At 45.3% G+C, this 144,179-nt stretch overlaps 1 protein-coding gene across 1 annotated transcript; it reads left to right on the plus strand.

Moving 5' to 3' along the window:
• Window positions 1-4,924: 4,924 nt before the first annotated feature.
• Window positions 4,925-120,977, plus strand: PDIA6 (protein disulfide isomerase family A member 6). Its single transcript, XM_086926335.1, has 13 exons — window positions 4,925-5,235; window positions 20,929-21,070; window positions 21,506-21,563; window positions 25,631-25,757; window positions 51,812-51,918; window positions 59,720-59,844; window positions 63,433-63,547; window positions 97,827-97,967; window positions 98,398-98,482; window positions 98,565-98,637; window positions 105,720-105,878; window positions 117,477-117,573; window positions 120,451-120,977. The coding sequence occupies exons 1-13, from the start codon at window positions 5,211-5,213 to the stop codon at window positions 120,517-120,519; spliced, it is 1,323 nt and encodes a 440-aa protein (XP_086782461.1). The 5' UTR covers window positions 4,925-5,210; the 3' UTR covers window positions 120,520-120,977.
• Window positions 120,978-144,179: the final 23,202 nt, after the last annotated feature.

Genomic DNA, 144,179 nt, shown 5'->3' on the forward strand with positions numbered 1-144,179 from the left:
GCAGGCTGCTTTGATGAAGTGATGAGCGGCTCACCCGGGAGGGGCTATATGCTGGAGAGAGCTCTGCTACACAGGAATGCCAGAGTGGTGGAGGTTGAAAAGCATGAGGCTTCGAAGGAGGAACAGGACAGGACATAAATGCCAGGTCTGCCCACACCCAATCCCCTCAGACCCAGCCAGACTGCAGGAGATCTATGGAAATTAGCCACACTGGAGGTTGGTCTAGCTAGTTCTTGCTCCTCTGCTGAGATTTCAGCCAAACTGAATCCTGAGGGATTAGTGCTTTCTGGGAGAAAAATATGCCACACTTTGGAGGAAGTGGGCATGCTCTGGGATGTTGCCTTTCACCTTTGGACAGGAGTGCTCTTATGCTTTACCCCAGACAATACTGAATAAATATGTTAGAGGATCTGAGCCTCTCGGATCTGCTGCTTGAAATTAAGAGAAGAAGAAGGATTGCCCTGCTTGAAACTTGATTTGCACCACTAGGCCCTGCATTCCGAGTGACTGTGCCTTCTCCACAATCTGGAACTACAGCCCTGTGGGTGTACCTTGCTTTATAAGGATTGAAGAGTGGACTCCCTGCAAACTACAGATTAACAGAGATCACCTGTGTCATCTTCACCAAGAGACCCCTGCCTGGAGTGCATCTAATGGACTTTTAAGGGTTTTAGTCGAATGAATTGTGGGAATTGTGGTCCAAACTTTCCAGGACCATTTTGGTGTCCAAATGAATTTGGTTGTCACGTTAGGTGATTTGCCTTTGTCTTTTGTTCATCTTTGCAGGCAGCCAAACTTACATGTGCCTGTTGATCCTTAGTCAATATCATTATCGCACGTCCATCTTCATCACTGGCGCTTGATAATGACATTGAAGAGCCTCTGTAAGATGAATTGGATGACAATCTACTTTGTCTGGTTTCAACATGTCATAACTGATGTTGCTCTTTGGCTTTCTGGGTGTGGCAAGAATGTTTCTGGAACCTTCTGGCGTCCATTTTCTCTTCTCGCTGTGACGTATTTGGCTTCTCTTTCGCTTTGTAAAGGGTTGGATGGAGGACCATGAGATCCTAAGTCCCTTCCAGGCAGGATTCAGAAGGAACACATCCACCATGGACCAGATCTTTCGCCTTATCCTCCTTTATTGGAAGACGGCAAAGATTGAGGGTGGCAGCCTCTACATGGTGTTTGTGGACCTCAAGTCCGCTTTCAATCTGGTGCCGCGGAAGAAATTATGGGGGGTTCTCAAGGAATTGGGTGTACCGCCCAAAATACTAGATATACTGATGAGGCTCCACGATGGCAACTTTGCCCAGGTCAGATGTGGAAGGGATGGGGCATTGTCTTCTAGGTTTCCCGTTGGCAGGGGGGTGAGGCAGGGTTGTGTCTTAGCGCCGACCCTGTTTTGCCTCTATGTAAACAGTGTTATTTCATATCTTGACAGTGCCCCAAATAATGATGCCCCACGGTTGGCAGGCAGAAGGGTCCCGGCAATGATGTTTGCCGATGATACCCTCCTGCTCTCCAAATCCCCACTGGGGATCCAACGGACATTGGATGGGTTTTGGTACTTCTGTAGAAAGCATGGCCTTGAGATAAATGCAGACAAAACAAAGTTTATGATACCTAACCCCTCAGCATCTACCCGACCTAATCCAACTCTATGGTCGGCAAGGCTGGAAAGGGTCATGACGTTCCAATACCTGGTACTAACCTTACATGAAAATCTTTCCTGGGAGCCCTAGCAAGTAAAAGCCCACATGAAGCTTACGCAACTGGTGGGAGGCATTCTGAAGGTCTCAAACTCCTCGACTTTTAAGCCAGTTAGTCCAGCACTGGAAATGTACAAAACACAAGCCAGACCAGCAGCTCTATATGGTGGAGAGTTGTGGGGGCATAGCGGCAGAATTGAATTCACTAAAGTGGAATCAAACTTTATTAGACGGTTGTTAGCGTTACCACAAGGCACCCCTCTTCTCCCCCTAAGATTAGATCTGGGACTTTCATCTATAGGAGACGAGCTAAAGCTGAAGCCACTCAGGTTTTGGCACAGGCTGTGGTCAACCGAGGAACTGTCGTATTATAGGCAAGAATTGAAGCAAGTATTGAGCCTTACCAATTCGCATAAAATACCTTGGTTGGCCTTTGTTAAACGTGAATTTTTGAGAGTGGGCCTAGCTGATATGTGGGAGGATCCAGAAAGGGCCTGTTCCGATATTTCACGTAAAACACTAACAAGGGTTTTTAAGGACAAAAGCTTAAGTACTGCTGTGAGTGCGCTCAATCTCGGCTCCCTAACTGAACAATTTCTGATTTGCAAAAGTTCTTATATGTTTGAGGATTTTATAGACATTGCCTTTCCTATCAGTGCAAGAAAAATTGTTATTCAGTGGAGGTATGGTACCCTGTCCTTAAAAGTTTTTACAAGTAAATGGACTGCTACAGAGGATAAATTATGCCCAGGTTGCAGCAGGAGTTCTGAGGAGAATGAAATGCATGTGCTTTTCTTCTGCCCCGTTTATAGCAGACCTAGGAAGTATTGGTTGGCACCACTCTGTAGAAACCTTGGTTTTAAAAATTGTTTACACTCTTTTAGAATTTTAAAGACCAGCACATTAAGTTTTATCGTATTTGCAGTTTCTAAGTACCTACTAGCCATGTGAACAATCAGGCGGAAACTACTACCTATTAAAACCTGAATACTGAAATAGGGGGATGCATCAGTACTACAAATCATACTGTAAATACATGTTTTATTTATATAATGTAATTAGTGTTTTAATGGGCATGTACACATCTCCTGCAAATGAAATGATTTCATGTCTGTATGTTTTTACTGCATCTTGAGGGCCGAAATAAAGAACTTTTGGATTGGATTGGCTTTGTAAACCCATATGAAGAGGTTTTCTTTCCTGCTGCCTTTACACATCTGTCCTATGGATGGACACGTGTCTTCATTGGGAAATGAAAACCCACATTGGAAACACAACTTTTTCTTCTTTGAAGACGTTGATTTGTGTGACCTTGTGCTCACGTTTCATTACTGATCAACGCTGATTCATTTTTCGCTGTTCCAGCTTTCATATCAGCAGCTTGTCGATATGCTATTTCATTAGCCCTTGCAGCCATTAGTACTTTCTCTTAACTGAGCATTTCTCTGAACAAGTGTCTTCTGGATGAGTCTGAAAGATAGCCATCAATGACTCGGAGGCGTATGGATTCTACGTCAGTAAATTCACTAAACTTGGAGTGTTTGATATGCACATAAAGTCTCTCAACAAACGTATACATCGTTTCACTAGCTTGCTGTCTCGCTTGATTAAAAATGTACCTTTCATAGTCAACATTCGGCATAGGATTGAACTTAGTTCCCAATGCTTCTTTGATCTGACGGTACGATATTGCATCAGTCTGCAAGATTTTTTTCAGCACTTCTTTTCATCTACTTCTTCTAGGGCATCAAACGTCTGAATCCATGCATTCCAAATGACGCCAATATTCTGCTTCTTGGTAGTGTTGAATGATGGTAGTGGTTTCACAAACAGCTGCGTCATACTTTGCACTCTTTTCTACTGCCATTGACAGCATATGCTGTTTAGCTGACAGCCGCTGTTCACTTGGACCTGTAACTTCTGTAAGCACTGGCCATATGCTTGCATTTGGGTCATCACGCCTGATCTGAGGTTGTGGGCCTTCGCCTTCCTTCTTGACGGGGAGTAACGGTTCCATCTCTCGCACTTGATCAGTGTTGTGTATACCTGGTTGTCACTGCCTTTAGCATTTTGCTTTGTATCGATGACGGATCTATGTTGTGATGTTCCGCAGTATCTCTTCTTTTGGCCTTAACAGTAGTTTTCTGGGAGGCTTTTCGAATATGGGCTGGAGCGGGGCGCTGCCTCCACTCACACAACTGCTTCTCATCAATCTGGGCGCATGTGGAACACACAAGCAGTTTGCTGTATCATTGCAAACTTTCAGGGAGAGCAGTATTGTTTCTTTGGGACACGTGTACCAATTGTCACCAGTTTAGCATCTTCCCCAGCCTGAAAGCATGCAAATGAATACGCCACACACAGAGCTCTGCAATAGACGTCTTTATTCCTTAACATATATGATCATACACTGCACACTCATTATCTATTAACCATTAATAACCACACCCTAACACCCACCTCAAAGCAAGTTACGTAATTCCTTGTTGAGTCTGCCTGGAACCGCAAGGGTTCTAGCGCACATATAGTCTCACGACACTATACCTGTTTTACAAACATAAAGCAATTACTCAATGTGGCTGCACAGTTTTGCAGTCCATGTGTAAAATAATACTTTTCAGTTTTATTTGTTTTATGTAGCGCCAGTTTGGTCTGAAGGTATTGGAGCCCTTTAATTGGGCACACGTTTCATTACACAAGGAAACATTAATTTGTTGTCTCTGAAGCCTGCACATGTGGTTCTTCCTCCACTTGGTTCTCATCTCCTCTTCTCTATGAAATGTATCTCCGTACATTTACAGTGCAATCCAAATTATTGTACAGCTCAGCTGTTTGAATAAATCACTGTTCAGAAGTATACACAGTGTTTTTTTAGCATCACCTAACTGCAGCATCATAAAACATTTACGAGCGGGGGGAGGCAAAGGTAACGTCATCCTTAAAATCCTACATAGCGAGACTCTACGGGAAGGGATTGTATCCTGTCTCGATTCGACGACGGCAGCCTTGCGGTGCATAGTATGAAAGCCCCCATAGACGTTTTAAATAGAATTTTTTTTTAAACTCGCAATTTTTTTAGAAAAATGTACCACAGACTAGACAATATTTTGAGACCATGTTTATAACTAACACGTGTGTGGACGGAGTTGATAGTGAGTACTTCAATTTTCATTTGGCCTCGCTATTTAGCACACCTTCGAAGTCTTTCTTTTGGGTCTGTGCTGCAGTCATCCAATGATGTCCATCCAACTACAGCGGTTGCTCGGTTTCTGGCTACCCGTCTGACTGTGATTGGTGTGAATCTAGATGGAGCCACGAGCAAACCAATCACCGGGAGCCACGGTTTGAGATCCGGGGCAGACGAGGGAGCGGCGCATGGCATTGGCAGGTAGATAATGCCAGACTCATCCGGGTTTGCTGCACTCAGACTCTCCTCTTCCCATCCACAACACAGCCGGCCCAGTCAGGGGCACAGACGGTTACGGACCCGACTTCGGCATGGCTACGCCGCGACTTCTTTTAGGTAGGACCGTGGCGGTGTTTATAATGCCCGACAGCTTCCTTATATAATATGTTATATATATACAATTCGCCCAGACCATGGGGTGATATTTGTAACCCCTTGTCGTTTCCCTGTCTATCCTCCTTACAGAAGCATTCTAACAGAAGTAAGGCTTTACTATTGTGAATGACGACTTTCTTCTTCCCACCTTATCGTAGAACTTATTTTCTAAGTTGGGGTGTGTAAGGAATTTCATTCATATCAATTGCTGTGGAAAATGTAAGACAGAGCCATAGATCCCATCGCTCTAGATTTCGTGGGGTTAGGTATGTGTAGCTAAAAGTTTTATTGAACCGAAAAGTGCCAGCTAGAACACGACCGGCTAGAATGTGTAAAGCTTAGTAATATATCGAAGTGCCCTAGAGTGTAGAAAATCTTCGCTGCTGGTGGTGGTGAACAGCAGCGGCAATTGGTTCATGTTTATAACTGCTTTCAATTTATGCATTCGATTTTCATTTCTTGTTTAAAAAAATATGTTTAAGTCAGTTAAAACGGTGTTCTTTAACTCTTCTATACAGAGGATGTAGGCTTAAGGCTCGCGCGATCGACCTCTAAAGCTGGGAGCTCGGGTTGGAGTATCAGGAACGACGCTCAACATCCTCTTGATTCTTGGCAAATTACCTAAGTAATCTCCCCGTCCCAAACAAACAAAAAATATGAATGTGTCCATCTGTAACAAAACTGGTGCTCATGTAACGTGCTCTTATACCCGATATCTTCGGGTCTAGTTCGCGCTATATAAAACTAAAAAAAAGATACCGCTATAAGCATGTAGTTCTTTTTCCGTAAACCGTGTCTTTACGCATGTATTATTCTGCGCTTTGTAAACTGATTAGTAGGCTCCATAGTTGTTGAGAGTTATCATCTATCAAATTCCTCAAACAAGGAGCCTCAGTAACTTGCATGTCTGGCACTTGTATTTCGGACATAAAAAGAAGATTTTATTAAGCATCTTTAGTTCTGTGTATGCCAAAGGAGCAAATCGCTGCTTGAGCAAACTCATTCAATTTTGACATTTTTATGGTCCCGTCATTAAGATATATATTACCATCTTTGTTTTATTAATCAAGCATCTGTATGTGAAAAATATTAATATAGTAAACCTGTCAATTGAACAGTCATTTGTCCTAATAAGATTAACTAAAGGAATGTGGCGGAAATATCAAACCAGGGGAAGATTTAGGGATAAACCCAGAAAGTACATATATTAAAAAAAAAGCTTTTTTATAATTGAAGATGACCTGGCTCGCGGAAACAAATGATTGGTCCCAAACACTGGTAAAAATCATGCGATTTATTTTATATATTAGAGTTAATCTTGATATACTTACTGTTTTGCTCTTTGGTACCTTCGTGCTCAGAATCGTTCTGAGTACGTTCTTCAATGTGTACAAATTGGGATCTTTTCTCATAATTAGTTATAGAAAGTTACAGTTTTGAAAACGTGCCCCCTCTAAGCCCGAGCCTAGAGAGAGCGCTCATGGGCTGCTCTGCTAGGCATGCTGTAATCCCCTCGAGGTAATAGAACACAGGCCCACTTTTTGATTGGTTGCTTGGTCTGTCTTCAAACATTCTATTGCTTTCGATGATAAAGTGTTCATTTGTCCTGCCTTGTGGCTGTTTTGTTACTGCTCAGGTGACCACCTCTGCTACATGGCTCCTTTCACTAGTGGGCTTATGTTCTCTTTTACTGCGCTACTTTTTATTTCCACCGTCTCCTCGCTACTCGTGGGTGCACAGCGCTGCCTCCAGGCCCTATTCCCTGAATCTCCCTGTGCCTTCCACCAACACCTTATGCTTGATGCTCCAGAAGTATTTGTTATTGTTTAACATTTTATGTGGGCCTTTATTGTTAAACTGCGCTGCTTTAACTTTATATTTAAGGAGCTGAGTGCCGTGTTCTGCACTGCACGTGTAACTCCTCCCCTTTTGCTGCTCTATGTAGTGCTGCAGCTCATCAGGTTTCTTCGGTCCGATTGGGATATATGTGAACTGAGATTTTAAGAACCTCTAATTATTTGTGTACACCCCCAACTCCCCTATCGCGTGTCTAAGCTCGTGCTGCTGTGGGCTCTGCTGGGCAGTGTCTGGAGTCTTATCTCCAGCACACCCAAGTTTTTAACAGGTCTTTAAAACCATTTGCATATTTACATACCTTTTGTAAACTGGTTATGAAGCATAGTTTTTTTCTGGTTCCGGTACACCCTGGGCGCCCACTCTGCCTATTCCTTACATTTGTATTGAACATTTGCTGCCGTAGCGTGAGAATGCATTTCATGAAAAGGAATATAAGTAGGATTGCCAAAAGGAAAAATACCAGCCATGTGTTTAAAGAGCCTGCAAATACATCCTCTTGACACTAAATAGGGTTATACATATATGTATTCATTAGTAATGTGACTTTTCGGTCTTGGTTAAGTGCTTTTCTATTTATATTTGCTGTTACAAGTATGCACATATATGTGCTGAAAATACGGCTTTAAGTGTCTGCTTATTTTATGTACCGTCTGGGACATAAAAAGAATGAGCTGGCAACCCTAATCATAAGATGAGAAGTTTGTTGCAGGATCAGCAAATTATTTATTTCCTCCACCCTCGAGTCCCTGATTAATGCCATAATAGCAATAGTTTAACTTATACCTAAAACCCTACGCTGCTGCAGTAACATGCTGAGTTACTTTAAGTGTCTCGGAATGCACCCTGCAGTCAGACAACTCACTCCTGGTTCTCGCCTTTCACTTTCCCACTCACCCTGCCCTCACAGTGATCACTCTGCACTCACAATACACTTGCACTGTTCACCCTGCGAGCACACTACTCACCCTGCCCTCATGTGGCACTTCACTCACCTGTCCCCCCCTCATTGCTCAATCTGCAATCTCACTCAAACAAGCCCATCACCAACCATGCATTAATTCGTCCCACTCTGCACTTACATCCGCACCCAAATTCATATGGTCACCTCACTTACCCTACAGGCACTCCTCTTACCCTGCTCTCACACTGTTGCACTGCTCACCGTGTACTCTAATGGGCACTCCTGCTACCCACACAGTGCAGAGGGTTAATGTCCCTGCTACAAATAACTTGTACCATGAAGATCACAGAACTGAGTGTTAGTAAACCACAAGTAGCGCTTTAAAAAATGACATTTTTATCAGAAAGGTGCTATAGAGAAATTAGGTGAATTGTTGGTGAGTGGTAGTGAGGGAATTAATGGAAAAGTAGGAAATGGGGGAGGGGTGCCCCAAAAAAATGTTACACCGTGTGAGACCAGTGCTAGGGCCAGCCCTGGCTGGGAGTGTTAGCCCCCCTAAGTTTGGGTCGAGTTGCACCCCTGGTGTCGGTGTCATCCCGACACCACGCGTGATCCTCAGTTAAATGTGATTTACTGTTTATCACCTTGTCAACAGCGGAAGTCACTTTTCACCTAGCTTTCCTGTTCACGTACGTCCTTTGAGCTATTGTTTGTGGGTAGAGCGTAAGTAGTGTCTGCTTTCCCCAGACTACTGCTGTTTCTTTGCAGCGGTCCCTGGGAAATTTCAAAGGCTATAATGTTATCAGCTGGCCGGGGCAGCAGGGAGCCAATAAAATAAGACCTTGCGGCAGCTGTCTGCTAGGCCAGCGGACCTTTGTGGATTCACAACCAGCACCTCCTACTTTTTAGGTCTCGCCTGTCGATGCGCATGCGCATCGAGCTTGCGAGACTATGGGGGCTTAAACAGTCTTTAACCAACTTGCAAGGAATCGTGGCGATTCCTTGCAGTGCCCGCGAAATTCAAGCTCATGCGCATGCGCATTGAGCTTAAAAGCGGGTGCACAAAACCCCCGGCCGCCTGCCTTGCATGCCTTTTCCCTCAGGCGCACTCCTCCCACACCCCCGCTCCGCCCCCTCCCCTGCCTGCCGTGTCGCATTTCGAATCGCCGTCTGTTCCCTCAGCCGCACTCCAGGCCCCTGCTGCTTTCACACCCTCTCCCCGCTCCGCCCACTCCCCTGCCCGCCGTGTCGCATTTCTCCTCCCCCCTCCCCTTCTCTGCCTTCCCCTCCGTCTTGTTTTTTTTTTTTTTTTACCCGCTCCGCCCCCTCCCTTTTCCCCGGAGTCACTGACCAGAGGACTCTTCACCTCTATGAACAAGGTACTGTTTTAAAAAATATATTTTACGGCACTGCTTGTTTCCGGCAGCTGTTCATATATTTTCTCCTTCAGGGCTCACCGCTCCTGGGAAATACGAAGCACCTGCACTGCTGCACAACAGAATCGCTCTTACACAAGGTCTGATTGGAGAAGTCTCTTGGGTGTGAACCCTGGAGGGCATAGTACAAACCCAGCATACCTGAATTGGTGGAAGTGAAAGCTGTGACTGGCAGTTTCATGCTAGATTAAAATAAAAAAACGCAACGGCCTTAATCAAATAAACTATTGCAAGCTGTACGCAGAGCTGAAATGTGGAAACTCAAATTAGTTTCAGAGAACAATCTCTACATAAACAACCCACTTTCGCAAAGGCAGTAAACAACGAGTTATCCGAGTTACCCTTCCCTTCCGAATGGCTCTGTTCAAGAAACTTGTGTTGGCATACTATTCTATCGTCTTTCACGCCGCAAAAGAAAACGTTTTTAAACGCTAAATCGTGCAGCAGTAACGCACTAAGAAAGATAACCCCTAAGCGGAATGAAACGCCCTACGGCTCAACTTACGTCGCTTGAGACTCCCTCTGAACTTCCCCACGCGTTGAGGCGCACGCGCATTCTGGCTGTCACAGCCTGAGCCGTCAAGTCACAGAAGTGGGCGGGCTCGTGAGGTCACGCGCAATGTGATCCATCTTGAGGTGGGAATTTCGCATGTTGTGTCGATAGCTGTCAACGGTTCTCTGAGTAAATGGCGCCAATGTCTGGCGGGCATGTGGCTCAGCTGTTGCTTCTCAACCTCGCGGTCCAGCGCTCAGGTAGTGGCTTTAAGGGTGTCGAGGGAAAGAGAAAAGGAGGGAGGCATGCAGCTAGTAGAATCTCTGGAGACCATAGTAAGCTCTGATGTTTAGATATCTGTAGTTATTTATCGCGCAAAACCTTTTCTCTTTAGTGCTTTAGATGATCTCACTGGATTGAGGGGCGTTTATTAAAAGTCTCACTTTTTAAACACGGAGTAAGAAATGTTACCGCTCCCTGTCATGACGAAAATGCCACCAGTGAACAAATAAGCATGTCAGTTGTCATGTGTATACTATATGTGGGCTAGATTCTTACTATAGATGGAGCACCATTATAATCTGTTGCAAGAAACAGAAGAGGGTTTTACCGTACGTTCTAAACTCATGTATTTGAAGGTGGTTTCGTGATTAATTGAAAAAGAAGGCTTGATGAAATGCAATATATTCATAGGATCACACATAGGACCCATAGGACCCACTCACCCTCACACACCCTTACCCTCACCCCTCATCCACCCTCAGTCACCCTCACACTTCCTCACCATCACACACCCTCACATCCTCTCACCCTCACAAACCCTCACCCACCCACCCTCACCCACCCTAACACACCCTCATCCTCACCCCCTCATCCTCACACACCCTTCCTCACCCTCACCCCCCCTCACAACCCTCTCACCCTCACTCAGCCTCACACCCTCACACACCCTCACCCTCACACCCCCTCACTCGCCCTCACACACCCACTCACCCCACTCAGTGCTACAACACATATTGTGTTACAATAGGTGTCACATTTGCGAAAGATAAAACTATTGGCATTGTAAATAACAAAGCTATTAATTTTGCTATTTTCAAAACAAGCACATAAATAAAAAATGTGTCCTTTACAATACCAATAGCTCAAACTTTCCTAATGCGAGAACTATTGCATTGCTGTGCTTCTCTCCCCTGCTGCACTCTCCTGCTCTCTAGAGATGTGGCCTAACGACCAGAGCTGCCATGTAAGTCACGTAGATACAAAACATGTTGCATTCCAAATGATATAGGTGTCACATTCGCGAAAGTTATAACTATTGGCATTGTAAATGACAAAGCTATAAATTTAGCTATTTTAAAAACCAACAAATAAATAAAATATTTTTCATTTACAAGACAAATAGCTACAACTTTTCTAATGCGAGACCTATTGCATTTCCAATGCTTGTTCTATTTTAATTTCTGTACATAGCTTGAGCAGGTGTGTGAAATCTAATAAAATATCTACCTGTCCATTTGATAGGTTGCTTCATAAATCACCTTGTCCTGTAAAATAAAATCGACTTGTTCCTTTGGTGCCACGCTGTGCAGTGATGAATTATAGCAGCAATCTCATTATATAAAAGCTCTGATAATGCCATTCTATAATAGGGTTTGATTTCTCTCAATAACCTCATTTTGCCACCTTTCCATCTACATACTGACTCTGGAGGTAGCATTAAGCTACAGTTCCAGGGCTGGAATGCGCTTTGGTGTCTGTGCAAACCTAGGAACATGCATATTGTAGGGGTTTTCACCTGCTTTTCTCTAATCTTTTCCGACACTGAAAGTGTCTGGAAATTTACTACAGATATTGACAGAAGTAAAACTTCTTTCACGGTTGTCTGCACTAAGGCAAGTGCTTGCCCAATGGGAGCACTTTTGTCAATTTAAGAATTGGGCCCCTCATTAGGTCTTGAGTTAATTGAGACCTTGCTATGTTTTATTTAAGTTCTGTCTCTTTTCCTCTATCTATAGGCTGGCTTCACTGTTAATGACGGTGCGGCAACAAATGATGGACATAATATTGAATTAATCAAACATTCATCCCCAGTCAATAGATCTGGTTTAAATCCATAGTTCTTTTGCTCACTACCCCATCCCAGTTTGTGCCCTGCCATATGCAAATTAGTCTTAACCCTGTTCCTTACAGGAACAGTCCAGCCCGAACTGCCAAGCCGGGTCCTCCCTGGACCGGAATTAAGCAACCTGGGACCGGATGCATAGAGCCAGTAGGGGAAACACAGTTTTCTCTGAGTAGAAATTGTCATTCTGGGAAGATTTTGTCTAATAACTCAAGGTTGCTTACAATGCTTCGTATAGAGTCTGTAGAATCTTTGCCCTGCTGGATACTTTTACTGCAGTACCAAAAAAACTTGTGTGGAGCATGATGACCACAAATTGTCAACTGTCACCTACACACAGTTACTCTTCAACACAAAGCTTTATAACGTGTTCAATACCTCTACAAACCTATGCTGCATTAGAAGCGCATACGTTTTCTGAACAGTTACAACCATTAGCTGAATACAGGCTGTACAGAATTGTTAGAAAAGTAATATGGTAGTTACCAGCCACTATGTAAACTATAAAACAAACTAGCACTCATTGGATGAGGTCATCCGTGATGTCATAAACAATGTCATAGAACATGTCTTGAGTGATTTAATATGTGCCGTCACAAAAGGTTCATGGAGGGGGCGCAAGTTATGGTTAGCCTTTCAACTATAATTGGTGAATTTCTTTAAAAACATTTTTTTAATAAGTTCAAAACATTTTTATTTCTGACAAATTCACCCAACTAATGTTACTTAAACCTTTGGGTAAGCTATAACTTTTTTGTTTGGTTAATAAAAACCTTTACAAAGACATTGATAAAATGACTAATGTTAAAAATCATATAGAAGGATAAAAAGCAGTGCACTAATATGGACATAAATTTGTTTAAAAGTTCTACTTTTTTATTTTTTAAATGGCTGTACTGGTGATATTTGTCACTTAATGTGCGTGAACCTGCTTAGAGCCATCTAAATGCTTAGTCCAAGGCGATTTATAACCTTTGGCTTTTTCTGTGAATATTTATATATTTTTAACAGTTGGTATCTTTAAAAAAACCTTGAGGAATGTATACAAATGACTATTTGCTGAATCCAGTATTTTTTCTACCTTTTGGAAATCTATACCTTTGCGGGATCATCCATGGGTTTCATATCTGTTTACACGACAAACTGGAAGTAGGTTAAAAGCACAAAATGAAGGTACATGGACTACCTCTTTAACCCCTTCCATGCTCATGACGAGCTCAGCTCGTTATGAGGCACAGTGGAGCTGTGCTGATGACGAGCTGAGCTAGTCATGAAACATGGAGTAAATGAAAAGCCAGCACAGTGGGGGAAAATGCACAGCAGCGATGTGGTTAAAACATGCCAAAACTGTGGTGAAAATAATTGTTGTGGGATTCAGCTCTACATGTAGGAAGATGGTGCCTTTAGCACAGCAAACCTTTGGTTCATTCCATTGTTCGGGTGGGGGGGGGGGGGGGGGGGGGGTTCTTAATATATTTTTCTTGTGGAATACTTTTCCTATTTTTCCTTAAAAAAAAAATCACATTATTTAGCTCTATTTCAGCTATTTTCAAGGGAATCCACAAACCCTTGGTACAGTTAGAATCCCTAGGATGTTGGAATAAGCATTTGCAATGCAATAGGTCTCGCATTTATAAGAGTTTGAGCTATTAGCATTGTAAATAACTATCTCGTTTATTTATGTGTTGTTTTTTAAACCGATAAATAAAAGGCAATGGCATTTACAATGCCAATAGCTTAAACTCTCGCAAATGGGATGCCTATTGTTGTGCAAATGTGTGCTTTACATTTTTAGGTCTCGGCGTCAACGCGCGGAAGCGCGTCTCCGCCGAGATCTTTTGTCAGCGACTATCATTCCCAGGAGACAGTCCTGGCCACGCGCGTCCTTCCAGGCGATTTGTAACTGGAACGCGCGCTGTGGCCAGGCGCTGTCTCCTGGGAAGCGCAACCACCACACACGCATGCGCATACACACACACACGCGCCCATGCACGCACGCACATACATACATACAGAGACACCACCCCTGACTCATACACACACGCGCGCACACACACAAGTGCACCGAGGCCCCCCCTCCCCCTCCCCCGCCGTCACCGTCGCACACATACATACACACACACACGAGCATACACACACACACACGTGCACCAATCCCGCTCCAGCCTTTTGGAACCTACCTTACCTCAGCACGCGGCGCCCAACCTCCTGCTGGCGCGGCCCCGGGGCTCTACACCGCTCACAGGAGCCCCGGGCCGCGAGACGCTACGACTCCGCCTGCCTCCTCTTCCGGTGTGAACGTGGCCCCGCCCCCGTCACAGGCGACCGTGCCTGACTTCCTGGGCGGCCGCGATACTGACGTGGCTTCTTTCCTAGTTAAAAGTGTTTCACAACTCCAGACACGTTGGTCATCTCCATTAGGTAACCCGAGACACCCACATTATGCATTGTTGCAAAGACGGTCTTAGTTAACAGTGTGTGGCCTGTAATTAATATCAAGCAAAAGAAAACTGCAAACAGGTTGGGCTTAAGCAGGGCCTTCACTTATCTGCCCCCACACCAAAAAAAAATTAAAAAATTGCAGCCACAATAATTTATTTTAGACATTTACTAACTATATTAATTCATGGAAAACGTATGGCCTATTGGGAATTTCTCTTTAAAAACTTATCGGGATTTTTTTTCTTTAAAACCCTTGAGCATTTTGAGTCGCATTAAAATGCGTTAAGGTATTTCTCCAGCACATTTAATGCTTTTGTCCATGTGAAAAACTAGTTCCTGTAAAATATTCCTTCTCTCACACCCTCGAACAAGGGCTTCTGTGTTTTCCCACGTTCTGCACCACGTGTGCCAGTTAGTTTAGGGGTGAATTTAAAACGGCGTTGAGCGTGGGAAAGGCATGGCGAATATTCACATAGCCGTGACCCTTTGTGGCGTGTCCAACACAAGCCCAGGAGAGCGGGATGCAGGCTGCATTTTAACGCTGTCCACTTAAGGCACATACAACCAACCTGTTGTGCGAGTGGCCTTTTATGTTTAACGTTTGGACTAGATCCGCCCCCGGGCCTGCTGTGCTCGACACCCCACCCATAGTGCCTCAGGACCTCTGCACACTTCAATTTATACTTATTTTAGCGTTTTGCAATCATGCTGAAGTCGAACACATAGCTACAATGGAAGCATTTGGCCCGACGAACAAGTACGTCTGCTCTGTGCAGTTTGTATGCAACATGCGCAGTTAATTGAGGGGGTGGGTGGGGGGCGAGGGGAACGGTGGATAAGAGAAAGGTAGAGCGAGCATCATGGGATTTTAATACCCATGTATTTAGAAACCCAGTTTGGAGTATCTAAAGGAAAGGCTTTGTATCCATGTCTAACCACAGAGCCACAATCTTCTGTTGTACCACGTGCTGCTTAACAAAGGCAAGCCTGCGCGCACAAGTCCCTCCCTTAATTGCACTGCAATTGTGTGTAATTGTCATGTTCTGAGCAATGGTTCTACCACACACAGGGTGTGGCAACCTGCAGAGCAGTGTTCAGACTCCCTCACATAGCTTGCCTCCCCGTATACAATGGGGACATAAAGAACAGTTAGCAATACCCAATACTTACTATAATTTCCCCAAGTATTTCCATGCTCCGTGAAATTGAACCATCCCAATCGGCACTTAAAATCGAGTGTAAACAACCTTAGCCAGTGATGCAAGGCCAGCCAACGAAAATGAGGTTTCTGAACTCGTACAAGCGTTTGGTGCGAGTCGGCTGAAGGCCTGTTGACTCACGACTTTAGCCATAATGTAATTGTGCACGCCAGTAGGACTGCAAGTTCATTAAATGAATGGGAAAATCAAAAATACCTGCGAAAGAAAAAAAAAGTTAATATTTTGGGGTAGTCCCTTTTTTAGCTGTTCAGATTTGGAGTTCTATAGCTCCTGGCCTACACCCTTAAAAGTGAACACCGGTTTCATTGTGGCAGACACAATTACTTTAAAACTGTCCAGAGTACTTTGTGTGCACATTTATGGCAAACACCCAAGACATGTTAAATGACATCATTCCAACACAAAAACCTCAATGAATTTAAGATTAAGCGATGTTCCTTCCCCATGCGAACGAGCTCACGTGGTCATCTCTGGGCGCGTCTTCGCTTCCCTCAGATTCTAACAGGGAGGTGTCCGCTTTCTGTATTTTTAGTGGTGAGTGGTGAGGGCAGAGTGGTGAGGGCAGAGTGGTGAGGGCAGAGTGGTGAGGGCAGAGTGGTGAGGGCAGAGTGGTGAGGGCAGAGTGGTGAGTGGTGAGTGGTGAGTGCAGAGTGCGCAGAGTGGTGAGTGCGCAGAGCATTGTGTGCTGTTGAGTGCAGAGTGCTGTGTATTGGCAATGTTAATGACAATGCCCATTTATTTTTGATTTAAAGAAAAAAAATGTCATGAGCAATGCCAATAGCTCTACCTTTAATGATGCCGAGACCATTGCATTGCAAATGCTTGTTTTTAAAAGCATTAGGAGAGACAATGTCCTGCCTACAATAGCAAGCAGGACAAAGCTATTTGAGAAAATAGTGCTCGGAGGCTGTAATTAAAGCATACAGCGCGACAATTCTAACAGGGTGTTGCCATGGGAGGTTACAAAATGAAACAAAGCGGTACTAAGGCAGGACTACTAAGCCTTTTGACCAATGAACTGCCACAGTTTACAGTGGACAATGACACAAGCCAATGGAAAATGTAGGGTGGATGGAGCTTCAAGTCCCTACCTCAACGCAGCATCCCTCGCAGAACAGAGTATGTGCTGCCCAGGCTCGACCTAAAAACAGAAAAAAGGATTTGCTTGTCGTGTGGTTTAAAAAAAAAAAAAAATGTGTTTGCCTTTGGAGATTTTATCTGGTTTCTTTATATTCCAGCCAGACCATATAAAGTATCAAAGATTCCCTGAACGTGTACGTGAAACCGCTATTGTTTTGGAAACAAAATTGTTTGCCTAGTTGTACAATCGAAATGTGCCTGTCATTGACTAAAGTCTCTATTGCCCGTTTCTAATACACTAATTGTATTTGTTCTCTACTCTACAACCTGTTGTGTAATGGAAGAAAGTGTGAGCTTTTGATTCAGTCCTCATTCCTTTCCCTTAAAAATGTTTCTTTCTATAACCATTCATCTGGTTCATATACAGTGAGGAATAATCGTATGCAAACTTATTTTTTACAATGAGCAGCAACACATCAAGTACTGCAAATGAGGGGGATCCAGCTGGATCTTGGATGTGATAACTATTATTGAATCAGATCTGAGACAGCCCAAGTGGAATATACCGACTTTCCACCAAATGTGCCAAACCTGGGACATGTTCAGTAGTTCCGCCCCTTGATCCTCCTTTTCAGTTGACCGGAATAATTTGTGTTAATTCCTTGCCTCAGAATTACCATTACTTAGAGTCCTGGTCACTCCAGAGGTCGGTGAAATAATAGGGATTACAAGGTTTTTCTGAGTAACATGCTGGAATCTGTGTTTCTGTGGCAATTCCTGCATGTTTCCCCCCTGGTATTTCACATGGAGACTTCAGCTGCTCTTAACACCACTGATAACTGTGCTAGTCCTTGTAACTAGCCTTACAGGGCCTATCCAAGTTATCGTGCCACTGGTAAGGAGGAACTTTGTGTGCTTTCATTCAGAGCAGTTGCAGGGGGTAAGGGAGTGCTCTTCTTTTCAGTTCCAACACAAATTCCTCACGTAATGGGCCATCACTACACATTTAGCTTGTCTCATGTGGCTGGGAACTAGCTAAAGCTGAACACCTTAATGCAAATACCATCCAGGAAACAAAGACACTGAGCCTGTCCCCTCACAAGTTCGTAGGAGCTAAACAACTACCAATAAGTTAATATTACTTCACAAAAGAATCATATTTAGCAATCTTAAAACCGAGGAAGATATAAAAAAAACCTGTATGGTTCTACACCTTTGCATTGCAATTTACATGCATCTCCTTAATAACATTTCACAACTCAATGAGCTAGATTACAAAAATTGTATCTTGTGTCTTGCAGATAACAAAAGGAACTGCAAAAAAAAGTAACCCACTGAGCTGACTACATAATATACAAATCTGTGATCTGCATGTTATATGTTGTGCTTTGCAACAAGCTCATTAATCTTGTATCCCATTTTATGATGAGTCAAAACGTGTGACTGACTAGATTGCACAGTATTTTTTTTTTTGTTAGGCACAGGAAGATTACGTGATTTGCCCAGAATCGCGTGATGTTGAACCGACAACTAGACTCTAACCAGTTCCAAAGTCGGCGGCTCTGGCCGTTATGCCACATCCTTTACCTTACTAAACCCTGGAAAGTGCTGGGCACATAAATATCTCTAGAGCATGTGTCTTGTGTGTAAAATGCAGCCTGTTTAGGTCCACTTAAGTAGGTAACTATTACTGACTAACACGTTTGACCTTGCTGCCAAATTCCTTGCTGCAGACTGTTAAAAAAAAATGTAGGAGTTGAGTGCCAGGCTCCACTCCTCATGACTTCAACCCCTTTTTGCTGCCACGCTTTGACTGCCAATTTAGGGGATCACTGAGCATGGCCCTTTCTGCCTCGGTTGTTTCTCCCCACCACATTGTATATTGTTTTAAGACCCCTTGCTTTAAATGCTAAAAGAGAAAGCACACACCCCTAAAAGCAAAGTGGATGTTGGCTAAAATGTAAGATAGTCTGAAGGTCTTTCTTGTGACACGAGGTAACTTGGAAACTGTGAAAACAGTGGGCTGAACTCAGACAGTAAGATAAAAAGGTGGCAACTTGAACTTAAGCAGTAAAGGAGAAAGGGGGATACGTGAACTTAATAACAGAGTAGAAAGTGTGGGTGAGCTCAGGTGATCAGCACTGAGAGCCAGCAATCAAGTGGCAAAAGATTAAGAAAATTGTCACCAGATAATAAAAATAAGTAATCTCAGTTCATCGGGCATGAATAAAGAAAGCATTGTGTATGACCTGAGGTAGTAAAAGGTGTAGTGTTACGAAGCTGGGCAGCCCAAAGCATTACACCCATGCATTGTGGAAGCTACCTGAAGATTTTGAAAATGAAGCAGGCGACGAGGAAGGCTGTGAAGCCGCACACAGCGATCACCACATTCTTGATGGTGGGAAGATCTTTGAAATGTTGGACAAGGAGCAAACTTCCCCTCTGTGGGCAAGGAGGGCAAAGACTGAAAAATAAAATTAAATTGGAGGTTAAAAAATAAGTTAGTATCTTCAGGTTGATTTGTGGGAGCAGGGCAAGTGCATCAAACAGTATATATAGTATGGACTAAGATTGGCGACAATATAATCTAGAAACGCACCAACCTTCCTATTAAATTTGCTTACTTTTTTTATATTTATGAATTAAATTCAATATTTTATCATTTGTGTAGTTGATTCATAAATACTTTCAGTATTTTGTGTGTGTGTTTTTGCAATATAAATCCTCAGAAAAGCTTAGGCCAAGGTCCCTGGCTGCTAGTAATGATTCAGTGGGGGTACCTGGATTCCAGTAATGATTCGGAGAGGGTCCCTGGGTTCCAGAAATGTTTAAGAGGGTATCCTCTGAAGTCAAAACATTAAGAATCACTGCTTTACACTTGTTCCTTTGATTAAGCCTGACTGCTCTGTACTACAGCTACCCAAGACTGAGTTTAGGGTTTTATTAAAGAAACCTAACTCGACCTGAAAGAGTGTGGCATTATTACATGGTAAGATATCATCACCACACCACATAATAATCCACTTTCCTACAGTAACTATTGATAAAACCCAACTGTTCAGTAGCTAAACTGCAACATTTGTTCAGGTGTTCTGCGCTGTGGTGCTGGCAGTCTCTCCGTTATCTTGCTAATAATCTGGAGCATGGACAACAGTGATAAGGGTCTTAGGCACTTAGTTATTTATTTATATTTGAGCGGGACCTCTGTAATAAATGATGAGTTAACTAGGTTGACAAATGGGCAAAGCTATTTGAGAACCAGTGCGTTCTGCAATGCTAGTGTGATGTGAAGCCCTAGCTCACTTTATTTAAGTTTCTAAAGCAATTACTTTATCTCCTTCGGATTAACTGGTTTGAACCAAAATAGTGCTAGAGCTTAACTCTCAGGGAGCATGAGAAGATTCAGAAGGAGTATCCAATTATAGCTGGTTGCACGATGGAGCCTAATTTGGGGGAGGAAGAGGCTTAGAGCTCACCCTTCCCTATATTTCGATTTCTGTTTAAAAGATGGTGCAGTTTTGACACATTTCTGTGTGAAAAGGTGGTCTTATCACAGTGGAAGCTTGAGAGAGAGAAGTGACTTTAACTGCTTTGTGGGTATTCATTTTTCCAATTTGCTCCCCTTTCTTCTTGTCTCTGTTAAAGCATATTATGCAGGATTGTGTAACTAAATTGTGCTTGTTGGCTTTAATTTTAAAAATTTGCCCCTGAAGAGCCACACAGTCCTAGTGAGAGGAGTGTTAGTGAGATTTTGTTGTCAGCAGGAATGATACAAATGAAGTAATCAGTTTAGTATATATAAGTTTAGTGTATACTTTGTGAATAAAACATGCAAAAGAAAGGTTAGCAGGGCCTGCAAATAAACAACCTGTATAGGTTAGATACTGACCTTTGCCCTACCTTTTTTTTTCTCTCTTTATTTTTCCCTTTCCTTATGTCTGAATGTAATGGCCTGGGAATTCATGAATGAACATGTCTGGTGGCAATGTACCACACCACATTTCATAAGTATGTAAGCCTGTTTAAATTTCAGTATGACGGTAGCTGTAATGTAACATGATTGTCGATTCTCTTCTGTGAACTCTAATTTTCTTTCCTAGGTACTGTGGGCTGTGCTCTGGTTTTAGCTGTCAGTGCTTTCTATTCTGCTAGTGACGATGTTGTAGAGCTGACACCAACAAATTTTCATAAAGAAGTAATTCAAAGCGACAGTTTATGGCTTGTCGAATTTTATGCCCCATGGTAAGTATTAGCCTGTTGCTCTCTGCGAACAGGTAGTTAAGACATTCTTTACCATTTTTTAAAATATTTTGTTTGAGTTAATTTCCACTTAATTTCCCCTTGTCTCAGGAGTATCGTTTTGAGTAATCTGATTTAGTTTGTATGCTTGAAAAGGTATTCCTTGTATTTTAAGGACGACACGGAGGTGTCTTCTAATTGTACTTAACTTTTTTTCATCCTTCCTCTCCATTTAATATAGTGGGAGTACGGGATTTATCTGACCAATGGGAGAAAGGGTATTTGGGTGACCTCAGTAAGTGGGTATCGCTTGTGAAACCATTTGAATGAGGGAGCAGGTGAAAACTGTTACTGAAAGAAGTGGGTTCTCTGTATTTGTCTGTAGATCGGAGACTGCTCAATGCAATACAGTGGTACTGTTTTTTTTTTTAAAACTAGGTGTGGACATTGTCAGCGATTAACAGCAGACTGGAAGAAAGCTGCTTCAGCATTAAAAGTAAGTTCCAATTGTTTTTGATGCTACAGAGCCGTGAGTTGTATGTGATGTCAGAGGACTTTGAGCCAACCCAGTGCCCTTTCATTTTACATGGCTATCGCTTAACACCTATAAAGGCCATATCAAACACCTGGACAGTAACCAGTGGTAGTCAGAAATACATTTGTGTTGTGAAATTTTTTTATTCTAACTTTTCAAATTTGTTTTCCGAATTTGAGTTGACTGGCAGTGTTAGTGAGCTGTTTGTCATTAATTAATTGTTACATGAGGTCCTTACAACCAGAGAAGGGGTATTCAAGGTGCAGACCTAAGCCTTCAAAGGAGCAATATAAGCACCTTTGAGACCCCAGCTAATGAACCTAGTAAGCAAGAATGGGAGGGTATGACGTTTGTTGCCCTGCCATGACAGAAGGAGTGGAGGACCTTAACTCTTCAAGTTTGAATCAGTAGATCTCGACCAACTCTCCTCTTTAGATGAAGGCCTAATATCTCTTCACCTGATGCTTGAAACGTTTTTGAAGAGAACAGTAAATTGACAGCTGAAGTTTTTTGTTTTTTTGTTTAAAACGATTCCTGTTTGTTTCTCACCTGTTTGGTGGTTCTCTGGTTTGTTTTTCTTTTTGTCTTGTTGTTTTGTTGTTAAAGACTTTGATGATAGTCTGCATACCAAAAAATGTTCCATGCCTAACTTTTTTCCTTCTGAAAATAAACATACAATTAATCTTTCCACCTCAGTGATTTAGTTTAAGCCCACATTGTCCCATTACATGGTCTCCATTTTCAGGTTCTTTTAGCTGCCATCTATTTTGAGGACCAGTTCCGTTTATGATTGCTAGGAGGGTTGGAAAACACAATTTAGATTTCTTAACAAACTAGAAGAAAATCACGCATACAAAAAAGTCTGTAGTCTTTGCCAGCCAAATTCTGAAGGTTGCAAAGCTTTCTTTCCTTGAACTCTGAAAGCACAGGAACACAACACAAGGCACATTACGCCATGGCTTGGACTAAACTGCTCTCATTTAAAGACTTCCAGGTGAAGAAGAAGAAACTGAAGATCAGTAAAACAGACATACTCCAGTGTCAAATATTCAGCATCATTTGATCAAGACATTGAGGATATTAGGGACGCAGTTCCAGAAAAGTTATTTGCGACCGCAAAGAAGCTTATATCCAACCTATTTACTAGACAAAGGCTCATAGTTTCTATGTTAATACTCTAGGCAATTGATTTGGCATCAAAGCAAAAGAGCTCTTTAGATCAAAATAAAAAGACAATAGAGCAGACACACTTTTGCACTTGGATTTCCACTCTGAAAGTCTGATCAAGATCAGAGGACGGATAAGTATACCTCAATAGTAAGACCCTGAGATTAGTGATGACATTTTTGTGGGAATTATGTCTTTCATTCCACTCGCTCCCTTGGACGGATTACATATGAGACTAACGCAAGATTGGCTTGCATTTAATGATTACAAGTGTCGGGGGATTGGAACAATCTAGTGTTTGTCACAAGTAAATTGAGGGTTAAATTGAAATTGTCAGTGAGATAATTGACAATTTGCTGGCAGATCAAATATCTAACCCCTCTAACCATAGCAACAGACACATCTCACACAGGGTGTGATGCACACCTAACAAATATAAAAAAAATCAGAGGACTTTGAACTCCGGCGGATTCAGCACAACACATAAATGTAGACCTATTTTACAAAAACAAGGAAAGCCAAGCAATGTGAAAGGGACTTTGGGTGCTAATATTTACAAAGGAACAGCGGTCCCTAACAGCATAGAATTATGGTTATAATTATCGGACAAGTTACTTGCCTTCGGTAACGTCTTATCTGGTAGAGACATAGTCTACCCGCAGATTCCTTACCTTTGAACTTCCAGGCGTCCGACTGGATCCGGAAGATTTTTGGTAGCAGTACCCCTGCACGCCGGTAGATGGCGTTTGTTGACTCCACGTGACGGCGTGGTGTTTGTCGTCCGCGTCGTCAATATAACTCCCTCTCCAGTGTGCTGCCATCAGAACTTTTCATGACTTGCCACACCTTTCTGAGCAACACCTCTGACCTCCTGGAGAGGGAATCTGCTCTACCCTCGCGTAGCTCTGTCGGTGCGCCGCAGCACCTTTCTGCTTGCAGGTAGGTGTTCGAGGTCCTCCTCCACCCGCAGGCTCCTGCTTGCACCTCACTACTGGTGGCCAGTGGGAGAGCCTTGCTCTTCTGCTGGTCCACTCTGTAGATTTCTGTCTTGTCTGTCGTTGTCGTTTTTTTGTCGTGTTTGTGCACTCCCTACTTTTTTTGTGCTTTTTTTGTCTATTTGTTATTTATTTATTTTTTCTGCCTATTTGTCTATCTCCTTTGTGCCTTTTTTTTACTTTCCTGTGGCCGGTTTTTACTCCCTTTCTTGCCGCTGCTGCCCCCGCAGCCCCCCTGCCTGTTCCTACTCCTGCCTCCCAGCTTCGCTCCCTCCCCCAACCCCTACTTAAGGGTGGCCACTGCCCAGCGGGTTCGCCAAAGGTAAGCCGTCTGCGCCACCTGTGTCCAACGCCAGGGACCTTGGTCCTCCAACCACCCACCGCTACGACTCAGCTGCCCTCTGCACACTCCACCCCAGAAGAAACAACTGCCAGCAGTCGATGCCGAACACCACCCAGGGCCAGTTCTTCTGCTGACACTGGCGCCGCACCATCACCCACCTTCGGACGCCTGCTGCTACCTCCAACCCACCGGAAGCTAGCGAGCCTAAACCCCTGAGATGCATCCTCCTCAATGTACTCTCCCTACACACGCAGTAGCAATCTGGGACCTCCTCGACACCCTGACACCCGACGTCCTCTTCCTCACAGAGACCTGGACCAATGCCAGCTCCGCACCCGACATCGCAACCGCCATCCCCGATGGGTACAACATCCAGAGGAAGGACTGCCTCAATCCCCCTGGAGGTGGATTCGCCATAGTACAAAAAATCTCCCTCCAACTCACCCAAGAAGGGAAGGCATGCTTGAATAATCCACTTCAATAAATGTTTACAGCTTCTTGTTTTTTCATCTCTATGCGTCTGCAGAGGTGTGGGATGGGCTTGGTATCCTATTCAGTGCTATTGACTATTGATGAGGATGCCCTGAAAGAGAAGGATATGTTACTTACCTGTAATCCTAGTTCTCTTCCAGGGAATCATCATCCAAGTCTTAAGCAACCCGCCCTCCTCCCTGGACGAATCTGATAAGCAGCAGTTCATAAAAAATCTGGTGATCTGTTTAAGTTGCAGTAAAAAAAAGTACTGACCTAACTGTCACCCCTGAAGCGTGATGGGATACGGGGGGCCCTGGAGGTTTTAAAGGCATGGTGCTAGTTTTCACTTGATTTAATTTTAATGCAGCCTATTGGTTAACAATGCATTCATTGTCCTATGCAGTTTCATTTCAATAAGGCTGTATTTTTTAACTGTGTGCTCTCTTTTTCTGATTTACAGAAATGCTAGTCTTGTAATTGATTTATTAAAGGAAAATTCTATGTACATAGATGTTGTAAATAATTTAAGTAGGTAGCAGGACACGTCTTAAGGTTATTAAGATGGATTTATTAAGTTACATAGAATAAGAGAGCAGCACAGTAAAACCCCACAGCTGACCAGACCATCAACTGCCAAGGCTGGAATCCTCACACAGAAGATAGGTAGTATGGGAGGTAGAGAAGGTAGAGACACTAAGAAAGGACTACAGACACCAAGTAGTCATATTGAATGAAGTGTACACATACAACAATAGACCATTGTTATCCCTCAACATAGGCTGTAGTGCAAGTTTTCAAGTTTATTTAATAATGCTCAGCTGATCAAAGTCATTGTAAATCTTATAGTTGCTAATGCATTTTTTCTGAAATTTTTTAAAGACTACAGTAATGAAGCGTATGTGGGTTGATAATTGTCTAGCTAGGTTTTAAATAATGTAAATATGTGTTTTTTTGGACGAGGACACGTTAAGCTAATTACAATGAGATGTGTAAAATATTCATTTAAATCAACTAACTTTTTTCTTGTCTTATTAAATGTTGTCTATTAGGGTGTAGTAAAAATAGGTGCAGTGGATGCTGATAAACATCAGTCTCTTGGTGGACAGTATGGTGTTCAAGGATTCCCCACAATCAAGATATTTGGTTCCAATAAGAACAAGCCAGAGGATTATCAAGGTAACATTATGTCCACTTTTACATACGGATTATTATTATTTTTTGCTGTTGTGTGGAATAGTTTTATGACATATGCTGGCATTGTGTAATTGCATTCCTTCATTCAATGTTGTGTGCTTCCCATGGGTATGGGGGTTTGTGTTTAAACTTAGAGCTGTCAGACTTCCTTCCAATGGCAGTACGTTCATGGATCACATACTGCATAGCTGATTGCTATATATCTTGCTGTTTTGATTGCAGTGTATGTTATATTTTAGCCATTTGCTTGGTAGGAACATGTTCATTAGACCGTATTTATACCATGTGTCCTGTGAGTTTATTTTTGATGGATACTTCTACCTACAGATTCCCCACCTCCTGAATACTGTCCATAAGCCAGATTGTAACTTGAAATAACTCCTGTGCCAATAGGTGGTGACTTTGTTCTGTCTTGACTTCCACTTTTGATGTGACTTCACAGAACTGACATCTGTTTTTTTTCCCCGCTCTTCAACACAGATCCGAACTTGCTGTGCTCAAAACATTTTCTCCATAATTTGTTGTACCACTATTGTTTTGAGGGATATTTGCCCCGGAAATGTCAAGATTTAAAAGGTTTTGGGGTGGGGTAGCACACCATAGTTTATACAAAATGTTTAACCCGTTCTCTATTGTCCAAGTCGCGTGCACAATGGTGACGTGCTCAGCCCGTGTAGCATGTGGTTAACTGAACACCATTTACATGGAACACCTTCACGCTCCATCTAGTGGCACAGCTTATTGCATGTGCGTATGCAACCAATTTTTCACTTTTCGCACTTTTCGTAATTTCACGTTCGTCTCTCTTCATTATTAATCCACATTCATCACTCTTTACATCCCTTGCCAAGAAACAGCATTTTTCCAAGTTTCTTATGTAAATGCAGGGCCATCCGAACCTCTTAGCAAAAACACGTGCTGAAGCCAAAATCCGGGAGGTCTGTACAACCGTTTTCAGTCGTAAAGTACTCATAGAAAGCTGGACAACCAAAAAAGATGAGCTTGACAAACCAAGTGAAATGCAGCTTCCGAAGCGAATTAGGGCACACAATTTAATTCCAGCATCGCAGTTTTCACAATAGACTAGGGTAGTGCTTCTGTTCACGTCGCACTCACTGAAAAATTAGGAAAAAATGAGTTTAAAGGCAGAGAGCCTTGAACCTGCTACATATATGTACATACAGAAGCTACCTGCGCATCCTACGAGCTTGAAGCAAACAAGGTGTCAGTCTGTGGAGAATAAAACTATTATCCCACATCTAATTGGAAGCAGTTAATGTAGCCGTGGTGGGCCGGAGAGACAAGCGGCAGGTAATAAACATGACATTACACTATGTGCAGGCGAATAATGCTCAGTGCTGCCTCAGCCAGTAAAGAATTAACAGGGATGGAGGACCCACGAGAGAGGAACTGCAGGCTGTGAACAACACCGGATTTTTGCAGGAAAGCGGCTGTCCTGTAGAACAAGTGGTAAAGCCAAAATGGTTCTCTCCATTCACCCCCACAGATCGGTGTCTTCATTTACCCGCAGCAGCCATTTAAATGAACAAGTGCTTTTAAATATAGTCGAGGTTTGTTTCTATGAAGCAGCCAGCATGAGGAGGCGGGACCTCAGCGGGATGTGAATTCCACAAATAGGCTGTGTTGCCCAGACAGGGATGAGGGACCAGCGTACGCTGTGATTGAGGCTTTTCATACTGGAGTCCTTGCATTACTGCAAGTCACGGCACTACAAGGAATTCAGTAATGCAAGTCACAGCTGTATCTGTGACGTGCATTTCCTTAAATTGCCATTCCCTGCGTGTTGTTTTTACTGTGTGGCACACTATTATTTTTACAACCTATTCTGGCACACATCCCTTCCAGTAAAGTGATTGTAAATGGAGCAGAGGGTTGTTTACATGAAGCAGCCAACGGTAAGAGTTGGAAGGGCGAAGCTTCTGGGAGATGCACATTCCGCTAGTAGGTTGCGAAGGCCATACTGCGAGGAGGGGCCATCACGCACTGCGCTCAAGACTTCTCCTACCAGAGTCTTTGCAGTGCCAATGAGCAGCTGTGGGGCTCCGTGCTAAGAAAATATTTGACATCCAATGGTAAACCATGAAATTGGGCGCTGTGACGAAATTTACAGCCCTGTTGTTATTTGTGTTCCAAATGGAAAAGCGGGAGGAGAAGCTGTGCTTTCCCATTCCTCTTTGAAAACGAGAAGAAGAGACAAATAGTGCGCACAAACGAACCCAAATAGACAGGAGGTGAGGAGTACATGTAATGGGGCCAGTAGCCATGGGAGGGAACCAAACCCCAAAAGGGGGGGACACACAGCCAATGGGCCAATGAAAGGTTAGGTATTCGAAGGACACCGAAAAGTATAAATAAAAAATGATTGGCATGGACGAAACCCACAGAGTAGATACAGCATGTTTCGAAAAGACAACGCATGCGCGCTGCCTAGGCAAGACCTAAAAATGTCTTTCCTGATCACTTGCACTGGCAGCAGTTTAACTGACCAGCACAAGACCTATCTGCTCGTGCAGGTATTGAAGGACTGGGCTATTCTAAGGCCCAGCGGTGCCAGGGGACAACACCTGAAACCTTCGTGGGTTACCTGTTCTGGCGTACAAATCACAGAGACACGGGACACTTCCTTCGGCGTCAAAGATCAAGGTTTATTTACTGCAGGGAATACAGAAGTCTCAAGAAGTTCAGCATGTGTAGGTTCTAGGAGACTGCTTCAAATTGCAACAGTGGATCGCTCCTTTTATACATATCTTAGTCATAGCACAACATGGTGAACAAAAGGTTACAACTCAGTTCCCACAGTAAACTTCAAAAGAGTCGCTTTCATGTCTTCAGGAGCCCGGAACATAATTACAGTAGCATCGCCGGTTCCCAACTGTAAAAGTACGTTATCCCACCATTAAGTACATTCCATTCTGGCTGTAAACGAGTTAAAAGAAAAGACAGGAACAGGTGCAAGGAAGACGGAGATAGACAACAGATTGCAAAAGAGTGTAGGGAGCAATATCGGAAGTACGATTGCAGGATCAAAGGACTCTTGCCTAAGGCATGCACGGCTGAAACAATAGACCGGCACGGCAAGATGAGCCTCGAGCGGGGCCATCTGCCTTTGCAGTGTCATCCCCCTCTGCAGTGTCATCCCCCTCGTCATAAAGACACCCTCAAAGGAACACGTCTCTTCCGCAAGAACTTGGGAATCCCAGGGTCACGAAGCGGACAGTGTCCGTTCGCTGGCTACTTGAGGGCAAGAGACAAAATGGATGCCGTATCTAAAATGGAACCCATGGGTTCGGATGGAGAAACCCACGAATAAGAGGAACGGTTCAGGCCAGCGTAGCGAAAACTCGTACACCCACTAAACTCGTCATTTGCGGTTCATAGATACCAAACTCGTCCATATTCGAACGAGTAAGAAAACACCATCATAATTGTCACGGAACCTCAGACGCTCCTTTTGCCCTCATGTAGGCAAGCACTAGTCGATATCAGAATCGATCTCGATATTCATCAGATCATTTAGATGTTGCTGCAACATTATTCTATCCATCAATGCTTCCTTGGTAACAGATGGCCGTCTTATACACGTCGTAGCACAGAGGCCACGTAAGGCAGGACCACACTGCACATAAAGACAACACGTGAATAGAAATGCTACGACAGCCCCGATGATCATCAGAATCTTCCAACCCCACGTCGACATCAGGCCCCAAAACCATCCTAGTAGCGTCCAATCACCTACGTCCACGTGTATGGACTCGGAGATCTTATGCAACTTCGAGATGGCTTGATAGACAGTTAGAGCGTTATCAGGGATGAAAATACAACAACTCGAATGGATCACCTTGCACACACCACCTCTATCTGCAAGAACAACGTCTAAAACCATACGGTTCTGCAATGTCATAAGCCTATCCGCCTGAAGCTCTGCTGTCAGATTACCAAGAGCACTTGCAGTTATATTAGCGGTCGATTCGACCACACGAGTCAACTGTCTCAGGTTCCTACTATTAACCATAGGTCCCCAAAACGGCAGGAAACCCTTAAAGACGTCTCCTGCTTCTTGACCGGCAGTGTCTTCTTCGCTAATAACGCCTCTCACAACTCTAGCTTGTGATAGTCCGAGGCGACTGTGAAAGTCGGTGGCAACAGATTCGCAATATAACAGGTGCCCGAGAAGTCACGGGGCAACCATGTATATGCGCGATCGTAACATACAAAGTATGTACCCATGGCAGTCAGGAAAACAGGGGAAGAGAGCATTGGTAAAACATACGTTTCAGTGCAAGCACTCCTCCCGAGTTGAGCCCGCGGACTTTGGCCAAGGCCCTTCAAGCAAAAATTACCGAGATGGGGTACAATCCAGATCGGAGACGAGCTCTTAAGCTGTCTATCACCCACTGATATACTATACTCAGCCTCACTCAGATCCTTGTATGCTCTCACCTCTTCCTCTGGGATAAGCGATGCATCAAAAATATCTCTATCTAAGTCAGCAATCGCTCTTGCCAAAGGCTTGTGGTACGGGCCGGGACCAGAATCTGGAGAGCGTGGCTCTCGATGGGGGTAGGAATCTAGTGTGCTACGAAACATAGTTTGGAATGCTCGAGCTGACCCCTGGGAGCTGTAAGGAAGAACCAAATACGAAATACCCTTATCCATGGTATGTGGCATTAACCCACACACTCAACAGTTACTAGTATTCATCACCAACTGATGCTGATGTAGAAGCTGGACAAAGGAGTTGTTCATGAATTCAGCACGTCTAACCTGTTCGTGTTGTGGCAGAGGATGAAAGGAATGTGGAGAAACAGTGGGAATAGATTTCGGTTCAGAAGAAGTAGTAGGTGAAACAGAAGGCAATAATGACTGTATTCCGAAATACACTCCACCCACCAGTAACATGGAAACAGTCAGAAACAACAGGAATACCTGAAACAGAAAGCATTTTGTTCGTACAACCCTATGCAATTTTGATCTTTGAGCTGACATCCTCTCTACTTCCGACAACTTTGAGAATTCCATCCTCTAAAAACCGTCCGTAACGTTCTTGACGCACTTCGTTCTGAGAAGCGATTATCAATTCCCAGGAATCGACAAAAGTAACCGACCTAGTGTCAGGAACCTGCTAAACAGAAGGAAGTACCCGCACGGCCCTACGGTCTACCCGGATGTACGGTTTTCTTTAATCAAACATTCAATTTTAATGCAAATCTCCCAGCTGTGGAAAGAACATACGTAGAAAAGAACTAATAGCGGATGCAATTGTTCATAATGTTCAAGGCAACAGTAAGGGGGTAATATGAATTCAAAAAGGGAAAAACGAAAAGGGATTTCCTTTATTAGTCTTTGTTATGAGAACGAAGAAAATATCTGCTTCTTCCAGGACGAGTCTGTTCTTCAAATAATTGTTCAGATTGTGGAACAGCGTCCAATCGATCAGAAGACAGTTCAAGCCTCGAATTCTCCAATGCTGATGGTTCAACAGATGTATCTGGCTGCAATGAGGTGTCTCCTACAGGTTGAGCATCACTAAACGGCACAAATTTTGTTGGGGTCTCCGTTTCCGTTGCGGCAATCCCGGTCCTTACCCAAGAATCTGCTGGAAAAGGGATCGGAACCTTTTTGGTGTGGGTGGCATGCACCCAATTTTTTCTACCTTCCAAACGAACTGCAGTCCTTGTAGCCAGCAGGACTTGGAACGGACCCACAAATCTCGGCTCCAAATTGCGCTTTCTGCCAAAGTTGCGGGTGACGACCCAGTCACCCGGTTGGAGCCAATGTCCAGGACCCTCAGTCTGTACCGGTAGAGCTTCAAAGACCTGTTGATGAATTAACCTCAGTTTAGCAGTCAGATCATGAAGATAATCAATTAACATTGGATATTCAAGACTATCGAAAGACTTAGGCCTCGGGACTCCCCAAATGTTCGCAGGACGGACGAACACAATATCATATGGGCTAAGCCCTACTCGAGAGTGTACAGTCGCCCTGGTCGACAAGAGAGCCAGAGGCAAGGCATCAGGCCATGACAGACCAGTCGTAGCTTGAATCTTAGCAAGTTTCAGTTTCAGTGTACCATTGTACCCTTCAACTAAACCCGCTGACTGGGGATGATTGGCGCTATGGAATTTTTGTCTAATTCCAAGGCCTTTACCCACACTCTTCATCACACTCCCCACAAACTCACTTCCGTTATCTGACCATACAATCCATGGCATTCCATACCGAGGAAAGTATTCCTTCAGTAGGACCTTCGCTGTTGACAGTGCAGTATTATCTTTAAGAGGATAGGCCTCAATCCATCTGGAGAACGTGCAAACCACAACTAAAACGTACTTCAGGTTATTGCATCTCTCCATATGGATGAAGTCCAGTTGGATAACCTCAAAGGGACATGTAGGAGGAGCAAAATGCCCAGGTGGAGTGAGAGTGCCCATGCCAGGATTGTACATTATACATACCATACAATTCTTGACCACTCTCTCAGCACACTTAGCAATACCATCATTCTTCCAAACAGGGGACAGCAACTTACATATACCTTTCGCGCTAATATGTGACAAGCCGTGAGCCATAGTCACAACGGCTAGCACATATGCATCCGGTAACATCCACCTCTGACATTCCGTCAAATCAATCCAACATTCATGAGCATCTAACTTTCCCGTGCTTTCTTTCCACTTAGTCTTTTCAGTTTCAGTGGCCTCATTCTGAATCGCTTTCACGCTCTCAACAGTGTCCTCACACATACCAGTCTCTGCCGGCCACCTTACTGAATTCGTAACGTACATTCGGGTTGCAAGATTTTTAGGTGTCTCTTTTGCAATCTCATCCGCAAACGCGTTACCACGACCAACATCATCCGTAACCTTTCGGTGCGCGCTGCATTTAATGATTGCCACCTGCTTAGGCTATGTAAGTGCGTCCAAAAGATCGTTCACGAGCTGTCCGTGTTGGATCTTCGTGCCATGCGATGTCATAAATCCTCTTTCTCTCCACAGACGACCAAAGCTATGTGCAACGCCAAATGCATACTGACTATCCGTAAACACATTCACTCGCTTTCCTTTAGACAAAACACACGCTCTCGTCAACGCAATCAACTCTGCCGCCTGTGCAGAATTCTGACTCAATCTCGCAGTTTCCACAACCGTACTCAACGTCACCACAGCATACGCAGTCGTCACATCACCATTCGGCAACTTGAAGCATGAACCATCAACATACAAAGTACCATCCGGATCTGCCAATGGAGTGTTTTTTAGGTCAACACAACCCTTCGTTTCTTCCTCAGTTTGTAAATAGCAATCATGTGGTGGTACATCATCTGATTCCATATTAGTTGGCAACAACGTCGCCGGGTTCAGTACATTACAGCTCTTGATTTGTAGATGACTTGCCAAAAGCGTCAACTCATAACCGGACATCCTTGCGCTCGTCAAGTGTTGAGTTTTTGTGCGATTCAAGAGAGTGTCAACTGCATGCGGAACCATCATTGTAAGCATATTATCCATGACCAATCCTGCAGATTGCCGAATGGACACCGCAGCTGCCGCTGCCGCTCTTAGACAACTCGGCAATGCTCTAGCTACTGGGTCCAAGGTCGAGGAAAAATATGCACATGGACGCTGCTTACCGCCAAATTGTTGTCAAGACACTCAACGCACAACCCTCTCTCTCGTGAACGTATAGTGTAAACGGCTTACTGTAGTCGGGAGTACCTAACACAGGGGCCGAACACAACGCATCACGCAATTCTGAAAAACTTTTCTGACACTCTTCAGTCCATGGCAAAGGAGTCGGAACATCCTTGCACGTGAGGGCTACCAATGGCTTCGCTAGCAATGAAAAATTTGGAATCCATTGCCTGCAGTATGACGTGATACCTAGAAAGGCACGCACATCTCTCTGAGTTGTTGGCACAGTCATTCGAGCGATCGCTGCAATTCTCTCTGGGGTCAACCTTCTTCCCTCCTTTGACAATAAGTGACCTAAATAGGTTACTTCTTGACAACAATATTGCAGCTTAGAAGGTGACACCTTGTGATGTAAGTCACAGAGATGCTGTAACAGCGATACTGTAGCAGTTTTACAGATCTATTTAGTGTCAGCAGCCACTAACCAGTCATCAACGTACTGAATCAAGGCCGCACCAGCCGGTAACACAAATGCATCAAGTTGACTCTTTAGGGCTTGGCTGTAGATCGATGGACTCTCGCAGTAGCCCTGGGGAGCGCGTTTAAACCTAAAGCTGCGACCCCCTAATGAGAAGCCGAATAGATCTCTGCTTTACTCAGCAATCGGAATGCTAAAGAAAGTATTCTTCAGATCGATCACTGAGAACCAAGAGGCAGAGGCTGGAATCAGTCAGTAAAGCCGTAATATCGGGCATCACAGGAAATTGTAGAATCACAATTTTATTTACCTCTCTTAAATCAATAACAAAACGGTACACAGGAGGCTTAGATGGATCCGTTTGTTTCAAAATAGGTAACACAGGACTATTACACACATTTCCCCGAGTTGCCTCGATGACATCCTTTTTGATTGTCATAGATGATCGCTAACAACGCTCGTTCACCATCAAGAGAGATACGATACTGGGGAATACGTGGCAATCGCACATTCGATTTCAATTGGACAACATAAGGTGATATGTCCAGCAGGCCCACATCATTGGGACCTGTCGCCCACAAAGACTTAGGAAGAGAACTCAATTCCGGTGGGAGCTTATCAGTTGACAAGTACATAGGAGAGATCACTCTCTGACCCAATGTAAGCTCCACTCCCGCAGGAGAACAGTACAGGGTCGCATATAACCGCTTCAGCAAATCCAGGCCCAAAAGATTCTCACCACAACCAGTAGTCAAAATCAAAGGAGCTTCTAGCTCACGAGGCCCAATTGTGAGGGGCAAAGGGCTAGAAACCGGATTGCTAACGGGGGCGCCAGAGAATCCAACGGAAACATTCGTTAAGCCAGACAAAGGTGCGCCAGGGAGTTTCGAATGCATGATGGAACTTTTCGCTGCACCAGTGTCCAACAGAAAAGGCTCAACTACGCCCGATGTGGCAACTGCGACGTAAGGCCCTCTCTGATCAACCGGAACTGATACTACGCCCTCTCTTTGTCTGTGGCTGTCCTAGTAATTACCGTCAACATCAATATCATGCTCGACGTAACAGTCGTCCACATGATACTGTGCAGATCTACCAAACGATGAACCGCGCTGATCAAAGCAATTATTCGAATCTGACGAAGTGGTAGAACGCTCATTCTGATTTTGAGTAAACCCACGACCTCTACCACGTGAAGCCTGTTGAGGACCACCACGACCTCCTCGAGCCGAAACACCATTGCTTCGATCACGCAAAACCGGACAATTAAACTTCAAATGGCCCTCACCCCTACAGTATACGCATTGATTATAGGCAAGCATAGATCTCGGTGTAGAGGAGTCATTACGCGACTGCGACTTGGCAGGCTGTGATTGCGATCTATTTTGCTGCTGCGCATCGTTTTGATTCGAGCGCGGAGGATACGCTTGCTGTAACAGAACTTTAGTTTTAAGATCCTTCGTTTTCTTATCCGCACGATCATTTTCCTCCTTCTCCCTATTTTCGTAATATTGAGCCGTGGCCAATATTTGAGCAGAGGTAGAAACAGCTCACAAACTTTTGGAATTTTTCAATTTGTTGCTGAGTTCAGGCAACAAATTCGGTACGAATTTATCTACGAACAATCGCTGACCTCCCTCAGTACTCATATCCTGACCACTGTGATCGATGAATGCCTCCTCAAATCTAGTAAAGAAATGTTATGTTATGTTATTTATTTGTTAAGCGCAAACAGCTGCCCCAGCAACGGAGCGTCCCGGCGCTGACCTAACCAATACCAGAGGGGGGGCGGGGGGGAACCAGCAGAGGAATTAGATGACAGAGAAGAGATGGGTCTTAAGTGCTTTCCGGAAAGCGATCAGATTGGTTTGGGCACGGATGTGTAGCGGCAGTGAGTTCCATAGCTTAGCTCCTAGGACTTTGAAGGAACGTCCACCCTGTCTACAGAGCTTAGTTCGGGGGACCATCACGAGGTGTTGTCCCAGAGAACGCAAGTTGCGCTGGGGCGTGTATGGTGTCAAAAGTGGGCGTAGGAGTTCAGGGCAGTCGGATTTGAGAATCTTAAAGGCCGTGGTCAGGGTTTTAAATTGGATCCGAGATTCCACAGGCAGCCAGTGCAAATTGCGAATGGTGGTTCTGGCAGAGCACCTGCGTGGGAGACCAACCACAGCTCTGGCGGCCGAGTTCTGGATACGCTGCAGTCTTGCAAGTTCAGCTTTGTTTGCTCCTAAGAGCAAGACATTGGCATAATCTAGCCGGGCAAGAATCATGGCTTGCATGATGAGTTGACGGGTTTTGGAGTTAAAGAATCCCAGTATGGGGTAGAGGCTCCTCATGAGACCCACACACGTGGCTGCCACTTTCTTTGTGTGGGACTGAAAGTTAAGTGAGGGGTCGAGCCAGACTCCTAGGTTTTTGAGCCAGACTCCTAGTTTTTTCAGAGACACTTGCGTCTTTCTTTTGCTTGCATGCAGAAGGTTTATCCCAATTAACTCTCAATGCTGGCATAAGTGTCTTCATAAGTGTAATAATCCTCTGGGGTAGATCAGTAATGAGCTGTTCAGGCTTAGCCACCCCAATTTGTCGTCCGCCGCAAGAGCAGCCCAATCACCGCCTAACTCGGCTACGTGATTCTCTTGACGGATTTTTGCCCAAATTGTTTGAGGTACTATGTTACCGAACAACATGTCGATATCGGCAAGGTTCATAACAGTAGCATCCGCTAATTGGGATAATTCCTTATAATAACCTGCCGGATTTTTGCGAGGGTCAGGTAAAGTTTGTTTCACCTGTAGAACTTCCGACCGCTTCCATGGGAGGTGTATCCAAACTCTCTGGAAATGTGGCAAAATCGGAGGGTTAGCACCGGGATTACCTGGCATCCACACTGGGGGAACTTCTCGCATGGGATACTGACAAGGTGTTGCCATCCACTCCTCAGTTTCATCCTTAAACAATGCTCGAGGTAGTACTGTATATCGAAAGGATAGGAGACGCTCTAAAGCACGCCGAACATTACTACCCACAATCATACCACTCAAACTGATGCTGGAGTTCAGTCACTTCTGAAGGACTGGGTTCTTTTGGACCCAGCGGTGCCAGGGCACAACACCTGAAACCTTCGTGGGTAACCTGCTCCGGCGTACAAGTCACAGAGACACGGGACACTTCCTTCGGCGTCAAAGAGTCAAGGTTTATTTACTGCAGGGAACACAGAAGTCACAGGAAGTACATCGAGTGTAGTTCGGGGAGACTGCTTCAAATTGTATTTGTGGATCGCTCCTTTTATACAGTTTTTACCCATAGGATAACATGATACACAATAGTTTACAACCTGGTTCCCACAAGTCGCTCTCAGAGGGGTCGCTTTGGTCACTTTGAAACACACAAGGTCCGGAACATAAGTGCGGAAACATTTGGCGGTTCCCAACTGTAAAAACCCATCTTCCCACCATTAGCAAATTCCAATCAGCAGTAAAGTAGATCGAAATAGGAACGAAGACAGGTGCAGAGGAAGACGGAGACAGTAGGGAGATCGGAAAGGGTGTAAAAAAGGGAGGTATCGAGAAGCACGAGATACAGGCATCAAAGGGACGTGCCTAATGAGATGCACGGCTGAGACAATGAGTCCGTGCGGCAAGATGAGCCTCGAGCGGCGTCATCTGCCTTACAGCAGCAACCCCCTCGTCATAAAGACACTTTCAAAGAACATGTGTCTTCCGCAAATATCTTGGGAGTTCCAGGGTCGCGAAGCGGACAGCGTCCGTTCGCTGGCTACTTGAGGGCAAGAGACAAAATGGATGCCGTATCTAAGATGGAACCCGTGGGTACAGATGAAAAACCCACGTAACAAACGAACGGTTTAAGTTAGCACAGTGAAACTGCGCACACTTACTAAACTCGTCATTTGCGGTTCATAGATACTAGACTCGCCCATATTCGTGCGAGTCGAAAACACCACTTACAATTGTCACGGAACCTCAGACGCTCCTTTTGCCCTCATGTAGGCAAGCACTAGTCGGAATCATATTCGATATTCATCAGACCATCAAGATGTCGTTGTAGCATAGCTCTGTCCGATCGAGTCCCCTTGGTAACAGATGGTTGTCTCTTACACGTTGTAGCACAGAGGCCACATAAGGCAGGACCACACTGCACACAAAGGCAACACGTGAACAGGAACACTACCACAACCCCGATGATCGTCAGAATCTTCCAACCCCAAGCCGACACCAGGCCCCAAAACCAACCAAGTAGCGTCCAATCCCCTACATCCACGTGTATGGATTCGGAGATCTTATGCAACTTCGAGATGGCTTGATAGACAGTAGGAGCATTATCTGGAATGAAAATGCAACAGCTCGAATGGATCACTTTACACACCCCACCACGATCTGCTAGGACAACATCTAAAACCATACGGTTTTGTAATGTCATAAGTCTCTCCGCCTGAAGTTCTGTGGTGATATTACCAAGGGCACTGGCAGTAATATTAGCTGTCGATTCTACCACTCGAGTCAAATGTCTCAGGTTCCTACTATTAACCATAGGTCCCCAAAACGGGAGGAAACCCTTGAAAAAGTCTCCTGCCTCTTGACCGGCAGTATCTTCTTCGCTAATTACGCCTCGTACAACTCTAGTCTTATGATAATCGGCATCTACAGTGAACGTCGGAGGCAACAGATTTGCAACGAAACATGAGCCCATGAAGTCTGCGGGCAACCATGTGTATGCACGATCATGACAGATAAAGTATGTACCCTTGGCAGCCAGAAACACAGGGGACGGGGACATTGGCAGAACGTAACTTTCAGTGCAAGCGCTTACTCCAAGTGAGGCTTGCGAGCCACGACCCACAAGACAAAGATTACCAGTGTGGGGTACGACCCATATTGGAGACGAGCTTTTAAGCTGCTTTTCATTAGTGAACATACTATATTCCCCTCTACTTAGGACCCTATAGGCTTGTACCTCTTCTCTAGGGATAAGAAAAGGATCATGGATCTCATCTTCCATATCCTCTATAGCCATCGATAGCAGCCTCTGATACGAGGTAGGACCAAAGTTGGGGGAACGTTGTTCTTGCGTGGGGTGGGAACCCAGTGCGCTTCGAAACATTGTTTGGAATGCTCGAGCTGACCCTTGGGAACTATACGGTAACACCAGATATGGAATTCCCTTACCCGTAGTATGTGGCATCAACCCACACACCCAACAATTAGTAGTGTTAACCACTAACTGATGCTGATGGAGGAGCTGGATAAAGGAATTATTGCGGAATTCTACACGTCTAGCCTGTTCGTGTTCTGGTAACATATGAAAGGAATGAGGAGAAGCAGTAGAAGTAAGGTTAGGGTAAGGAGTAGGAGTAGGAGTAGCAAGGAAAACGTAAGACATAGTGTAATACACCCCACCCGCCAAAAATGCAGAAGCAGTCAAAAACAAAACAAACAATTGGGATACAAAACATTTCGTACGACTAAGTTTCTGAAGCTTGACTCTATACGCCTGAGCTCCTTCCAAATCATTCAGCTTCGAAAATGCCATTTCCCTACGACCGTCCGCAACGTTTCTTGACGCACTTCGTTCTGTGCAGCAATAGTCAATCCCCAGGAGTTCCTAGGAACCGACGGTCTTTAACCTAGCGTCAAGACCTACTGTCCAGAAGGAAGTACGCGCGCGGCCCTACGGCCCTCAATACACAATATGTATTTATTTAGCACAATATTTCTCAGCTGTGGAAGGAAAAAGATACAAGGAAGAAGCTTGATATATATACAAAAACTTTCAATGATACGAATGTTCAAAATTGATCATGGGAAACGAGGATATTGCAGTTATCAATCTCAGCAAAGCAAGCAAATTTTATTTGTCCTTAGTGTGAGATCGCAAAGAATATCGATGTTTCCCTGGACGTGTCTGCTCGTCGAACAAAGGATCTGTTGAAGAGACAGCGTCCTGCTGATCAGTTCGTTGATCTGGTCTTGAGTCTTTTGCTGACAAATGTTCAACAGTGGCTTTCTGCTGCGCTGAGGGTTCTCCAACAAGCTGTGCGTCGCTAAAAGGTACAAACGCCGGCAATGTTTCTGTTTCTGTTGACGCGATGCCTTTCCTTATCCACGGGTCTGCCGGCAAAGGAATAGGGACTCGCTTACAATGGGTAGCATGTACCCAATTTTTCCGCCCCTCAAGACGAACGGCAGTCCTCGTGGCCAGGAGCACCTGGTAAGGTCCGGTGAATCGGGGGTCCAGATTGTTTTTTCGTGAGAAGTTACGAGTAACCACCCAGTTCCCGGGCTGGAGCTGGTGGCCTGGACCCTCCGTCCGCGTCGGCAAGGCGTCGTAAACCTGTTGATGAATTAACCTCAGTTTAGCAGTCAAGTCATGTAAGTAATCGATCAACATCGGAAACTCAAGATCAGAGAATATTCCTGGCCTAGGAACCCCCCACACATTCGCGGGACGGCCGAACACTATTTCATAGGGACTAAGCCCTATTCGGGAGTGTACAGTCGCCCTAGTTGACAGTAATGCTAGGGGCAAAGCATCAGGCCACGAAAGTCCAGTCGTAGCTTGAATCTTCGCTAATTTTAGTTTAAGGGTGCCATTGTACCCTTCAACCAATCCAGCTGACTGAGGATGATTGGCGCTATGGAATTTCTGATTGATTCCAAGGCCCTTACACACACTCTTCATCACACTTCCAACAAACTCACTTCCGTTATCTGACCACACGACTCTAGGCATTCCATACCGAGGAAAGTATTCCTTCAGTAGGATTTTCGCAGTAGACAAAGCAGTATTGTCTTTGAGGGGATAGGCCTCAATCCATCGGGAGAATGCGCAAACCACAACCAAAACGTATTTCAGGTTATTGCATCGCTCCATATGGACGAAGTCCAATTGGATCACCTCAAAGGGATACGAAGGAGGAGCAAAACTGCCAGGAGGAGTTGGGGTTCCTTTGCCAGGATTGTACATTATACACACCATACAATTCTTCACCAAACGTTCGGCACACTTAGTAATTCCATCATTCTTCCACACATCAGCCAGCAACTTGCAAATACCTTTCGCGCTAATATGTGCTAACCCATGTGCCATTTGCACAACGGCCAGTACATACGCATCAGGCAACATCCATCTTTTCTGATCCGACAAATCAATCCAGCAACCATTCACATCCAACCTTCCCGTACTTTCTTTCCACTTCATCTTTTCAGTGTCGGTGGCCTCATTCTGAATAGCTTTCACACTCTCTATGGTATTTTCACACATACTTGATTCTGTAGGCCACCTAACCGAACTTGTCACATACATTCGAGTGCTAAGGTTCCGAGCAGTCTCCTTAGCAATCTCATCTGCAAACGCATTACCACGACCAACATCATCCGTCACTTTACGATGCGCACTACACTTAATAATTGCAATTTGAGCAGGCAAAGTCAATGCATCCAAAAGATCGTTCACAAGCTGGCCATGCTGTATTTTCGTGCCATGCGACGTCAAGAAACCACGCTCTCGCCACAACCGTCCAAAACTATGCGCTACACCGAAAGCATACTGACTATCGGTGTACACATTCACACGTTTACCTTTTGCTAATACACATGCTCTAGTGAGAGCAATCAGCTCTGCAGCTTGGGCAGAATTCTGATTCAATCTCGCAGTCTCAACAACAGTATTCAATGTCACCACAGCATAAGCAGTAGTCACATCACCATTCGGCAACTTAAAACATGACCCATCCACATACAGGGTGCCATCCGGGTCTTCCAATAGGGTGTTTTTAAGGTCCACACGACCTTTTGTTTCCTCTTCTGTCCGCAAGTAACAGTCATGTTCTGCTACTTCATCTGACTCTGCACTAACTGGTAACAAAGTTGCCGGATTTAGGACATTACAACGTTTTATCTGAATGTGGCTTGCCAAAAGCGTCAATTCGTACCCAGACAACCTCGCACTCGTCAAGTGCTGAGTTTTCGTACGATTCAAAAGAGTATCGACTGCATGCGGAACCATCACCGTAAGCATATTATCCATGACCAATCCTGCTGATTGTCGGATGGAGACCGCAGCTGCCGCAGTTGCTCTCAAACAACTCGGCAATGCTCTAGCTACTGGGTCTAAGGTCGAGGAAAAATATGCACATGGACGTTGTTTACCACCAAAAGGTTGCGTTAAGACACTCAAAGCACAACCTTCCCTCTCGTGAACATATAACGTGAACGGTTTACTGTAATCAGGGGTACCTAACACAGGAGCCGAACACAATGAATCACGTAATTCAGAAAAACTTTTCTGGCATTCTTCCGTCCATGGTAAAGGAGTCGAAACATCCTTGCACGTAAGAGCCACCAATGGTTTCGCTAGCAATGAAAAATTAGGAATCCATTGCCTGCAGTACGACGTGATACCTAGAAAGGCACGCACATCTCTTTGGGTTGTTGGCACAGCCATTCGCGCAATCGCTGCAATTCTCTCTGGGGTCAACCTCCTTCCCTCCTTTGACAATAAGTGACCTAGGTAGGTTACTTCTTGACAACAATATTGGAGTTTAGAAGGTGACACCTTGTGATTTAACTCACAGAGATGTTGCAGCAACGACACTGTAGCGATTTTGCAGATGTCCTGAGTATCAGCAGCCACCAATAAGTCGTCGACGTATTGGATTAAAGCCGCACCAACCGGCAACCTAAACGCATCTAGTTGACCCTTCAAAGCTTGACTGTAAATCGATGGACTTTCACAGTAGCCCTGAGGAGCGCGTTTGAACCGGAAGCTACGTCCACCAAGAGAGAAACCGAAAAGGTCCCTACTCTCTTCGGCAATCGGGATGCTGAAAAATGCATTTTTCAAATCAATCACCGAAAACCATGAAGCAGTAGCTGGAATCAGAGTCAGTAGCGCCGTGATGTCAGGCACAACAGGGAATTGAGGAACCACAATTTTATTTACCTCCCGTAAATCGATAACAAAACGATAAACAGGGGGTTTGGTAGGATCAGTACGTTTAAGAATGGGCAGTACAGGACTATTGCACACGTTTCCCCGAGTTTCTTCAATGACATCTTTCTCGATCAAATCATAGATGATCGTTAACAAAGCTCGTTCACCATCAAGGGAGATACGGTATTGGGGAATACGTGGCAAGCGCACATTAGATTTCAACTGAACAACATAAGGGGAGATATCAAGTAGGCCCACATCATTCGGACCCGTCGCCCACAAAGACGCAGGAAGAGAATCCAATTCCGGTGGAAGCTTATCGAGAGACAAGTACATGGGAGAGACTACTCTCTCTCCTAACGTAAGCTTTACACCCGCAGGAGAACAATACAAAGTTGCATACAAGCGTTTAAGCAAATCCAGACCCAAAAGATTTTCGCCACAACCAGTAGACAAAATCAATGGAGCTTCGAGCTCACGAGGCCCAATTTTAAGGGGCAAAGGGCGCGAAACTGGATTGCTAACGGGGGCGCCAGAGAATCCAACGGAAACATTTGTTAAGCCAGACAAAGGTGCGCCAGGGAGTTTCGAATGCATGATAGAACTTTTCGCTGCACCAGTGTCCAACAGAAAAGGCTCAACGACGCCCGATGTAGCAACTGCGACGTAAGGCCCTCTCTGATCAACCGGAACTGATACCACTCCCTCTCCTTGTCTTTGGCTGTCCTAGTAATTACTATCGTCAGTTCCCTGATCGACGTAATAATCGTCTACATTGTACTGCGCAGATCGTCCTTGCGATGATCCACGTTGATCGAAACAGTTATTAGAATTTGATGAATGGTCAGAGCGATCATTCTGAGCACCACGACCTCTACCACGTGATGCGTGCTGTGCACCACCACGGCCTCCTCTAGACGAATTACCACCACTACGGTCATTTAAAGCAGGACAATTGAATTTAATGTGTCCCTCCTGTCTACAATAAGCACATTGGTTGTACCCTAATGAAGATCTTTGGAAAGAAGAATCATTACGCGGCTGCGATCGATTCGATTGCGACTGCGATCTATTCTGCTGAGGCGCATTCTGATTAGAACGCGGCGGATATACTTGTTGTAACAACACTTTAGTTTTTAGCTCTTTCGTTTTTTTATCGGCACGGTCATTTTCCTCTTTTTCTCTATTTTCGTAATATTGTGCCGTAGCCAATATCTGAGCTGAGGTAGAAACGGCCCACGCACTTTCAGAATTCCTTAATTTATGGCTCAAGTCGGGCAATAAGTTTGACACAAACTTATCCACAAACAACCTCTGTCCACCCTCAGTACCCATATCCTGTCCACTATGATCAACGAATGCTTCCTCGAACCTCGTAAAGAAGTCCGAGACACTCTCATCTTTCTTTTGCTTACAGGCTGACAACTTATCCCAATTTACCTTCATAGCTGGCATAAGCGTTTTCATTAATGTAATGATTCGCTGAGGAAGTTCAGCAATCAACTGATCGGGTTTAGTGGCAGCCACTTGTCCAGCGTCTGCCGCTGTAATGGCATTCCAATCACCACCTAATTCATTTGCGTGATCTTGGTGACGAATCTTCGCCCATACCGGTTGTGGTACGATATTACCGAACAACATGTCGATATCGGCAAGATTCATTATCGTAGCGTCTACGAGCTGCGATAATTCCTTGTAATACCCAGCAGGATTTTTGCGAGGATCGGGCAAAGTTTGTTTCACCTGAAGCACTTCCGATCGTTTCCATGGGAGGTGTATCCACACTCTCTGGAAATGTGCCGGAACTGGCTGGGCACCAGTATTATCAATTGGTATCCAAACTGGCGGAACTTCACGCATAGGATATTGGCCAGACTCGGTTTGTTTTTCAATGTCCTCAACGAACAATGCATGAGGAATAGGAGCGGGACGAAGAGATAGTAAGTGCTCAACAGCACGTCGAACATTAGTGTCGACTATCAGTCCAGTTGCGAACTGGAGCCGAAGTTCAGACAGGGCGGTCAGCACCTCGTCAGGCGCATTAACCACTATCTGATCATGTAAGAACTTGCACATTTCATCAAACACATATCTCTGAGTTGGTATGTTGAATTGATCAAACGTTTCGAGGACAACACGAGGTGGATTTCTAACAGGGTTTATCATCCAACCCATCGCCATATTGTATAGCGCAACACGTTCTCTATTACCAGGAAGCTGGCTACGTCTCTGAGGACCATCAGAACCAGCAGACCCAAAAACAGGTCCGAGCGACTGGAAGAAGTTTGTCGCAAGGGGAGAATTACGATTACGAGTAGAGGGAGAAGAATAAGACACAGGACTAACAAGAGAAGGAGTAGAGACATTAGCAGCAACAGGGGTTAACAACACAGGAGCAGTAGCGGGAACAGGAGTATGTGGAAGCGGAGGAGCAGTAGGAATAGAAATAGGCAAAGGAGCAGGAACAGGCGGAAGAGCGGGTGCAGGTTGAGGAACTGGTGGAGGAATAACAGGTGGAAGAACAGGTACGGCAGGGACCACAGGAGCTGCGGTACCCTGTACGTACGGAGGTGGCGACTTCATAAGATAAGACATTAAAGAATCCTCAACTGCCTCTTCCTTCTTATCCGACTCCGTAGGCAAAGCAGGATAGCATTTGTCTATGGACATACGCTGTAATCTCCCAAACACTTCCTTATCCTTATCCTCCTTATCACGCTGAAACTGCTCAGCTTTCTTCACTATAGTAGCAACAGTATCTCGCTGACTACGTTTATTTTGTCTGATCTCTTTCTGTCGGGCTTCTTTGCGCCAGAACCGAAAGGCATCAAACATGGCCGGCCTAGATTTGCGTTCGAACAACTTTATTTCCAAATTATCTAAGATCGACGCTTCGAAGCTACCGTGAGGTGGCCAACGAAGATCGCCGTCTTTCTTTGTATATTTTATCCAATAATCGTTAAAAGCAATCGGGCCTAGCCCATGTTTGCTATATAAATCATAAGTAGGAGTTCCAACCGGAGGTATCGGACACGAGTCCTCCAGCAGGGAATCCGCACCACAAGGTCTAAAGCAACTGAACAAAGTACTACGACCAGGCATCTTGCACACTAGCCGAGTATCACAAACTTCAAGGGTTACGGGATTTCGGGATTTACCAAGTCCCAGCAAAGAACTAAACCCTCGGTCTTTGGCGGCTGCAGTCGTCAAACAAATACAACAACAACAAAGTACGCTAGCAAAGTGTCACCGACAAAAACACTCACACAGCGTGTACAACAAAGACACCCGCTAAAGTGTCTACAACAAAAACACTCGCTAAAGTGTTTACAACAAAGACACTCGCTAAAGTGTCTACAACCAAGAACTCTGGGAGCGACCCACAAATACTTAACTCAAAGATCAATGGCGTCCTCAGGAAGGCCCGTCAATCGTCTCGCTATACCAAGGTCTACGCCAGGCGCCAAAACAGGTCTACAGTCAGGGCAGCAGTCCGTCGCAGCCGTTAGGAGGCGGGAATCTTCGCGGGAAAAGTCTTCGGGCCACTTATTTCGACAACAGGATCGATGAAGCGGGGTGCACCTTCCCTCGGAGATTTCACACGAAGTTCCTCACGATCGTCGGGCTTGGACCGGTACCACTGATGCGGCCCCACGTTGGGCGCCAACTGAAGGACTGGGTTCTTTTGGACCCAGCGGTGCCAGGGCACAACACCTGAAACCTTCGTGGGTAACCTGCTCCGGCGTACAAGTCACAGAGACACGGGACACTTCCTTCGGCGTCAAAGAGTCAAGGTTTATTTACTGCAGGGAACACAGAAGTCACAGGAAGTACATCGAGTGTAGTTCGGGGAGACTGCTTCAAATTGTATTTGTGGATCGCTCCTTTTATACAGTTTTTACCCATAGGATAACATGATACACAATAGTTTACAACCTGGTTCCCACAAGTCGCTCTCAGAGGGGTCGCTTTGGTCACTTTGAAACACACAAGGTCCGGAACATAAGTGCGGAAACATTTGGCGGTTCCCAACTGTAAAAACCCATCTTCCCACCATTAGCAAATTCCAATCAGCAGTAAAGTAGATCGAAATAGGAACGAAGACAGGTGCAGAGGAAGACGGAGACAGTAGGGAGATCGGAAAGGGTGTAAAAAAGGGAGGTATCGAGAAGCACGAGATACAGGCATCAAAGGGACGTGCCTAATGAGATGCACGGCTGAGACAATGAGTCCGTGCGGCAAGATGAGCCTCGAGCGGCGTCATCTGCCTTACAGCAGCAACCCCCTCGTCATAAAGACACTTTCAAAGAACATGTGTCTTCCGCAAATATCTTGGGAGTTCCAGGGTCGCGAAGCGGACAGCGTCCGTTCGCTGGCTACTTGAGGGCAAGAGACAAAATGGATGCCGTATCTAAGATGGAACCCGTGGGTACAGATGAAAAACCCACGTAACAAACGAACGGTTTAAGTTAGCACAGTGAAACTGCGCACACTTACTAAACTCGTCATTTGCGGTTCATAGATACTAGACTCGCCCATATTCGTGCGAGTCGAAAACACCACTTACAATTGTCACGGAACCTCACTTCGGGCGGCACTTTGTCTACCTCATCAGTATCCCATACTTCTCGTAAGCATTTACACATTTCCTCGAACACAAATCTCTGCGTGGGCTCATTAAATTGAGAAAACGTCTCAAAAACCATGCGCGGGGTGTTTTTAATGGGATACCTAATCCAATTACGCGACATTTTTATTAACGTAGCACTCTCCCTACCACCAGGAATTTGGCTACGTCTTTGAGGGACATCAGAAACATCGGACCCAAGGATCGGTCCAAATGGAGAGTAAAGATTAGCAACAGTATTAGGTATGCGACTACGGACAGACGGAGAAGAGGAGAGAAGTACAGGGGCAACAACATGAGGGCTGAACGTAGGAGCAGTAGGAGTAGCCAAAAGAGCAGAAGTAGCGGGAACAGCAGAATGAGAAGGTATAGGCAGTGGAGCAGTAGGAAGAAGGGCAGGTAAGGGAACAGGGACAACTTGAGGAACAAGAGGATTCGGAAGAACAGGACCAGCGACAGGCTGACCAGCAGCTGCCGGAACAACAGGTTGAGGAACAGGAGGGACCACAGGGGCTGTAGTATCCTGTGCGTATGGAGGTGGCGATTTCAGTAGATAGGACAACAAAGGGTCCTCTACCGCTTCTTCTCCCTTCTTATCTGAACTCGACGGTAAAAAAGGATAACATTTATCCACCACCATATGTTGCAATCTAGCAAAAACTTCCTTTTCCTTCTCTTCTTTGTCTCGCTGGAACTGCTCTGCATTTCTCATCACCGTAACGATACCTTCCCTCTTATTTTTCTTAAGCTGTTTAATTTCTTTCTGCTTGGCCTCTTTTCGCCATAACCGAAAGGAATCAAACATGGCCGGCCTAGATTTCTTTTTGAACAATTTTGCCTCGATTATCCAAAATTGCAGTTTCGAAACTACCATGAGGTGGCCAACTAAGGACACCATCATCTTTAGTGTAGCGGATCCAATAATCATTATATACGATAGGACCCACTCCATGGCGACTATAGAGCTCATAGATCGGAGTTCCAACTGGAGGTATCGGACATGAGTCCTCCAATCGGGAATCCGCACCACAACATTTAAAGCAACCAAACAAAGTACTACGGCCAGGCATCGGGCACACTAACCGAGTTTACAAACTTCAAGGGTTATCGAATTACGATGTCCTCGCAAAAATGCAAGACCCTCGGTCTTTGGCAATTGCAATCGTCAAATAAAACCCAACAACTAAGAACCAATAACTAAGAACCACAAATGCAATGGAACCATGCAAACAACCAAGTTTCAACAACAACCAAGGACTCTGGGAGCGACCCACAAATACTTAACTGAAAGAGCAATGGCGTCACCAGGAAGGCCCGTCTATCGTCTCGCTGTACAAAGGACTACGCCAGGCGCCAAAACAGGTCGATAGTCAGGGCATCAGTCCGTCGCAGCAGTCAGGAGGCGGGGATCTTCGCGGAAAAAGTCTTCGGGCCACTTATCTCGACAACAGGATCGATGAAGCGGGGTGCACCTTCCCTCGGAGATTTCACACGAAGTTCCTCACGATAGTCGGGCTTTGGACCGGTACCGCTGATGTCGCCCTACGTTGGGCGCCAACTGAAGGACTGGGCTATTCTAAGGCCCAGCAGTGCCAGGGGACAACACCTGAAACCTTCGTGGGTTACCTGTTCTGGCGTACAACGAAGCGGACAGTGTCCGTTCTCTGGCTACTTGAGGGCAAGAGACAAAATGGATGCCGTATCTAAAATGGAACCCATGGGTTCAGATGGAGAAACCCACGAATAAGACGAACGGTTCAGGCCAGCGTAGCGAAAACGCGTACACCCACTAAACTAGTCATTTGCGGTTCATAGATACCAAACTCGTCCATATTCGACCGAGTCGAAGACACCATTATGATTGTCACGGAACCTCAGTATGCCCATATATTTAATATAGTGCACCCTCCCTTAGGGCTTTAAGGCCTGCTGTAGGGATGACTTAACTATGACGTTTAGTGTCTGCAGGTATGGCACACACTGCACAATGCTGTGTTGTCTTTTCACTTTTGTCTGCACCAAAACATGCAGCCTGCAGTGGCAGTCTGTATGTGTTTGGTCCCTTAGGGTGGCATTATACATGCTGCAGCCCTTAGGGACCCTTTTTAGTCTCCATGCCCTAGGGGCCACGGGTACCACTTACTAGGGACTTGCAGGGAATGCTAAAAGTATTGCCATTGGGGAAACAGTTGTATGTTTTTGGGAAAGCGTTCTGACAATGCGGAACCTGATAAGGAGGAACTCAGTGCATTTACAGTCCAAATTGAATTGAATACCAGGCTTAAAGTGGGGGTGATCATGTAAAAAGGGGCTCTTTCCTACAGAAGCTATGGGAGACTGATAAATAAGTAAGTAAATGCAAAATAAAGAAAAAAAATACATTAACCCGCTGACCGTGGCACGAATTCCGCCACGGTGCGGGCATTTTAACCAGTGGGCGGGGGTTTGGACGGCCCCCGGCCGTCCTCTGCACACGCCCACCGTCATCTGGGACGGCTGGGGGCCGTCCTCCGCATGGAACGGGTTAAATTGTTAAATGAGACCAATAAAAGGTAAAATTAAAAAAAATGAAGGACTGGCTCACTAACCCTGGCTCTGAAGTGTATTTGTTTTCAGGGTGGATGCTGTCACTTGTAGAGCAGTAGACCATTGTTGAATTTGACTGTCCCATTACCCCAGGCACAACCGCCTACACCCAGGGTTTGTCGGAAGGCTAACCAACAGACACTAAAACCTTTTGTTAGATTCCAGGTACAAAAAGCTACAGGCTTTATCTCAGTGTAGCAGTTATCAGACATTAAAGGGGTCTTGGCTGTAAAATATGTTTCTCTAATAAAAGAGAGAGGGACCCCAAAGCCAAAAGGACGGGGTTCCGCGAACGACTACAAGTCAAAAAGGAGATTCCCTTTAGGCGAATGAACATAGAACAGCTAATTCTTACGGACCAAACAAATAAAAATACATCAATACATAACACATGGACAAGCAGGAAGCAATGTAAACAAAATTAAAAACAAGTGAAAACACTCAAATAAAATTAATCTAAACAATTTATTAGTATACACTATATTTGTTAAAAAATGGGAAACAGACAAGACGGAAAACGTATACAGTCAATTAATGAAACATTCCAGTAAAAAAAGGAGGTACAGGTTGAGGACTAAATTCATACAATAATACTGAATTTTCCTCTCTTTCTTGACCATGTATTGCTCCTTATGCATCAAAAGAAGTGTTTTCACTTGTTTTTAATTTTGTTTACATTGCTTCCTGCTTGTCCATGTGCTATGTATTGATGTATTTTTATTTGTTTGGTCCGTAAGAATTAGCTGTTCTATGTTCATTCGCCCAAAGGGAATCTCCTTTTTGACTTGTAAAATATGTTTTACATAATAAGTAGGGCATTCTGCATTTGTTATAACTTCATATTAAATGGACCAGAACTATGGAATCTCAAAATCCCTCCTAATCTACCAATAATGCCTGTAACCTCTGTGATGGGCTTGTCTCCATAATCCACTCAGAACGACTGTATCAAACATATGTTTTCTTGAAGGCTACCATTGGGCATACCTTCATTAAAGTACACATCTTTATAAATTACATACATAATTACAGTTGTGAAAACAGTATAACTCTTTTCTAGATCTTTTATGCCTGGAGTTTATATGTGGGGTTAACAAATCAATACCATTGCATTCTACAGTATACTGTGAGATTCCTTGTAACAAAATACAGGTCTACAGCTGTGAACAGTGTAACAAGAATCCAATCTTAGGGGCTATCGGCTTTAACATATGCCTTTCACTGTAAATAGATTAGGCTTACTATCTTTGTCCTAACTATTCTTATTAAAATAAATTAGATGTATGGCACAAGACATAACCTTTCCCATTGGACCAATCTTGCCTAAAGCCTTGATCATTGATTTTTCGCCATAAGAAACTCCGACCTACTGCATAGGGCATAGGCTGTTCTAAAAGAAGAGTTGCCCTTATTCAGTGCTGTGGAATTGCACACTTGGGCAATAAAAAAAAAACTATTCTTGCAGCTCTTTTTCTAGCCTGAACTCAAATGTAATTAATTGGTTTTGGGAGGAAAGGACTTCATTATGGAGAGATGTTACCTTCACTAGGCAAACCTGACATATCCAAGTGTGGTATAATTGTGTTCTATTTGTTTTGCTGAATTGCCATCTTATGTAATGGCACATAAATGTACGTGCTGTAGCAAAACTTCTTGTTGAACAGTTGACTGAATTCCAGGGTATGCGTACGCTAATCTCACACTTTATCCTGTAGTGTTTTACCTTTCATTCCATTCTTAGGTGCAAGGACTGGTGAAGCTATTGTGGATGCTGCCTTAAATGCTCTGCGATCATTCGTCAAGGGTCGTATGGGTGGAAGAAGCAGTGGACATGATTCTGGACGACAGGTATTAGTCTTCATAATTCTATTTGGCAAATATTTTTGTTCTGGCCCCTGAAACTAGCACAGTCTCGATGCTAGCATGGCTAAACAAATATTTCTCTCCCTAAAAAGAAATCTGCTGTATTGAATTAACCATTTGTAAACAACTTTTGAGTCTTGGGTAATCTGATAGGACCAGGCAACAGTGAACAATTGTGAAGGGAACAGTGCTTTTCTAGGTTAAGCTTGCCAGACCTCGGAACGTTTCTGATTGGTGAAAGGCCTATTGTAAACTTACAGTGGGCTTGCTGCCCACCTATTACTAACCATGGTTAGCTTTATAGACCTGCTCCTTATTCAATGGTTTGACTTCCTCTTTTTAGGTCGAGCCTAGAGCAGCATGCATGCCCTGCTCTGCGTGACTTATTGTGGTAGAGTAGCGAATAGAAGCCCTGGCCACTCTCTGCCCATATTTGCCATTGTCTGTCCTAAATGCTGGCTTTTGATGCGTAAATAGGCTTGTTGGGCCCGCCTCCTCTTCATTTGTCACCATCCATGGCGTCTGGCCCTTTTACTTCGGTTGTTACATGGTTTGTGTTAGACTCTGAGCACTATTTTCTTTATTCAGTTTCTCTTGCTGCAGCCACGACGTGCTTTGGTGCGTTCTTTACACCAGCCCCCTGCCCAACCCTGTTGTTGTACCTTCCCCCCCCCCACCCCCCCACCTCCCCTCGTTGTCCGTGCCTTCTCCCTTCCTGTTCTCCCCCCTCCCGCCTAAGGCTCTCCTCCCCCTCCCCCGACCCTTCTGTTGTCCGTGATGCCTTTTGGTATTATAAATGACAATGCCTTTTATTTATGTTTTTAAAACATAAATAAAAGACATTGTCATTTACAATGCCAATACCTTAAACTCTCGTAAATGTGAGACCTAATGCATTGCAAATGCTTGTGTCTATGGTTTACACATACCTGCACATGTGTACGTTTCTTCTCAAGGTGGCTTCTTAAAATCAGGCAACCGTTTCTTGGCGGCTGCAACCCTCCAAACCATACGACATAAACACCTGCAAAATGACATATTCAAGTATTGGTATTTTCACTGCTGCATTGTAATCAATGTAATGATTTTAAAAAACAGATCATGGCATTTATAAAGATTGAAAACATTGAATTCAACGCACAGTGTTAAGATCCCATGTTTGCTTTCCCTCCACTATTTTGAAATGTTTTTGTTTTTTTAACTATACTGTACAGACTAACATTGGGAAAGCCAACCCCTCAACACTCACATTATAAAGAAGAGCCCTTTTGGCTTTGCCAATGCTTGTTTCTCTTTTGTCTGAAGTACACCTGACCCGTTTTTAGGGCTCGCCTGACGTTGCAGCGCGAAGTGCTGCCGCCAGCGAGCCTTGTTGGCGTTGTGTTGCCTCCCCAAGTGGTGCAGACTCCGGTCTGTGAACGCGCTTCCCAGAAACAGTGAACAGCTTGTGCGCGCGTTAATTATAGTTGAGTGCTCCTCTCCGGAAGACGTGGTGCGCGTGCTCAACTATAATTAATGCGCGCACAAGCTGTTTACTGTTTCTTTTTCTTTTGTGCTGTTCGTGACACGCTTGTTTTAAAAGACAGTGTCTGTCAAAATGCTGCCCCTGGTGGGTGGCGCGGCTGGGGGTGACTCTGTCGGGGTGCCCGCCTTCTACTCCGCCTACGGCTCCTCCCAACTCCTTCCCAGCCCCCGGAGCCCGGACACAGACACACCGCGGCGCGGCCGCACTCCACCCGGCTCCTGGCCCCCTCACCCTACCGAAACTGCTCCAGCAGATGTCTGGGGCCCAACACCCCGTCCAGCAGGTAAGAACGGCACCCTGGGAGGGAGGTGGGGGAGCGGCAGAGTGGCCTACTCCAGGCCCCGGCTGCGGCCTGTTCTGGCCTTTGTGCCCCTCTAGCCGGGGCCTCAGTTGGGGACGAGGTGCCGCAGGCAGGGGCAGAGAGAGAGGGGGGGAGGTGGAGGTAGGCCGCCGTTTGTACAAGACGTGAATGGAGGATGGTGGAAATCCCACCGTCATATCAACGTGTAGACATCAACACAGAGGAAAGTCAATCTGTCTCTCTCCTCCTAGTTCCAACCCCGCCACACACACACACACACCATTCACGGACCCTAGCCTTGGGCAATGGCAGCCGCCCATCCACCATTCCTTGCTCTTCACTTCAGGAGGAGCGCAGCGGCTCTTCAGTAAATCAGGTTTGTAGCACTACATAGGAAACCGATATATATACATTTCCACCCGATCTGATAAAGCACACAGAGTCTCCGTGTGTAAATGTGTGTTGTGAATTTTAAGTCCTGGGAAACCAGCTTTAAAGGACGCCTTCGCCCCTGAACGTGCCTGCCATCTCCAGACTCGAGGTGTTTATGAACAAAAAAAAAGCTCCTCTGCTTTCTGCAGCCCATGGTCGCTGCTCGCTTGTGTGCCTCAAAGCCAATCTTTTCCAGTAGCGCAGACCCACTGCTTTTGACTGGACATATCACTATATCGGCCAGGCACCCTTGCGCTCCTGCCCAGGGACTCTGAAATCACTGCATGTACAGGCATCCCAGAGTAGCCATGGGCACTAGTGCCGAAGGGCTGCCTCTTTATGCGGTGGTGGCCAGGGTACCCTGTGCAGTCACGTACCCTTGCACAGGAAGGTCGACTACTGGCTCCAGAGCATGCTTGCTTCAAATTAAACTTTCAATTACACTAGAAAAGGAACTGTTTCCGTTAGGAGCCTTGAAAAGCACCAGCTGTGATACAACTTGATTCTAAGCGCTACAACATTTAAGGTAGTTTAACAGCCTCTTAAAAGCAACACAGAATAAAGAACTGTGTTCGAACAGTCAGGGCTACAGGGCTCCGAACAAGCCTCTAGGGCGATGCGCCCATCACAGCGTGGGGTGGAAGAGACTCTGGGCTCGCTACGGCGTGGGTGGCCAGGGTGGGACAGACACAGAGCTCGCCGCGGGGCGGGATAGACCCAGGGAAAGCTTTGTTTTGGGGTGCGACAGACCCACGGCTCACCACGGCGTCAAACGGGGATGCAGGGATGCTGTAGGCGGAGGTGACCCAGCAATCTACGACCTCTGTCTGCTGGGACTCCCTGTGCGATTAAACCGGGTGGATGGGGGAAGGGAAATTCCATGGAGAACCGACTGCAATATAGGTAGGGTGGATAGTGCAGCAGAGAATGCGATGTTAGCGTCATAATGTAGTGATTTGTAGTTAACGCACACATTAGAGTTGTTAAATAATTCAACACTCTCCATAAGCTCATTTTATATTGTTAACGTTATAATCCAAATTATTTTCATAAAACAGAAATCGTTATGATAAAAGAAAAACCTAACCATATGGTTATCTTTTGCACTGTGCAGTGAGCCGGGTAACGCAGTTCGGCGCATTGGTAAACTAGGGTCTTGAATGCAAGCCTGCAGATTTGTGTTTTGTGATAATATGCATTATTGTGAAGAAACAAAAAAATACAAAAAACTGAACCCTTATGCCTGGCGATGCCTGGGTTACATATGCAAATTTTTTGACAAAAACAGTGGTTGCGCGTAACCACAGAAAGAACACAGTCTATCTCTGCAGCCTGTCCTATGAAACGTGTCTCTGGTCTGTCCTCTGCAGCCTGTGTCATTTGTTTGAAACCGCGATCCATCTTTTACACCTGTAATTTGTCCTCTGCAGTTTGTCTCTTACTGTGTCTGTCTCTGAAGCCTAACTCTAGTGCCTGCCCTCTGTAGCCTTTTTCTCCAGCTTGTCACTCAGGAACTTTTTGTGACCTGTTTCTACAGCCAATTGTGTGAAACCGGTCTGTGGTCTATTCTCTTCAGTCTGTCTCTCTGGTCTGTTCTCTTCAGTCTGTCTCTCTGGTCTGTTCTCTTCAGTCTGTCTCTCTGGTCTGTTCTCTTCAGTCTGTCTCAGTGATCTCTTCCCTCAGTCTATCTTTTTTGCTCTCTTCAATCTGTCTGTTCTCTGTTCTGTACTCTAAAGTCTGTCTCCCGGGTTTGTTTCCTTTACTCTGTCTCTCTCTCTCCTGTCTCCCTGGTCTGTTCTCTTCAGTCTCCCTCTCTGGTCTGCACTCTACGGTCTGTCTCTTGGGCTTTTCCCAGTGGCCCTTCTTCTGGAGGCGAATTCAGCAGTTTCCTCTACAGCCCAAGCTCAGCAGTCTGTCTCTGCAGAGAGCGACCATCTAGCAGTCTGTCTCTACAGCCTGCTCTGTGATCACTGTTCTGTGCCACGTCTTTGCACTCTGTTGCTGCACAGAGGGAGCACCTGGCAGCCTGACCCTACAACCTGCCTGCATGGTTACTGTCTTAACAGACGGTCTGTTTAGAGATTCACCATCTGCCAGTCAGTCTCTACTTTTGGACCTCCGGGTGCGAGGACGATGAGTTGTTTTTCCCTCTTTTCTTTCTGCACAGGGTGCCCGCTGTCCTCCATTCATCAGGACTCCAATGGATTTAGGAACACCCCATTATTATTAAAGGGACAGCTACTACACCCGCTCCTGACTCTTAGGAGTATCCTTCCCTACACTAACTCAGTGTGACCCCCAACCCTATCCTTTTGTACACTATCTCTAAATCGCCTCCTTGTGACAGCAGGGCTATGTGCAAGATATGGTTTGCATGTTGTCAATTCAAGACGCTGTGTTTTGTTGATATCCAAAATATGAATTAGAACAGCTAATTAGGACTAAAACTACCTGACCGGTGAACTTGAGCAGCTGGCAGGGCCATTGAATCATCGCACCCTTGTAAATCCTTAAGCCACATAAATATTAATAAGGTAACTGGATGTAAAGATTTAAAGGGTAGATTGTTACTAGTGGCATTTCTTTTCAGGTTGAAGGGGCATGGGCAGGCACATGCTCTTGTACTGCAGTACACCGACATATACCCTACATTATTTTGTTACCAATTTTTTTTATGCAATGGCATATCTTTCAATACTAATGTTTAAATGAAACCGTGTGGGCTCATGTACTCCCGTAAATCAGCATTGCGCTAAAAGTACAGCTGTAAACATTCCGAAAATATTAATTTCCGAACATTTACCAGAATTTACATTTCCTAATATATGAACAAGGCTACATTGCAGTAATGTGCGATAATGTGTTGCCTGGCTAAATACTTACAAATTCCCAAAGGCGAGACCGATTGCATTACAAATGCTTGTTTTGTGTGTTTGTGTGTGGGATTTTTTTTATTCTCTGTGCATGGTGGGATGCACAGGTATTAATTAGTATGATTATCAGTAATTTTACATGACCCTACTTGCCCTCAATGGCCCCATAATTTTGTTCATGCAATACATGTTTTATGAATTTGCTCATATTATGTAATTGAGGGTCAAACAAAATTGCAAACTAGTAACAGGCATTCAAGTTTGTACCGTTCGACAACCTTTTAACTGCAGGGAAAAAAACTTGACAATGGAAAAATTATTTACAATTTTTTAAGAACTCAAACCAAAAATATGAAGTTCCCTCATCTAGTAGGTATATATATTATTATAAAATTAACTTCCAAAACATCTGGCCCATAATACCTGGAGCTGGTGGATCAACTTGACAGACCCATTCCAGCTTCCTTCCATAGGTGAGCATTCAGGCTTTGCCTAATGCTAGTCTCAATCCTCAGCCTGTATAGCTCATTGTTAGCTGGGTGCAGAATTGAAACCTGCACCCCCCCTAGTCATTGCTGGTCCTCGCGATTCTAGCCGGGCTTTCAGAGATGGATTATACTCCTAGACTGCCACCTTGTAAAAAAGCATGTTTAGGAGTAAGCATTTACTGACTTGAACAGCCACCAGTATTTACCCCCAAAAGAACTTGCGCCCAACTTTTGGCACCATGGGTAAAGTTTTCGAAACACTGTCCATTGTGGCACCAGCACTTGCATTGAAAAAGGGGCATCTGCTCATTGGTGACCGCAACAACGCCTCAACCTAAGCCTGCTCTGACCTTTGAACCTGATGTGGTCAGCGTAGCAATTTCCCTGGGCAAATCTGAAGGCAGTCCATTTTCGTTTCTACAGAGCTCCTAGCTCAATCTATTTTGGTAATGGCTGCTTCCTTGGTAGGTAATTATTTTCCTACTCTACTGTCTCCAGGTTTTTTGCGAGGAAATGCAAACCAGTATGGCATCCTTTTCCTGGAATACCACCCTGGCCTGCCACAGTCTACAATAGTTGAATCCACTTGACAGCTATAGAGTACATTGTTGAAAAATTGATTATTTGACATGGACAAGTTTCAACCTCAAAGGATAAGGCCACCACCTGTTACATGTCCCACAAGTTAAAAAATGTTAATATATGCTAAATCCTTGGAACGGTGACCCAAAGCAGTCCAGCTAAAACCCAAGGCAATGTGTAAAATATTTAAATAGAGCACACACAGTAAACAAAAGTCACAGAAAATACAATAAAATTCCATCACTAATTTAAAAAAAAAGATTTTATAAGTAAAATGCCACAAGCGACAAAAATGCCATAAAGGGAGCCAGATGCACACATTTTTACGATTTAAATGAAATTCACACGAGAGCACAAAACACCAGTAATAGTCTATTGAAGCAGTAGACTGGAACTTACCCATGATTTGAGGCTGACCCAGATATAAGTGGATCTGTTCCAATGAAAGTCTGGAAGTCAAAATAAATGCAAAAGCAGAAAAAGACGTCATCACTTTTTGAGAAGAAAACATCATCCCTGTGTAGGCCTTCACTGAAATTGAAGCTGCTGCTATGGAACCAATGGCCAGGTACTTGAAGCAATTTGGTCTCGCCGGAGCTTTAAAGAATGGGACACAGAATGGCAATTAGTCCTTTTATCATAGGTGCTGGAAACCTTGACTGGGACAAAGCTGAAATTCTGTCTAATGCTGTAAAACTGCCAGTCGGATACTTTTTCGTGCAGATCCCTATGAAGTTCTGGAAGGAAATATTTTCAAGGTTTCCAAACTTTCTTCTGGTGCCCAAACAATCACAGAGTACACTTCTAGGGCCTTCCAATCTCTGGGGAGGGCATTTTGAGACTCTTAGGGTGTTGGAAATTGACAAACAGCTCAGTGAAGTCCCAATCAAGTTCCCACTGGTCAGGTGAATTCTTGCTTCTACGGACAAATGAGGGTGAGGTCATATGGGGGAGAGAGCAAGGAGAAACATGCGTTTCCTTGGAGTACTAAAAAAAAAAAGTAGTTCATTGATGTGATCCGTTGAAAAATACAAGTAATCCATTAAAACATAGTGGAAAATCTTTGTACAGGTAAGGGACAAACGCAGCAAGAGGAAGGAAAGCCATCAAATAAAAAGCAAACAAAGATTGACAAGCAAGCCAACCAAATATACACAAGGGACTGACCCAAAACCCATGCTAAATATTGGTATTATACACACCTGTTGTTCAGACCTATTAAGAGATGGCTGGGTAAATCTCTTTCCATCTACCAATTACTGCTACTTGACTTCAACCCATGAAGCTCAACACTGCGGCTGGATTGTGCGCACAGTATGAATTTTCTGCAGTGCATCGCATCCTCCTCCTCCTCCTACCCCTTGATGTGCAGATGAGTCAACAATTTCAAGACAACGGTTCTGGACCATCTTTAACTTCCACATTAGAGACTGAGTAAAAAATAATTTTTGAAGGTGAACAACAGTCTAATTGTCCGTAGATTTTGGAGATAACGCGAGATGAAATATGTTTAACGCTGTAGCATACTTTTGTGCATTTGTTGTTTTGACATGCAAATGAGCTTCAATTTATCCTTTTATTGCAGAGTGGAGGAGGCAGTAAGAAAGATGTTGTTGAACTAAACGATGACAACTTTGATTCAACTGTGCTTGACAGTGAAGACGTTTGGCTGGTAGAGTTTTTTGCCCCGTGGTGTGGACACTGTAAAACGTAAGTGTGTCTTGGTTAATTATGAGTATGATTTGTGTGTTGGTCCTAAGTCTGTCAGCCTGGAGTGAGACCTCGTTCCTTGGAGCTTTGAGTTTTTCAAAGTATGTCAACCACTGGTACAGGGAAACCGAAACATCCTTTCTTAACTGCCCTACTTAATGTTCCCTTTGCCATTAAACTAAAGTACAACCTCAAAGCTTTGGTCTCATGCAGTGTCTTATGTTCTTACATTTTACTCGCAGAAGATTCTTTTTATTTTCATTTATTAGTATTGTAGGTAGTTTTCTCAAATGGTATTTCTGAGCAGTTGACTGCATTTTTCTTTTAAATGCTGCATAGCTTTTATGCTTGTAATTTTTTTAACTCTGATTTTAGATACTAAAACCCACTAGCTCTTTATGCAGGCTAGTGTTCAATTTAATATGCTTAAATCCAATTCTCTCTAACTGATGTGGTGTTACAAGATTCCTTGCAGGGCTTACTCAACAGCATATATTATTCATACTAGAGTGAGGGTGGAGTGGGTGTGGGCGACAACTTTCTCTCTCGCCCTTCATTCCAAATGCTAACGGTGAGGAATAGTGAAAATCGCTGGATAGAATTCATGGAATAATCCAAGGCCCAGATTTACATAGACATGATGCAAACCAGGACAGCATGTAAAGTTGCTGCCTTGCATGAACGGGAGAGAGCCGAACTGCGCCATAAATATTACATTTTGGTCCTGTTCTGCTGTCTCCCTGCATCGGTGCACTTTTGGTTGACCGCACTATGTCGATACCCTTCGCGCCATAGGGTATCTTCACTAAAAAAAAAAAAATCAGTTTAATGCCTTTAAGTGCCTAACTTAATACAAGGTCTCTCAAAAGTGACCCAGCTTCAGCTTTTTAAGAATGCCGAAAAATGCTGCTATGTCCCTCCAACATTTTGTTTAAGGAAAAATCAGCAGTGGTAATGTTTCCTGAAAATAGGTCGGGTTGTTTATTCTGGTACAAGAAGGTTCTGTGGCACTAAGCATTTGATTTATTTTTGAGCATCCATTTCAGTAAGCCTTTACAGTGGTGAACATTTTATGCGCCTAGCGTAAGGAGTTACCCAATCTAACAGATAAGGCTAGGCTCATTTACCAGTTTACGAGATTTAGGTGCAATTTCTGGTGGAAATCAGCAGATTCGCTTGTTGGTATGATAGCTTATGGGTTGCCTAAGCTACCACGAGGTTTGGATGAATGGTACATCACACCTGTTCAGTGGAGCCAGTACAGAGTTGATCTGGTTCAAGAGGATGATTCTAGGCCTTAAGACCGCATGAACGCATACGACTGTAGGACACCATATTTGTTATTTAGGCAAACTCTAGCATCTTTGAGAAAGATTTGGGACTCACTCGGATTGGAATGTTGTTTAATATTTTTTCACCTGGATACGGCGATGAAAGTGATTTACTTTATGCTAGGACAACTTAGACACATTGTGGTAGGGGGTCCTTTCTGTTGCCCTTGGATTGAAAGTAGCTGGTGTTTGGACTACCCAAACAGTCTCTTGGAAAGGTACCAGATGGCCAAAGTGCAGAGTCCAGATTACTAGCTCTTGGGTTTAATTTGATGAGCAAACGTGTCGGCTGATAGTTCTGAACTATATACCATGAATGCAATTGGAGTTCTGCTCCAAATAATAATAAGCATCACAAACAACATGTCTTTGCATACTCTTGTGCAGCATTTATCCGGAGTACCACGATCTCTTGCAGCCATTAATTAAAGTGATTAAACATGTGTCTATCTTTGGGAGTATGGGTCCTGTCAATGTGTAAGACAGGATAAATCGTGTGCATCATCAGTGATGTAGGAACAGTCTAAGCAAATTGGAGTTTGAACTATAGTTAAAGTGGTGAGGCTCTTGGAGATAGTAGCTGCTGTCTCCTAGCCACAGGGGCTTACTATACAAGACATCCAGACTATGGAGGCCCTGTTCTGTATCCTATACACATTTGCAGAGCAGCATTAAAGACATGCATTCTATTAAGCTGCATTTTGGCAAAGAAGGCAGCAGGCAAAATAGCATCACAAAATGGTATCCTTAATGAGACTTGTACATTTCGCCACTCCTATTTCGACTGACTATTGTGTTCACACTAGTATAAATGGGATTTAATAAGCAATTTTGCCTGAAAATGCAACATTGACAGTGGTGGTCTTTTTTTGTTGTGTTTTTTTTAATTAAAAAAGACATATTCATAATTAATAATTTTGCTTCCTGAACTGTTACATTCCATGACACAACCTTTAATTTGTTTACTCCATTCTTTTAATGGTCAATTTTAAGAACACCTAAATAGAGAATTCTTCTCTCCAGTGATTTTATTGTGTAATGTACGCCTTCCATAACAATGCGGTTGTTACAACTACCGCGTTGTTAGAATGCAATACGTTTACAACGCAAGTCATTAGCTCGACTTGCACTAGATGGTGCTTCAACATTGGGAATAGTATAATTTACTATTCCAACTCCACCCTGTGCATCAGTAGAGAAGGTGTTCGAATAGTAAATCATACTTTTCCTTAGGTTGGAGAGCCATCTAGAGCAAGTCTATTTGATGACTTGCGATGTAATGGCATCAGGTTGTAACAACGCAGTCATTGTAACGACCACGTTGTAATGCTAACGCGATGTAACAACTGCTTTGTAAAGGTTGTTTCCCTAATAAGAATATAGCATGCTTATTTATTTGCTGGCATCGGGCGAACAAGTCAGTCAGCCAGTGAATTGTTGCTTATCTTTGTGGAAGCCAACGCTGAACATTCTTGGATAGGTACATTTGGATGCTCCGTTAGCTCTCTGGTATTGGAAGGAAATTAAACATTTAAACTAACACAATCCTTTGTTAATTAATATTGCTGAAAAATAGAGAAGCTGGTTTTCCCCACAGAACTGGATTATGAACCATTCAGTAGGGAGGAATTGATTAATGCACCTGCCTGAATATAGGACCAGGCAGTTCCATAGTCCTTGCAATTTCTTTCATCATTAAAGTTAAGATAACATTAAAAATGCATTCTTTGTGTTTGACAGTGGTGTGTCCAGGGAGCACCCTGCGTTGGATCTGTATTTTGTGGTTAGGGTGTGGAGAAGGTCATTGTATTCTCTCTTGAACTTTTATTGTGCCTCTTAACTTTTTTAAAAAGCTTTTATTGTGAATCTGAGTGATAGGAGTATGGAGCTACAGAAACCTACTACTGCTACTTGACTGTGTATCCAAGTAAGTCCTAGTAGAGCGCTTGAGGAATGAAAAATCGGTTTAGAAAATGGGACAGCCAAAACGTTATTTAAACACCAAATAGTAGCTGAACAATATGGCCAGTAGCATACTGAAGGCTTATTCCTGGGTCTTTGTCCAGGGCTTATTTTTTGCCTTTTTCTGCTCCACTTTTGGCAATTCCTATAGTTCTTTAAGTGCACAAAAGACATTGAACAGATCTTGTCGCCTGTGGCACCAAAGTAATAACATGTAACAATAATTGTTACATTCTAAGTTCATTTGTGCGGGATAAATCTCTATCGGTTTTTCAAGTAAATCTTCTCTTGCCAGCCTAGAGCCAGAATGGGCAGCTGCTGCTACAGAGGTTAAAGAACAAACACAAGGAAAAGTGAAATTGGCTGCTGTGGATGCTACCGTGAGCCAGGTGTTAGCCAACCGATATGGGGTTTGTATATTTGTCTATTTTTATATTCAACTTGTAACTGTTTTTATACTCTGAAATGTCAGTCAACTTACCTTGTGTTGTGAGCGCACACTTTAAAACCAATGGGGTAAGACTTGCCTTCTGACTTGCTCATCTCTATCTCAATGGAAGAAAACTTGTTTGCTCTTCAATCTTAAAACGGTTATCTTTCCTCTGTTTTCATTGTTACTGCTGTTACTCAAGACTAAATGTCACTGCTATCAGCTTCTGATTACCTTCCTCTTACCACATGATTGTTATCCTTTCAACTTCTACATAAGTTTCCTGATTTAGCATTCCTCACACACATCATTGTTAACCTTTCAACTCCCCTCATAACCCCCCGCCCCCCACCCCACACCACACCCCAGTATCTTCGCAAACCATTTCTCCACCCCTTCCACTTTTGGTTTCACTCCTTTCAAGCCCCAGTTCTAATATTATGCTGTGTCTTTAGAAAGCTAATCCCCTGACCCTGTTACCTAATTAAAACAATCTCCCCATAGCTACCATCCTATTAGGTGTCTTTCTTCAACCTTTCTTTCATCACTGGGGGTTTCCTGAGTACTTACATGCATGCTATATCCTCCCAATCATTAAAAGTTCTCTTCCAGGGGATCCTCATCAATAGTCATAAGCATTAGAATATTCCCGCCCATGTGCGGGAATATTCTAATGCTTATGACTTTGATGAGGATACCCCTGGAAGAGAACTAGGATTACAGGTAAGTAACTAATCCAACATTTCACTCAAGCTTTCTTCCTTTTCAAATTTCAGTCCAATTGCAACTTTTACTCACCTCATGCACTTTTGTTCTTGATAACTGCTCTTATCTCTAGTTGACTCCAACTTCTCTCTTACTGTACATGTTGTTCTATAATAGTCTGTTTAATGCAGCATTAATTAGACCTAGCTGTCAAGCATCTTGCTCTCACCTGGTTCACTTTTTTGTCGCAAAATGTTTGGATTGGGAGTTTCCCTGCTTGGCGTACAGTTGTATTCATCGGCCCCAGCCACGTTTCCTGCCTATATGTATGTGGTATCCTGTCTTGATTTCGGCAATGGCGTTACGCTATTCTAAGTGTTTGTGCAGTGGTCTAGGACTGTCTCTTGGCATGAGTAAGGTCCGGGATCTGTCTGGTGACCTGCAGGGTTGCATCCTCATGGGCAGATGGTCGGCTACTCTCCCTGTCTTTGGTTTAGCACATTGAGCTGTGGTGGCACTGTGAAGGGTGTGACTGAAGACCGCAAAGTGAAGGGCCCTTTAGAGTCCCAGCATTTTCTTTTCCTGAGTAGTGTGATGAAGACATCCAGGTGCTGAAAATTACATCCCCTATTGCCTATGTCGGTGCTTTAGACTGAATGCCACCATGCTGTGAGAAGCATGACCCAGTTCAAAGGCTTAAAAAGTAGCCAGGACTGGAAATTTGAAAGGAGAGCCACCCCAAACTGGTTCCTAAAGTGCAGATGGTGTACACACTCCTGTCTTCTGTTATCACACTTGTTCCAGTTCTTTATGAACATGGAATGGAATGATCCAGAGTACTAAGAGGGCTGTTGGATGGGGGGGGGTGGGGGCTTATGGGGCGGGGGGGGGGCGGAGGTGGGGGTGCGGAGCGTAGCGTGCCTGGCTAGGAGATGGCTGCTGCTTGAGCGAGCTCCATAACCAGTCCCCACTATCAGTTAGGAATCGACCTCATCCGTGGGAGAAGTCACCAGGAAATTATTGTACAACATTGTGCCTGTGAAGTGCTTACCAATGGTGTGTTTCTGGGTGCCGGCAGCGCCATTGAAGCGCCGATCCTTGGCTGCCTCGGGTGTGGCCTGGCTGAAAGAAACTGCGTGGCCCATTCAAGTTGCGGTGCTGCGCTGTGTCGTTCCTCCTTCGTTCCCGGGCCTGGCGAACTGCTGACCATGCAGCAAGTGCCCGGTCACACTGACGGGCGGTGAGGGAGTCCGGTGCCTGACTGATTGGGCCGCCTTGGTCTAATCACCCGACAACGGCGTGGCACAGAACTGCCTGAAGCCTCTGGAGATCACGGCCGAAAACGCTGGGGTGGCCGTTGTTGGAGGCAAAGAACGGGAGCACGGTGAGCCATCCAGATATCCGAGGTGTGGCTGCAGCGAGGCGCTTTGCGGATGGGGCCCCCTAGTGCCTGGGCTGGCTTCGGCCTGATCTTCTGTGTGGCGGGTTTGGCCTGGCAACCCTGAGTGGAAACAATGAGTGCTGGTGACGGTTGGCTCCCGCGTTGTGTGCAGCAGTCTGCTACCTTGGGAGACCCATAAGAATCCTAGTGAGCCCTGCCTTTACACTGTGTCGGACCCAGCGGCTGGGCTCACTTGGGGGCGCGTGGCACGATCCATTCATCCACACAGTCTCGCCACCTGCGTTTTTCACCGCCTACAAATATGGAAAGTGCAGCAACCTGTGGTCACTGTAAAGCGGAGTAGGTATAGCGTTCTGCCCTGCACTCCACAGCTAACGGAGGTTCATAGCTGCGCTGCACGTGCTAGTGTGGGATTCCCGGTCTGGACTCTGGCTGTGAGACTGGTGCTACAGAGCAATCGGAAAAGTCGACAAAACGCAGTCTACACTGCAGTTTGAGCAGGTAAAATCACGGCACCGATGTGGGCGCCAAATCGGCCAACTCGGGTCAAAGCGATACGGTCGAAGAGTCTGGTGACATTCACCAAATATTGACAGCCATGCAAAAAAGTCTAACTACAATTGATGGCAAAATTGACTCTTAGGGCCTACTAAATGGATCGCATGTCTGGGTGGATTGATAAGCATGCTGAGCGCCTGGACATAACAGAGAGGCGGGTGTCTGAAGTGGAAGATGTCCAAACGGAAGTAGATAACACCCAGAAGCAAATGGAACGCTCCTCACTGTGTTACAAGATAAGGTGGAGAATTTGGAGGCTAGATCAAGGAGTAGCAACTTGCGCTTTGTTGGCCTTCCAAAAATCCACAGCAACCGGCAATATGGAGGTCTTTCCGGAACAGCTATTGTTGACCTCTTGGTCGCGACACTTTCTCCACTAAGTTTATTGAGGAGTGTGCCCATCCCTCCTTAGGCCTCAAGCCACCTCCTGGGTCAGCCCCTGACCTGTGATTACAAGATTGCAAAATTATAAGGACAGGGAAGCTGCCATTAAACGTGCAAGGGAGCTGCGTGAACTCAAGTTAGAGGGCTCATCGCTTTCACCATTCCTGGATTTCATCCTGAAGGTGCAGGAGGCGAAACGGCAATTTGCTCCCCTGAACCGCAAGCTGCTAGAGCTTAACCTAGAGTATGCTATGCTGTATCCAGCCAGGCTGAGGGTCACGATGAATGGCAGGCCAAGAATATACGCGGATCCCAAGACTCTTCAAAAGGCCCTCAAAGAATACGGCAAGTTGGATATGCGGTGCCAGAAGCGGAGGGGCAAGTCAGTATGCCTGGCGGAGGACTGGACGAGCAAGATTGACACTTGCCTAGTTTGTGTATCTCTCACTTCTCTCCTTTGGTATGTCGAATAAGGTGTTCAAGTATCGGATTTCTTGTGATATGTTAGATGCTCCTGGCACCTTGGGTACTTCAGGTGCTGTGGTAATGACAGATTTTTAGGCTGCCAGCAGAGCAGGGCTATACTGTGATAATAATCCCACTAATATTACTTGTTGGCTTGTCCTTCTGCTGCACGGTTGTTCTCCCGGAGGCGAATTATTGACTACCTAGACTTATCAGTGTATTTTGGGGACATTCTCCCCCAAGTGAAACATATGGTGATGGACAGTTACAATTTACAAGAGAAGTAAGTGCATCTGCCGGTAACATCTGCCCCTGTGTAATGTAATGTTTACATGCGGGTGTGAGGGTAATGTATTGACTATGCTAAGTTGGGGCTTGCATGGCTTGGGTGGGGGGGTGTTATGAATAAAACACTTTCACACTGAAGTCTAAACAAAAATCATAAGACTCTAGCATCGGGGTTGTTGCTGCGGGAGAGTTGGGTGCATATGGCTGGAGCACGGTTTACCAGACACAGCAAGGGTTGACACAGGTTTTACCTTAACAGAAGCCGATTTTTGACTTGGAACGTGAGGGGCCTTAATGACTTTAGAAAGCTGCGTAAAGTTGTGGCTATCTTAAATGACATGAGGTTGCTCCAGGAGACGCACTTGCTCCAGATAGTAATAAGCTCTTGCGTAAGCAACTCCAGGGTCATTTCCACGCCCCAGGGTTTACAACGCATTTCAGGGGGGTGCTCACATGGGTTAACCCAAATTCAGGGATTTCACTGGATGCTCTGGACGTTGATCCCAACAGTAGATATGTGCTGTTGAGGTGTCGTGGGAAAGGAGTGGACACTCACATATTTAACATCTAGGGTCCCAACTATCACAACCCGCAATTTTATCACACAACTCAAACGCATGCGGAAAGATACCCCTCTATCTCAAATATGGGCGGGGGCGACCTCACTTGTGTCCTGGATCCGTCGCTAGATTGCTCAAGGGGTCTACCTCGACTTCCCTCTGCAGCAGCTAGAGCCATATGCAACTCTGCCACACAATTAGACCTTCTCGATGTCTGGCACGTGTGGGGCCCTGGGGTGGGGGGTTTCACCCATTATTCAGCCCCTCACAACATTCACACCAGAATTGACTACTGGCTTATCTCCAAATTACTGTACCCACGTGTGTACGGCTGCTCGCTACTGCCACACTTTTTTTCTGACCATTCCCCTGAAGCCTGCTCCCTTCACATGGAGGTTTCCCCCATGGTCTCTCTTGGACACAGTATTTAAATCAGTTGGCTGTAGCTATAGAGGGTTTTTTTTAGACAAATATTGGCTCAGTCCAGCATTTCTCCACGTATCGGAAATAGTCAAAGTGTTAGAGGGGTAGCCATATCCAAGCATGCAGGAGTCCTTCGCTCTATCAGAAATTAACTGTTGACTCTTGAGGACCAGTAAATCCGCATTGAGCTGGCTATCCTGAAAGGTGGCGATGCTCAGATCGCTGAAGGTCCCCCAAAAACTCTGGAGGAATACCACGAGACTGCAGATAGTGAGTTGAAGCATATGGAGAAATATGCTGTCTAAAACTTACGGGAGGGAGAAAGGCCGGGCTCGGTGCTTGCAGCACTGCGAATCGGGCATGGTGACAGAGTTACGTGATGTAGGGGGTGACCTGCTGAGGGACCCAATAAAGATAGCTGAGAGATTTAGCAGATATTACGTGGATCTGTATAGCTCTAATGTAAAGGTAGATGACCCAGTCATTCTGGATTATTTAGAGCATATGCGATTGCCATGGCTTACTAATGAGCACAGGGAGTACCTAATAAACCCACTGGATCCCAGAGAAGTATGTACAGAGCTTAACACAATGCGCAACAGCAGCGCTCCGGGACAAAATGGCCTCACAGTGACTTTTTATAAAGCATATAAAGAGCTTCCCATACCACATCTGATCACTCTGTTTGGGGAGATAGGAGGAGGGTGGGCTCATGCCCCCTTTGATGAGGGAGGCCTTAATGATAACATTACTAAAGTCAGGGAAGCCCCCAAATGAATTTTCGGTTTATAGGCCACTGTTGCTTTGGAACGTGCATACCAAAATATTTGCTAAAGTTTAGCGAATAGGGTGGCTCTGTTAGTCCTGATCTTGGTCGGGCCAGAGCAGGTTAGTTTTGTCCCATATATTTGTATCATATAATCCGAGGACAGTTTTCTGGACCATCCAGCATGTAAAGCCTGAGATCAAAGCTGCTGCAGTCTTCCTTGACGCAGAAAAGGCTTTTTACTCAGTAGAGTAGGCCTTTATAAAAGCAGTGTTGACGCGAATAGGTGTGGGGAGGTCATCCTCAAATTGGTGTCAGTCCTATACAATACTCCAGTTGCTAGGGTTAGAACTTGGGACGTGGTCACAGCTCCCTTTAGGGGTTTCGAGGGGCACGCAATAGGGCTGCGCACTGTCCCAGTTGTTATACGTCTTAGTGGCTAAGCCTCTGGCATGTGCCTTGATGGAATATCACAGACACAGATATTTGTTTCCCTAATTGCAACCTCGTCATGTCATCCTATGCACACAATATGCTTTTGTATGTGCAGGAGCTAGGGACTAATCTAACCCCAATACTGAGTGAGGTGATGTGGTTTGGCGAAAATTCTGGTCTCCGAATTAACTGGGCTAAATCCATTATTTTCCCCATGACCCCGGCCATGACCGTGATAATTGGATTACCATCTGCAGTGGTCCTCCGACCCAGTGCGCTATTTAGGAGTGCAGGTCCATACAGATTTGGAGCGGGTGATCGATGAGAACTATGGCAAAGCAGTTACTAGACTTGAAAAGGATATTAACCGGTGGATTTGGCTGCCTCTATCATTAATGGGTTGCATGTCTCTTATGAAAATGGTAGTCCTCCCTAGATTTTTTTTTCTTGTTCCTAAAAATCCCAATGGTGCTTTTGAAGCAAATGTTCAAAGTTAGTTGTTCATTACTAGAGCGACTGGGCTGGGAATCATCCTCTGATTAAATGGGAAGTTTTACATTGCCCTACTCCATGGAAGGTCTTGAAGCCCCTGATTTGGAATTGTATTACAGATTGGCACAGTGCTCCCACACTTATTATTGCATACACGGCCCACAGAATCTTCCACACTTGCAGATTGAAAGTGTGGCGCCTGCTCCTGCCCTCTCCCCCAAAAGCAATTTCAGGCCCCTTCTAGACGGTCGGGTATTCTGTATTCTGTCAACTCAACAGACCATGCTTGGCAGTATTTATTGAAAAGACTGCCTGGAGCCCTCCTGTACTCCCCACCCCATGATCCCGGTGGAATGGTGTCACTGGCTTTCAATCATCTTAGAAAAGAAAGTGTTACCAGCCCTTTTGACTCTCAATATCACTAAAATGGCTGATTTATTTTCCGAGGGTAGAGCCTGAAGGTAGGCTGAGATTGAGAAGGAGGGGCATGACTTCACGCCACTCGCATAGTTTCGCTTTTACAGGGTCAGGCATGCTTAGCACGAGTTGCTGGGAGATGATTTGCAGGAGCCTCCTGAGTTGGTCTCCCTCTCTTTCCTCCTGCGCTCTGCCTCTCCCAACAAGATGGTTTTTAACATATATGATATGTCCCAAGAATTTAGAAGGACACAATACATCCAGGCCAGATTGGAATGGCACAGTGACTTGGGGGTTGCTCTGGACGATAGCACTTGGTGGTACTGCTGTGAGGTCACTCTGCAGATCTCACTTAACGGGAGGCATCCCCTTATCAATGGAGTCTATCATACTCTGGAGAGACTGCTACAATACGGTCTCAGATACAGCGCTCTGTGAGCGATGCAGGGCGAGCACGGCTGCGTTCATGCATGTTCTTGGTTCTGCCCAACGATCATCGAATTTTGGAGGCAGATCTTCCAAGCTTCGAACGAAATTGCTAGGCTTTCACTATCGCCGGACCCGCTACTAGCATTACTGGACTACACTAGAAAACTACAGAAGGGTGTGAGGCGGTTAATAGCAATGGGACTACTTCTTGCCAAGCGTAGAATTGCAGTGCGTTGGGCCCGTGGGCCTGCGCCGTCTATAGCTGACTGGACCAAGGATATGGTATATTGTAACACGCAGTCAGTTGTACAATGAGCTATTACCCCCCCCCCCCCAGGGTCATCCCAAAAGCTTCTGGGGATGATATCCGCAATACCTGGTTGGGAAAGAAACCAGTGGACCGAAAGGAATCAATCTTGTTTCACTATGCTGATCTGTTCTATGTATAGCTCCAGAATTAATGTTACTCCTGAGTTAGATGGGAGTTAAGGTATGTCAGGGTTGTTTAGGCCCAGCATAGAGAATACTAAGTGATCGGACAGATGCGGTCGCATGTCAGCAATGCAACAATGCCCCAAACAGTTATGTTTATTGTCTGTATAAATTGCCTCGAGTATAATTTTTTTTTTTTTGCTCATATCATTGCATACAGTGTGAAGCAAATGTTTGAAAGAAATGTCTAAATAAAATAATTTTAAAAAAAAGAGGGGTGCGGACTACAAGATCTGATGTCTGTCCAATAGCCAGCTACCAAGAGGTGTGAGGGGGGCGTCATTTGAGTCTACCCCTTGCCGGAAGAGCTATTTACCTAACTTGAAGTACCTGTAAGACAGCCTGCTCACTAAGTGTTGGGGAGGTAACAGACTGTTCACTTTGTGTTCTTGGCAGGAATTGTCAATATGCCTTGAAGCCCATGCAGGGCTGTGATCCTAGCTGGCGTGGCTTATACTGCCATTGTGTTAGGGAAAGAACAGCGTGTACCTTGCCATTGTACCCAGAAGAAAATGCAGCTTGACCTTTGCTGTCGTGCTGAAAAATTGCGGTCTGAACCGAGCTGCCTTGCTCGTAAGAATTTAGGTGTGTGAGTGGCCTTGTTGCCCTGCTGAAATCAGCCTATGCGTGCCTGCATGCATTGAAGATTGGCCATAATGATATTGGCTCAAGCAGGGCCTCACTAATAGCAGGGTATAGGAACGTGCCCCTTTTTGACATGGTCACCCCAACTTTTTGTCTGTTATCTGATGCAGTTTTTTTGACAGCACTGCATTGAGCTCCTGCTATCCAGGTCCCCGGTGCCAGAACTCTCTCCTGGAAACCGTACAATTGTTCCCCCAATTGGCAATACTTTTAGCACCCCAAGTGAGCCTCTAGTAAATAGTACCCCTGATACAGGCCAAGGTGGTATCTCTGCTTAAAAAAAACCCACCCTGGATCTATCTAAGCCTGAGAATTTCTGCCCGATTTCCCTCCTGCCATGGGCGTCTAAGATCACTGAGGCCTGTATTAACTCGTTACTAACAGATTTCCTAAACACCAATAACATCTTGGACCCTTCCAGAATAGATTCCGTCCGGGATCTCCGGGTTGCACTAGATGGTAGGCGCAGTTCGGTACTGGTATTATTGGACCTTAGTGCGGCATTCGATGCGGTTTCCCATTCCATCTTGCTGCGACGTCTTGGGGAGGTAGGCATAGCGGGCACCGCTCTGGAGTGGCTGCCCTGGTATCTTGCAGGGAGGATATTTCAGGTGTCTGCCCCCCTCCCCCCCTTTTCACCTCTGGTGTTCAGAACACCAAACAAAGGGTGCCACAGGTCTCCTCTCTGAGCCCACTGCTGTTTAACCTGTACTTCTAACCTCTGGCTCTTGTAGCCAAAAGTAGAGGTCTGACTATTGTCTCCTACGCAGATGACACAGAGTTGGTAGAGGAACTCTCTGATGACCCCACGCGGGGTGCTCCCAAGTTTCGGAGCGATCTTGCGGCCGTAGCCTGGTGGATGACTGCCAGCTGTATCCAATTTAATGCTAACAAGTCAGAGGTGGTGTTGGTAGGGAATGACCCCGGGCTCTGGAGCGAGCACTGGTGGCCCGAAACCCTTGGTAATGCCCCACTTACTGTGTTTTTTTGACGCACCAACACAGCAAGTCATCTTCCAGGCCTCGATTTCGTCGGGACTGGATTATGCCAATTCACTATATCTAGGGTCAGACAAGGCAGGAATTCTTAGACTCCAAATGGTCCAAAATGCGGCTGCCAGAACCCTCCTTGGTCTCCGTAGAGCCTGTCCTGTGTCAGATGCCATTTGCCGACTCAATTGGTTTCCCTTGGCCAGGCGGATTGAGTTTGAGACTCTCTGCTTGGCCTTCAAGATTTTGAATCCTGCAACTCCAGGAATCTTGGCCGACCTGTTGCTGCCATATGTACCAACACGCCAACTCTGATCCTTGGGGCAAAACTTGGTAGTGGTCCTCCGGGTAAGGAGGGTACGCGCGCGGGGGGGACACTCGTTCCGTGTTATGGCTGCAAAACTGTGGAACTCTCTTCCGGTACAGATCCGCAGTTTGAACATCTACCTAGCTTTATGGAAATCCGTCAAAACACACCTCTTTCCGCTGTTGTAGATCTTTCTGCCCCACCCCTGTTTGGTTCCTACTGCTGTTAGCGCCAGGACGCCTCTTTGCTGGGGCAGCTGCCGCGCTCTATCAGATGTTATAACATAATATAACATAACATAACATACCTAGGTCAAGGTGGGCAAAGATGTTCCCTAAGGGCTGCAGCCTGTGTTGACACCCTAAGGGACCCCTCAGCACCCATATGCAAACTGCCATTGCAGGCTGCGTGCCATGGGGCAGAGAAAAGTGAAGACCCAAGATGGCACACCCTGTGTTTGCCATGCCTGCAAAGACTGCATACAGTATAGGTAAGTAACCCTTACAGAAAGCCTTACATCCTAAGGCAGGGTGCACTATACTATATATGTGGACATATCTGCATGAGCAGATATGCCCCTGTGACGTCTAAGTCGATTCTTAGATGTTACAAGTGGACAGGGAAGCCATTTTGAGTACATGTGCTGGACACTGGTATTCACAAGTTCCCCAGCTACATGTTGGCTTCACTGAAACTAGAGATGTCTGGTATCAAAAACTCGTTGTTATAATCCCACACAGATTCCATTGAAAGATTTATTAATACATGCACCCAAAGGGCACCTTAGAGGAGCCTCCTGAAAACCTACCGACTATTACTGCTCTGGCTGACTGGTGTGGACCAGCCTGCCACCACAGACTGATTTCTGCCCCCTGCTAGTGAGAACCTGCACTCTCTGAGGGCAGAAACGGTGCCTGCTCCGGCTGGAGGAGTTTGTCACCGCTTCCCAGCAGGATGGCTAAGTGATCAGCATATCAAGGCAGAAGGCTTCAAAGGCCTCTGATGCCTTTGATATGCGACCCAAGTCTTCCTCAGACCATTGAAATGCCACCCCCTGCCCTGAGCTCATTTAGCACCATGACAGGTGGGAAAATTAGACGGGAAGCATGTTCCCGTTCCAGGCTAGTACCACACCTATGGTGGGCTACCTGATGTGGACACTACTTTTAGAAATTCCACAATCTTAGTGCTGGTGGAATTAGGCTGTCTGGTTCAGGATTATTACCATATCGCACAGGAAGAGGTCATATATAAAGGGTGTAGACACCCTAAAGGTAAGTAGTTAATTGACTACTACCTGTCACTCCCATAATGCCTCTAAATTGAGTGTTTAGGTGGTACCTCTGACACCAGGAACTTAGATTTGACAGATAAGTAGAAGAGGACACTGAAAGCCACGAGGAAAAGCGAGAACTGAAGACTGCTCTGGACGTTTGCCGCCAAACCCTGCCTGTCTGTCCCAAGCCTCGACAGTCGTTACCAGCGACTCATCCTGCAGCTGACCAGCTTCCAAGCACTTCAGGAGGCTGCCAGCCTTTTGCAAATTGCCAGCAAATCCCCCTTTGAGTAGAGGATCTACTACCCTGCGATCCGCAGGCAACGTAAAGCAGAGTCCGGTTCAGAGTTGCTGCTCACTGGCCTGTGCAATGCCTCGGTCCCCCAGGAAGAGGTACCTGTGCTCCTGAATGTCAGATCTCTTCCCCCACCAAGTGAGAGGACACCAACAGGAGCTGCACAGGACCAACACCCGGTCTACCAGACCCCTTGCAGCAAGTCAAGACCTTGAGAGTCCAGTCGGGGCTCCCAACGACTCGGAGACAAAACAGCCATCGAGGGACATCAGAACAGCAGAGACTCGCTTCCAGAGTGGTCCAGCTGCCCTGAGTTTGGACCCTCAACTGCAAGGTCCTAGGACACAAAGAGCCCAGTCTACCTTTCCACTCCGCATCCTAGCGCCCCTGCCTGGGTAACGACAGACACTGTGCTTTCTTGTTTCTAGGACCCTTTTGATACAAGCCCAACTCCCACACCCTCTGCAGCCTGTTTGTAGGTGCCCCCACCCCTCAATTTACCAACCTAGTTCGCACAGCTACTAACACTATCAGCACGTCTGCACCCAGACTCTCCAGGGCAGGTAACGAGTAACTAACTGCGGGTGGTACTTTGGATCTTGGCCCCCTACCACCCGAAGTCCTGAAGGAGACACCCAGATAACTGTATGCAACATAAGCCTTTTCTCACATAGTGAAGCATTGCTGCGTAAAGACGCATTGAATTAAACTATTTACTTGCCTGTAAAAATTCATATTTAAAAAAGTACTTGCTTGATAAAGTTCTTGTAATCAAGATTAATTTAAATATATTACTTATTTTTCTAAATTGGTCTCGGATTTATTCTTTAGAGTGTGTCTCATTTATTACCCCTGTGAGCAGAACAAATGCTTAGCATTACCCTCTGGTAGGCCTAAGTGGTTGCAAACACTACCACAAAAGACTCCACTATGTACAGAGCACCTGTACATGTGTGGTCCAGACTTTTTCAGGGAGTGCTGTCCCACTGTTCTAGTCCACCACCTACAACTATCGACCTTTGGCCTTTTTAGATGTGAAGCAGCAACCTTGCCAAAGATGTGTCTGGCGAGTTGTTCCGCGCATCCACAGATGAGGCTCTGCAAGAGCTGCTGCGTGCTTGTCCAGAAATAGGAGCGAGAGAGCGTGCGGATTCAAAACTGGGTGGCTGTGTATTGCAGAATCCGCCATGGGATGAGCAGTTAAGCCACACCCTTTGAGAACTGTAAACGTTAACTGTCTTAGTGGGTGTACTTTACTTTAAAAGAAGGTCAACTTCATCTGTGCCTAATCATGCTATTACATTGACTTGGGGGTAGGGTGGGGGGCTGGGGGCTGGGGTGTGTAGGCCAGAAGTGGTTATTGGTGTGGTTTCGGAAGGGGATGGGGGAGCACCAGGTATAAATGTCATCTGACCTCAGTGCTATGTTACTAACTTGCATCTTGCTTACATTTTTTTTGTAATATTTAGTTCTAGTGTGCATTATATCACTTTATTTTTTGAAGGTAAAGCACTGGGTTGGACAGTCAGTTCATTTGCGCTGCTGAGACTCCTGAGCTCAAGCACCCCCGACCCCCTCCCTGCTACCTTCCTGAGAAGCCTGTGATTTCTCACTATTGCTACCACTGAGAGTTAAGTGCTCAAGTGGTTGTATATTGCCCAGTTTGTAGAGCCTTAGTAGGACGGACCACCAGGCGAACAACCTCTGGGCCACATTTGAGGCCCAGTAGCCCATGCTTGCTCAGTAGGCCCCCAAACTGAGTGGCCGAACCCAATGTAGTGGTTTCACTAAAACCTTTTTCTCTTAGAATTCAGAAAAATTGTCTGTGGGGTGCCCCACAAGGCTCAGTATTTAATTGTACCTGTTCAACATCTATGTAGAGCCCTTTTGTTCGGGGTTTCAAAACGGACCCTGCTCGTGCGTATGCTTTTCCATTTGGGTTCCACTATTGGGCTTTGCGTACGTTTTTTTTTTTTTTTTTTTTTTAAACTGAGCACGCAGTAGGCCAAAGATGGGTGCATTGCTCCGCCCCTGGCCTATTGGTGTCTGTTACGCGCACCAAAGCCCTTATGTCTTCAGTTATCATGCCCAGACACAGGCGCGATAATTGAAGATATATGGCTCGCAGTGGCAAGCGTGCACCACTCGCGGCTGTGTCCAGACTTTTTTTTTAATTATTCTTTTTTTGAACTTTTTCTGCATTTTCCTCCAGATGAAACGTGCCTGTAGGAATGCTAAAATGGAGCCTGAGATCTGCCTCCATATTTGGGTCCCTTGATCTGCAGTTAGTAGGTGTTATTTGAAAAAAACTCCTCTAACAGTAGGGTAACTGCACCAGCGCCAGGTGTTGTAATGCTTCTAAATGCCCTGAGCACTGCACAGAAAATGGCCTGGTTGTGAAATTTGCCATATAGGCTCTCATTACAAGTTGCAGGGAGCGCTAGCCCTTGGGCAATGCCACTCTGGGCAACAACACATTTTGTGGGGTGTTTCTAGGGCTGTAATTACAGGGTCCTCAAACTCGGGACATAATAATTCTGGGCCGGAGTTGCGGGCACTATGGACAGCTGTTGTGCCCAGCACCCGCCTGCCTCCTTCATACTTTCATCTTGGGTGGGGGTAGCAGAAAATGCTACCCCCCCCCCCCATTTGAAGGGAAATTATATTTGTCATATTACCCTATGCCTCCAGACTTGCACCTCTCCCTCCCCCAGCGCCGAGAAAAAAAGCGTCATATTACCCTATGCCTCCAGACTTGCACCTCTCCCTCCCCCAGCGCCGAGAAAAAAAGCTCCAAGCATGAGCTACATTTTTGCAGATTTGTACGTGGGGGGGGGGGGTGAAAAACGTGCAGCTGGATCTAGTATTACCAGGTCTGCCTGTTATTCCTCATTCTGGAGAAAAATAATTACCCTGGTATCTCATGACGAGATACTGGCCCCGGTATTTGTCGCAGAGACACCGAGGAATTCATAATGAGAGCGTAGTACTGTTATGTCAGTATGTCGAGTGATATGTTGGAACAAAAGTGATTCCTTTGTTTAGTACATCTTTTTGTGCTTTAGTCATGGTTTTAGATGAGATGTTGATCACTAAGTCGTTTTCGCTGTCTTTCGCTTGTCGTTTAGCTCCGCGTCTCTGATTTAGATATTTTTTTACTAAACCCCGGACCTGTTTTCGTTAAAACCGGCCATTTATTGCTACAACCAGCGTGTTGTTTTTTATATACAGTCATCCCACTCTTGTTTCATCCAGCCCGCATTAGTTGGAATTTTCAGTTTTTTAACCTGAAAAATCGTTAGTTAACAGCTTCATTGACGGTGACTTAGATATCATCGCATTTTTCAGTAAAAATACGTTCACTTAGAGATTATATGTGTTATTTTGTGAATTGTTGCTTTCCTCTGAATGCTAAGGTCCTGAATGTTTTCTCATCATTGTTTTTCAACAGGCCCCTGACGAAGCGTTATTTTCTTTAACCCAAAATGCATTGGGCATGATATAAACGGGCATGATACAAATGATTGAATCTTCATGAATTTAATGAATTTTCTACAATGTGTTTTTAAAACAAGATAAATCAATAAAAGCAATCGTGAAACTGATGAACTTTGTCCTCGTAATGCTATAACTCAAAAGGAATATAATGAAAATGGATAAAACACTTGAATAAATAAGTGAAGAAACCTAGTAGTTTCATTTAAAAAGGAGCGCATTCTTGGTGGTTTATCAACCATATTTTGGAGGGAATTATTTTAAGGCACTGCAGACACAGTGCGACAAGGATTGCGCCAACACGAACTGTTTAAAATATTTGGCTCTGAAACAGGTGTGCACGAAGATACTATTGTTTTTGTTTACATGTGAACATGCTGGTTGCATTCACATGTGTGTGCTTGGCGCTTGTAGTCATTGGAAAGCGCATGGCGTCTGGTTAATCCCCCTCCCCCTCTACCATGCGCTCTGTGTTTTTTTTGCTTTAGCTTAATCTTACCCCAAGGAGCTATAACTTCTAGGTACACACTGGCAGCGCAAATGGCACACAGATGCGAATGCATCCATGCGTTTTGCCATGGCCTCTGCCCACCCATTGGACTCAGGTTATGCTAGCGGATAAAAACAACTCAAGACTCGCCGGTTACCCCCACATCAGATCAGACTCCCGGCGCTTCCTCTCACGAAGCTCCTGTTTGTTGCAGTAAACTTTTAGCACTATGAATGCACTTGACAGTCGGCAAGATGGTCCAGTGAGTAAAATGCATACCATTTCTAGTGATCGGGAGATCGCGGGTTCAGTCGCAGCAAGTCCAAGCCAGCCTTTCGTCCCTACAGGTTGGGTAACTGAGTAACAGTAAATTCGGCAATGACAACATCTATTCTTTTGTAGATCTTAGAAACAGCAGTTAATCTATTTGAAGAGCTATAAAAGGAGCTATCCTTATATTATATTTTATATATACATATATATTACAATAAACATTGATGTAGCCATTGTGAAATGCATGAATTGTTTTGGATAGGCGAACGTGCAGAGTAAACATACCTAAGAATCACTTCCGGGGCATTGCACAGCAAAAGGGGGTCTCTAGGAAGAAGGCATGGGTAGCAGGTTGGGAGAAGTGCCACTTGTTTCAGAGCTTCATTGCCTTAAAAGCCCTCAGTTGACCGACAATCCATGTACCCAGGCTTTAGGTGGGATGAAAAAACTGGGGGATCTCTCAAAGGGGCTGTTTCTGTCATTGCATCCAGATATATGATACAAGTAACATCATACCTACAACAAGTCATGACTATAAGCTTTGCCAATGGGTCTTGGTTGCATAAGATAAATAAGCAGCAACTATGGCTTGTATATAATATTGAAAAAGGTTCGCTTAAAGCCCTGGTGATACCACGACAATGTTGCTGCTCCTTAGTTTCTAAAAGAGATGGGAAATCCAGAGAGAAAATGACTCTTTAAAGGATTTCCCTTTCCCTGCAAGGCTCACCTGGCATGACGTCATGCCGTAACTTCATTGATGTGCCTGCTCTCACTGCAGTCCGGAAAAAAAACGAACCGGCTGTGCCTGGCACAAAACGGAGCCCGATATAGACCCCTTTGCAAAACTGCCGGTGCTCAGCACCGGTGAGACCGGGCCCACTTAAAGCACTGCATGTGCCTCAAACTGCCCGAGACGCCTACTCTACACCGGGCATTACTTAGTGTTTGCTTGAAACCAGTGAGGCTAAAACAGCTGAGACTTTCTGGCCACTGCGTCCACTTGTTTCTTTATTTTGGGAGAAAAATACTCTTGGTGAATATTCGGATGTCCACCTGCTGTAACTACGCTTATAGAACAATTTTGCAGTATATGGCATTCTGCACATGTACAGAGCTGCTGTGTAGCATTTCAACTAGATTTTTTGTACGCCAACATTTCCCATAGGTGCATCACATGGAGTCTATCTTCAGCTGGAATTTCTACGCACCGGGCAGGAATCTGCGCTGTATGCATGCATATGTTACCCCAGTATTGGAACTTTCATAGATTCCCATGCTTTGTATCATTCCCCGTCATCGGAATGGGAGCCTCTGTGAATAAAAAATCATCATAACCATAGAAACAAAAGAGAAACCAGGCCTAGGCCTCATCTCATTTTGTAGCATATCACCCTCTTTGTGTAAAAGAGCCCAAACCTCTCTCAACAACTAATCAGAACAGCCTCACCACATAGAACCTTCCTGAGAGAGCCTCAGATTTTCGTAGCCGTTGTGCATTCGCCACGATCTCTGTAAAAATAGGCAGAGCTTTCCCAGGGGAGGCGGGTGGGCGCATGGGAATCTATGAAAGTTACCAATACTCGGAGCCTCAGATTTTTCTACCGCACGTTGTGCTAGGGAGTCTCATTCTATTCAACTTATTACTTCAACTTCAAACAACAATGTCTGAACAAGAAAAGAAAGCTTTATTCAGATCCTGTGCATCCTGTGGGAAAAAGACTTTTTGTGGAAGATAAGCATGACCGCTGTATTTACTGCTTATATCCTGACCACAAGGCCACAGATAGCAAAATATGTAGGACTTTTTCTACAAAGACTTTGCGAGACAGAGAAGGCCGGCTGTTGACCTGGCTTCAGAAGATGAAGACTCGGAAAGAGGTTCTCTCTTCTGATGAGTAGGATTCTGCGTCCGTCTCAACCTCCAGGAGATCCAAAAAGAGGGGTAGGTCTCTTCCCCCCCCCCCCCCCCCCCCCTCTACTTCTAATGAGCCTCCTGTTAAAGACTTCTCATAAGATCTCTGATAGGTCTGAGATGGTCAGTCCCATTAAATCTCCTCACCGATGTGAAAAGGAGAGGCTGGGACAGGCTGCTGAGATGGACACAGCCAAAAAGGACTACAAGGAAGTTCCTGTCACTTCTCAGAAGTCCCATAAGGAGAAAGACGGCAAAAAACCCTCTGCAGTCACTCCAGAGACGAAATCTGAGAAAAAACAGCGTCCGTCGACGAAAAAATGACTAGTAAGTCGACGACGATTACTTTTTATAAAGCTTCAAGTGCTCTATTGGCGTCGACGGTGGTGGCATCGACGCCTTTGACTTCGTCGACGTTTAAGGTGCCTTCATGTTCGTCGACGGTGGTTTCTGCCTCGTCATTAGTGATGTCCTCGAAGATACTGTCGACGGCTGCTTCGGCGACGAAGACTACGACGACGTCGGCGTCCACTAAGACGAGCACGCTGGTGACGATGAGTTCGTCAACGAGGCCGTCGACAATCATTCTGACGAGGACGACTTCGCCGACTAGGTCCGGTGAACCGTCGATGATCCCTTCGCCGACGAAGACTCCGTCGACGATTGCTCTATCGACGCAGTCGACTAGGTCGTCGACGACTCAAAAAATTCAGTTTCCAATACAGAAACTTCGAATAACACCGGAGATGACATCTCCTCGACGTGTTTCATCCTTGCCTCCAACAATGCTGCTGGATGATGAGTCGGAGGAAGAGAAGGACAGAGATCAATATGGAGATACCTACAGTCCTTCAGATTTAATTGTCAAGTGTCAAGAGACTGACACTGAAGAATACTATGAACATCACGATGACCCAGGGTTACAACATTGTGCTTCTCAACAGCAGCGTCCCTCGGGCATGGGTCAAGACATGTTAGCCATGCCGGCTTCTCTTCTTTCTGATCTACAATTGATGCTGCAGGATTACAGGAACAGGTTTCCACCACAGTCTACAGTGCAGCCAGAACTACCTGCTACTCCGGTGGTACCTCCTACGCCACCAGCTGTCATACCAGTGGTGGTCTCACGGACAATAGACCCCGAACCTCGAAGAGGCATCAATGAGGAGGTAGGGGACGATGATGTTGACGATGATCAGGGTAATCCATTATCTGATCCTTTGCAAGACCCAAACTTGGATCTCGACGAAAGTGAGTTGCAAGATCCGTATGTTGTGGGAAGGGACACGGCGGTGTCTCCACCAACCGATATTGGGGGGTTCCATAACCTCATGGAAAGGGCGGCGAAGAGGTTTGGACTACCAATTACAAAGGGACAGTCTGAGTGTTTCCTTTATGACTTTAAGGAGGAATACAGGAAGTCAGTTGGGTCCATTCCCATAATTGAACATGTGTGGGATGAAGGAATCAAGATCATGCAAAATCCGGCCACGGTCATCCCTGTTGTTCCCCGGCTGGAGAAGAAATATAAAGCCCCGGAGGGCAGTCCAGCGTGTCTTCTTGGACAGCCTAAGCCTGATTCTGTGATCTCGCAGGCGGCACAGAGCAAATCCAAAAGCCCGTCGACGCCTCTGACTACACCTCCAGACAAGGAAGAGTGGCGTTTGGATAACGTGGGTAAAAGATTTTCCTCCATGGCCAGTCTTCTTGTCCGGGCAGCGAATGCTCTGGCCATTCTGGGCAGGTACGATCGCCAAATGTGGTGCGTCTTGAGCCATTTGTAGAACAACTGCCGGACGTAGCGAAGGAGGAGGCCAAGAGAGTTCTGTTGGAGGGAGAGAGATCATCTTCGGAAGTGATTGATTGTGCGATGGACATCGCTTCCACTGCCTTTCGAGCTTTAGCCGGTTCGGCGGTATTGCGCCGTCAAGGCTGGCTGCGAGCTACCTGGTTTCGTCAGGAGGTCCAAAACAAAATCCTGGACCTCCCATTTGATGGTGAAATGCTGTTCGGCAAGCATGTTGATGACGCCCAACAAAACATCAAAAAGGACACGGACACGGCTAAGTCCTTGAGATCGTTGAACTATCGAAAGGTCCCTTTCAAAGGAGCGAGAAGCAGGGGTTTCTCTGCTCATAGAGGCAACCAGCAAAGATATTCAACACAGACTTCACAGTCTTACAAGACTCAATATTCAAATCAATGCCCAGGCCAATCTGCGTCTTACTCTCGCCAATCTCAGAGAGGGTGTCAGAATCGCCAGGGTCGCGACAATGCCAAGAGACAATCGCGGCCTCCTGGCTCTTTCTACTGTTCCTCCCCTGACCGTTACATCAGTAGGGGGCAGGATATCTTTTTGTCTGGACAACTGGGGAAAAATAACATCAGACCAGTGGGTCCTGAATTGTTCAGAGTGGCCATACATTGGAGTTCCAAGATCTTCCTCCAACCAGAGCTCCGGGCGCCAATCAATCAAGACATCTGGATCTGCTACGCCTCGAAGCCCACTAGCTTTTCATCAAGGGGGCAATAGAGCCGGTACCTCTCTCAGAGGGGCAGAGGTTTTTATTCCAGGTTCTTCCTGGTTCGAAAGACGGCAGATACTTGGCGCCCCATTTTAGATCCACGAGAGCTCAACACTTATCTCATCAAACTGTCTTTCAGGATGGTCACTCTCCAGGATATTCTTCGTCTACTGAACCCGGGGGACTATATGGCGTCCCTGGATTTGAAAGATGCGTACTTCCACGTACCGATCCACCCAGCTCACAGGCAATATCTATGCTTCACAGTAGCCAAGAGCCATTTCCAATTCAAAATTCTTCCGTTTGGCCTTCGATCGGCGCCATGGATTTTCACAAACGTGCTGGCACCAGTGGCGGCTTTCCTCAGAAAGCAATCCCTAGAAGTTTTCCCCTACTTGGACGACTGGCTAGTCAAGGCTCCATCCTTCCAAGAAACTTCCAAGGCCATTTCAACTTGCATTCAATTGTTCAGCCACCTGGGCCTTCAGCTCAACGAGAAGAAGTCGGTTCTTCGACCTTCCAGGTCTGCAAGATTCAATGGGGCCATTTTAGACACGGAACTGTGCAAAGCTCGTCCTTCAGATGAACGTCGGCACAAACTGATGCTCTCAGCTCGCCAGGTGCAGAAAAAGAAATCCCTGTTGGTTCGGTGCTACAAGTCTCTGCTCGGATCGATTTCATCTTGCATACCATTAGTACCGCATTACAGACTGCGGATGCGTCCTCTGCAAGAGGAGCTAGACAAACAATGTTCCCAGGCAGAGGGCTCGTTCAGCGACACAACTTTGGTTACACCGCAGATGAAAAAGGCATGCGACTGGTGGTCGGTGAAAGAGAACATCGCCGATGGACTAACATTCAGGATTCCACCATCTCCTATGATCCTAACAACGGATGCCTCATTAGAAGGCTGGGCAGCAGTTCTCCAAGAACTTCAAATCAGTGGCCACTGGGGTCCAGAACAGCGCCAGTGTCACATCAATTTGTTGGAACTGACAGCCGTTCGGTTAGCTCTGCAAGCTTTCCTCCCGAGAGTTCGAAATCGCACAGTGCTGGTCCGGACGGACAATACGACGGCCATGCACTATATCAACAAGCAGGGGGGGACGAGATCACAAACTCTGTCCAAGAAAGCCCAGGGACTTTGGGATTGGGCTATTCTTCACAAAGTCACTCTGCAAGCGGAACACCTGCCAGGCACTCTCAATATTACAGCAGATGCACTAAGTCGCCAAAGACAGGCGAATCACGAATGGGAATTGAATCAGTCAGTTCTGGAGAAAGTGTTCTCAGTATGGGGAAGATCGACCATAGATCTCTTTGCGTCTCCGGAGAACGCCAAATGCCGGTTCTACGCAAGCAAGGAACACCATGAGGGATCCTTGGGGAATGCGCTTTCCATGGCTTGGTTCAGCGCATTCTTTTACGCTTTTCCACCAATTCCTCTCATTCCACGAGTGCTCCGGAAAATCAAAACTGAGCCATGCAAGATGATTCTCAATGCTCCAGCGTGGCCCAGGCAGTTCTGGTACACAGAACCTCTTCTTCTACTTTCTCGGGATCGTCCGATTCGCCTGTAACTAGTTCCGTCTCTGTTATCAAGGGATCAAGGTCAGGTGCTCCATCCGGATCCGGGGTCGCTGCATTTAACAGCATGGCTCCTGAATACAGAGAATTCCGACATCTGAATCTAACCAAGGAGTGTAAAGCGGTTTTGTCCCAGGCTCGAGCACCAAGTACTAATAAGACGTACAAAGCAAAATGGAAGAGATTCTGCCTGTGGTGTCAGAGAAATTGTCTCCATCCTTACAAGTCTCTTCCTCATCAAATTTTGCCATATATACTATCATTGGCTAAGTCTGGTTTGGCTCACTCTACAGTCAAGGTGCATCTGGCAGCCATCTCAAGGTTCAGGCGAACTTCATCAGGTCCTTCTCTATGGTCTTCTAGAATTATTAAACAGTTCTTGAAAGGCCTGTTTCGGATGTATCCTCCAGTTCGTCCACCGCCTCCAATTTGGCAGCTCAACCTAGTGTTGGCTCAACTGATGAAGGCTCCGTTTGAGCCTATTCACATGGCGGACTTGAAATTCCTTTCGTGGAAGCTAGCCCTTCTCTTAGCCCTAACATCGACTAGGAGGGTTAGTGAGCTTCAGGCGCTGTCCATAGTGGAACCTTTCCTTCAATTCAAAAGAGATGTTCTTATCCTTCGAACTAATCCAAAGTTCATCCCGAAGGTTCCGTCCGAGTTCCATTTGAATGAACCCTTGATTCTGAAATCCTTTTTTCCGCGGCCTTCGACTCCGGCGGAACGAACATTGCATTCTTTGGATGTTCAAAGATGTTTGAAATTCTATTTGGAGCGCACAAAGTCCTTTAGAAGGTCATCACAGTTGTTTGTCACCTATAGCGCGCCACGGAAGGGATGTGCTTTAACAAAGACAAGCATTTCCCGCTGGATCTCTAGTGCCATTCAATTCTGCCATCAGGAAGCAGGCAAACCTCTGGGCAGAAAAGTTTGTGCGCATTCCAAAAGAGCAGTGGCATCTTCGGTGGCTCTTTTTTCAGGAGTCATGATCAAAGACACATGCAGGGCAGCAACATGGAGCAGTACTCATACCTTCACGAAGCATTACTGCCTAGAGTCTGCAGGACAGGACGACGCGGCTGTTGGTCAAGCAGTCCTCGGGAATCTGTTTCAGTGAGAGGTGAGCTTTCCCTACAATCCCTCCTTCCTGTATTGCACGTTTTGTTTCAGTGATGTTTTTTTCTTTTCTTATGGTAACAATTGATCAATGTTCACTGTAATCATCGCTAGTAGGCATGTGATTCTCTATATATTTATATATATGACAAAATGTGCTTTGGTGATTTACTGCTAGCTATTCTGATACAAAGCATGGGAATCTATGAAAGTTCCAATACTGGGGTAAGAAAACAAGTTACCTGTAACTTTGGTTCCCCAGTATTGGTAACTTTCATAGATTCCCATGCGCCCACCCGCCTCCCCTGGCAAAGCTCTGCCTATTTTTACAGAGATAGTGGCGAATGCACAACTGCTACGGAAACCTGAGGCTCTCTCAGGAAGGTTCTATGTGGTGAGGCTGTTCTGATTGGTTGTTGAGAGGTTTGGGCTCTTTTACACAAAGAGGGTGATATGCTACAAAATGAGATGAGGCCTAGGCCAGGTTTCTCTTTTGTTTCTATGGTTATGATGATTTTTTATTTACCGAGGCTCCCATTCCAACGACGGGGAATGATACAAAGCATGGGAATCTATGAAAGTTACCAATACTGAGGAACCAAAGTTACAGGTAAGTACCTTGTTTTCTTCACTTCGGGTTCTACTTTTAGTCAGTTAGAGCCTGATTTTGAGTTCGGCGGACGTGTTGCTCCATCCACAAGTGTCGGATTTCCCGACATCCCTATTACAAATGCCTAATATCCCATGACACTTGCATTTAGATAAACGGGATAGCAGTCACCTTTGTGACGGATTTACCCATCTGCTGAACTCAGAGCAGGCTCAGTTTTGCTGAAAAGCATTGTAAATTAGCGTTGTGTCTACTAGAGGAAGCCAGTGCTCATCAGAACATGCATTTGCATAGTCTATAGGTCTCGCCTTTGGGACCTTATGAGTTTAGTCCCGCAACAGTTAATGTTGCACCAACAATATTGTGCTGCATAACTATATACCCAAATGCGGGACCTCTTGGCCATGCCAATGCTGGTTTTATTTTTTAATCCACTGCTGCAATCCTTGAGCACTAGATTGATTTAAATATTTGTAGAAGGGCATTTAAGAAAAAGAAGTGGCCGGGTAGCAAACTGGAGATGCCTGGCCATGTATAAAAAAGAGTATTAATAAATAAAAAGCAATGGTGAGTTGCAGGGTAGCAACACCGGATAATCTGGGGGTTGTGTTTGTTAAGAAATCAACACCAGGGCTTTGGTCGATGTAGGGTTTAACATGGGGCAGGAAGGGGGGGGTCAGGTGAGCAGAGGAGCGGGGTATTGAAATTTATAATAAACCCATGAGAGGTGGGGGCATGCTGCGGGGGAGGGGCAACACAGAAGGCACAGTGGGTGGGAAGTATAGGGGGAGCAGCACAGAGTGAGGGAGCAAGAAAAAACACTTGCACTTTCTAGAAGTGCTGAAGGAAAAAAATGCTCCCTTAATGTAATCATTGGAAGGCTATTATGCATCCACTCAAAAGGATGGTAAACAATCAATGCTCCGTGGAGCGACAAGCACAAGAAGGTGAAACAAGCCGTTAAATGAGAGGTAAGCAAATGAGAATAACAAGAAATCCGATCAACGGTATGCAATAGGCTACCCAAAGTCCACTGTAAATAATGATATTATCCACAAAAGGACTTAGACAAAGAAAAGAAGCAATAAGTTCATATAGATAAACATAAATTGACTCTCACTTATCACTACGTTTTGAAAGTGTAAGGCAGGCCCATTTTAAATGTGCCACTATTTAACAGAACACATGTTGCACCTTTGTTTTTAACTCCCACATTATTTTCAAAACTCAGACAATTATATCTTCTTAAATCTCACAACATTCTTAACTTTTTATAAAAATCCCTTCGGGCTAAAAGTTATCTTTTATTTAGAAGTGTTATACAGAGTAACTTTCCGGTAGTGCCAGAATGCACGGTTTCTTTGACAGACCAACCTTCTCCACTGTCTTACAATGCCCTTCCAATTTCAATTAGTTAATTTGTTACGGAACTCCAACGGAGGTCCACAAAAATACACCAATACAATAAAAAAGACCTACTTTATAAAAATACAATTCAAATAAATATCCAGGAATGTTTTAAAAAATTTAAATATTCTATAACACATAATTTCATTTGGAGGGGCTAACACAAAAGATTGTGCCTCCTGAGCAGAACGAATATTACATTTGATAAATAAGGGTCTCAAAAACATTCGCCTTGCCCTTAGAAGTTCTGGGTACACAAATAACACATGATTGAGATCCTGTATTTGGGAACAACAGAGTTGACAGATTCTCTCCTCTCTAGGAGTATTTTCCCAAATGCCCGTTACTTCTCTCAGGGGCAGCAAGTTAGTTCTTAAAAGTAATATTAGCCTTCTGATTCCATGTGGGATATTCCATGAAAGATAGGGCTGGGGTCTGCTCCCCATCGCACTCGCACAGATCACCCCGTTACGGGCTTTACGTTGACTTAAAGCTAGATCTATTGCCGTACTAATCGTGCTTATTGACTTCTTTAAAAAATAACCTCAATACAGGCTTTGGCATGGGTAAATCACAGATTAAATTAAGCCCAAATAAATGGTTTGCATTTGCGAAAGATCTTAAAAAAAGCTGATTTATCTTTTAATTTTGCAAAAATTTCCAACTTCAAGGCGGCCCTTAGGGTGCCCTCATCCCCCCCCCCCCCCCCTCCCAAAAAATGGAGTTCCCCCACCTCAGAACCGCTGCCAAAGACAAAGTATAACAAGAAGCTAAATGGAACCAGACCAAGAACATGTGGGGCAGCCAAGGAATTCAAATTACAAATTTGACGGAAAAAACGGCCTTCAGCCTTATCAAAAGAGAGCCAGTAATTCCTATCCAAAACTTCTGCAGCATAAGTTAGTGTTGGGGGGATTTTAACCTTAAATACTGTCAGAACATGATTAAAATGACGTCTGCCACAGGTCTTATAAAATCTATTTAGAGCTCCGGCCTGGGCGGCGGCCTTGCCAACACACCTTTTGATGTGCTCTGAGTCACGCCCGTTTTTTGAGAAAGCCTTCCCCAGATACAGATACGTATTGACCAATTCAAGTTCTTCCTGCCCCAACAGCAACTTATACCCTTTCTTTATTGGAAAACCTCTCTTGCGAAAGACAAAAATTTTGCTTTTAGCAATATTGATTTTCAAACAATGGTCCTCCGCATATTTAGTCAAAACATCCAGATGACGCTGCAAACCAATGGGAGTTAAAATTGCAACGTCATCTGCATATAGTAGGGAGCCAATGAACATTGTACCAATTTTAGGGGCATCCCCCTTCACTGAGTTTAATTTCTCGGGGAGGTCAAAAATATAAAGAGAAAATGAAAGAGGTGCCAACAGGCAACCCTGCTTGAGACCGTTATGTGTATTAATCCTGCAGGAAAGCCCCTGCGAGCCACCCATAGTCACTTGACACCAAGTGTCTGTGTGTAATTCTATTATAAGGCCCAGGAGATGGTATGGCATACCAAGATGAGAGCGTTCTCCACAGCGTCTGACGATCCACTTTGTCAAACGCCGTGGAGAAATCAATAAAAGCTGTGTAGACTGGCATGTTTTTTGAGAAAACACATTTCTCCACAATGGTCTGGATGACCGCGATGTTATCCAGCGTTCCGTGGTTCTTTCTAAAACCTGCCTGTTCTGGCGGTAAGATGTTCTGGTCTTTGGCCCATTGCTGCACATGCTTAAGTATGCTTTTTGCAAATAATTTGCCCGAAGCGTCCAGCAGCGTGATCTGTCTAAAGCTAGTAGGTGACCTTTTTGAGCCCTTTTTATACAGCGGGACTATAATGCTCCCCTTCCAAGATGAGGGAATACTAATCGATTGAAAGCAGTAGTTAAATAGTGGCACCAGGAGGGTCCTCATGCAGCTGGATCCTTTTTAATTAGCATAATTGGTAGCCATCCGGTCCTTGTGCACCGGAGGTTCTAGCGTTCTTTGTATAGCCCATCACTTCAGCCCTTGACGGGGGACCATAATCAACACAGACTGCCTCCTCCATTATATGCATCTGAAAAGGCAAAGAGCTGTTAGATTTATATAGTAGTGAAATGTAGTCCACCCACTCACTTTCTGGGATCAGAATGGGGAGTGCCCTCTGTCTAGAATCACAATACTCTGCGATCAGGTGCCAATACTTTTTTGTATCTTTAGCTCTCGCTGCTTCTCTCAACCCTATCCATTTTGCATCCATCTCATCTCTCTTTACTCTTAATTTGTAACGGCCTCTGACTCGCTTTAGGCGACTAATTTCCTGTTGCACGCCTATAGAAAATTGTTTATATTGCTGCCAAACTAAATTGTTAGTTTTGTAATTTAAAGCCTTCAGGGTAGAGGGAACCTGATTTATTCTACGTCGGCCAGAGGGTAATGAGCTTACATTTTTTATCTCCCTCATTTGTGCCTCAAAAAATTGCATAATATTAACGGAAAGGCTACCATGCTGTTCTGGAAGAGTTTTTTCAATAACTCGCCTCCCTCAACAATATTTTTGTGTCCAAAATGAACGACCATTAGATTTATTAAAAACAATCAAGCCCTGGCACAAGTGCCTTTGATTCAGTGCGGATAGGTTAAAGGTCAAAGTCCAGCATATCACACTGTGATCACTCCATACTGAGGAAATATCCTCTAGATTTTCACAGGCCCCAAACATTTGATACAAAATGGCTACATAGTCCAATAGGCTTTGTGTACGAGAAGACTGAAAGGTAACTTGAGCTGTTTTATAGACTGGCATCCTCCCATTTAGGATGACCAAATCTGCGCTTCTAATGCTATCGAGCAGGAGGAATCCCCGCTTTTTTCGTTTTTATTTTATCCGGTAAAAAGGACTCTGGAATGTGCCAAATTTCTTCCTTATCTGGGTTAGCATAGATTACCTGCGACGAATTAGAAATTTTTGCATTTAAATCTCCCACTAATACCACTAGAGGGCATTCTTCCATGGGGGCTATCTCATTGATATATAAAAAAAAAATTGAACTCAACAAATGGTCATAATTTTTCCCTGGGGGGATATAGAGATTTGCCACCAGGAAGAAGGAGGGCCTATCGAACTCTCCCAGGCATGCCAGCTGCAGGCAAATACAGAGATTAGATGGATGGTAAAAAACTTTCTCATTCCAATTAATAATGTTCTTAAGCAAAATGGTGATCCTCTCCCCCCCACTAGCGTGTCCCCTTTCAGAATGCTTAGCGTAACATGAGAAAGTAAAAAAAAAACATTACAATCACGATCTTTGCACGCCCAAGTCTCTTGTAGGCATATAATCAGAGGGTTTAAAGATTTTGAAAAATTCAATTTTTCTTCATCGTGCCCCAGACCAGCCATGTTCCAGGAGAGAAGTAGTCCCCCCTGGCTACCTCAGAGGAGCACTTCTTTCTACCTCTGGACAGTTGGTATTCAGGGTTTTTGCTACCCAACTCCACTGGGCAAAGTCATCTTCTTTATTAGAGGGATGACGCACAACTACAGAATCAGACACCAGGTTTATTGAACGGCCCTTTTTATTTAATGAGACCGTAATATTTTTAGCGTTGCCCTAGGAAACTCGAAGTCGGGGCCCATGGCGTTCAACACCACGGGATTACCCGGCCTCAGATCTTGAGGGCGTAAGATTGTACTACACCTAGTAGAATGATCCTCAAAATTTGCTACAGAAGTTATACCTAACCCTAGTTTTAAAAAGTGCTCGCCGTTCTGTATGGCTAAGTTGGCCACTAACAAGGAACAGAAGGGGACTCTAGAAAAGGAAACATTCTCGCGCTGGATAATATTCACATTTAGAATATCCCTGCTTTCTAACAACTTCAAAGCCTCTATTTCAGAAAAGATTTTGAGAAGGAGTCCTCTATTTATCGGATCGGATCAGATTCAGACACCAAAAGCCAGATGAAATCCACTATGGGCTATGAAGCAGTCTGCACTGTATTGACTTTCTTTACCGCATCTCTTTGGGGAATCCATAGAGGCACCTTATCACCATTATTAACCACCTGTACCTTCGAGTTGGACTCGATCTGTGTGAGATACCCCACCTCTAGTTTACCATCTGGTTCAACCCCCCGAACTGTGGACCATGTTTGAAATATAGGGTCTCCACCTCCCAAAATATTTCTCCTCCCCAAGGGATCATCCCCTCACTAGGCGAAAAAAGGGTGAGGTACTAAAGGGGACTGCAGCGGAGAACTTGATGATGCCGCTACTGCTCCAGTAGCCCTAACTCTCCCATTAGGAGACGAAAGTATTGCAACTGGGTTCCTGGGTGCACCTTCCCCAATAAATAGTTGACAACCACCCTCCTCCGTTGCAGTCTGAGCGACACTCTGACGATCTGGGATCTGTGGGAAGTGTAACTTGGACATTTTTCGTTTAGGTAATCGTTTTCTCCTTTTTTGTTTTTTTCTTCCTGTTTTCCCCTTTGCAGTTTGTTACGATCCCTCCCCTCTTCCCTACTTTTGTTCCCAAGTCCACCAGATGGTTTGGAGGTTGGGCCTGAGGGGCAGATGGATTTTGGACCTCCCCCTCTGTCCCTTCCACGCCTTTTTGTCCAACATAACCCTCAATATTCTCTGCTTCCTTAATGGCTTTACCGGCCCCCCTTCTCCTCTTGATAAATAAAGGGTAAAATTTTAGTGGGACATGTCCCAGAGGAGGGCCCGCTGTCGCTTCTTCAAAGAGTAAGCTTAAACCTATCTCTTCATTTTCAAGGTTGCAGGAAGATTCTATTGGGGACAATGAGAAGAGAGGTGTACCTGCTTGAAGAGACACGTCTCTGTGCTCTACACAGGGCGCCAATAAAGGAGGACTAACATCAATTTGTTCATCCAATCGTGCAATAATGGTGCCTAATTTATTTACTTTTTGTATTTCAAACAGCACTACGGAGATCCTTTCCAGCATATGATCTGAGCTAAAAAGAGATTTCTCCAATAAAGACAAAATAGAACTTAAGAGTCTTTCAATGAATACAAAGAATTCCGAAGGCACACCATCCCTCTCGTTACCCAACTTTGGTTGTGAACAAGGCAAAAATACATCATGAACATCATGAGCATCGTAGACTGACTCCACAGAGTTACCATTCAGGGGTCGTGTACTACAATATAATAGGGGCATTGAGAGGCGCCTGAGTGGGGAGTTTACGGTGCGAATGTTCTTCTCCTTCGGACTGCTCATTGGATGCCTGCTCTTCAGAGTTCTTCGCAGGGTGTATGTTGATGGCTCCCCACCCCCTTGTTTGAACATCAGTTTCAATGTCTGGGAGTGTAAAATGTTCCCTTAAATTGAGTTCTCCACTAAATGAAGCCTTTTCCACCATTGCAACAATATCCTTCCCGGCATCCTCCCTAGTTCCTCCAACACCCCCAAGCACACCCTCTACACTAAGTCCCTTGTCGATGTTCCCCTCCATAATGGCAACATATGTACCCTCGATCTTACTGGATTATTTTTTTCTGCTCAATGAAGTGGATTCCTCATTCTGCTGGTTAAGAGGATGATCCGAACCCATGACTGTGTGCAGATCAGCGTCCAAAGCAACAGGTATACCAACGGCAGGAAACTCCGTTTTTGATGGATTCGAAGGGTGTATAGGCTATGTTGTGACTGTTGGAACCATTGGATTGAATTGTTACCACAAGGGCCAGGAGCCAAGTTTGTCCATGAAGATATATCCGGTAAAGAGATAATTGGTTCATCTTCCGTGCCTGATTTTATCTGGCCCCTTGCCCCTTCTTGGGACATTTTCAAACTCCCAGTGGAACCATAGGGGTTTCCCTGAGCTTCCCCTGTAGATAGGAGGGGCGATGTTACTGAGGTAAACTTGGAATGCATGCTATCTTGTCCCAATATTGCTCTTCCGTTCACAGTCAGCAACATCCTACAAATGTGCAACTGACTGAGCGTCATTTGATCAATGAACGTCCCTCGTTAGAACTCATAGACACACTACAGATAAATTACTGCCCGTGAATTGATTAGATAATCCTTAATCCTTCGATTTAGCACACACGTTACTCATCTGAGCCTCAAGGAAGGCCTTAGTAAAATTTCGGGGGGAAAGAAAGAGTGGAAGATACCACACCCAGCCCCAATTCAAAGACTGCTTTTAATCTGGCCGTCGGCATCGTATGTATACTAGTGCCTTGCAGTCCCACAAAGTGGTCTTGCAAAATCTGCTTTCCCAGGGAGAACAACATCTTCATACTTACTGTAAACATAGTTTGAGCTGTCCAGAAGATACAACATACAAAAACTCCTGCACTGGAACATACAACATACAATGCAGCAGCTTAACTCTTTTTTTTAAGTGTGCTTTTTCACTATTTAGCCACATTCAGATAGGAGGTGAGATTTATTCTCCCAAGACACTTACTAAAAATCTTTCACCCAAATACATTGGAAGATCATAGAAGTGTTCGGTATACGACAGGGTCGGCTTTGCAATGCAAGCACTGCAGCATTTTTTGTCAAATGAACAGAGGGTTCTAGAATAAGATGCCCCACGTCTTATTCATAAATACAGTCGATAATGCAGTAAAATAATTGTGGAGAAAATTAGAGCTGTTATTCAGTGGAGTGCAACAAACGTGTTCAACATTCTTTCATCTATTCTACAGTTTACTTCCTTCTTCTCTTATACCAGATTGCTGTATACGTGTTTTGAGGGTCTGGAGAAGATTCTAAGTTGGATGGCTAAACATATAACGCTCTACTATGGGATTCACCAGCATCTCGTAGATTAACTGCTTCTATGAAAACATCAAAGATATTTCTAGGCCTCTGTACCTTTGACCATGTTCACAAACACGCATGTTAATAATAGCAAGAACTATCTCCTGATTCTACGTAATCTAATATTTATAGCCTCACAAGAATTGTGTAAAAAAAAAAAATATTTTAAATCAAAAGCCATCACTGGAACAAAAAGGTCTTGATGCTCACGACTGGTATGGGAAACCCATCGTAAAAATGGCCCTGCAAACTTTGTATTAATAAAGAAAAAATAATAATTTAACATGTGGTGACCAAAGTCCTCACTACAACGTGGAAAGACCCTATCCCACTGGTGTCCAGAGAGTTCGGTGCTGCAGCTATGACTTAAAGGACTCCCTGAGGGCGGAGGCATGCAGTAACATATGAAGCGTGAGGGCTTAAAAGTCTGGTTACGGATACGAGCAGAAGTGTTATTGAGGATGGGGGCATGGGGCAGTAGGTTGGGGGGCCGGGAGGGGGTTTCGGGGGGACGGGAAATTTAAAGGAAAAATGAAAACACGTGTTCTACTATCAATAGACCGAGAAACTGTCCAACATTGAGAATTTGGTTGAAAGATCTGTCCTTCGGGAGATCGATGTTTTCCAGAACTGTTTGTGCGACTTGTAGTTAGATGCCTTTTATTTCGTTAACATGGATACCACATACCGACTTGTCGGGAGTTGGGGATAGAGCGTTGGAGACATCTAGTGGCCATGTTAAGAACATCCATTTGAATAGTCTGTGATGGCTACCTAAAATTAGAGGTTGTGTGCAAAGAAGATGAAGGCATAAAGAGCTCTAGTATTTTTTTTTTTTTAAAAAGACAGGTCGGTAATGCAATGGTGTTGCAGACTACTTTTAAGTAGCCTACATCCCGCGAAATACTGTGAGGCGATACAAATACTGACGGACAACCCTCTCATACTGACGGACAACCCTCTCAGCCAGTACCTAACCAGCATTGGCCGCACGGCCGGGTCACAAAAAAATACCCCCCCCCCCCCAAAAACCCCGAAGTTTTGCGCGCGCTACGAAAAAGGTGCTGTGCACGTCGCGCGCTTGCTTGTGCGCAGTATGATAAGCTGGTCGCCGGGAAAGTAGCACTTTCCCAAGCAGCTTACTAAATGTCTCAGCCAGACCAGCACATGCTCTGGATCAGGCCGAGACCTAAAAAAAAACCTGTGTTCTTTCCTTGACTGAATTTGAAGGCTCTTCTAAGTAGATGCCCCATTCCATCTCCTACTTTCAGTATAACTTTGAAAATAAAGATAATTTGGTCCTGGTAGAGGATCACATTTTGACTGCATTTTCCATTGGGCTGAATGCATTATTAAGAGGGACACCAGGGAAAAAACAGCACCAGATCTTAGAGTGATTAGGTGCTCACTGCTGGTGTCTGTAACCCTTACACGTGACTCGGTGGCTAAGACGCTGATAAATTGAGCCACATCACATTTGGTTGTAGTAACCGGACACACACAGCTCTGAAAAGCAGCAGTAGGAAGCATTTAATAAGTTGCAAGGGTTTCACAGCTCTGAAAAACAGCCATCACAAGCATTTAATAAGTAGCAGGGGTTTCACAGCTCTGGAAAATAGCACTAGGAAGCATTTAATAAGTATCCAGGGTTTCACGGAGCTGAAAACCAGCAGTCACAAGCATTTAATAGGCAGCAAAGGTTTCACAGCTCTAATAAACAGTAGCAAGCATTTAATAGGTAGCAAGGCTTTCACGTCTAAAAAACAGCAGCCACAAGCATTTCATTAGCAGAAAGGGTTTCCCAGCTCTAAAAAACAGCAGTAGCAAGCAATTAATAAGTAGCAAGGGTTTCACAGACCGCTCTAAAAAAAGAAATAGCAGTCACACGCATTTAATAAGTAGCAGGGGTTTCAGAGCTCTAAAAAACAGCAGTAGCAAGCATTTAAAAAGAAGCTGGGGGTTCACAGCTCTTAAAAAAAAAAAACAGCAGTAGCAAGCATTTAAAAAGCAGCAAGGGGTTCACAGCTCTTAAAAGAAGCATTTGCAATGCAATAGGTCTCGCATTATTAATGTTTGAGCTATTGGTTTTGCATAATTTAGTAATGCCAATAGCTCAAACTTAAATAATGCGAGACCTATTGCTTTACAAATGCTTGTTCATACATGAACATTACACAACTAATAGTATGCTTATACTGCACTAATGGCTGTAAATGCAATAGATTTAAAGATGGCATTCATATTGTCATTTTGTGGTTGAGTGAGAATTTCCGGATACGGCCGAAGTGATTATTTTTGCAAGTCCATTTTGTTGTGGCAGTAATTGGTTGGAACTGTTCCTGCTAAATCTGCTGGAAATGTAGGGGTTCCTATTTGACACCAATCTCTCAAAATCCACAATAAGTTGACAGTTTCCTTATTCTGGGCACCTTTTTCAGGTATCGCTGATCTCGTGTCTAAAGTACTGTAATTCTCCTTACCCGGGACATACCTCCTGTCTTATTTCAAGACTGCAGTCCATTCAGAATTCTTCCGCGTGATTTGTGATCTTGTGGTAAATCTCAGAATGCATCTTCTCATTTAAAGTCCCTCCTTTGATTCACTGTTAATTAAAGAAATCCAGATGGATCATTGAGACTCTTATTGCACAGAAATGATGCTACTGCTTAACACTGCTGAGTATGATTATATAGATGAATAATATAATTTTGTATTCTATTGTAGATTCGAGGATTTCCCACAATCAAGATTTTTCAGAAAGGTGAAAGCCCGGTTGACTATGATGGTGGGAGAACAAAAACAGATATTGTTGCCCGAGCCCTGGATCTCTTTTCAGAGAACGCCCCTCCACCTGAGCTGAAAGAGGTATAATATAGTCCATAGCCACTTATCCATAACTACGTGCACATGAGTATTTTCATTGGCCTTTCTGGCAGAAATGTGGAAAAAAATGTGGAACTGTTTAGCAGGTGACAACTGACTATTTTGTTGCATTCCTGCCAAATTCCCTCAAAACCTTGCTCTTCACGTCTTCCATAACAAAGCAATCACAGTGTATGTCTTTCTCTCCTCCTAGACCCAAGCACACTCCATTCTTGTTTTCTGAAGTTACGTTAAAATAAAGTTATCCAATATAAAGTGCTTTAACCCTCATTGCTGCTAAAAAATACATTGGTAACACAAACAAACAAAAAAAATCGGGAACTACATAGCCATAAAAACCGTGGTGGAAAAACGACAAAATCTTGAGCATGTTTCAAGAGCTTTGAACTGAATTTTTGCTTCTGTGTAACAGATCATCAATGAAGAAGTTGTAAAGAAGACTTGTGAAGAGCACCAACTCTGTATCGTTGCTGTTTTACCACACATACTTGACACTGGTGAGGGCTCAAACATGTATTCGCTTTTTTGCTATATGCCAGAGTGATCTTTGTTTTGAATTTGTAATTTTATGTTGCATAGGGGCTGCTGGACGAAATGACTATTTGACGGTCATGTTGAAAATGGCAGACAAATACAAGAAGAAAATGTGGGGGTAAGTGGTTGTGAGTTATGAAAGACTGAAGTTTTATTACCGCTCTGTGCTTTGCAAAGTATTGGTTAACAAGAGACGCACAGGATATTTTTTTTCTTGAGGGAACTATTGCTAAAGGACCACACTTTTTTTTGGCATGGTGTTAATATTCAGTCTTGTATCCTAATTCTGGAGTCTTAAATATTTGCATCTCCGTTAAAGTGACATTTATTTTTTATTTTTGTGCTCGGTGTTTTGTTGATACTATCCATGTTATGATGGTGCTACTAGAAAAAGTGAAACATCTTCAATCTAATGTAATCTCTCAAAGTCAGACAATAAACTAGCTCTTAGAGCACAATCCCAAAGCTACAATGTATTTGTGAACCTAGTAGAATTTTCTTTTTCATTTCCTCAGTAATTGTTTCTAAGCAGTACCAAGTATGCCTCTTCATCTCTCTGGCAATAGGCCTGTCTTTGCCAAAGCCCTCTGACTTGAACCCTCAACATTATAATCACATGCAGAAAGCCCAATCAGTAATACAGTTACCAAGCTCAGTATGTGAGCAGTACACAATATCTGCAACACATCACAAGCTGAAGCATGTTCTGGGCTGCAATGGGGAAAGCTGCAGAGAGCGTGCAATGTCCAGATGTGTTGGATTTGTAGTGAATTCGAAAAAATGATCTAGTTTTAGGCACTTATGAACATAGATCAGCTTTCCCTCTGGAGATTTGTTCAGAGCACAGCCTAATACAGATGTTGCCATAACAACATATAGTCTTCAACAAAGAGTTTGTTTGGTTAACTATTAAGATTACAAACTTGACATATGTTATGCTCTTCAACAAACATTACAGCACCCAGAGATCTCACCCTAGCACAGGAACTATATTCTGGAATCTAAAAAAAACACTTACCTGTGGTTGATTGCTGTGTGTTGATACCTTCACCAGAGGAGAGGATTTACAACTTTTTCTCATGCGCCCTTTCCTCATAATCGTGCATTAAATGCTACTTTAATGTTGCTGTCCTTTTTAGACTCAATAGCGGAGCTAAGCAAGTCTAACATATTGTTTTTGTATCGCACATACCGAGATGACCTGAATAGTGAGGAGGGTCTCAAGGGTCATACAGTGGAGGGTGCAAACTAACAGCCTTAGAACCCTCTCCTCAAGACTAAGGTTTTAAAAGTGTAAGGGTTAGTATGACGTTGGGGTCTCCCCTGCCACTCTTTAGGATGCCTTCATGGAATTATAGGGTTAGGGGAGTAGCCCCTGGAATGGCACCAGGAGAGGCAAGGTAAACCAGCCTGATCAGTGTAGCTAAACAAATTAGTCACTTGACAAGCAAAGCCTGACCAGGAAGCTAAAACGGAATCTGGCCAAGGCGAGAGATCAGGTAAAGGGCCTCAGACGAGCAGTCTCATCCTGTTTACTCTGATGTCTGCCCAGATTTCCTACAAGGGAACCAGAATGGATCCCTCTTAACAAGAAAGATAGGGTATCAATAAGTAACCTTTTAGAGACTACTTTAAAACACAGTGCACCAAAGGTATAAAACGTCAGGATGGCTTCAAAGCAAACTTGGAAGCGCTTCTTTCCCAGCTCTCCGTGAGGAATTTAGGGATTTGTTGAAGGTACCTATAGACTTAAAATAAATAGGGCAGGCTCTGCAATCATGCATCAGAACAAAACTCAAGTGCCAAATAGGGTCAACATATACAAACATTCCTACTGTAATTAGGTGAGCCGCTGCCTGCCCTCTAATGCATTTATACATTTATCAGGCTTGACTCCTAGGATGTGCGAGGCCGATTTGTCCTTCATGCCTAAGCCTGAATAGTCCCAGGAGAGTTGCTCCTCCAGTAGACCTAGAGCTCTTGCGAACACCATATAAAAAATCATTGAACCCGACAGGCTGCTGTCGGGCCTAATTGATCTTAACTGAATAGGCTCAATAAAGCACAGAACAAGTAGCTACGTTGGACAACTCTCGCCTCTAGTGGAGAAGCCGTACTGGTCTCCCCAGATTTAGAGAGTGCATTTGACTGGCTGAGCTGGCGTTTTCTTGAGGCCATCTTAGAAAAATAGGGCTGGGAAACATAATGAAAAATTGGATTCTGGTAGTCTATAAATGCCCTACTGCTTCCATTAAAGTAAATTGTGGAGGGACATCAAGAGTCCTCCTACTGAGGGCCCCCCTTCTTTTTGCCTTGGTGGTAAAGTTATCCGACTTCAAAAATTAGATTCCGAGTAGAGATTAGGGAATACCATTTATTGGTGAGGAGCTTAAGCCGTGCTTTGCAGACAATGGTTTGCTCGCTCTAACGGTTCATCAAAGGTGCCTGTTAGAGTCCAGTGTTGGAGGAACTAAGGAGATTTGAAAGTATTACTGTTTTCACATTTGAAATGCAAAACTCAGTCATTCTAAATGTAATTTTTTTTTCCTGCCGTCCTTTAGCGGCTTACACACTTTGGCTGAGAGACTCACTTAATCGGATATTTAGGACAATACTTAACCAGTAAAATTGAGGACTGGTGCCAGCCAATTGGCTGAACCTCTTAAACAAGTATATGAAGATTTGTGCTGCTGGCTCCTTCTTTATAGCTCCTGGCAGGGGTGCATAAAGGTTTTTTAATGAATAATTAGCCTGGTTCAGTCACGTCCTATTAATATCCCCATGTTGGATATACAGGTGCTGTAGAAGTGCATTATAACCTTTTTGTGCGTGTGTATGGGGGGGTGTACAAGTAGGGGGGGGGGGGGCGGCTTTGGTCCTGTTGAAGATACTGGTAATCTCCACGAACAAGGGCGTTCTTCTGCAATACCATAGGGAGGCACACCTCTGCATCAACATAGAGTGGACTGTCTGAAAAACTGAGGGAGTGACTACTGACCGGGCAGCTGTAGGGTTTTCTCTGTGGCATTTAGCTTGGGTGGTGCAGACAGAGCCCCAGAACACCTACCTAGTAATTTTAGTTAATACTACTCGAGGTATGGGATCACAAAGTTGAGCGGGGGATACTTCCTTGCGTGCCGTTCATCTGTCCTACATGCCCATCACTAAGAAATACAGATGGCTGTCTTCCCAGACTGGCATACGATGGATTTAACAGCTTTTTAATGTACTAGTGCTGTGAATTAGTTCTTGGTCGGTCATTTCTGCAGAATAATACATTGGAGAGGTGTTTGGCTTCAGACTTTAGACTTTACTTCATCATGAATTTCACAAGTGTATGATGAGGTCTTGTAACCAATCATAATGGAAATTTGATGCAGGTACTCTGGCCAAACATCTAGTATTTTATAAACACTGCAGCTGAAGCAACAAGAGACCAACCACCGCACTCTTTCCTGTCTTTCTGGAATCCTTTCTCAGTGTGACCCATTAAAGGGCAAGAGCAAAAATTAATAGGGGTTTACGCTGAACCCTGCTTTCTGAGGGAGCCCAATCCCATACTGTAGTGGTGTCTGTGACAACCAATGCAGCAGACTGTGTAGCAGCCTTTACAGTTTCACTGGACAAGGTGAGTAGACAAATGGATCCTTTTGTGGAATATCTGTAGAACGTCTGCAACCCTCATAAGAGTTTGTAATTTTGCTGCATAATATGGTAGCAGCATGGTTGAAAGTCCGTAGTTGCTCTTTTTGTTTTTTTCCTTTAAACCAAATTTTAAAAATACAACAGGAACAATGTGGGTGTCCCTTGAGAATTATGAGCTCCTCAAACAACAAGCCTAAGAACAGCCTTGGCTTAACCTCTTAAGCGCTGCTGACGGCCAACGGTCGTCACGAGCGCTACCTCCCCAGTGCTGCGCACGACCATTGGACGTCCATTCAGCACTAGTTCCAATGGACAGTGCAGCACTGGGGAGGGATATTTGCGAAGCAGCTAAGGTGTTAACGTAGGACCCAGGGATGGTTTTCTCAACCATCGTCTGATGTAGCTGAAAGTGTGACTTTTTACTATAGGTCCTGATTGGTCGCATAACCTGCATAGTGTGAGTACAATAGTTGAACCAAGGATTGAGGCTTGTGAATGTTTACAAAAACTGTGTTTGTAATAATGGTCATGAATATTGCTTTGTACTGTTGGAGATGTAATTGCAGTCCTGTCCGGAGTACCTCTCAGTAGGGCACATCTTTTTGTAAGTGGTAAAGCAAGATTGAGGAAGCATGCTTCTCACAGAAATGGCACGGGAATCTGATTCCCCTACTATGTTCCTACAAAGTTTTCCAGCGACAGCAAAGGTATTTAGCTATATAAGTAAGATGCGCTTGTTCATCTCAGCATCCTCTCTTAGGAACATAAAACCTGAGCGACAGTGGATGGGTGGATGGGTGGATGGGTGGATGGATGGATGGATGGGTGGGTGGGTGGGTGGATGGGTGGGTGGATGGATGGATGTTTGTACTGCAAAGCCAAGAACGCCATATCCAAGGAAGAAAAATTGTGTTAATGAAGACAGACCATATTCATGCCTTTTTGATCATTTTAATTTCAATGTTTTTTTTCTTGTTTCCAAGTTTCTTTGTTCTCGATATCGAATTTATGGGATTAGCTATATACTGTAAGTGCTTAACGTGTGCTTTGGATTGCATTACACATATCATTACTGTGAGAAGTTGGCCTGGCATATGCTGTCCACTATTCTAGTGGGCACCTTGCACCAGTCCAAACTACCCTTATTGTTGGTAGGTTTAAAGACAACCTATATAGAAAGCTATCCTAGTGGTAGCTGTGGAGTGTCTATAATCTTGTGAATGATCAAATGAAAGGAGAACCACACCAGGTATATATATATAAAATATATGTAACTGTTCTAAACACACTCCTCTAGTCTCTTTATGAGTCTAGAAGTAAAAGTACAATATGAGAATTTAAATAGCACACAGTAAATTAGCACAGTATACGTTGCGCCCTGGGGGCGTAGCAAACCATATATTAAGAAAGTGGTATAAGAACCACGACTGACATACATACAAGGCCTAGAGCCTTTAGAACCGCTTGGGCCACCAGGAACTACCCAAGGTAGTCCTACAAGGAACCCATGGAGGATGCGTGCGGTGTCTAAACACAGCCGCGAATCACCATTAACTTATATGGGGAAAGTCGCAGTTGGAATTTTAAAGATTAAAGACACTTAGAAGAGGACTTGGAGCAAACCCCTTTAGAACTAGGCAGTTCTAGAGTCAATACCCACGGGAGCACCCGAGTACTCTAGTTACCTCACCCAGGGAAGCCAAGTGCATAGGTGTCTTTTGGTGTCTTTTGGTGTCGGTTTCGTCGTCTATTTCAGGGCCGATCTGCTGCAAAGTGCTGCTGGCTACCAAGTCGAAAATGTCCGGGTGGATCCAAGTCTGGATCAAAGATGAGAAGAACCTGAAAGCAGATGGGACAGAGTCTGGGTCACCAAAGGCGATGAGCAGATGCCCACCGATGTCTGGTGATTTCAGGTGAAGAAGGTGAAGCTGGACTCTTCGGCCACGAGGACCAGGAGGAGTCGAGGACGTCCAGGAGCTGGATTCGAGCTGTCCCACGAAGGATGTTGAGTGCTGCGGTGTCGGTTTCTGGATTGGACCCAACAAGCCTTGGCAACAGCAACCCACGCAGAAAGAAAAGACTGTCTGTGGTGCTGACCAGCAAGGTCTGAGGGACTCTCCACTCTGTGCAAGTACTTCGGTATCTGGCGGGAGCCTCAGAAATGCAGACCGGCAAGATGCTTCTTTGGTGCCTGGTTGTACATTGGAGTCACTCCTTGACCCCCAAGGGAGATTCTTCTGTCTTCTAGTCGTGTAGAATATTCGAAGTTCCAGGATATATCTTTCAGAGTTTCGTCCAGGTGTAATCTGAAGTCCTAAGAACTGGGGTCCTATACTTATACTAAGTTAGGGGGTTGGACATACTGTGGGGACCTACCTATGGGAGGGTCTGTGAAGAGGGGTGGTTACACCCATTCCCTTTTTCCAGTTTTGCGCCAGAGCAGGGACTGAGTGCCCCTGCAACCAGTTTGAACTGGGGTGTGCACAGGGACACCAAGTGTGCCCCTAGCGCTGTCTGAAAAGCATTCTCTGAATGCACCCACCCAGCCCCAATACACTAAAGGCTGTCTGGGAGGTGGTTACACCTACTGTGACAGGAAACATATTGTCCAGGCCTCCCCTACCTTAGTTTCGTCCAGCAGCAGGAGGTCAGACCCGTGTCTGTGGCATCCATTTTGTGATGCCAGGGTTCTTTTAAACTATTATCGGTTAGACCAGTGTGTACATGTCTCTCTTTCTCGAAGGGTGGAATGCTACCCCTGCCTCCAGGACTGGCCGGGGGGTAGGATTCTAAAGTGTTTGACACCAAACATAACATGTTTCCATGCAGCCATTCCAAAGTTAGCATTTACAGCGAGGTTATAATGCACTTAAGAGTATATAGTCTGGCTGCATCACAGAACAGCCTCAGAGAATAGATTCGGAAAGCTGCAGAGGGGTCCTGCTCGTGCATGGGCACCCTCTCACACAAAACCAAGCACTCTGCCTTCAGGATTGATCAGGCCTGCCATAGGAGTGACTGGTAGGTTTATATGTGTCAGTGATGTTTATATGTGTCGGTGATAAAAGGTAGATATAGGTAACCTATATCTTAGTAAGGGGTGCATGCACCACCTTACCCAGGCTACAGTAGCAGTTTGGTGGTGCCATTTTGGAAGGCTTCCCAGGGGTGGCAGAATAGGCCTCGGGGGTACCTATGCCCTTAGTACCTAAGGTACCATATACTAGGGGCTCACAAGGGTAACCCAGTAACCAATCTGGAGTGCACCTAAAAGTACATGCAATCATCTTAGAGAGGAAGCAGCTGTGCTGGGGTCCTGAATAGCAGGATCCCAGCCAAACTAAGTAAAAAACCATCAAAACACCAGAAAAAAAGTGGGGGCAACCAAGTAGTCAGATTCCAGATTCCACCTTCCTACAATTACTCTGCTCCAAATTATTTGTCTAGATTTGCAGCTATGGTGGTGATAATTGTGCTGAATCTTTCTGGATCTTTTTCAGTAGGACCATGTTTGATTGCTGTGTCCAGAATTCTGATGTCTTTTCTGTTTTTTAGGTGGCTTTGGACCGAAGCTGGAGCTCAGTTGGACCTAGAATCATCACTGGGAATTGGAGGATTTGGCTATCCTGCCATGACTGCTGTCAATGCTCGAAAGATGAAATTTGCCCTTCTTAAAGGGTCTTTCAGTGAGCAGGGGATAAACGAATTTCTCAGGTGATATAAGGGTTCTTTTGTTACAGATATGATTTGGGAATTATTCCAGAAGACTCTTATTTTACTGTACTTGTACAACAAATTACTTTAAAAAGAAATGTAAACTCTAATGAGAAATTGGGAAGAGTTTTTTGTTAGTTTGCTTATGTTACTTTAATTTACTAAACTAGTATCAAACATGCCTTTATACATTACTTCACCATATTGTAATCAACAGTTTCTACATTCCTTTTGTTCGCAAATCAATTCTGTGCCGAGTGTGCATTCTGCTAACAGTCCTTAATCTCTCTGAAGTTATGAAATTTCACTTTGGAAAAAAAAAATGGTTTTAGCAATCTCAAAAGTTTGGTGTAATGAAGCCAAGCACACATGACAATAATTGAATGCTTTCTTGCAACCTTTAGTTCCTCTCATCTCTAATTGATCTTTTCAAGATCCGCTTATTGCAAAATTCTGTGTTCCTATTACTTCACTATATTCTGTAACTACTAGACTGCAACTACTAGACTGCAACTCTACACAACATATTCCCTTGCAAAAATATGAACACGTTAATACAGCCTCTGTTGATATCAGTACTATATTACTCACACAAGATAAGGTTTTTTAAGGAACTAACTTGCTCATTAACAGACACACATATATAATATATATATATAAAATGTATATGTATGATATTTCTGATAGATACTTCTAACCACTTATTCCTCACCTTGTGAATGCCCCAAGGTGCCGTATTGGATCGAGAGACTTTTCTAAACAATTTACGTGTGCACTAGTAGGTGCTATCTTTAAGCTCAGCGTCTGGTTCCTCTCACGTTAATGTTATGGTGAGACCTCCGTCCATTGACATCAATCCCTTTCTTTCTGCGCTAACGGATGTGGATCCGTAGCTCGCTCCCTCAATTCTGTTACTGACAACACTTTTTCGGAAAACCTTTTCCAGTGTTCAAGGATCTTGTCTTCTCCCAAAACGACAGGATTTAAACCCGGCAATGATTTCCACAAACAGATGAACCGGTAGGGTATCTGAAATCGCCCGGTACTTACTCACGGATATTCTGGCTAAGAGTATCTGTGCTCTGATCCAGCGGCCTCTTTGGGAGACTCTTCTGTTTCATCAGCAGGGCAAGCAGAATTCTGCTTGCCCCCTCCCCCACTAGTGTGCACCATTTACACCTCCATGCTTGGAGATTGAGGAGCGACAGTTAGCTGCTTTTAACCTCCCTCCCGAAGTAGTGAATGTCATTCTGGCGGCCAGGTAGCCCTCCACCAAAACCTTTTATGTTGAGCGCTGAGAAAAGCTTGGTTTTTGTCTCGCCACATCCAACCATTGCAATTCTAAATATGTGATGATCGGCCAATCTGTAGCAAAGCAACCCTTAATGTCACTGACGTTTAAGATTATTTGTCTGCCTTCTCTCCTGTTCTACAACTACCTAATCGGCCATCACTGTTAAAATCACCTGTTGTGATGTGTTTTCTGAAATGGCTGACCCCCAGGCTTTTGCCAAAACCTTATGTGATAAAACATTTGAGCTAAAGCACAACTGCCCTCTAAGGTTACCAACATTTAAGAGAGCGTTCCTCATAGCGAACATGTCAGCTTGTTGCTCGAGTGACTTGCATGCACTCTGTCCATCCCCTGCATACTACCTTTCTTCCGGGCAAGCTAGTACTGAGAGCTAAAGCAGCATTTCTTCCAAAAGTTGAAACGTCTTTCCTCATTGGGCAGTCTGTTACATTCTAGGGTAACTGGCCAACTCAGTCATCCAAGGTGGAAGAAAGACTCCATCACTAAGACCCAAAGATAGCTCTGAACTTCTCCATCAGTCGTAACAAGGGCACTAGTGTCTGGATAGTCCAGTTTGTCGCAAGGGGCACTGTGCCCGTTCAGTCATGCATGACTTATTGGTCTGCCATTCCACAGACCCACCACCCTAGGTAGGAACTGCTTTGGTATCTACTCATCCGGTCGGGAATCTGCAGTTTGAAGTAAACATCAGAAGAACAAGTTACTTACCTTTGATAATGCTCTTTCTGGTGAATTCTCTTATCTAACTGCAGATTTAGCACCAGTGCTTCGTCCTTCACGTACTTTGGAATGGACTCTTTTCTGCATCTTAAAGTTTTCGATTAAATAGCTACACATTGGCAAATCTGATTACTGAGGGATCGAAGTCTGGCAGGTACAAATATCAGAAACTGATGTCTACACACAAGTTTTGTTTATATGTGGCCCTGAAATCACTTCAGGGGCGGGACAAAACTGATGCAGATTTGCACGACGTCTTTTATCAGCACACAAGAATTGCTGGAAAACAAAATCTCCAGATTTAGTCTGGCACCAAGGGATATTCCATGGGGAGTAATCTGTGGTCAAAGTATTCATCGGAAGAGTTACCAAAGGTAGTGTATGTAGCAGTACTCCCATCTTCTAATATTGCTACATAATTTTTGACACCCTTCACCTATTTTCTTTTGTTTAAAATTTCTTTAATGAGTGTTTTTTGTTCATTCGCACGTGGTACATCATTGTATTTTTGCCAATAATACGTTATGTCAGGTGTACATGGGTATTCTGGCTATTTAAACATGTTATGGAGTGACTCCCCCTCAGGGATCCTGCACCCTGCAACACACCCACTGCCTTTGAGTGTCCTAGTGCAGAACTAAACAGTCGACATGGCACACATCCCTGTGTGCAATGCCCACAAACCCACTGCCCTGGCATACATCAGCCACCCCTCTAGCTGGGTGCCCTATACCAGTGGTGTGGGCACAGATGCATGAGCCCTGTGCCCCTGCAGTACCCAGGGCCATTCCTGGGCACTGTAAGTGCAGTTAGGCCATTAAGAGTATATGGTGCTGGGAGGTTGTGATTACGAACTCCACAGCACCATAATGGCTACACTGAAGACTGACAAGTTTGATATCAAACTTCTCAGCACATTAAGCCCGCACTGATGCCCGTGTGGGATTTAATGTAAAATGCACTACAGAGGGCATCTTAGAGATGCCCCCTGAAACCTAACCTACAATCCGCATCTTGTCTGAGAGGCTGCCTAGGCTGTCACACAGCAGACATGTTGCTGGACCCCTGGGTGGAGAGCCCCCGCTCTCCTGGGCCTGCAACAATGCACATCCTGGCCGAGGTGCTAGGTCTTCTCCCCCAGGATGGGCATGGGGAAGCTTCAAAGGCATGCTGCCTTTGTGAGTTTCTCCAGACCACTTGCTGTAGTCTGTAACTGATTCCACCAGTTCTGACCCCCACTCTGGCGTGAAGACTAGCGGGAAACCCTACGTGAGGAAAGTGGGTGTGCCAGCCTGTGCCATCTCCACCCCTCAGGTTGGAGAGGCGAGGTGAAGCATAAATCCGGGCTCCGGCCATCTTGAGAATGGGGAGTCCTGCCCAATCAGAGATAGGCTCCTGCCCCCCTCCCACAGAAGAGGAGCAGGATAGGGGACAGGGACCTATTGGTCCCTGCCCTTCCCCTACCTGTAACGCCCCTAACTTTAGTATTTAGGGGCACCCTGAACCTTCCTTCCTTCCTCAGATCCCGATTTCGAAACAAGAAAGAAGACCAAGAAGAAGACCTGCCGTGCAGCTGCTAACCAGAGGACAACACAAACTGATTTGGCCCCAGCCCTACAGGCCTGTTGATCCTTGAACCTGCTCAATCCTGGCGTCTCCTGCAGACAGCAACCTCAAGAACCTCTGAGGACCTGCCTGCCTTGACCCTCTTAGAGACTGGGACTCCCACGAGCAGTGGTTCTGCTCAAACAGCAATGCCCCTGGTGCCAGCCAGGAACCGTGAATCCAGCCCACTCTGCACCTGCCCGGCCTGTATCCGCGTGAACAAAGACCCCGGCGATTCTGACCTGAAACCCAGTGCCCAAGGACCCTCCTCGACGACGCCTGCAGCTTTAGAACCAGGGACCCCTCCAACGGCGACCAGCAGACGGTAAGATTTCCCGATGTCAAGACACCCCTGCACCCGGGCCCCTGTGCCCTATTTCGGGGTGCATACCTATCCTCCAAGATCCCAACTTACCCCTCGAAGTGTTGGTCACTCCTGAAGATCCTCCGTCCCCGAGCCTGCAGCCTTTGCCACTTTCCAAGATCTCCATTGAATAACATTGAGCGCCCGATGGCTCAGAACCACCCTGCACCCAGCCGCCTGAGTGCCCCTGGCAGTGCAACCTTTGTCCTAATCTACTTCCCCATTTGCCCTGAGAAAGTGACCAGGAGCCCAGCTCCCACAGCCGCGTGACCTACTTGCCTGCAGCCACCAACCGCAGGCCCCCTACCTCTCATTGGATGACATTGGGCCTAACTACCTCTGCACCCAGCTGCCCCAATGCCGCTGAGGGTGTACCAACTGTACCTACCTGACCCTGGGAGACCCCTGATTCTATGCCCAGGATCTTAACTCTGCCAGTCGAGTACTTACCTAAAAGCAGATAACTCACTTTTCTTCTATAGGATTCTATAGGATAACATTGACTGGTTTCACTTGGAAATTCTTATAAGTGTGGAGTTTTAAAACTTTAAAATATTCATCTAAAATCAGCCAAACGACGAATTCCAATTTACTCACCTGTTATCAGGTGAGCTGCATCTTGTAGCTCAGTACTGACCCTGAAAAGTATTTTTAACCGTGTTTACCAGTAACTTGAATTTCCTTCCATAGGATATCATTGCCTGCTTCTTGCTGAAAAAGTTTTTAAGTGTCGATTTTTGAAACTTACAAATATTCTTTAAAAATCGTGCCAACGATAAAAACGTAATTACTTGTAAGTTTTTAGATCGATGTCCCAGTGCTGAACCTAGGAGCCAAGCACTGGATTACAAAAGTAACGCAAACCTACTTTACCTGCAAACTGAATTTCCTTCCACAGGATAACATTGGTGTCAACTTTTAAAATACTATAATATTCCTTAAAAATCACTACTGTAACCAAAACGCTTTTACTTAACTGTTTACAGCACATGTCCCGGGACTGAATCTAGGATCCAGTCCTGTGGTTAGAAAAGTAATCTACAAAGTAACTAATTGCATTTAACTATAAATTCCCATTGAGCTCAACGTTGCATTGTGTTTGAAAGTGTGTTGCCTATTGCAACAAACTATAACTATTGTATTCAAAGAGTCTATTGCCTATTTGAAAAGTATTTAACTAAAGTAATCCATTCTGAGAAAGTATATTTTGATACCTTGTTGGTTCTAAAATAAAACAACTAGATCTTTTGATACAAAACAATTGGCCTAGAGTTCAGTTATTGAGTGTGTAAGGCCATTTGCTGACTGTGTGTGTTCAGCAAATGCACTAATACTGAACTATGTGCAGAACCCCTCTGACCCTCCCCCCTCTTAGGCTGTCCCTTCCAGTAAGGGGCAGCATGAGGAACAGTTCTGACACAGATGTATTTCTGACATGGTAATTGATGTGTGTGTGTGTGGGTGGGAGTTTTTGTTTTTAGTAACTCTTTGTTCGAGCTTGCCAACCTGGTCCATTTAGTTCCGCTTCACATTTTGACTTCCCAAATGAATTAATAAAGGGAGTAAAAACGGAGCTGCAGTGTGCCAGACAAATCCGGGTTTCAGCCAAAGAGACTGTAAGGTGCTGTGTGTGTTATGAAAGCTTATCTTTTAAGACAGTTTTCATTTGTTCGATTCTCCAAGCCAGAAGCCTTTCTTCACCCCTCTCTAGCCCATTCTTATTCCCCATCCCTAATCTATTTACCTCCTTCCTTGCTCCCTCGAATCCATCCATCCTTTGCTTTCTTCACTTTCATCCTCTTTGCCTCCATCACTCTTCTTTCCCTTCACTCACTCCAGTCTCACTCTCCCTTCCCGCTCTGTCGTAACTCCCCTATTTTTAACATTGCCTTTCCCGCTTTACTCCTATAACATCTTGATCGCCTCTCCTACCTCAGACGCCTGCACGTAAAAACGTGAACTTCACCAATCTCACTAATGTGTTTGTACAGCAGGGTCCAAGCACAATGCCCGCCTAAACATTGACTCGTAAACCTCGTTTTCTTTTGTTTTAATATGATAGTCATTTACTTACAGCGTACTCTCAGTGTTTGCCCCAAAAGTCAAGGGCGTCGTATCTGCACTTCACACTTAACAGGACTACGATTCTAAAGTAGTCAAATGTGAGTGTCAAATACCAGGCTCCTGAAAATAAATGCAGTGAGACGGATTTGTATGCCAAGGCCCAGGTACTCGTCCTTTGAAGCGGTCCACAACGAAAGTTGCTCGGCGCCCAACACAATAGCAAAGTAACTAAGTGCCCCAAATCCAGAGAGCTGTCTGCAGCTTCATTCATGAAATTGAAAGTGCATTTAAAAAGGTTTCAGAAAAACGGGAACCATGTGGGCTGCGGCCAGAGAGGCTTGTTGAAAGCATCGATCAACAACTGAGGTACAAGGGTTCCAAACATTGGAGCCTTCCTTTGGGGCCTGTCCTGCTCCTGTACTTCATACTGAATTACAGCTTCATGGCTAAAAGATGTTTTTTAGGTTGAGCCTAGCGGCAACGCGCGTGTGCTGCTCACTCTGCGTGGTATGCAGTAGTAGAGTATGCTGTGTAAGCCTCACCTTCTCTCCGCCTATATTTTTTGTTTAACTTTGTTTTATTGAATTTCACAAGCATCAAGCTGTATGCATTACAACAAGCACATGCCCCTTCGAGCCCCCTACATTCATGATCCTCGCCCACCCCTAAAATAGAAGGTGGCCAGGCCCGTAAGGCATGGGGATGTAGTGTATCCACGAAAGCACGTTTGGGGCGAGCATTCTTAATTGCATACCCAACCGCTCCTTGAAATGACAACAAACCCCCAACGCCCATCCCCATTCAGTGTGCCGCACCTCCGCCCCGCGAGGGCTCCAAGTTAGAGTGCCAACTCGGTTCTAATTAGTTGGTAGTGTCCGCTTGAGAAGAAGTATCTGTGAGCCGCAGTAGTCGGACGTATTTTGGACATGTAATCTTATTGAATTCTTTGGCTAAGAGGGAAATAAAGGGCTGCTAGATGGTAATGAATGATGCCGTGGATGGAGTAAGGGTGGCTTGAATCCGCTCCGTGCCCAACAGATGCCAAAGTTTGTCTAGCCAGCCCGTGTGCGTGGGACGCCTTGTGGTTACCCAAAGCGAAAGGATATGTTAAACAGCAGCCCCCATTGCTAGGCCCATTTGCTTCCCTCGGATCGACTGATGTAAGTGCGTTTGGGAGTCCCAGGAGTGTGTAGGCTGGTAAGCGGGGTTCTCTGTATCGAATTGTGCGTCTATATCATTAAGGACTGCCGTCCAGTAGTCGGTCACTTCCTTGCTCGGCCCATATTTTTGATTGGCTGGTGTCCTTGTCCTTGGTAAATGCTGGCCCCTGATTCATTATGAGGCTTGTTAAGCCCTCCTTGTAACCGCCCTGTCTCCATTTGTGACCGCTCATGACGACCGGATCTCTTCTTACTTGGCTCCGTACACGGTCTGCTTTATCTAGGGAGGGAGCACTATTTTTGTTTATGGCCACTTATGGGGACAATGGCAGCTGCTATATTTTTTTATTTGTATCCTGAGCGCGGCGCTTACTTTAGTGATACCGCGCTCTGTTTATTTATTTTTATTTAATACTGAGCGTGGGGTCCATTTCTGAGACAGCACGCTTTGTTTTTTTCTTTTGTTTTTTTGTTTTGTACTTTTATAGTGGGTGCGGTGCCCGCTTCAGGGACACCACGCTCTGTTATTTTTTTATTTTTATTTTTTACTGTAACACTGAGCGCGGCGCCCGCTTCAAGGACACCGGGCTCAGTGTTAAAGTTTAAGGAAAAAAAGAAAAAGAAACCGAGCGCAGTGTCCTTAAAGTGGAGCCACACTCAGTGTTACACTTGAACAAGCATTTCCAATGCAATAGGTCTCTAATTTACGCAAGTTTAAGCTATTGGCATTGTAAATGACAATGCCTTTTATTTACATTTTAAAAAACAAAAATAGGCATAGTTATTTACAATGCCAATAGCTTAAACTCGCGTAAATGCAGGACCTATTGCATTGCAAATGCTTGTCATACTGTCTCTCTAAGAACTAATGTGTTTGTTTGCTCGAAATGCATCAGACCATTTACTGATCCTTGGTAAAACATCTTGGCTGTAAAAGCACATGCAGCGGTGATGTGTTTGACTAGATTACCTCATTGCCATCTCTGCATTTCTGCCATGAAAGGCCCACAACAGGAATATCTCATTAAGTCAAGTAATAATTGGGCTTGTTATCTCTGTGCTAGGACCACATGCCTTACCCCCAACGTCAAGCTGATGGGAGGGATGTCAGTGCAGATTTGAGATGCCCTGATGTCAGTAATGTGCTCTCCCTTCCCGCGACAGGTATTGTTGAGGGCATGTAAACAAAGTACGAATTAAAAATTCTGATGTGCTTGAGGTTAGAGGTTGTTGAGGGAAGGAAATGGCTCTTTCTAGCTGAGTTTTGCCACATGATGTGTGAGATCATTATTTTTCGGTAGGTATATGCCATCTGATATTGTTTGTTTAAGGTACTAAAAAAATCTTGTTTTTACAGTACCTAATGCTGCAGCCTTGTGCTGTGCATAACTGTGGTTTCTAGCAACTTACTCTAGATATAGCATTTTATGCTGGTGTCTAGCTTCTTTTAAATATTCCACTTTTGGGTAAATTTGGAAACGGTGTAAAAGGAAGAAAAAGCAGTCTATCGCATTTTTAACACTTGGGAACCCTAGGATCAGAACTCAGGTCTCCATACCCCACGGTCTACGACATTTTCTAAACAAATTTACATGGCCCTTATTTTGATTCTTTGGCCAAACGCTAGTCCTTAAGTCCATAGACCTGCATGTGGGTTTCAGTGGTATTTATTTGCTTTTTTTTGTCCTATTTGTCAAATTATTCTATAATTACCAGTATTTTGAAAGTAACTTTCATTTAGGACCTGGTCTTAAACAGTGGGTAGCACTTATTCTTTCTGTTGGAATGTTCATTTTTACTATCCAGGAAAGTAGGTTAAAATTTTGCACCATCACTGGCGCAAGATGACGCACACATCGCCAAAATGTGTATTGATGCACAGTAGATTATTTTAAGACTTTATTCTGCTGTATACTTATACCGCAGATTCTCGCCTTGTGAATATCCCTGGGCACAAGACGACATCTGGAAAATTAAAAGCAGTGCCCCTGTGTGCTGGCAGTGGCGCCGCGCGACTCCGCTTCAACGCCATGCCTTTCCAGAAGTACCAAAAGGAGCTGCATGTAAATACCACCCATGCACGTTGGCCTCCGTTCCTTTCATTATGCGCCATTAGGTGCAGATACAGAGCTCTTTTTTTTTTTTTTTCTCCTTAACTTGTAAACACAATTTGTACCCCCTTAGACTGCAGTGGTTAAGCCTTTTAGAGGCTGTCGCAAACAGGTGTCCGTTACAGACCCCGCACAAGGTGTGACTTTGGTCCTAAGGTTTATCTCACGACTCCAAGGCCTGTGACGATTGTGCCCAGGTGCACTCAAAAGCCTGAGACAAAGCTTTATATGACGAAGCACTGGAAGACTTTGCGCAGATCCTGCTCTAAGTCTAGAATGCAGAGCTGTTCCTGATGCCGCTCTTCACCACAGTCGAAGTCTGGTTAAGGGCAAATAAACACAAAATGTGCAAGAGGGACTTAGCACCTTCCTGTCACTTTTCAGGGAAGGCCCATAAGTGTTGCCATGCCTCTCTGACTTGCTCCTGATCCACTGAGGAGCAGATTTAATATCTGGCCCAGATGCCAGTTTCTGGGCCCAGCTGCCACTTCGTAGACAGGTCAAAACCTTACGAGAGGCCATGCTGTGCATCTGTGGCACACTTCCAGTTCTCTTGTGCACCTAATGGCACCAAGGATCTGCTGGGCCTCCCAGTCACGTTATCAATGGCAGGTTCTCCCTCAATGGTGTCTGGACCCCTAGAACATACCTCTGGTTCTGTACTAGAGTCTAGCTCAGCGCCAAAACCCACACCAGCCCCTGGTTCTTAGATGCCGGCACAGATGCCGTAGGGGGCCCAGCAATCTATTGTTCTGTCCTACTCCAAACTGACTTCTGCTCAGCCAGGGCCAAATCCAGATCTTGGATGTGCCACAGCCTTTACTTAACCCACGGACTCTGACACAATCCCACTGCTGTGAAGCTATGCGCGTACATTACACCAGCTATTTGGCTCAGACTCTGATCCGTCAATCTCCTGGAGATAACAATGAAAGGTACAGGGAAAAACTTGCTCCTCCTTATGATGCAGACTGGAACATGGCCTTACAGGAGTCTACTGGACTGGACACCTCACCCGAACTTGGGTTGGGTCACAAACTTTGGGACATGGTGGGTGAAATGTTGCCTGCTCTCCCAGAAGAACTATGACCTTCACTAGCCAAAACCATTCAAGATGGTTGTGATGCAACCAAATTCTTTCGGTAACCCTCTTTCTGGTGGATTCTTTAAATTGCTGTTTCCACACCATCCTCCCACTTCCCCATCTGTTGTGTGGTTTCCTCCATATGAAAAGATCCCAATTTAGGAATCTGCATTGGTTTTTCAGTTGGTCAGTCGTCTCCACGTCTGAGTGCAGACTGATTAGGGAAAGCAACTGACATAGTGCTCATGGGTGGCTCCGTTTTTGGAATGACATCAACTGTGGCACGCAGGAGCACGGATTTTACTTTTCTGGATACAGTAGAGCATCTGAGGATATTCACAAAGTGAGAAATTGTGGTTCGAAAGAGTATCCTTCCGAAAGAGCATTACCAAAGGTAAGTAACTAGTTATTCATTATAGTTGTGACCTTCCCCTCCCCCCATCATCTCCAACTAATGTTCTCCAAATTAACTCCCACCAACTTTCCATGTTCCAATTACCTCATGTTTTTTGTAGCTACTAGACTGCAATTCTGTAGAGAGCCTTTGTGGGATGAGATTGGTTCTTCAAGTGGAATCTTGATCATGATTTTCCGATAATTAGGCTTCCCAATCACCCATACCCTGATTAGCAGTCTCCTGCATTTTAGAATTCTATTTGTTAAGTATTTGCTTGCTCTGTGAGCATGTTGTAGTAGCTAAGAAAGCATTGGTTGCTTTTCAGTGGTACATGCTTCTTTCTGGACGTCATTTGGACTGTTCTGCATGTGCTCTGAAACCATTTCCTGAACTGGCACGTTGTGGCTATGACTTGGTGAAGTGCTTGTTTTGTTGCGTTTGATGTGCTGCCCCTAGGTGGATGCTTGAGCTTTTCACGGGGGTAAAGATTTAAAGGGACTCCCAGAGAGAGCACATTTCAGAAGTAGAGAGCAGCCTAAAGATTAAGAGCAAGGTAGTCTTAATTAGCAGCTCGTACCGTATGTCCACTTTCATCTGCCAGAAGTCCTCTCATGACCTTCCATCCCCTGCTAATGTAGCGGACCTTTTTTTGTTTGCCAGTCCTATAAAATTCGATTGTGCCTATAATCCGCAAGATCGACTAGTGTTATTCAGTTTTAAACCCTCTTTTTTTCAGGCAATGTGCACGCACAATAGTTAATAATTCCATTTATTTCAGGGAATTATCCTTTGGTCGTGGATCTACTGCACCAGTTGGCGGAGGTGCTATCCCCAAAATCAACACTGTAGAGGCCTGGGATGGCAAAGATGGCGAGGTAATATGAATCACAGGATTTTTGCATTTACATACTACTGCTTTCCATTGGGATTTTTGTTTTCCACATCTGTGCTCATGTACAACAATGTCAACGTATACTGTCTTATGTAATTATTCTTCCTATTTACACTCAGTGCTGAAAATTTCAAAGATTAAACCTGTACAGTTTACTGAACATGTTACAAGTCAAAGGTTGTAGCTTGGCTATGAGGCAGTGCCTAATTTGTTTATCATCAGGCAGAAAAGGAAGATATAACGTGGAAGAGAAAGATAGAAAAAAAGTACTAAAAGAAAGATGAAAAACAGCCTTCAAGAGGGATAAAAAGGCAGTAAGTGGTTGAACATTGAAGTCACAACTAGGCAAGACTGACATGCACCTTCTCCAGGAAATTCCAACTGAATCAAATGCTTTACTATTTGGGAAGGGTATTTAACGCTTGAATATTAAAAGTTATGATATCAGAGATATTTATAGCATAAAAGGAATATCAATCCACATATTGAAGATAGTGTTTGTTTCCATTATGTTCAGTGCAATGACATTGAATGTACAGATCATGAATGACTGCATCGTTTCTTTTTTTCATGCAGTAGCCACAGAATCCTGCACTCACATTAAACATGGACTTTGCATGTAAAAAATCCAGACACTCTTACCAGCTGACGTACATGAACTTTTCACTTGCGCAATCATAAAACCATGTGAAGTTAGTCAAATTACAAATGGAGTTCATTGGCCTGCTTGAAACATAACCTTTCCCTTTGTACAAGTTTCACCATGCCCAGGCAGTGACTGTTACTGATACAACACCCATAAGCATTGCATAAGAAGTGCTATCAGAGAATAGTGTAGACTTGTATTTCCTAGCTCAGTGACCATTGTGGGATATATATGTATGTATGTATGTATGTATGTATATATATATTTTTTTATGTAGGTCTGGCTGACTGCAAAGATCTACAGTATTCATGTGGAGGGTTTTTAAGTCCACTCTCTTAAACCATTCCCCTTTTTTGGATAGAGCCATTGGCTTGAGACTACATTTCTTCTTCGCTCAGCCTAGAGAAGTATTTCAGTTGGCTGTTTAGGTGTATCCTCCAATGGAGTTATTAAATTGCAAATCATAAGGGACTATTTTACATCTGTCAGCTGCTCCCCCTTTTGGTTATTTTTTGCTTGTTCCAGCCCCAGACCCCACTAAGCATACCAGAATACACCATTGTACATTATTAGTCTTTTTTGTTTTTCCTGGGACCCGAAAAACCAAAGTTTAGAAACCCATTGTTACAACCATGCTGCGATAACCGATCTAGTATTTTATGGTGATCTTAATAAAGTTCTAATATTGATCGAGTTCAGTTATTCCAATTTTAATAACTATAGGATACACAAGATACATGGCTGCTATTGAGGCTAGAAGTTTACAGCAGTTTTCAGGTCTTAGCTCGAAATATTTGATGCTTTTAGTGAGGTTGTTTCTTTTTTTAAGTTTAGAAAGCTTTATTGAAATATATATATATATATATATATATATATATATATATATATATATATATATATCCTGGTACAAAGAATATAATGAGAGTAAAAACGAATCCCAATGGTATCAACAGATGCAAATACTTAATACTACATACAGTGCAAAGAATAAAACCAATAGGAAAGGGAAACAAAGGCAAAAAGTACCATAGGAAAAATATCATTTTTGCTTTTAGTGAGGATGTTTCTATTTCTCTTATTGGGGTAAACTCACGGTGTCTGTCATTTTACGTGCAATCGAACATAATCATTTGTTGAAACTAGAAGTGACGTTGCTTATAGAAATTGGACTCGGTATGATTTAGAGCATGTGTGTTGCTTGATATGACGGTGTACTTTCTGATGCATTTGTCTTTTGCGACTCAGATCCAGTTCCTCACCATTAAATTAGATGGCAGTTCCTCATTGTCTGTATTCATAGCTTGTGGCTTGAAATTAGACGTCTACATGGAGAAGTTCAACGTTGTGATGCTATGCCTACTCTGCAGTGAGCTGGCCTATGTGCTGACGTCAGTGTGTGTGTCCCCGCTCTGTTCTTGGTGAACTGAACGTTGGTGTTCCCGGCCACAAGAGCTGTTCTGTGTACTTGGAAATTGGGATATTACACTATTGTTTCCTCCCCTGTGTGAGATCTCCTGATTGATCCCTTCGGCCCCTTACTCTTTTCATTAAAACATAAAATCCGACCTACTGACTGCCAAAGCTTGGTAGCAGTCACGACTAACTAAACGCACAAGAACCGTGCCTAGGAATTTCGCCTCTTTTTCTCTCTTGTAAGCAGGGCTTGATTTAAGCTGGTGGTTTCCGATCCTCTGCACCAGCACTGTCAATGTCGGCACATATGGCAGTCTGCCACCTGGTGGCGCAGTTTAGTTAATTTAGAGATTAGCTGTACAGCGGTTGTTTATCAATTCAGTATACATTAAAATGATTATCACCTGGCTCCCAAGCTATTCTTATAGTTTTGGGAGCTGTAATTGTCTGAATTGTCAAGCTTGTCGGAGTGTGATGGTTAGTAGTTGGGTTGATACTAACATTGGCGGCGCTTGGCAGGGGCCTATTCACCAGGGCATTAGCATTTCTTTATTTTTACAAATTAAGACATCAGCTACTACAGCACTAATAGTAATAATACATGTATATTTTTCGTTACATATTTAATTAATAGAACAGTGGATTTTATAATTGTTTCTAATTGTTGAGTCTGACCAGGCTGAAAGCTAGTCCTGAGGCTCTTTTTCCTTAACAGCATGTCATTCGTTTTGAATATTTTGAGAAAATTGGTACAATAAATTCTTCACTTTGTTTTAAACAAATGCACCTTCTCTTTCACAGTTACCGGCTGAAGAAGAAATTGATCTTAGTGATGTGGATCTTGATGACTTTGACAAAGATGAACTGTGAAATCATTGGGTAAACTTGGGAATTGTTATGTTCTTGGGAGAAATTGCAGAAGTGGGACAATGTTCTGCCTAGCAAGAGGATTTCATCGGTGGCCTTTTTAAAAAGCAGCATTTCTTGGAGTGGATTTGCATTTCTAACAATGAACTGTGTGCCTCTCAAGAACACACTGAGAAAATTCTGTGAATTATCGTAACAGTGAATTTGATTGTATTCTACATAACGGATCGGTTTGGACATGACAACCTCCACTATGGACAACTACCACAGTTTATGCTTTTCATCATAGCATCCCGGGGAAAGGTTTATGTTTGGTTTGTTTTTTATTTCTTGTTTACACAGTGTTTTTGAATGTTTCCTGAGCTGTTACTTTAACCTGTTTAAAAATCAAGTTTGTTCTCATTTATCAAAGGTCGGCCAGATTTTGTCAATTCAAAAATAAAGTATTTTTGACAGACAAAGTCCTTACTTTTTATGTATCTCAGCATTGTTGGTGTTTCATTATCTATGAATGTTTTATGTCTATGTGGTCCTTTGTCATGATAAGCTAGGTAGTCAGGGGTAGAAACATCCTGTGACAAATGCAATATTTTTTTATAACTGTAAACAATCTTTCATAGTTCGGTGTATGAGGATTCCGATTTGTATATGTCGGGATACTACAACTCTACCGTGTTTTTCCTGTATCAGATTCCTTATTTTTTGTAGGGAATGAGATACGTACATAACTGCACACGTCTTCATCATCAAGCCTGATTTACGTCCACTATAGGCCCACCTAACACGCCACATTATAGGCATGTCATGTTTGCATTATTAAGTAGCAGTATATTGGGTGCCAGCACCTAGTCGTAGCTATTCTGCAATGCTCGGAGTTCAGCCCACAAGAAGCACGTTGCTCACCATTTCTTTATTTATTATTTTTTATAATGTATTTATTTTTTAGAGGAGTATTTTCAAATTGTCTTCTGAGAAGCATCTCATGTTGCATCTGGTACTGAAAATATTGTATTGGTGGCACCAAGGGTCCAGTTTCTTTCTGGGGTGTCGATGTAGGCTCTAAAAGTGGGTCATGAGCGACCTGTTGTGGTCCTTGATATGAATGAAGAGGTGCTGGTATCAGCTGGGTCTGATATTTTGGGCATCCACTTATATGATGAGCTATAGAACTTGAGGTGGGTAATTGCAAATTATCAGGGGTGGTTTTCACTAAGGAGTTCTACGTTCCATCAATTAGACAGCAGAGTGAAGGTCGAGCTGCCCAGGTGTCACACAGAATCCCAGGGTGACAAACATCGCCATGTTCAGTTTTCCCATCTACAATTTTACGTCCTCTTCCCTTGTTCATAAAAACAGCGCAGCGTTGATGACTAATGGGGGAGCCGTACATGACCGTAGTAACTTGCTTTTTATACAGTACATCATGCAACACTTGGGATGTTTCTAAGTGCTGCAAATAACAATTTATTGTGATCTGTTTACCAACCTTCGGGAGGATGGAAGACTAAGTCCACCTAGCCGGGATTCGAACTTGTGACCTACCGACATCCACTTCGTTCCAATAATGAACATTTAACTCCTTGACTTTTTCCATCAGGCACAAAACCCTTAACATTGGATGCCCTTCTTATTACTCCTCATGCAGAAAACCCTTACATGGTGTCCCATCACTTTACCACACCACACTTCGTACCTTTGCTTCGACTCCTTTCCCAAAGCTACAATCTCTACTTGCATTGAGAGCCATGTTGCAAGCCGAAAAGGGCTCCATTAGAGCAGCTGGTCAGTGCAGCATGCTTTTCATTGTCAGTGCGGTGTGTCGCCAGTGAACTGGGGCTGACCAGTAACATTTCAGCTCGCACTGGCAGTGTGGCACCTGTATTCCACAGCTTCCCCTGTATAACAGAGGCACGCATGGCTAAACCACGCGTGCCATGACAACGCTTCCCGAACAGCGAACACATGCCCTTCCCACGTGTGCCCTTCCCACACAATTTTGTGGAAAAGGCATGACTAGTAAAGGGATTTGTGTGGTAAAGATCACTCCCAAGCCCCAGCCCTCTTGCCTAAAAACAACCCTGACTTCCTACTAGTCCTAAAAACGGCCTCCCCCTCCCGAGCCCTAAACAAAAAAAATCCTCTCCTTCTAGCCCTAGAAATAACCCTGAGCCCTGAAAGCAGCTCTGAGCCCTAAAAACTACCCCACCCCTAAAAAAGACCCCAACCCCCCACTACAAAACCATCCACAGCCCCATTTACCAGACAACGTCCCGGAGCTCCCTCTCCTGATCCTTCCTTTTTCTGGGCCCGCCCAACCTCTCATCTAGACCACACACTGCCCTAACCTTGCATATGCGTGGTTAATGCAAGCAAAGTTCCGCTTGCGGGTAGACAGCATGCATGTCTCAGCCTGCGTTGTAAAGACTGGACTGTTTCCCCTCCCTTAGGTCTGTGGAGACCCGAGAAAGAGGCAGGTGATGCCTCCAGCTGTCATTCGCTGCCTCGCTGTTGTCTCCAGAGCCTTGGCCTCCTTCTAATACTCTTTTCTAAAAGGAACAGTGATCAGGAGAAAATTATTTATGGCAGCATGCTTATTTTGTGCATACTTAGGACGTTATATGACAGTATAGCTCTGTATTTTTCTGCAATTCTGAGCTACAGCTTTTCTTTGATCTGATTTAAATTAAAATGCTACTCCATTTTTTTTTTTCCTTTTTCAAAATATGATTAAATGTTGTCTAATTTCCCAGTAAGGATACTGTGCTGATTTATTTTCCTTGGGATATAGCAAAGGGTTCACCCAAACATAGTCACTGGGATCTGGGTAATATCAGTACTGAGAGAAAGGGGTCCCAGCAAACAACAATAAATTCAAACCAATCAATATCAAGATAAAGAAGCACTTGATAAGCCTACACTGTTGTTTATTCACAATGTAGGTATACGTTAGTTATCATGAATTTAGATGAACAATCACAAGATGTATGGTGCCCCAGGAGGGAAGGGAAGTGGTATACTGCAGGTAGTGTGGGTATGGGATAGTGAGAATAAAAAACAACCAAATGGCCTGACTGTACTATATGTCAATTTCCAACATAAACAGACAAATGACTAAGTTCAATACATAATTAGATATAGATCATACTCCACATAACACATTGAATGTTTAAATAATGAGGTGAAGCTGATAAACATAAAAAATTGTCGACGTTTCGACCCTCTAATAATCGCAGGAATTAGTTGTACCCTTGCTTCGGGGTCTTCATCAGGACGGGGGCGGGGCAGGCAACCTATTTAGTAAACATTGATAAGTAATTTAATTGGACATGGTGCATTGAGTCAGAATTAAAAATAATCACTTAAGCACACTCAAGGCATACCAAAGGTTGCTCGTCTCCAAGTTGGGATTGGAATGGAGAATTCTTTCATAAGAAGAGTAATTTCAGGTCCTAAAATATTGATGGGTAAGGACCCTTGCATTCGAATGCATCTGTTATTAGGGACTGATAGAGTAAGCACTTGCATGATATGATGATGTAAGATGGCCCTCGGGTCTGAGAATAAGAAAACCGACATATCATTAGTTACAGAAAAGGTTTTTAGGATGGAAGATTTAATAAATGATCGGTAGGAAAGGAACCATTTACTCACAAAATAAAGATAGGATGGGCGTTCAAGGTTGAAGCAAAATGCACACGGCGCCTGGATGAAACGTCAGCAAAGAAAAGACGGGATTTAATGAATCCAACCCTGGGGTCGTCACTAGCGTGTAACGCATGGTTTAGAGACATAGGGCTTACATAAGGGCAGACTGTGTCTTTACTTGCCCCGACTCGTGTGTGGCGTGATCAAAGACGGCGAAATCCGACCATCTGCGGAGAAAGAACGGGATAAAAGTTCTGTAACCCCATGGAGTGGTCGCTAGAGTATAGAGCATGTATCACCGGCATAAAGCTTACCGGAGGCAGAGTCAATCTGTTTGCTAGTCGGCTCGCATAAGGCAATGGCGATTGGTTGGTTCCTGTTGAAAGGGTAACCAAGACAACCGAACCACGTGACCGCTAGAGGTCCATGTAGATGGAGTAAAAAGACTAAAGGCATTGCTGGGAGCCGTAGGATAGTTGATCGGGGACACAACCAATTAAAGTTTAGTTTTAATGCCAAAATGCATAATGGTCCTAAAAGTGAAAGAATCATATTGATAATTCCGGATAGTGGTCTATTGTGGTATTTAGGGTAGAGGTAGACCCAAACACATTTACTGGTTATGCAAATTCATGAAAAACATAGATCATTGCATCGATTTATATGGTTCGAGGCATGTGGGCTGCTGAATTCATATCTGTGCATAGATCGCCGCCTAGTGTTGGGTCCGGATGATTGCACATTGTTGTCCTGGAAGAGTCTTCGAAGTATCACGAGATAGGTGACTCCTCCCCTGGACCACAGTGCGCATGGGCATCCCCTCCATCCTCAGATTGTTTTTTTCCGCCATTGGGTTCAAGTTAGGAAAACTTTCTACAAAGCCAAAAGGCTTTCGACAGCGTCTGTATCATTTCGTTCGGTACCGATAACTTTGCTTCGAGGGGACATCGAGGAATCAGACGGTTTTTTTCCCACACTCGACCCGATCTTCGATCTACGATGGAAAGAAGCCCATTCAAGAGGTGTCCACTTTGCAGTGCAAAATACCCGCACATCGATGTCCACCCGGTGTGCAACAAGTGCCTGTCACAACGAAGCCAACTATATGGCCTGTGCCCGGTTCAGGTCGAAGAAAACTCTTCGGATTCGACGCGCGGCTTGATTAGAGTCGCAGAGATCAGCGCCTAATCCAGAAAACCTCTTCGGGACCGAAGACTAAGAGGTCATTGATCTGTAGGATTGGGAAGAACACTCGTATCCTGTTTCGGAGCATGACTCGGAGTATGACGCCAAAGATGAAGAGATATTGGAAGAAGAAGAAAACGTTGTCAATGAGGTGGGAGACGGCGCAGAGGCCCTTGGGGCCGTAGAAGATAGCTCAGGCGAGGAGCTAGGCCCAACCGTCGATACGGGGGCCGACGATAAAGCACTCGATAAGGCTCAGGTCGAGGGATCGCCACAAGGCCTTACCCAAGATCTATCTAATCGTTCTACAGCCCTGCATAAAGGCCCGGCTACGAACCTATATAAAGAGCCATCGGTATCGAAAATGCCATCGGTCGATCCAAAGAAATCGAAACCGAAAGCATAACTACCAAAAACGAAACCAAAAGTGCAGCTGACTCTGGTCGGTTCCAAGGCCTCAAACCCCTCGGAGCCGAAGAAACAGAAGAAGGCCATCGATACCGAGAAGTTCAAAAAGGTAATCGAGCCGAAGGTTGGGGCACCGAAGACCAAGGTCAAGGCTGTCGAACCGACAAAGTCGGCACCAAAGGGAGTCGACACAGACAAGAGACTCGAACCGAGAGAGGGGGTCGATCCTCGGACAAGGCCCGAGACCAAGACAAAGACTGGCTCAAAGGACCCTGTTGAGTCGACACAGCCGACCCTATTCGTATCCAAACATGTGTCGGAGTCACTCCAACGCCTCAAAGAAAAGGCTACAACGGTCGGACCGAAGAAGGCCCCAACCCCGAAGTTGGTCGGAAAAATTCAGACCGCATCGACACCAATCAATTTCGGGTTGCCACCGATGGTGCGACCGAAGATGTTCGAACCGAAAAAGGGTATCGGAGCCATTAAAGGAGTGTCGATGGGACTAGGGGCTACAGAAGAGACTGAAGAACAGGAGTCGAGGCAGTTCATCGACTCGGACACTGGTAGACTATCCATGTATAAGAGGAAATTAATACCAGAAACACCCATGGAGTCGTATAAGATTCCATTAAAGAAGAAGAGGGATTCAACCACATCACCAGTTCTTGTGGAACCTCTGCAATCCTATGGACAAGAGCCTCAGTCTTTTTCACCTATATACTCAGATGTGGATGCAGGGGATGACGATAATGAGGATGCCACTTATCATGTGGACACTGATCGCGACGATCAGAACCAACCATGGGCAGACCCAGCTGACCCAGGGGATCCACAAAATGCCCCTGACTCACATACATACAATGTAAAAACATCTCCTACTGAGGACACTACTGCCTTTAACGCCCTTATTGAAAGAGCGGCGGGTAACCATGATGTGCAACTACATGCTGACCCTATTGAGGAAGATTTTCTGGTCGACACCTTTTCCACTTCGGAAAGAACCGTCAAGACTCTGCCCATGCTAAGAGGGGTCCTTAAGCATGCTGATGACATTTTTTAAGGAGACCACCAGAGCAAGGGTATTAAACCCTAGAATTGAAAAGAAATATAAGCCGGCACCTGTGGACCCTACTTATATAAGAGGACAGTTGCCATTGGACTTATTAGTTGTTTCTATTGCACGTAAGAGAGCAATCTCCCAGACTACAGGTGATGCTCCTCCTCCTGACAAGGAGTCGAAAGTACTGGAAACTTCGGGGAAAAGGGTGGCAGCGCAGGCAGCTAACATCTGGCGCATTGCCAACACTCAGGCACTCTTAGCCAGATATGACAGGGCCCATTATGATACCCTTGAGACACTGTTGCAGCACCTACCAGATCAGTACAAGTAGGGAGCGGAGCTGCTAATCCAAGAAGGAAAGCTTATAACCAATGCTTCCATCAAGTGCGCGCTAGACGCAGCTGGCACCGCAGCCAGAGCCATTAACACTAACGTCATGTTAAGAAGACATGCCTGGTTAAGAATCTCGGGATTCAAACCAGAAATAAAAACTACTATCCTCAATCAGCCAGTTAACCCGGACTACTTATTTGGACCTGAGGTTGACACCACCCTTGAAAAGTTTAAAAAAGACACAGAGACTGCAAAGTCTATGGGGACTCTGCAGTCACAGCAGTTTCGGGGTGGCTCTTTTCGTCGCTCCAATAATAGAGGACCTTCAAGAGGCCAAAACACACAGCAGACACAGTATAATAAAGGAGGTACACAAACCACCTACAATAAACACAACAGGGGTGGATATCGTGGAAACAACATCAAGGGCAGAGGAAGAGGAAACAACAATTCCAGATCCTCTACCAATAACAAACAGTGACGCCCTGTCACTGCCCCCGACCATATAACACCGGTCGGGGGAGACTGCAACACTTCCTGCCAGTCTGGGAATCCATCACCACAGACAGGTGGGTGAGAGACATTGTCCAGTACGGGTACTGTCTAGAGCTGACATCCACTCCACCCAACATACCACCAAGACACCATCCTGTGTCCGCAGAGCACTTACACTTATTGCTGCAGGAGGTCGTCAGCATGCTGCAAAAAGGAGCCATAGAGCTTGTGCCTGTAGAAGACCAAGGCTCAAGGGTGTACTCTCTGTATTTCTTAATCCCCAAAAAGGATGGGTCTCTCAGACCCATACTGGACCTACGGCCTCTAAACGGATACATTCTGTCAGAGCATTTTCATATGCTCACCTTACAGCAGGTTCTACCGTTACTCAGTCAGGGAGACTTCCTCGCAACACTAGATCTGAAAGATGCGTATTTCCATATACCCATACACCCATCACACAAAGTATCTCAGGTTCACTATTCAAGATCAACATTATCAGTTCAAAGTAACGACGGCACCCAGGGTGTTCAGAAAGTGCCTGGCGACAGTAGCAGCACACCTAAGGAGACAGCACATACATGTCTACCCCTATCTGGATGACTGGCTTATTCAAGCAAAGACGGCCCAGCAGTGTGCCAGCCATATGTCCCACACCATTCATCTTCTTCACAGTCTGGGAATTCTCGCTGAATTATCCAAAGTCACGTCTTCAGCCCGCCCACGTGCGACAGTACCTGGGCGCGACAATAGACACTCTGGCAGCCAAAGCTCAGCCAAATTCAGTGAGGATAAACAGCATGAAATTGCTGATACAAAAATTCAGACCCCAACACTCTCTTCCAGCAAGAGTGTTCATGCAGTTGATAGGCATGATGGCCTCCTGCATCTTCATAGTCCCGCACGCGAGACTACATATGCGCCTGCTTCAGGAGTGCTTGGCACGTCAGTGGAATCAGGCTCAAGGACAATGGAAAGACCTAGTGTTGGTGAGCGGTCGGGCATACAACTCTCTGCATTGGTGGAACCCACAAAACCTTTGCAAGGGCCGACCGTTCCAAGAGCCTGTACCACAGATAATACTGACGACGGACGCATCTCTCCAAGGATGGGGAGCTCATGTACTCCATTACACAGTGCAGGGACTATGGACGACACAGCAGAAGAAGATGCACATCAACCTTCTGGAATTGATGGCAATCTTCATGGCAATGAAAGCTTTCAAAGTACACCTGTGCAACAAGGTCGTGTTGATCCGGACGGACAACATGACTGCCATGTACTACATACAGAAGCAGGGAGGAACACACTCTCCACAGTTGTCTCATCTGGCTCCGAGCATGTGGAAGTGGGCCATTCAGAGGAACATCTTCCTCATGGCGGAACACCTCCCGGGCAAGGACAACCAGATGGCGGATCTGCTCAGCAGACGCAGCCACCAGATCCACGAGTGGGAGATGCATCCATCAGTACTCCAACCGTACTTCCAGCAGTGGGGTCATCCAGAGATAGACCTATTCGCCACAAGGGAAAACGCAAAATGCCAAAGCTTCGCTGCCAGGTTCCCACATCCGCAGTCACAGGGCAATGCGATATGGATGAACTGGTCAGGCAGATTTGCGTACGCTTTTCCCCCAGCACCTCTAATACTGCTGGTGGCACGCAAGCTGAAGCAACACTCGATGACACTCATCCTGGTTGCTCCGACGTGGGCACGCCAGCCATGGTACACCACGCTAGTAGAACTTTCCGTGGTACCGCATCAAAGACTGCGGCTAACACCCAGACTTTTAACGCAGAGCCTTGGCGAAATTCAGCACCCAGATCCGCAACAGCTCAACCTGGCGATCTGTCTCCTGAAGTCTTAGAATTTGGCTACCTCAACTTGCCGCCAGAATGAATGAATGAATGAATATCATCAAGGAGGCAAGAAGAACCACAACCAGAGCATGTTATGCGGCTAAATGGAAAAGGTTTGTCATATATCGTAACAATAATGACATTAACCCACTGGATGCATCAATTCAAAACATTATCTGTTATTTGTTGCACTTATACAGATGTAATCTAGCGTTCAGTTCCATTCGTATACATTTATCTGCAATAGCAGCTTATCTTCAGAACAGGCAGCACCTCTCACTATTCAGAGTGCCTGCCATTAAAGCTTTTCTGGAGGAACTCAAAAGAGTGATCCCTCCCTGACACCCACCTTCACCGGTCTGGAACCTGAATGTGGTCCTCACCAGACTGATGGGACCACCTTTTGAACCTCTACACTCTGGTGAGATTCAATTTCTGACCTGGAAAGTTGCTTTCCTAGTAGCCATTACCTCACTGAGAAGAGTTAGTGAACTCCAGGCACTAACCATTCAAGAGCCATTCATACAGGTCCACACAAATAGAGTTGTACTACGCACAAACCCTACATTCATGCCTAAGGTGATTTCACAGTTCCACATGAACCAAACCATAGAACTGCCAGTTTTCTATCCTAATCCGGATAATGTCGCAGAGAGATCTCTACACACTTTAGATGTCAAGAGGGCTCTTATGTACTACATAGACAGAACAAAGGATTTCAGGAAGACAAAACAACTGTTTGTTGCCTTTTCTCCACAGCACAAAGGCAACCCCATTTCCAAAGCAGGAATAGCCAGATGGATCGTTAAGTGTATACAGATTTGCTATGCAAAGGCTAAACGCACACTAACCATTCCTCTAAGAGCACACTCCACACGTAAGTTAGGAGCGTCCATGGCTTTCCTGGGGAACATTCCTTTAGAAGAGATATGTTCGAGGCATGTGGGCTGCTGAATTCATATCTGTGCATAGATCGCCGCCTAGTGTTGGGTCCGGATGATTGCACCTTGTTGTCCTGGAAGAGTCTTCGAAGTATCACGAGATAGGTGGCTCCTCCCCTGGACTACAGTGCGCATGGGCATCGACTCCATCCCCAGATTGTTTTTTTCCGCCATTGGGTTCGGATGTGTTCAGTTCCCTCCTGTCAGAATCGATCGTTATTAACTTCACTTTGCTTAAGACCAAAAGGTCTTTAGGACTTGCGTCGGTATTGTCTTTTGTTCGGGTTCGTAACTTCTCGGCTCCGAACTGACATTACTCTTCCGCGTGCTTTCGGCGCGGAGGGGCCTACTCGACGCTCCAGACTCTTCATCCATCATGGACCGAAGTCCATTCAAACGATGCCCGGTGTGTGCCTCGAAGTATCCACATATCGATGTACACCCGGTGTGTAACAAGTGCTTGTCACCGGACCACGACGAGGCCAAGTGTATGGCCTGTTCCGTGTTCCGGTCCAAGAAAACGCTCAAGCTCCGTCGAGCTGCGCGCCTAGAGGCCCAGCAATCTGCCCCACCGCCTACGGACATCTTCGATGCTGGGGATGTCGAGGACGACTATATCCAGGAGATCACGGAATCTAACCCTGCGTCGGAGGTCGAGGACGAATACGACGCAGAGGCCGAAGATTTCGATGAAGTCGTCGAGGAGGTAGGGGACGACGACGGGGCCCTTGCCACTGTAGAGGATAGCTCGGACGAGGAGCTTCCTCAGACTGACTCCGGGGCCGTCCAAACTCATGAGGCCCAGGTCGAGGGATCACCTTCGGGCCTTACCCGAGACCTTGATGTACGTTCCACGGCTCCGCCTTCCGGCCCGGCCACGGACGTTGATACAGAATCACTCCCGGTGCCTCCAAAACCGAAAGTGAAACCTACGGTCTCGACGCCAGATAAATCGAACCCGAAAGTGCGGGTCGCACTGGTCGGGTCGAAGACTTCGGAGGCCTCGGCGGCGAAGAAATCTAAGATGGCCGTCGGGCCGAAGAGTCTTGTCAAGATGGCCGACCCGAAGGCTACTGCTTCTAAGCCTAAGGTTAAGGGGTCCGACGCAGCCGCATCTGCGCCGAAGACGGTCGACGCCGGCAAGGGTCGACTCGAAGGCAAGAAGACGGTCGACAACCCCAAAAGGTCCACTCTCGACCCGAAGAAGCGGCAGGACGACCCGAAGTCCCTCTCTGCCTCTCCAAGTGCGTCGACTCCAAAGGGTGCATCCTCTGTCTCCGCTCCAAAGCCGGCCGCTAAAGACTGTCAAACCGGCCCGTCCATCCGCCTCGTTCACTAAAAAGGTTACGGAGTCCCTGCAACGAATCAGGGAAGGGGCCGCAACAGTCGAGCCGAAGGACCCTGTGCCGCCCAAGCCTCTGGAGAAACCGGCGACGGCGCCTACGCCGATACTTTTCACCTTGCCGCCTAAGATGGCGCCGAAGGCTTTCGCGGCTAAACCAAGGGCCGCCGTGCCCGAGAAGGTGTCTTCGACGCCGAAGCAGTCGTTGGTGGTCCCCGGCCCAAGGCAACCACCACTTGCAGAGGAGGAGCGTCAGGAACATTTTATCGACGCCAACACAGGCAGACTTTCCCTCCTGAAAAGGAAAATCACCCCTGAACCACTATTGGAGTCATACAAAATTCCACTCAAAAGGAAGATGGACTCTGCCGGTACTCCTGCCTTGATGGAGCCCATTTCGCCACAGGCTCACGAACTCTTGCCCACTCATTCCAATGTCGAGGCAGGTGAAGGCGATGACGAGGATGAGTACAGCTATCCCATCTACACAGGCCCAGAGGATGTGACTGAACCATGGTCTGCTGGTGGCAATCCTGGGGACCCGCATTCTGGACAGGAGCCTCAGCTTTTCTCAGCCAAAACTTCCCCCACTGAGGACTCTGCGGCCTTCAATGCCCTCATTGAGAGGGCAGCAGCCAATCACAACGTCCAGCTCCATGCTGACCCAGTGGACGTCGACTTCCTCTTTGACACCTTTTTCGGTCTCTGAAAAAACTGTAAAGACTCTGCCAATGCTGAAGGGTGTTTTGAAGCACGCAGCTGAGGTGTTAAAAGAGCCCACCCGGGCGAGGGTCATCAACCCAAGAATCGACAAGAAGTACAGGGCGGCGCCCACTGATCCAACTTATATCAAGGGACAGTTGCCTCTGGATTCCCTGGTTGTCTCCAATGCCCGCAAAAGAGCCAACTCACAGACTACGGGTGATGCTCCTCCCCCAGACAAGGAATCAAAAGTCTTTGAGGCTTCAGGGAAAAGGGTGGCAGCGCAGGCAGCCAATATGTGGCGTATATCCAACACGTAGGCACTACTGGCACGTTATGACCGGGCACACTATGATACTCTAGAGACCCTTTTACAGCATTTGCCAGATCAATATAAGGAAGCAGCAGAAATGTTGATACAGAAGGGGAAGCTTATCTCCAATGCGTCCATAAAGTGCGCGCTAGCCGTGGCTGACACCGCCGCACGCGCTATTAACACTAGCGTTATGCTTCGTAGACATGCATGGCTAAGGATATCTGGGTTCAAGCCGGACATTCAAACTACCATATTGAACCAAACGGTCAACCCAGATCACCTGTTTGGCCCTGAGGTTGATACCACCCTTGAAAAGATGAAGAAGGACACCGACACCGCAAAATCAATGGGTGCCTTGCAATCCCAGCAGTTTCGGAGTGGGTCCTTTCGTCGCTCCAATACTAGGGGCACCTCAAGGGGTCAACTCTCGCAGTCAGCGCAATTCTACAAAAGCAACACACAAACTTCTTATTCCAACAAGGGTCGAGGTGACCGCGGCAACAACACCAAGGGCAGAGGACGTGGCAACAGCTCCAGGTCCTCCACCGCCAACAAACAGTGACGCCTTGTCGCTGCCCCCCGACCACGCAACACCAGTCGGGGGGGAGACTCCAGCAGTTCCTTCCTGTGTGGAAGTCCATCACCACGGACAGGTGGGTCAGGACACTTGTCCAATTCGGTTATTGTCTGGAGCTCACATCCACTCCACCCAACATACCCCCAAAGCACTGTCCTATGTCCGGCGAGCACTTGCACTTATAGCAGCAGGAGGTCGCAGTCATGCTGCAAAAAGGGGCAATAGATTTCGTGCCCTTGCAAGAAAGGGGTACAGGAGTTTACTCCCTGTACTTTCTTATTCCAAAGAAGGACGGATCCCTCAGACCCATCCTGGATCTCAAGCCCCTCAACTTTTACATCTTATCAGAGCATTTCCACATGCTCACACTGCAGCAGGTTCTCCCACTGCTTCAACAGGGGGACTTCCTGGAAACTCTGGACCTGAAGGATGCCTACTTCCACATTCCACTACATCCTTCACACAGAAAATACCTCGGGTTCACCATACAAGACCAGCACTACCAGTTCAAGGTTTTGCCTTTTGGGGTCACCACGGCACCCAGGGTTTTCACAAAGTGCCTGGCGACGGTGGCGGCACATCTCAGACGTCAAAACATTCACGTCTACCCCTATCTGGACGACTGGCTCATTCAGGCGAAGTCGGCCCAGCAGTATGCCGACCACGTGTCCCACACCATTCACCTTCTGCACGATCTGGGTTTCTCACTGAATTATCCAAAGTCCCATCTCCAGCCCGCCCACATACGGCAGTATCTGGGTGCGACTATAAATACTCTGGCGGCCACAGCACAGCCAAATTCAGTGAGACTCAACAACATTCAGTCGCTGATCCAAAGATTCAGACCTCAACACTTCCAGCGAGAGTGTTCATGCAGTTGATCGGCATGATGGCCTCCTGCATCTCCATTGTCCCGCACGCAAGACTACATATGAGTCCGCTTCAGGAGTGCTTAGCACGTCAGTGGACTCAGGCTCACAACCAGTTGAAAGACCTAGTGTTGGTGAGCGGTCGGGCGTACAACTCTCTGCATTGGTGGAATCCACGAAACCTTTGCAAGGGCCGACCGTTTCAGGAGCCTGTGCCACAGATTATCCTGACAACGGACGCTTCTCTCCAGGGATGGGGAGCGCATGTACTCCAATACACTGTGCAGGGGCTATGGACGCAGCAACAGGGGAAGATGCACATCAATGTTCTGTAACTGATGGCAATCTTCATGGCACTAAAGGCCTTCAAAGTACATCTATGCAACAAGGTCGTGTTGATCCGGACGGACAACATGTCGGCAATGTACTACATTCAGAAGCAGGGAGGCACACACTCTCCGCAGCTGTCTCATCTGGCTCAGAGCATGTGGAAGTGGGCCTTTCAGAGGAACATCTTCCTCATGGCGGAGCATCTCACAGGCAAAGACAATCAGATGGCGGACCTGCTCAGCAGGCACAGCCACCAAATGCACGAGTGGGAGATGCATCCATCAGTACTCCAGCCGTACTTCCAAAGGTGGGGTCATCCAGAGATCGACCTGTTCGCCACTCAGGAGAACGCAAAATGCCAAAGCTTCGCCGCCAGATTCCCACACCCACTGTCGCAGGGCAATGCGATATGGATGAACTGGTCAGGCAAATTTGCGTACGCTTTTCCCCCAGCACCACTGATACCGCTGGTGGTACGCAAACTCAGGCAACACTCGATGACTCTCATCCTGGTTGCTCCAACATGGGCTCGTCAGCCATGGTACACCACGTTTCTGGAATTGTCCATGGTACCACATCAGAGGCTACGTCTCACCCCCAGCCTTCTGACGCAGAGCCATGGCGACATTCAGCACCCAGATGCGCAACAGCTCAACCAGGCGATCTGGCTCCTGAAGTCCTAGAGTTTGGCTACCTAAACTTACCTCCCAATTGCATGGACATCATTTGGGAGGCAAGGAAGTCTACTGCTAGAGCCTGCTACGCGGCAAAATGGAAGCGGTTTGCCATTTATTGTGCAAACCACAACATTAACCCGCTTGATGCTTCCATTCAAGACATCATCTGTTACCTGTTCCATCTGTACAAGTGTAATCTGGCCTATACTTCCATTCGCATTCATCTGTCTGCGATGGCCGCATATCTTCAAAATAGACAACACCTTTCGCTCTTCAAGGTGCCGTCCATCAAAGCTTTTTTGGAAGGCCTCAAACGAGTCATTCCGCCACGGACTCCACCAGCTCCTGAGTGGAACCTCAATGTGGTTCTTACCAGACTGATGGGTCCTCCCTTTGAACCACTGCATTTCTGCGAGATTCAGTTCTTGACGTGGAAAGTGGCTTTCCTCGTAGCAATTACATCGCTACGGAGGGTCAGTGAATTGCAAGCCCTCACAATCCAAGAGCCATTTATTCAAATTCATTCCAACAGGGTGGTGCTCCGCACTAACCCTAAGTTCATGCCCAAGGTTGTGTCTCAGTTCCACATCAACCAAACAATTGAATTACCTGTTTTCTTTTAAAATCCTGAGTCACTGGCGGAGCGGATGCTCCACACCCTTGACGTTAAGTGGGCCCTATTGTATTACATTGATAGGACCAAGGATTTTAGAAAGACTAAACAACTCTTTGTCGCCTTTGCGCCACACCACAAAGGTAACCCTATTTCCAAGGCTGGTATTGCTAGGTGGATCGTTAAATGTATCCAGATCTGCTATGCAAAAGCAAAACGCACTCTTACCATTCCGCCAAGAGCCCACTCCACCAGGAAGTTGGGGGCCTTCCTTGGAAACATTCCCTTAGAGGACATATGTAGAGCAGCAACATGGTCTACCACACACACATTTACTAAACATTACTGTGTTGATGTGCACTCCAAACAGCAGGCAGCTGTAGGGCAGGCTGTTCTCAAGACACTTTTCCAAACTGCTGCAGCTGGCACGGGCGGCCGCCGTTAATGGAGGGACTGCTATATATTCTATGCACAGATATGAATTCAGCAGGCCACATGCCTCGAACTGAATATGCTACTTACTAGTATGCATCTGTTCTTGGCATGTAGGGCTGCTGACATTCATATCGCCCGCCCTCCTCCCCGGCGCCTGTAGCAGCTGCAGTATTCACATATATACTGATGGCATGGTCATCATTCACTGAGTTTCACTCCATCTTGGCCACAATGGCTAAAAACAATCTGGGGATGGAGTCGATGCCCATGCGCACTGTAGTCCAGGGGAGGAGCCACCTATCTCTGTTAAAAAGGGTTCCAAAGACAACCGGTAACCAAAGACCCTTTTATGTTGCCCGGCAGTATCGCCTCTATGACCCACCAATATTAATCAATGAAGAAGCAGGCGCTGGAGACTGGAAGGCGGGAAACGAGGATTTTATTCTCTCCGGAGGAGAACACATCAATTCAGACAGCAAGTATCGTCACGAGGTGCTCTAACCACATCTCTGAGGCCTGGCCTCTTATACTAGGGTTTACGACCTTTATTGCACATAACACATTCTCGCAATACTTTAGAACTTGAAAGAACATCCTCGGAATCTCCCCTTCAGACCCGTTCCCACACACATTTACAGTTGGATTCCCCACCCTGGTCACAACAGGTGATGGTCGTCGCACAGCAGGGCATTCCGCCGATTCACGGAATGCATGGGGTTGATCGGATCTCATGGGGTGGGGGCTTTGATCGGTTCGGGGGTCTTTTGATGGAGAGGGGAAGCTTCCTACTGTACGGGGTAATAAACAGTATCCGCAGAGCCAGGTGGCGGCCTGGGAACAGGGAAGACAAACGGGGGCACAGGAAAAAAGGGGTTTGTATCAGAAGGATCTGAGGCCATGAAAGGAATGAGGGGAGGTGTCGCGCTGGGAACAGGATGGGATTCCGTGGTGAAGCTGCGCTGAAGAGGGGTTTATGACCCGAGGCATGAGAGAGCGGGGGTTGTCAGCGTGCGGGGGAATGCTTGCGAGGTTAAGAGAGAGAGAGACGCGCTGGCTATTAGTGAGGGGCAGGGAGGCCATGGTGCTCAAAATGGCTGTCGCTTACGCGCACGAATGGGCCTGGAAAGGGGCAAGATGGCGCCGATAATGTTCACTAAGTTTGTATTTATTTTTCACAGTCCTCCCTTTAACATTTCCAAGACATCTTGCTGGCCTTTTTCCTATCTACCCCTATATGCAGTGATCATAAGTAAGGGAGAGGGGACTTAGGTGAAAGAACTGTACGTAAACATCACATTATAAACATCATATTGAAAAATCTCATCAGTTAGTAGGCGGGTTCATCGTTAAGTTGATTGCAGGAAAAAGTCATCGTAATGCAATATCAGACTAGAATTACGTAGCGAGGGCGTTGGGTACAGATCATAGAATAAGAACTGGTAAGTTATCATATGAGTAAGTCCTTTTTGTATACGGCGAGTGCATAGTCAGTCCAATGGTGCTTGGGAGAGAAAGGAGAGACAGTAAAAATATCAGAGTTCTCGTTGTCTTTTGTCATCTTCTGTTGGCACTGTTAAGCACCTAGATTACAATTCGGTCCATCAACAGGAATGTTCATGTGGATTGAGTCGTTGGAGGTCTGCGGGCAGGGGTACATTTTGTCTTGTTTCGCCAGGCCTCATAGGAGCAATGCGTTACGGTTTTGGGGCAGGTGCATCTTCTTCCGTAATGCAGAGCACAGATTTTGCAATGGAAAATGCAATTTGTTCCAGAACTGTGAGATCTGTTCGTTCCTTGAGTCTCTGTGGTGGGCACTTCCTGTTGCTTCCATCATCTTCAAGGTGCTTGGTAGCGGGCAGAACCACAGACTTTGTTTATCTTTTCTTCGGGGGTGACCCTTGGTGGAGTTCTAGGTCACCGTTCTGGGATTTAACATAGTTCGTGGTCTACTTAGTCGGAGCTCCCCCCCTTTCTGACGCAGGGAGTACTCTTCTCTGGGTAGCTCAGTAGGTTTTGGAGGAATTTGGGAGTTCGGATGGAAAGGTGCGGGTGTGAACAGTCCTTATGGTAGGTCGGAGGAGGAGGGGATGGAGCAAGGCCAAGTCGGGGACAGATCAGGGGGAGGCGGAGAGTTTGCGACAGGCGAGTCCGTAACCATGTTCAGAGAGCGGGGACTCTTGGCACACGTTGATCATAGAGCAGGGGCTTCAGGTCAGCCCTTTCCTTAGCTTTGTTTGAAACAGTGCCCCGTCCTGCGACTCCTTACTGCTGTGGTCTCGCCTCGGCCTCCGTCGCTGATGTTCCACAATCCGCAGTCAGGCCGCGTGCTCCCACATCCGGTCTCTTTCTCCTCCGACAGTGATACCCTTAAATGAGTTTTGAAAAGACAGTCTTTAGAGATTTTGCAGAAAAAGGTAATTACATAAGTCTATTTCTCTCCCAACACCAAGCAACTGGGGTAAGCACTCGCTACATTGGAGATTCTTGCGGCTAACGTATAAACAATTGATGATGGGTTTGCTGGATTCCTTACAATTTCCTTTCGCTGGCTAATTCTTTGGCGCTTTGATGATTATTTCGTTCATTTGTCATATGTCTAGTATAGTAGATGTCAGTTCTTCTGGCAGAGACCCATTTCCCTAGTACAAGTCTTGAAAGGCTAGGCTGGTCTTCAGGGCCTTGTATTTTACAAAAAGTGCAACGTGCTATTCACCATAGTCTGATAGGCATCCTTCTGAGGGATGAACATAGGCTAAACAAGTCTGCATTACATAAAAGCATCTTATTTTCAACCATGCTTACTGCAACAAGTTCTTTCGTTTTTCAATCTAATTTTCAACTTTGCACACATCCTTCTAACTTTCTATATAAATCCTCGCAACCTGGTTACTACAAAAACTCGGGAGGGGTGGTTTGCAATAATTATTAAACTTATCCTCGGGGAAGGAGGGATCTTATGGATACCAAACTGGGGGCATTTTGGGTAGATGGGGGTGTCTCGATCATTTCTTACAGCTTGGGGTACGGAGACAATTTTCAATGGGGATGGTCGCATTACCACAGACACATTTTTATCATAGGAGCCACTGACAAATAGTTCCCTGAGAGTGGGTCAAATTTAGGGAACCTTAGTCGTCTTACCTGTCCCTTTCCTATCGGCCAATTTAAATTTCATCCATATTTTAGTAGAAAAGGAGAGGTAGTAACGTGGTACCAATACAATTTTATTTAGGACAAATTTGCGCAAATACTTGTGGTATTTGGGGCCAATCAGGAGGTGCACCAGGTTCGCCAATTAGGTGCCAGTTGCTAGGAAGAGGGAAAGTGTGGAGGGGTGGAAGAGTGAGTGAGTGAGAGAGAGAGAGAGAGAGAGAGAGAGAGAGAGAGAGAGAGAGAGAGAGAGTAAGAGAGAGAGAGAGAGAGAGACAATAGGCCGAACAGTACACGTGTGACATAGAGAATGACCGTGTATTGTTTGGGCTATTCAGTGCGTTACCCAACGTTAGACGTTTCGGGTCTGTGTTAGGAGGTAGGAAGCATGCAGTTTTGGGACAGAAAAGCGTTAGATTTGGTAAAAAGGTCGTGAGAGCGTCCTTGTTGTGCCATTTTGTAGCGCTAGTCCGTCTTCATGCATCGGGCGTGACGTGGTTCCAGATCCCTTATGATACTCTAATCGGGATTCTAATGTAACCTGCAGAGGAAAAAGGGGGGAGAAATAGGGGAGGTAGGGGGACAACATTCGAACACATCAAATGTAAGGGCACGAAAATCCTTTACTTACCACATACTCGTACTTGTCTCTTCGGGATATAATCCCTTAGGGTTCTGGTTTCTTAAAGTCATGGGGGCAGGCAATGTGATAGGTGGTTCATGGGGAGGTTCGAGGATGGCATTAAGGATCGTGTGTAGTGAGAAACGCTAAAAAGAGGAATCGGAGGTGCCTAGCGCGAGGTACCCGGTTTCGTAGATGTATCCGGTCATCGGGGTCCCTAAATCATTCCCAAAGCTGTGATGTTCTTAAGGCATACCAGTTCTTCGTTCAACTGTACCTTAGTACCTTCGACCACCATATCCTTATAACAATTTATCAATCACACCATTTTACTTTACCCACTCTCTGAAGTCGAGGTCCTTCTTCATACGTCAGTTCCTGAGCTTAGTCGCATATCTTGGAGGCAGCGTTTCATACCTTCGATTTGACCATCAACCCAGGGCCGAACAACCATTTCTCGGATAACCTTAAAAAGAGAGCAGAACAGTTGCGCACAGAAAAACCCTCCCACCGATACCCGTATTTACAAAAGTACGCGATGCCTATCCATAGCTTTTAAGACTTTTATTTGTAGAATTATTCAGTACGTAAAATGTGAGAGCGCAATTCATATTTTGGCCTGACATGTCGTCGATGGAAGCACATACAGTAGGGGGTTATTTTGTAGTACAAGAACATGTAAAAAAGGTCTAATTAATTATTTGTAAGTAACCAAAAACATTTCATTGCGTGACGAAGGAATCAGGGGCATTTCAGTTCATAGATGGAAACACAGTCAAGCTCATCGTAATCACATTTCCTAAATGCAAAACCGCGGGCGTGCATCATGAGCGACGTTATGTATCAGTTACAACAAATATCAAAAATAAATTGTTCATTGAAATCAACATTTTTACGGAACCCTTCTTAAATGTTCGCCAAGTGAACCCTCCTCCCTTTAACATCGAGTGCGCAATGGTTCGTATATATATATATATATATATCTTAGTACATCCAGTTTCATTAGCTAAGGAATACCACGAGGCATCCGTTAGTTTCCATTGATACCAGCGCCATTTTGGGCGAGGCCGGTTTAGTCCGGAAGTAGCATCAGGGGCAAAATATCCCCGCCAATTGGCGGTTGGACCAGAGTCCCTTTCGGTAGTCCAAAAGAAAACTGTGCTAACAAAGGGGGCTGGTGGTGTGGACCGTCAATCAAGAGAGGGAGGGGGTAAAGTCTCTCTTACCAGGTCATGTTGATGTTCAGCCGGAACTTGCTCGAGTTCGTTAGCCCATAATGTTCCTGGGTGGTTCAGACGGAAGCTGATGCAGACACGAGAGCACCGCCATCTTGTTGCTGTGCCGTGGTTATTTCATTTGAGATCAATGCAACTGTTCTTCACCGGAAGCCTAAAGGGGCCGAGGGCTCTTGGGACTTTGGTAGAATCTTCAAAGTCGAGGGGATGTTTGTCGATGGTGGGGGCTTGCGCCCAGGTGGGCAAGCGCCCGAGTTGCAATTTCGGACAAAGTTACTCCAGCGGCCTAGACCCGCCTTTCGAGGGCCCAGACGCCATTTTGAGGCCCTGCAGCAACCTTTGCCGTATCCATCAGGAGTGGAGGAAAACTTCTTGTGATGGCGAAAAACAGAGCATCATGCGGTTGGAGCAGGACATTTTGGTTCGGGGCGCCAGGGTGCAGCGGTGGAGCCTTCGTCTGGGGAGGTAAGGGAGGCTCGTCTGTGCCGTCTCCCTCTCCTGGCGCATCCTACACCGTCCCTTGGAATCAGGGGCGCACATGATGACCACCCTACACCCCTGATTCCGACTCTTGGGGGACCACTGTACATCCGGTGCTCCGTAAATATGCCCATCGGACATTGTGTGTCCTGTACCACGCAAGTATACCAGCCGGGTCTTGTATATCCTGTACTGAGAAAATATACGAGTCAGGCATTGTGTGTCCTGTGTTGCGGAAATATGGCCGTCGCCCGGCTGGAGGACATCGGTGTCGGGCCAGGGCAGGGAAGCCTCCTACCTGTGGAGGTGGAAGAGGCTCGTCCGCGTCGCCTCTTCCTCCCTGCCCACCCTGCATCCGTTCGATGGAGGAATTCGTGATGGCCGGACCAGGAGATACAAGGGAGGGGGTCACCTTCATCCGCCCCCTCCCTACTCGCGGTCCGGGGGACGCCATCCCTGGAAGGGCAATATGGGAAGACCATTTCATTGCCCGCTGTGTGGGGTCTCCAGTACCTTCTCGCCAGCAATCTCTTTTTGGGCTCATGGTTGCTGGCAGGCCCCGCCCCACACGTGCTATGTGTTTCGGATGGGCGGGACCATCGAACTGTTACATTTCGAGGACTTCCGGAGTGAGCATAACATGTTTTGTATTTTTCCTATTAGTCAAGTTTGCTTTTTAGAGAGTTCTACTAGTTATTCTATTTACTGTTGGTTGTGTGTTTTACCGTAATTAAATCCTAAGTTATATAATAGACGCTTGGCTTTCTTGAATCTTTTCTCTAACGGGGGGTTGTTTACACTGACCTGCAGTTGTGTTTGTTTTTCAGAGTGGGGGAGCAACAGAGAGCAATCAGTCCCAGAACTCTAACATGTCGTTAAAATTGGTCTGACGAAATCTGTGCCACCGAGCATAATCGAACGGGGTGGTCCTGTCTGTTCTGCCTGCACTAGTCTGATTGGTTTTTATCTCACGTCTTTTTCCTTTCTGTCGGTCCGTCCTTTCTGTCAACCCTCCATTCTTACCTATGCTTTGCAGAGTCGGGCATTGGGCTTTCCAGTGTCCAAGACATTTACAGAAAGCACATTGGTTTTGTTTTAAATCTGTCCGTCCTGTGCGTAATGTCGGGGGATTACCTTCGGGTCGTTGTGTTCCGGGGTTGGCTTGTCGGCACATCCCTTTACACCATTCGCTTTTCATGTCTACTCCTTGGGGCTGTGCCATCGCTGGTCCTTCCCTTTGCCTACTAGACGTTTGGAGGGTTGTCCGTCGTGTCCCTTCACCTTTTCTAAATTCGTCGCCTTCCCTTCGTTGCGTGGCTTCTTTGCGCCACATACCGAGACTATCGAGCATAATAGGTGTTGTTTCATTCCTACGAAGGGCTATTTCTACTGTTTCTATTTTGTCGAGATCAAAGGATCCTCTCAGTGGCCACTGTCTTTCTCGATCCCTTTTCGTATATTTATGCCACAGCTCACTATAGGCTATAGCGATTAATCCATGCTTCATGAACATGTCCTTATTAGGGGTGCCTTCCAGCGGAGCCGGATGGTTCATCTCTAATAAGCGGTCCGGGTTAAACAGGCTATTGACCAGTGGGGAGAAGACAGGCATGACGGATCGCAATGGGATAATAGTCAGCACTACCTATCTTATCACTGCGCGCAAAGACTAGACAGAATATTTCTATTCTACGTTGTTTGCACGTAGTGAATACCTCATGAACCAATTCTGAGCAATCAATATTAGGTCAAAAATAAAAAATCAATATGGTCAATGGGAAGAATAAGTAGGCTCGCAAAGGTTCGCGTCACCTACCTTTTCGCTATCTGCAAAGAGGGGACCTATTTTTCCCTGTTTGCAGACAGAGAATCTCCAGAAAACAATCTATAACAGTTAATCAATGGGGGGAAGGGGCAATTGTTCAGTGGGGGAGAAAGATAGGTCCGACGGGTGCGTACCTATCCTTCGCTGTTTATAAAGGGAGAGCCTGTTGTTTCTCCGTTTGTAGACAGTGAATCTCCAATAAATTAACAAAAAGTAATACTAGTATTTTCTCAACAATTATCAATCACTTCCTATTATCTATCACTATCGCAATTTCGTCGTGTTTACACGACCTTACCCGGACCGCATGGACAGTTTCTCGTCTTCCGAATCCAGCGCCCGATCGTCCTCTTCCCTTCGTACTTCTCGCGGCACTCCTGATGGTTCCCAGTCAGGACCGCAGATCACTCGAGAGAGGTCTGTTCGGAACCAGTGAAGTTCGGATGATCGGCTGTCAGACGAGGGTCTATCGGACAGGGTACCTTCCGATCGTTGCAGTCGTTCACTCTGTCGTCGGGACCTCTCCCACTGGATCCACGAGTCGCTGATGGGCCCCACGT

The sequence above is a fragment of the Lissotriton vulgaris genome, chromosome 6, assembly GCF_964263255.1.
Source record: "Lissotriton vulgaris chromosome 6, aLisVul1.2, whole genome shotgun sequence".
In the NCBI taxonomy this organism is placed as follows: domain Eukaryota; kingdom Metazoa; phylum Chordata; class Amphibia; order Caudata; family Salamandridae; genus Lissotriton; species Lissotriton vulgaris.

Bases quoted from the DNA above. Each gene is read 5' to 3' on its own strand.
- PDIA6 (XM_086926335.1), top strand. From the start codon at position 5,211: ATGGCTACGCCGCGACTTCTTTTAG. The intron at 25,758-51,811 runs GTAACATTATGT...TTCCATTCTTAG, and splicing joins CAAGCCAGAGGATTATCAAG to GTGCAAGGACTGGTGAAGCT. The intron at 117,574-120,450 runs GTAATATGAATC...TCTCTTTCACAG, and splicing joins GGGATGGCAAAGATGGCGAG to TTACCGGCTGAAGAAGAAAT.